This window comes from Castor canadensis, chromosome 7 (genome assembly GCF_047511655.1).
Source record: "Castor canadensis chromosome 7, mCasCan1.hap1v2, whole genome shotgun sequence".
NCBI lineage: Eukaryota > Metazoa > Chordata > Mammalia > Rodentia > Castoridae > Castor > Castor canadensis.
In genome coordinates, this window is record NC_133392.1 from 89,335,882 (window position 1) to 89,451,933 (window position 116,052).

Sequence of the window (116,052 nt, forward strand, 5' to 3'; positions counted from 1 at the left end):
GATATATTCATTATATTGGGGAGATTCATATTAGCGATTCCAATTAGTACATTATTTACATTGTCCCCATCACCTTTCTCCATCAGCCCCCTCCCCATCCCACTTAAAGCAATTGCAAGAGGTTTTTTTTTAGTTCTGTTTCATACAGGTGTATGAAGTCCATCTACTCCATACTGTCACCTTAATCTCCTTAATCTGTTCATTCACCCTCCTCCCTTCCCTCCCCCTGCACACACCCTGCCTATTTTATAGTTCTGTTTTTTATTATTAACGTTTGAGTTGACATTCAACAGGGTGTCACAATGTATGCCCACTGTGGGTGTGCTTTACTTTGGTCTGTTCAAACCCTTTGAATACTCTCCCTTACCTGTTTACTTCCCACCCCCCCATTTTTCAACAGTTTTCAATACAGGTTCTCATATCCTCTACCTTCACATCTTATGGTATGCAATATTACTGATGCTCTGTTATTCTGTTTTCCTTTCTCTCTTTCCCCAAGTTCCACAGAGTAGTTCCACTGTTATAAATATATTCTACAATTTTGTATATGATCATGCTTGTTTTTGGGTATATGTTTATCTTTGGATCCATCTTCCACATAGGAGAGAAAACATGTGTCTTTTGTGTTTCTGATCCTAACTTCACTTAAAATGATGTCCTTCCTTTGCATCCACTTACCTTCAAACCCCATATCATTATTCCTTGTGGCTGAGTAATATCCTTTGTGTATATATGCCATAATTTCATGATCCATTCATCAGTTGTAGGACATCAGGGTTATTTCCAGAGCTTGGCTATTGTGAATAGTGCTGTGATGAACATTAGTGTACAGGCATCTCTGTTTTATCTTGTCTCACATTCCTTTGAGTATATGCCCAGGAGTGGATCATATGGCAGTTCTATCTCTAGTTTTTTGAGGAATCTCCATACTGGCTTTCCGTAGTGGTTGTACTAATTTGCATTCCTACCAGCAGTGTATAGGGTTCCTGTTTCACCACATCCTCACCAGCATATGTTGTTGCTGTTACCCTTGATTATGCCCATTTTAACTGGGGTGAGATGAAATTTAAGTGTTCATTTATAACCAGGGAAGTTGAACACTTCTTTATGTATTTACTGGTCATTTGTACCTCTTCCTTTGAGAATTCCCTGTTTAATTCATGTGCCCATTTCTTTACTGGGGTGTTGATCCTTTGGGGGCTGAATTTTTTTGAGTTCCCTATAGATTCTGGATATCAGTCCCTTGTCCGATAAGCAGCTGGCAAAGATTTTCTCCCATTCTGTGGGCTGTCTCTTGAGTCTAGTGACTGTTTCCTTTGCTGTGCAGAAGCTCTTTAGTTTGATGCAGTCCCATTTGTTCATTGTTTCTCTTAAATGTTGCTCTTTTTGAGTTTTGTTTAGGGAGTTGTTCCCTATACCTGTCAGTTGCAGTGTATTTCCTACTGCTTCATCGAGTTGTTTCAAAGTTTCAGGCCTTATATTAAGGTCTTTGATCCACTTTGAGTTCATTTTAGTAAAGGGAAAATTACAGAGATCTAGTTCCAGTATTCTGCATGTGCATATCCATTTTTTCCAGCAGCATTTGTTGAAGAGGCTGTGTTTTCTCCATCGTCTGTTTTGGGCTCCTTTATTGAAGATCAGTTGACTAGAAATGCATGGGTTTATATCTGAATCTTCTATTCTGACCCACCGGTATTCCTGTCTGTTTTTGTGCCAATACCATGCTGTTTTTATTGTTATGTTTCTATAGTATAGTTTGAAATTGGGTATTGTGATACCTCCAGCATTGGATGTAGGTGTGGACAACAAATACTCAGAAAGAAAATAAGGAAAACCATTGATGATGAGCAAGTCTATTTATATGAGACCATTTGTAGTATGGAAAAACAGAATGGAATCAATTTAGTTATCTGTTGATGAGTTATGAATGAATAGATAAAAGAAACACATATATGTACGCATATATGTGTGTGTGTGCATACACAAGTGTGTATATACACACACTCCATTGTATATTATTCAGCCATAAAAATAATGAAATTCTGTCATATGCAATATGGGTGGAACTGGAGGACATTAGGTTAAATAAAATAAATCAGGTGCAGAAATACAAATATCACATATATTTGCTATGAGGCAACTAAAAATTTGATTTTATAGAAGTAGAAAATATAATAGTGTTCACTAGAGGTTGGGAGAGTAGGAGAGTGGAAGTTTGGAAGAAGACTGGTTAATGGACACCAAAATTAAGTTAGTAGAAGGAATAAATTCTGTACTATAGCACAATAGGGTGAATATAATTCACAACGATTTGTTATATATTTTATAGATAACTAGAAATGCAGAGTCAGAAAGTTCCTAACACAAAGACATGATCAGTGTTTAAGGAGATGGACATTTTTTTAAATTGAAACAATTATTTTATTGCTTGGGTACACAAGACAAATTTATGCCACTAGGGCAGACAGAGGCAGTGGATGATTCATATTTCCAATTGGGGTGGAGTGCCCGCTTGGTCTTGTAATATCGAGCCAACCGGTGAATTTGGCTCTTTATCAGAATCAGATGGAATTTAGCATCACCCTTTCTGTTCCTCTCAAGATGCTTTCGGAAAGCAACTGCTTTCTTAATTAAATGGCAGAGATCCTCAGGAAGATCAGGAGCAAGTCCTTTGGACTTAAGGATTCTCAAGATTTTATTGCCTGTCACAAAATGTACTTGTGCAACTCCATGTGAGTTCTTCTCTATATTTTAAATAGAAAAAAGACCAAGATTTATGAAAGTGTAAATTAATGTTTTCATACAGATAATACTAAATTCAAAGTCTTAGATGTATATTATAAATGCCCTACTGTCACCTCAGATCTCAAATTATATCAAGGAGATTTGAACTACTTCTTTGTAAGGACAAATAATTTATTTTCACTTTTATTACTTTACATTTTTCTTTGTATAGGAAGCATGAGTGGTTTTATCTTGTCCAGTCCATAGAAAAAGGTTCTTCATTGACTGTAATTATAAAGTTTTTCTTCAACTTGAATGTTTTTCTTTCCAGTACATTCAAAAGAACTTGCTTTATACGATGGAGAAATAGCAGCCTCTTCAACAAAAACTGCTGGGAAAACTGGTTAGCAGTCTGCAAAAAACTGAAACTAGATCCATGTATATCCCCATATACCAATATTAACTCCAAATGGATCAAGGATCTTAATATCAGACCACAAACTCTAAAGTTGATACAGGAAAGAGTAGGAAATACTCTGGAGTTAGTAGGGTATAGGTAAGAACTTTCTCAACGGAACTCTGGAAGCACAGCAACTAAGAGATAGCATAGATAAACGGGACCTCATAAAACTAAAAAGCTTCTGTTCGTCAAAAGAAATGGTCTCTAAACTGAAGAGAACACCCACAGAGTGGGAGAAAACATTTGCCAGCTATACATCAGACAAAGGACTGATAACCAGAATATACAGGGAACTTAAAAAACTAAATTCTCCCAAACTAATGAACCAATAATGAAATGGGCAAGTGAACTAAACAGAACTTTCTCAAAAGGAGAAATTCAAATGGCCAAAAAACACATGAAAAAATGCTCACCATCTCTAGCAATAAAGGAAATGCAAATTAAAACCACACTAAGATTCCACCTCACCCCTGTTAGAATAGCCATCATTAGCAACACCACCAACAACAAGTGTTGGCGAGGATGCAGGGAAAAATGAACCCTCTTACACTATTGGTGGGAATGTAAACTAGTACAACCACTCTGGAAAAAAATTTGGAGGCTACTTAAAAAGCTAGACATTGATCTACCATTTGATCCAGCAATACCACTCTTGGGGATATACCCAAAAGACTGTGACACAGGTTACTCCAGAGGCACCTGCACACCCATGTTTATTGTGGCACTATTCGCAATAGACAAGTTATGGAAACAGCCAAAATGCCCCACTACTGACGAATGGATCAAGAAAATGTGGTATCTATACACAATGGAATTTTATGCAGCCATGAAGAAAAATAAAATGTTATCATTCGCTGGTAAATGGATGGAATTGGAGAACATCATTCTGAGTGAGGTTAGCCTGGTCCAAAAGACCAAAAATCGTACGTTCTCCCTCATATGTGGACATTAGATCAAGGGCAAACACAACAAGGGGATTGGACTTTGAGCACATGATAAAAGCGAGAGCACACAAGGGAGGTGTGAGGATAGCTAAGACACCTAAAAAATTAGCTAGCATTTGTTGCCCATAACGCAGAGAAGCTAAAGCAGACACCTTAAAAGCAACTGAGGCCAGGAACTAGAAAAAAGGTTAGATCAAAAAGAATTAGCCTGAAGGTAACACACATGTACAGGAAATTAATGTGAGTCAACTCCATGTATAGCTATCTTTATCTCAACTAGCAAAAACCCCTTGTTCCTTCCTATTATTGCTTGTACTCTCTCTTCAACAAAACTAGAGATAAGGGCAAAATAGTTTCTGCAGGGTATTGAGGGCGTTGGGGAGAGAGGGAGGGGGTGCAGTGGGTGGTAAGGGAGGGGGTGGGGGCAGGGGGGAGAAGTGACCCAAGCGTTGTATGCACATATGAATAATAAAACAATAAAAAAAACAAAAGAAATTGCTTCTTTTACCTCATCTGATTTGACTGAAGTACTTACATTGTAAAAATGCTGACAGACCAGTTCTCCAGAAAGAACAGTGCCACACTTTTTTTTTTCTATTTGAGAAAATGGGGTTTCACTATTGCAAAATTACTGTATGGAAGTAAGTGAACAGACAGAATCAAAAATTAACTTTTAGAACAGTTATAAAGTTTATACATGAATCCAGATTGCTGTATTTGTTTCATGTAAACAGCGACTTTGTCAGCAAATTTTAATGCATCATAAAAATAAAAAGGAAGCAAAACTGTGTTTGCAGAGAAGTAAGAGCACTGTGCCACTAAACGTGCTGTTGGAAGGAGAATTTTCCAGTCTTCAAGGTGCAATAAAATATTAAAATTCCTACAAAATAATAACGAGCTGCTAATTTACAGATGAGGAAACCGAGGACTAGGGAGGCCCAGTGCCTGGTTTTGGTCGTGTGGTGAGATGGGATGGAATCCTCTCTAGAACATTCCTCTCCTTTGACCCACTCCAGCATTGTCCTCACTCTACCCCACTGCTTTTAAAATTTCTGATGCATTCAGAATTTCCATAATAATTGTTTACTATTAGCTTTCTTTCCATAATTCAAGAAATCCCATATATCTTAACTTTCTTTATTCAATTAATTTTTTCATCATGGTGGCACACCAGGATTGATAGTGATAATAATGTCTTCATAACCATTGTCATTCAGCCTAGTGCAGGAGTGTTCAATCCCTGTAGCAGGTATAGGGTAAGGCTAAGAGGAAAGCAAACCCTCTCTAGTTGTTCTTTCCATATATGTATATATACATATATTGAAATATACACACACACATAAAGACTCATAAGTATTACTAACAGCATGGGCTGATTATGGGATATTAGTATATAAAAGTCAATGTTACGTATGTCTGAAAATACTTTATTGTCCATTATATAAAACTGATCAAGATGTATAATGTAAATCAGATATTTTTAAATAAAATTCACTTTGGGGCATAATTTATTTTACATTTTTCTTTTTATAATCAACATCACTTTGCTGGATAAATCTAGTAATATTTAAAGGTTATACTGTTACATCAAAAATGCTGTTTTTGACTGTAATGCCTTTAGAAACCCTATGTTTCACAGCAAATAACAGTATTTTAAAACAAGACTTTAAATATACAACATATGAATACATTACTAAAAAATTTGTACCTGCATTCTTGTACATACTTAACTAGTTGTTATTCAGTGACAGCACACAGTCTTTCCTGTCTTTTTCTCTGTGCACACAATCTCCTCCTTCATGCTATGTTGAAATAAAGCGATAAGCACCCAGGCTTGATATTTTTTCATTTTATAAATTTCTTGAGGGCCAGCATCATCATTTTTCAGGTGTTGGGGATTGAGCCCAGAGCCTTGCACATGCTAGGCAAGTGCTCTATCACAGAAGTATACGCCCAGCCCTTGGTTTTTTGAGATGGCGGTCTCACTATATTGTCCAACTGGTCTCTACTTATGGAATGCTGGGATTACAAGAGTGTACCACCAAAGCTGGCAACATTTTCTTAACGTTCATAACCACACTTTGAAGTAGGTATTATCATTTACCTTCTTCAGATCGTGAAGCAGATACCCAGAGATGCTGAGTATTGTTCATGTTCATAGAGTCAGAAGACTGTAAGAGATGGGATACTTTATAGTCTTTAAGATCTAGGTATAAGAATATTGATCCTATTAGTCATTTTTAGGTTAAGAATAACTATGTAAAAGTTTTGTTACATGTGTATATGGTCATGAATTGTATTTCAATGTGTTAATGCTAAAGTGTTAATTTGAAAGCTCATAACATACTGTAACAAGAACTGACAAAATAAAGCAACACATAACAACGAGGATGAGTCTCATGTGAATTTGAGTAAAAGAACGCAGTCATGAGAGAAGATATGTTATGTCACTCTACCTATATAAAGTATGTAAACACATAAAAATAATCTATGCTGTCAGAGTTGTGATAATGGTTACCTTTGGAGAGATAACTCCTACAAGAAAACAAGAGGTAGGTATTTGAGATGCTGCTATTGTCTTCTTGATAAAGATGCTAGTTATACAGATGAGTATAAGAAAAACTTCAAATGCTTAACTAATTCAGTATGGGACACAGATGCTAGGGTGAGAGTCTGCTGGGCCTTCCCCTTCCTCCAAAGAAACTGCCCTCCTCCCTGTCCTCTTGCCCATCTGTTCCCCTCCCTTCTACCCAGGTCATTGCTCCCTTTCCACTCCTATCTCCTGGCTGCAGGCACAGTGTTCTCTCACTTACTTTGCAATCAGTGCAGGGAACTCCAGGAAGGGGTGGCCCCAGCCTCTGGCTGTGCATTTGACTCTGTGGCTGCAGTACCCCGCCCTCCTCTCCTCACCAGCTTCCACTGTGATCCTAGCTAGGCTGCACCCTCAGGGATTTGGGGATGGAACAAGCTTCACTGCTAAAATGTTAAGACTAGGAGGGTTGGCCAGCAAGATGGAGGAGTAGAAACTTTCTCCATCCAACTCTGTGAATGTAAAGAGTGAATATAACAAGGGAGAGATTATATTAGGAAGAGAAAAAGAAAGGATCAGTGCTGAGAACCATGAAAGGGGGCCAGAAGAGCTGAAAGATGACAGAATAAATCAGGAAACACTTTGAAGCTCCAGCCCTGGCTCCCCAGGTGGAGAAAGCCTAATCTTCTACACAAGGTAAGCTTGGAAGCCTTGGCAACAGTAAGGCAGACCTAGCTGTGAGACAAGCTTCTTGCAAGCCTTTAACCCAGTGGAAGATTTGGTAGGACATGACTCCCCAGTAATGACTGGCTACCACTGAACAAGATAACTTTTTCCTTCCCGTTTCTTATAGAGCTGTAGTGAGGTACCATCTTGAGAGAGAGCCTACTGTTTGAGACTGAGCTACTCAGGAATCTTGAAAATAAGGAACAGTCAGAGCCCAGGGAGTCTTGTGACACCCAGCCACAGTGTCTTGGGAAGAGATAGCTATAAGAGGTGGTTGTGGAGAGGGAAGGTCTGACCAGGGTAAGATGGAAAGTTTAAGCAGCCTGGAGCTCTGGAAACAAAGGTACAGTGGTAAATGACCCTATCTACCTAGCAAAAGCATCTTTCATTGCCCAAAGATCACTTCAGAAACAGAACTCCAAGTCTGCAGTGGGGAGGATGTGCAGGTTCTAGGAGTTTCTGTTTGGCTGTGTGGATCCTGTGCTAGCAGGAGTGGCGCTACCCTGGGGAACTGGAAAACAACAAATAATTGCAGGTCAGGGAGTCCTGACCTGGCTACGGCATCTGGAAGGTAAATGACACAAGAGGTGGTCATGATAGAGAAAGGGTCTGATGTGGAAAGCTGAAGACTAAGCAGCCTGGAGCTTGGGCAATGAAGGTCATGCAGTCAGTGGCCCTGCCCTCCCTGCTTAGAGCAAGCCCCCTTTTCTGAATATTACAGCAGAAGCAGAGTCCCAGACCATGGCAGGTGAAGTACAGAGGCCCCAGGTGATGCCTGCTGGCCACAGGCCTTTGCTGCCAAACAGGGTTTGAAACCATGCTGCTCTGGTGATTTGAAAACCAGTGAACAACCATGGCACATAGAGAGACTTTGGGACACCCTGCCACAGTGTTGAGGTGTGAGAGTGAGTTGAGGAGAGGGAGAGGGTGTGACCTGGACCCACTGAGAAGCTTACCAGCAGGGGCTCAGACAGCAAGGGTGATGTTGATCCTGCCCTTCCTGGAGAGAGCAAATCTCACTGGCTAAGGAGCACTGCAGAAACAGCACCAAGCTCATGGCCGGCAGATTGCTTAGCATCCAGTCGCTGTCTGATAGCAGGTATGGATGAGAGCTCTGAGCACAGGATCCAGGTATCACATGATACCCTGAAGCCTCCACCCTTCCGCAGAGTGAAGTACTACTGCATAGGCTCTGAAAAATTGAGATCTGCAGGCAGAGCACCTGAGTCCTCCAATTCTCCACCACCAGTGCAGAACTCAATGCTTTGTCCTCCCTACTGTCAGGTGAATTTGGGGGAAACCCCTAGGGTTGCACATGGGCTGACCCTGGAGGCACACATTGGGGCCTGTGCAACAAGTGGAAAACTGCCTATTAAAAAAGCTAAAAAGCTCCATGTGGCCAGAAGTAGCTTATAGTTCACAAAGAAGATAAAATTCTGAAGTGAAAGTAACACAGTTTAAGAAAAACTAGTCTGCTAAGAGACTTACCTGCTTCATTTAGCATGAGTGACTCCATTTTGGTTTGATTTGGGCTGGTGGGGCCTCATGCAGAAAACTAGTGAAAACAATGGCCTCCCATAGCTTTGTTTAGCAGAGGCTAATGAGAGATTAATGAAGAGGAGACATGAGATCTAAGTTTGTTGTTGCAATATCAATGAGGATGGTTCAAGTCCTTGTCTTCAATTTAGATAGAGTGACTCAGAATTTCTGTCTAAAGATTTAATATTTCCTCCCTGTAGCTCATGCTGTGACTGTCAGGTTGTTACTGGTTCCTTTTTGTGATCCTTTGGTCAGATCTGGGGCTGATTCATTACAATTGCTATTTGGGAGAAGACAGATTCTATGCTTTAATTGAGCAAATATTTCCTGAGCATGGCGACAGGCTTTGGGGTGATAATGATGAATAGGAGATTTTCTACTGCCTGTAAGAATCTGAGCATCTGGAGGGAATTAAAGATAAGTAAATTGTGATACAGAATTATCATAATTCTTAGGCTAAGAGTTAGAGGAGGTTAGATGAATTTCACTCCAAGGGGGCGGGAGATGGAGGAGTAAGGACATGCTTCACTGGAGAAGTGACACACATTCCAAGACCTTAGAAGGAGCACGACCTACACAGTGATTGTGGAGTATGGAGATGGAGGGATGTGTACCCATGTTGAACTCTGATTTGGTTCATAGTAGAATTCACTCCCTCCATCATTTTCCTTTATTCCCCTCCCCCCAGTCCTGGAATAGATTCAACAGATATTATTTTTCTATTTTCATACACGAGTACAGAGTATTTCTACCATATTCACCCTCCCACACTCTTTCCTTATATCTTTCCGTTTTCCACTGATGCCAACTGCCAGAGAGGACCTGTTTTACCTTCCTGTTCTCTGTTTTTGAAGAAAGATATTTTGTTTGTATAAGATAGCTATACAGAGAGTTTCATTGTGACATTTCCATGTATATATGTATCATAACCCAAATTGGTTCATTCCCTCTATTTTTCTTCTTTCTACCTTACTACCCTTCTTATGGTTATTCCAATTGGTTTAAAAATTCTATATTCATTCTTGTTTAGAAAGCGGATCAACTATATTCACCTCCTTAGCTTCCTTCTTTTACCCTCCCTCTCCTGTTAGTGACCTCCCCTTAGTGTGACCTGTTTTTCATAATATTGATTGTATTTGTATTGGGCTTATATTCCAAATATGAGAGAAAGCATGCAGCCTTTTTTGTGATCTTGGCTAACTTAAGATGATGTTCTCTAGTTCCATCCATTTACCTGCAAACAACAAAAATACATTTTTCTCTCTGACTGAATAAAATTCCATTGATATAAATACCATATTTTCTTAATCCATTCATCAATTTTGGGGCACCTTGGCTCTTTCCATAGCTTAGCTATTGTGAATAATGCTGCAATTAACTTGGGTGTGGAGGTGTGTTTATTGTAACCTGGCTTAACATTCCTTTGGGTATATCCCTAGGAGTGGTATTTCTGGATCACATGGCTGTTTTATTCTTAGTTTTTTGAGGAGTCTCCATACTATTTTCCATAGTGGCTGTACTAATTTACATTTCTACCAACAGTTTATGAGGGCTCCTTTTCCCCCACATCCTCACCAACATTTGTTGCTGTTGTGTTCTTTGATGATAGCCATTCTAACAGGAATGTGGTAGAATCTTAATGTGGCTTTGATTTCTATTTCCTTTATGGCCAGAGAACTTAAGCATTTCTTCATAGCATTGATTTTCTTGTGTGAATTGGACAACACATAACATGTCAGTTTGAACTGACATGTGTCCTCCCTGAGCACACAAGTGATCAAATAGTGTTCCTCAACTCTGATCCTAGGAACTGAGCTGGAGTGGATTTCAATCCTCACTCCTTGTTCTTGGGTACCTCCAGGCAGGGCATAACCCATACATGGTTCGCAATGGCTCTGAAGAAGGGTTTTGTGGAGATTCCAGGTAACAGATGTTGGGTGCATAGGCTAGGGAGACAGTGAGATTGAGGACTTTTTAAGATGGTAGGAATTACCAGGATTTGGTGACTCCTGGGATAGAGAGAGTAAATGAATGAGAGTAGGAATGTCTGTGTATTCTTATGAGCCTGTTACAATATTCAGAACTTGGTCCCTTTCTCTTTTCTCTTTTACTCTCTCCTCATGGTGCTGTCTTTTTATCCCAAGAACTCACTCTGTAAAGGAACTAGGGAGAACTTCTGTGAGATAGTAGACAAATAACTGCATTTGGGTGTTTGAATATTGTATGAGGAGTGAGGCAGAAAAGGTGGAGCGGTCCATCCTGTCTGACTGTGGGGAGGGAACCAGAATGCACAGTTGTAGTGGTGTTTTAAAAGAGCTTGTGGTCAGAGACTAAAGATGGTATAATCCCAGAATAAAGAGAAGAGTTGAGGTTCCTGACAAGAGCCCAGAGATATACAGCAATGTGGACTTTTGGGAGAAAATTGAAAGTCTTTTGACTGATTTCAACTGTTGTACCAGAGAGTGTGGTGCATTAAGAGGTGAGAAAAAGGAGCAAAGTCCCAATAATGATGAGTCTAGTGCTCATTTATTTGACAAATATTTGGGTATTACTATGCTTGGTGTCTCACAAATAGTGATCAATAAAACAGGCAATATCTCTCCCACTGAGTCATGTTGGGTGCAGTTCTATTTTATCTTGAAGTCAACTTGGGGCAATTGTGTAGTTTTTATTGGACTACTGTGGAGCCAATGTGGCACATGGCTTAGGAGGACACCCTGAAGACAGAACAGGTATGGACCATATTTTCCAGCAGGAGATGATGGAGACAGACTGAGGCCGTGTCATTGAAGAGGAAGGGGAAAGTCATCCTGTTAATTTAAGGAGACTTGACAGTCATTACTTGCTCATTGAGTGGATGTAAAGTGTCAGGAAATTGGAGTGTCAAGGGATGGACTCCTGTTTCCTAGTTTGAGTGACTAGGTAGCGAGAGGCTTTTCTTACACTAAGATGGAAATTCAAAGATATGGGACAAGGGAGTCAATTCAGTTTTTTAGAATTACACCATTTTTTCATCAAAATCAAACCTACACAATCTCTAAATCATATTTCTAAACCCATACAAATGGGTTTGATCAGAGGTGTGTGTGTGTGAGTGTGTGTGAGATCAGGGAGAATTTGGGGGTGGAACAGACACTAATATTATGCTTTCTTCAGATAGTGTTATTACCTGAGACTAGAGTCTCTGGAATCTGGTTAACGTTGTTTTACTTCTGGGAAGGATGTTTGATCAAGGGTCTACATTTGAGAGGCTGTGCATGGACACATGTTTGGAGGAACCACATTTTGGTAGTTGCTAGTTATAGTCCAGCCAGAGCTTCAAGTTGTGGAGTAAGTGACGAGCCTACTTTCATGCCACCAAACTCCTATTTCTCATTCTTTCCCATAGGCCTACAAAACCAATTCGTATAAAAGGCACCCCCTCTTTTCTTGAGACTGGATTGTGAATAGCAGTACTCACAGTATGCTGCACATTGCTTGCATATCTAACGGCATCTAAGCTACCAGGAACTCATAATGCATTGATCATTACATGGATTATTGATGAAAATAGGGCATTGGGATCATGGCTGAAATAATTAAGTTGCAACGTATATTACTTGAGTAGGTATGTTTGCTAAAATGCAATATTTAAGTCACCTAAACGTTTTCTACAAACATACAAAGCCAAAGTACATATGTGAGATCTACCAGGATGGGATCGGAGGAAGGTGTTACCACTTAAAGATGGTAGAGAAACTGTGAACTGTAAAACTCTAAAGGTGACATTCATGTAAGGTATGATCTGAACCCTTTAAACTTATATGATGTGGTGGTCTTAGACAAGACTTAGGATCATGCAGAAAGAGAAGACAGAAATAAATGTAAATAGGTCCAATTCAAGGTAAGCACCCAGATATGTTCACTTAAAAACTTCTATTTTTCATATGAGCTGATGTTCTTCACTTTCTTCCCTGAAAATCAGGCAAGATATATCTCAAAGAGACTTGAAATAGAGGAGCAATGAGTGCAAGGCCTCCATTTCAATTAATTGTTTATTCTTTTTCCTTTGGATATCTGTCTTGCATCTTGGAGAGGAGGAAAGAAGAGGCCAGTATCTTATGAGCCTGTCTAGCTGTGATGTGGTTTCAATCATCGCTTATAGTAGTAGCTGCCACCAAATTGGAATTTGGAAGTTTCTTCTTTCCTCAGAATTTCTTGTCATGGGAAACCCCAAGTTGTTTAAGCCCAGCAACCATCTAGGTGACAACTTTATAATAAGAATCTCTACACTCCTTGATGAATCAAACATGTGAAATCCTTAGTATATGAAGGTGATCTCACCTAAATACTATCTTTCCCATCATCTCCCTCCTGCTCATTTCTTCAATCTCAGCAGCATCAAAAACTTTATCTAGTGGCCCAGAGTGTTGGTGTGAGAGGTTTACCATCTGCTGACTTAAGAACCTTCCGAGATTCACACCATATTTGGGTGTTCTTTTCCAAACACTGCAGTGCCTGAAACCATCAACCAATTTCTCTGTCCTAATCTTCTTCTGTATCGAGAGGTGGTTAGGGTAGTGTGAATGGTGGATAGCGGTGGTGAAGGTTTTGTTGACCCAGTGTTTCTCACTTAATAGGAAGAATTGAAATTGAAAATTTTCTTAGCTTGGAATTTGATATGAGTAATACATTTTTTTTCTCAGATTTGGGTCATCATAATTCGTTTTGGCAAAATGGGATTCAGATAATTACTAAATTACATTCTACTTCACTACCAGGGGTCCTTTGAGGGAAAAATCTATGGATACCTGGATAATGAAAAAATGAATGGAATGATAGGGCCATGATTTTGTGATGGACATGGTGAACCTCGTGGAGATGCAGTAACTGAATGAAAATCAAACCACTTTGAAAAGTTCTAATTATTTATATCATGTGACTTTTCTTATGTGACTTGTTTATTATTTATCTTTCCTGCTAGGCTGTGGTCTTCATGAGAACTGAGAATGTTTTTTTCATTCACCATTCTTTTCACAGCACCTCAATTCAGAGTGGTGACAAATAAAGAAAAGATTAAGAAAAAAAATAAAGAAAAGATTAAGAAACTAATTGACTTATAGACAAGTGACCCTCTTTATACTCCTTAATTCAAGGATAAGAGTACAAAGCTTCTTAATATGAATGGTCTCATGAATTGAGCACTGATCATATTCAGGAATGGCCCAAGCACTTGCGCTTGTCTAATGGGATCCATACATTTGGAGACGGGTATTATCCCCATTTTTACTGCTGAGAAAACCAAGGCTAACCATAGTTCATATTTTCTATTTTATTTTATTTTTCACTTTTGCAGTGCTTGGGAGTGAACCCAGGGCCTCATGAACACTAGGCAAGTAACTTATTACACCTCCAGGCACATAGTCCAAATGTATACCAAAGTCTGACTCAAAACATTTTAATTACTATAAATTTTGCAAAAACATAGTAAAAAACATTGCTTCTATATTATGTATAATAAAACATTTCTTTAATACTTCCTTGTTCTACAAATTAAAGTTCTTTTAATCTAATTGCTATGCATACTTCAGTGTTAAGATCCTTGAAACACTTTATATGTACTCATTTTCTCTATTTACCCAACCTCCACTTTTTCTTTACCCAAGTCTCTCTTATTTACATCATTAATATATTTGTGATGCTCTTTGGTGGTCATCTCTGTGCTTTTATGCTTTGTAGTCAAGGCTGCCCACCAGATGACAGGAGCTCATAGCTTCCAGTTTGTTTCCTTTTAGCATTAGGCTAGGGACACCTATGTGATTCTCACTTCCACATTAGCAAATTCCTTGCTATGCCACAGTAAGTCACAGTTACATACTTTCATGATTGTAGAGGCTTTGCTGAGGCAACTCGGGTAAGTTAGAAATAAATCTCCCAAAAACCAAATGAGTTGGAGTTAAAAGTTGGTCAAAAGATTAATTCTCTTGAAATTGGAAGACAGAAATAAAGCAGCAGGAGTAATTGTGTGAAGGTGAGTAACAGGAGGCAGTAAGAAACAGATGCAGATGGGCTGCATCTTTGCTCTTCTCTACTTCCATGTCTGACTCTTCCTGAATGCTGATCTTGCTGACCTACAAGGCCCAGTACAAGACACTTGACTGCAAACCTATAGAGGAGGTAGCTATGCAGAGGCAATGGTCTCCACAGACTTCTTTTTTTTTAAATTGTTTTATTATTCATATTGCATACAAGGCTTGGGTCATTTCTTCCCCCTGCCCCCACCCTCTCCCTTACCCCCAACTCTGCCCCCTCCCGCTCCCCCCACCCCCTCAATACCCAGCAGAAACTATTTTGCCCTTTTTCTAATTTTGTTGTAGAGAGAGTATAAGCAATAATAGGAAGGAACAAGGGTTTGCTGGTTGAGATAAGAATAGCTATGCAGGGAGTTGACTCACATTGATTTCCTGTGTGTTACCTTCTAGGTTAATTCTTCTTGATCTAACCTTTTCTCTAGTTCCTGGTCCCTTATTCCTATTGGCCTCAGTTGCTTTTAAGGTATCTGCTTTACTTCTCTGTGTTAAGGGCAACAAATGCTAGCTAATTTTTTAGGTGTCTTACCTATCCTCACCCCTCCCTTGTGTGCTCTCGCTTTTATCATGTGCTCAGAGTCCAATCCCCTTCTTGTGTTTGCCCTTGATCTAATGTCCACATATGAGGGAGAACATATTTGGTCTTTTGGGCCAGGCTAACCTCACTCAGAATGATGTTCTCCAATTCCATCTATTTACCAGTGAATGATAACATTTCGTTCTTCTTCATGGCTGCATAAAATTCCATTGTGTAAAAATACCAGGCTGTGAAGGACTTGTCCATTTTGGGACACCATCTGATACTAGCCACCGTCGTTTCTGTTTGACCACATCTGGCCTGTATCACTTTGTGTTATTTTGCGTTGTGCTCTTCATAGTCCTACTTTTATGCTGGCATGAATGTTCATTAGGCACCCTGTTTTGGGTGCCACCCTTTTCACAGGTACTGGTGGACACTCTGGACAGTGACTGTCACCAGTAGAAGGATGGGAATGTAGTTTATTCACTCCTGGCTGAGCAACTGACACTGTATATGTATATATCTTCTCAGTACAGCTTGGGCAGACCTCTGGGAGCAATTGTTTAGTCTGTGACACTGAACACTATCACTGCAGGGCCTTGCTTTTCTTTCTTTCTCTCTTTCTTTTTGGCAGTACTAGAGTTTTTGGACTCAGGGCTTTGTGCTTGCTAGACAGGAACGCTACCACTTGAACTACCCTCCCAGCCTTGGTAAAGGCCTTTTTTTAAGTCCAGGACTTCGTAGCCATTTGAGTCTGTGAGGTTGGTATAGGAACTGTGTTGTCCCACACAGGGCTGCCACACTTCCGTACTGAAATGTCTTAGATTTATTTTCTTTTTCTAGATTCACTGCCAGAGGCAATGGGCCTAAGTTTCCCTTCCCAAACCTGGTATGTTTATGATTAACTAGACCAGCTATTAGACCATGAATGGTACCATGTGGCTTTAATGGGGAATTCATGCCAGTAATCTATACTTCAGGTGCTTTGGTCATTTTTGCTACAGTATGGCAGAGCTGGCTTTGTGGGCCCTGGGTCTGTGTAGATGTTAGGGGCTCTGTGCTTAGAAAGGTTCTGAACTAGTTTAACTCTTTGCTGTTGCTGTCTTGAAATTCTGATTAATTTTAAGCAGAGGCCTCTCATTTTCATTTTGTACCAGGCAATATAAGCTGTGTAGATTGTCCTGACTACAACTATAATGATCATTTAGTTTTCTTATTCTTCCTGGTTCATACCTGGCTACTTGATGCAGATTTGGGAATACAATTAATCAGGGCTTGACCTGGTAAGAAATAGTCTACCACTTGTACCCATCTGAGCACTGTAACATCAGGGAAAGAAATGACCAGGTTGGTAGGTTTTGCTTTCAGAGTTATGGGATGGATGGGTAAGAAGGGCACAGGGAAAGTATCTCTGTTGCCAATACAGAATTTCAAGCTTTAATTCTCCTCTTGGTAAAAGGCCAGGTGTCTAACATTTTATCTTTTCCTCATTTTTCTCCATGTGTACTTGCACATCTCTAGCCATTAGAACTGGATGAACAGGTGGTATCCTGCTAGAAGAGCTAGCAGTGTCAATAGACCTTCTCCTCAATGTCACAGTCCTCAGATGCCCTGGTAGACTACTCATTTTACTAAGAATGCTGTGAGAGCAAGTCAAACCTTCCTGGTAATTTGGAGTCTACCATTTACTCCCTCCTTCTTTGATCTTATATTACCTCCACTTTGAAACACAGGCCCTTTTGTGCACCCTGGCAATCAGACCACATTAATTCTGCCAGGTCAAAAGGTCTAGTCCATGGTGAAAGATTGTTATTTGGACTCAGCTTATATGACTTTCATTTTCACTTCTAAATCAGGAAGTAATTTCTGCTAAGGCTACATGAGACACAGATATAAATGTGTGTATGTGGTTCTTTATTTCCTCTCCAGTTTCTTTGCTTGCAGAAATATGATAGTAAACCTCTGTACAAAGTGGGAATACCAACAGTTTGAAGAACAATCCAAATTGGATACTTGGACTCAAGAGAGGCTATAAATATGATCTACTATGTGAACTTGCTCTTTTCAACCTACATTTTGTCCTTAATGGTCTCTTTAAATCAATATAGTTGTGACCCATAAGGCTATGATTCTGAGTGATGAATTAAAACATGTTTTTAACATATTTTGCAATCTTTCTGTAAAAACAAACTCAATAGAACAGGAGCTTCACATATTCTTTTTTGATGAAAGAAACAGCTTAGCTATTATTGTGTAAAATTGCAGAGTTTAGGTAAATATATTACCATTTACTTATCCTAACAGCACCAAGACTCCATTCATTTACTCCAAATACTGTTTATTTGCTTTTGTTTTGACTATTCAAATAGATAACTTTAACTTCTTCATGAGATTTGAAGTATTTCAGAAAACATTTGCATAAGAAAAATATATAGCTAGTGATCAATAAGAAAAAACTATCACTATGATACTAAAAACAGTAAGTAAAATTATTAAACTTTAATATTCACAGCTTTTCACATATCCATGGATATTTATATCTAACCAAAGTATCCTTTTAGACCTTTTAAGATTATTTTTGTGAGTTCATGATCACACTGCTTAAATTAAAAATTCAGAAATAACTTTTACTTCTGTTCTTTCTGTTCTTTTAAAATGCTGTTCTAGGTCTCCTTGAAGAATTTCTTTTATTTAAGAAACAAATAGTGGCACTTACAATAATGGTAACAACTACCACAGCCCCTACCACTGACAACACCAAAGTTGTAATATTAACTCCAGCACTAGGATTGCTTCCAGGACTGGGGTAGTTTGGATCAGGACTCGGATCTTCTTGAGGGACAAACAGAGCCACTTGTGCAATGTTGGATGATTTTGATGTCAAATTGCTTTCGTCTACACTTTGAATGGCAATGAATATGTGGGTTGCATTTTCTTCTGAGATTTTTCCTGGTTTAAACGCAAAGGTTTCCTCAGACTTGGCCTTCTTTGGTGCCAGGTCAGAAGTGTTAACTTGAAGAGCATCATCAAAATTGTCCCTTAGGTCAATGATATTCTCACTTATTCTTATGATATACTCTCGAACTAAGAAAGAAAAGTTACACATGGTTTAGTAAGTAGCATTCATGTTAAATTCCTTTCCATTTATTCTCAAAAATGTTATTTAGTTATGTAAAGTACATGTTTATATCAGAAGTCTGATTTTTCAATAGATGCTGAATATTTCCTTTCCTTTAATTTATCATTTTTGTTATTATTATTATTAATAGGTCTTTTGAGAAGCAGATTCTCACTTTGTATCCTAGATCAGTCTGGAACTCCTGATCCTACTGCCTTAGCCTCCCAAGTGCTGGGATCATAGGGCTGTACCATCAAGCCCAGCTAAATTCTGACTTAAAAACATTTTTTTTCCTTTTCTTTTTTGTGGTACTGGGTTTTGAACTCAGGGCTTCATGCTTGTGAGGCAAGCACTCTGCCTCTTGTGCCGCACCGCCAGCCCAGAATTCTTAAACTCTGCCAAATGCACTGTCTTTTTATGAAATATAGGACCAGGTTAAAATTTATCATGTTTGATTATTCAAGGATCTCACATTAGAAAATTCATACTTTCCGAGCTGTCAATTAAAAACTTTTCTAACCTAACCTACACACACACCCTTTCTTTTACAATGAGCTCCTTTCACTCAAGTCAAACCACATGACTCCGTTCTTACCTGTTCCAACATCAAAATCATCTCCTGGTGCTGTCCATGTGAGATTGATTTTGTCCCCATCGAGTGTTGCATGAAGGTCTGTGATTTGACTTGGTGGGAACAGGTCAGGCAATGGACCACTGGGAACATCTGACATCACAAACGCATCTCCAGTTGCTGTTCTGCTGAAACTCTCCAGCACTGTCTGAGCATCGTCAATTTCAGGTCTTGGTGGGTTCCTCTTGATTTCCCCTGCATTAAAAACTCTCTACTTTAAAAGGGGAAAACTGTACTAGTATTTTTACAATTCAATGAATCACCTTCCCAATCCTTCATACCTTTCATTTTTTTGTTTTTTCATATATGTAGCTATATTTTACTAAGTCCTGTGACATAATCATAAGTGTTCAATTGGTGGGAGAATTTTCCTTTGATATTCTTACCAAGAAGTTGTAGGATAACATTGGATAGCAAATTATTTTGGAATGAAGACTACACTAAATGAGAATAATGTCACACATTCAACATATGCATTGAAAACAAACATTTCTTTATTTTTGAAATTATCTCAAAGCTAAGGGTTTACCTGGGGAAATCATTCCAAGTTCCTTTCCAACCACTGGTCAGTTCCTTCCCTCCCTCCTACAAGTGCACTTCTGATTGTGTTCTAATTGCTAATGAAAAGCCCCAAATGTTGCAAGATAAGGGACCAGACAAAGAAAAGCTAGCATTAAAATGCATTTGTAATGATTATCATCTTAGTTTATACTTCTTTTTTTTTTTGACATAAGAACATTTCAAATAAATGTTCATTCTTACAGCACCTCTCATCTGAAGGATAAATCCTGCTACTGATTCACACTTAGGTTCAACGTATTGGGTTATTATCTTTGTCCTGACCTGAAAATTGGGCATATTACTGCTGATATCATTAAGGAGTCCATAGTTACATGATACCAGCTGAAAGGCTTTGAATTCTCATGAGGTATTTGGAGGCAATTATCTGAGAACTTCATTCTATTGTTTTTTATTTTTTTTTGTGGAGCTGGGGTTTGAACTCAGGGCTTCATGCTTGCTAGGCAGGCACGCTACCACTTTTCCAACAGCACAAGAAATTCATTCTAGAAATGGAAAAAGCTATACTTTGAATTGTAAAATGTTTAAAGGTTTAGTTATATAAAATCACAAAAATTTTTAAGCTCTGACTTGATTTTAGATACCATGAGACACTCACCTTTCAATACCCATCCTGGTATATAGGTGGCTCTATTTGCAGGACTCTGTAAGCTTCTCCTAGCAGAGTTTGTTCCTCCATGAGCCCTCACTTTTAAGCTATATCTGCCATTGTCTGAATAAGCTGTAAAATACCTGGAGTAGACTCCATCATTTTTGAAAGCATCAGCACCTTGTTACAGAAATGAAGAAATAAGCTATGACTGTAAATGAAAAGACAAGTTCATGCATTTTCTAAGACAAGCACTGGCTTTCATAAGCATAACTCAGTATTTTGCACTTGGCCTTTGAAGAATATTTCTATTATGTCCTGCCAAAACAATACACTGTTGAGTTGATGCCTTAAGTAATTTCGATGTCTATATATCCTCATAACACATCTACACAGACTGAATCTTGTGTACGTAGAATGCATACAAAATATCTCATCTTCTGTCCCTATCAATTTATAAACAGATTATAGTACTTTTCTTACAATTTCTCTGCAATTGGCTTGCTTTCAGCTATCTAATCATGTTATGTCATTTTTCAGTCAAAAAAGTCTCCACTAAGGAAAAAGTATCCTTGTGAAGGGTTTCATTCTCACTACAGTTAACTAAAATTAGTTATTTCTCTTCAACAAGTCTTTTTTTTTTTTTTTCAGATTGCACTCTCCTGATCAACTAACTCTGTTCTTTCAGAGCAAACCCCCATCTACTATCGGAATAAACATTTGGAGGAACTCAGAAAAACAGTATCATAAATGTACTTCTTGATTATGACTAGCATTGGAGTGATCTGTTAAATTGCACATTTCCTAGGGAGTTTAATACTCTAAACAGAGGATGTTAAAGCAAGGTCCTTGCACCAGCAGTATCTGTACCACACTAAAAATCTGGAACTTTTAGACTTGTTGAGGGAAAGCCCTCAGCATTCTGTATGTTAACAATCCTCCAGAATATACTTTGCTTTGTAGAGTGGGAGAATGCCTGCTCTCAGCTCTTGGCCATCACTAATACCTTCGTAGGTAAAGGCATCCCAAATTAGCTTGTTCTTCAATTAGCTAAACGCTCTCATGGCAGAATGTTAAGAAGTGAAATGAGATGCAGGTGAGCTTTATGCACTGTAGATGGGTTTGTGGAAAGGAAATGAAGAGAAGGGGATAGTGGTGCAAATATTGTTGTGCTTCAAGAAGACATTGAGTTGCACTAGAGAACATTTTGCCAATTCTAGTTGAAGACAGGGTTATAAAAATGAATTATTTGGAGTCTGGATAAAGGCTTTTATGCACCACTCATCCATCCAGACCAGGGAGAAGAGACTGGCCAGCACTGTTTCCTGCTTTTCTCCAGTCAGACCTGGCATCTGATGTGCCAGTGATGAGTCCTCCTTCTGTGGCAGTCCTACTGCCCTGGGCCTCAGTTCTCAGAATTCTGTTTGTGCTTTGTTCCAGCTGTTGAGAAATACATTTGCTCCTCTCGCTTTCCCTGTAGGGTCCTAGAGTCTACCACCTTATTCTACCTGGCTGATTTGCCTCACCCTCTCTGCCCAGATTTCCTTCCTCCCTTTCCGTTCTTCCTTCCTTCCTCCCTCCCTCCTTCCCTTCTTCCTTCCCTCGTTTCTTCTTTCCTTCCTTCCTCCCTCCCTTCTTCCTCCTTTTTGTCCTTCTTTCCTTTCCTTCCTTCCTTCCTTCCCTCCCTTCTACCCTGTCTCTTTTTGTAGTACTGGGATTTGAACTCAGGGTCTCATGCTTGCTGGCCAAGTGTGCTACCACTTGAACAGCTCCACCAGCTCCAGATGTTCTTGATGATGCCTGCCCTAAAAAGAATTGCCCAGAATTCTTGATTCTGTCCTCAACCTTCTGAATGAGACCTTGTTAACTGGGGATAGGTATTGACTGTCTTCATGGCAGACAAAAATGATGACAATAAATAATATTTATTGGAAACTTACAATGTCCAAGACTCTTACTAAGCACTTTGTAGGTTTTACCTGATGGTCCTGCTATTCCTTCCCCATCCTTCTCAACTCTTTTCGTGCCTGTCTTACTGCCCTACTTTGCCACGGGACCCATACCAATCCCGAGATAAGAAAAAATCAATTTATTCCTAAAGCCTGTGAATTACCTGCTCCATTATCCAAAAGTTCCAAAACTTTTGATTTTCCACTGTTTGATTCAATGATAGCTGTCACACTGGCTCCAATGATAGGTCTGTACCCAATAGAACTTCTGTGTAAACAATCATTGGGTTGGGGAAGCTGTTGGCGTTTTTATTCATTTTAGCATTCACTGTTATCGGAGGCACAGAAGAACTTGCTGCCTGAGAAGTCAGTGTCATAGTTAGTGTTTCTGAGTTTGCTCTGGCCTGAAGATGGTAAGTCCAAATGCCCACCTGAAATTGTCGATGGAAATACATAGTAAGTATCCAGAGTCAAACTATCCTTGTTTCGATTATGCAATTGTAAAATTGCAACAGTGTGGTGAAAAAAACAGGCTTTGAGGGTTTTCAGGTTTTAAAAGTTGTAAACTGAGGTAGTTCAGGCAAATCACCCAAGAGTGCTATGCGTATATCTATACTTTTTGACATCTCCCCTATAAAAATTGCCTCAGTTTTGGCCTTTTTGCTACCTTCAGAGTCACAGATTCTATGACCCTGATAGCATTAGGAAGGAAGGGCTCTGTAGCTGTCTGTACACCAAGTTACACAAATCATTCCTATACTTCATCCTTACGGTTCTTAGACTCCTTTGTCTTCCTTCTTTTATCCTTCTTCTTTGCCATCGTAATTATTAGGATCACACAGGCCAGAAAAAAGTGCACAATATTTTATCTTAATTTTCAAAGTGATATAATCATTGACACATTTGTGACATGAAACAATTGATTTTCAACTAAAAATTTTTTCAGAGGCATTCAAACAGCTGATTGCTTACCTGTGCAGTTCCTGGAATAGTAAGATAGGCCATTTTGGAAGCAGTGTCCATTGTGAAATTTGTGACTGGTGTTCCACTGGGAGTCCAGAGAGAAATTTCGGGAGGTTGTTTGCTCCATGTGAATTGAAAGAATGTGTCCTTTCCCATGGTGCTGTCAATGATTACAGTGTCATTCATCCAGGAATCACTGTTCAGTGTTGATCCCTTACTTTCCAGCTGTTTAATTATATTTAAAAATTAATGACTGCAGAAGAGAATAATTTTATTCTTTTTTCTTTTAAAGATAACTCTTAATTTTTGGTCTAGAACAAGCTTACATATGGCATACCACCTTATACTGTATAATAGTTCTGAATCTTATTGGGTGTGGAGTTGTCAGTAGGAAAGTTAGGAAGTAAAGGTTCTGAAGAAAGGATAGGGTATAATAAAAGTCATAGCAAAGAAACATGGTTGTTACAGTTGAAGCTATGACCCTATTATATATTCCCAATTTTCTGAACAAACACCCTCCCTGGCTATTAGCACTAAAGGATGTTAAAATATCAGAGAAGAATTAGTTGTGTTTGTGTGTGTGTGTTTTATCCTCAGTTTATGTATTTTGTGATTCAAAAGACAATACTTACAGGTGACTAAAATATTTGAGCAGAGACAGAATAAAAGCCTCAGAGCTAAAATAAAGACTAATAAATAACTGAGACAAGCACTCATAGATATTTTCCTAAGTGGAATCTTGAAATAATTTTTTGCACATGATAAAGGGAGAAGCACCAAAAAAGAAATACATTCAGCAAGAGATCATAATGATATGTGAAAAATGAAATCTTGAGGAAAGAGAAAGTCAAAGATGAGACTTTCTGAGAGGAGGTTTAAAGAAGTTATTCAAGTCTTTGCTGATAGTCTGGAAGAGTCAACTTTTTTGTTTATTTTCTAGAGTCACAAAAACTGTATATATTTACATGTACAGCATGATGTTTTGAAATATGCATATATTATGAAGAGCTAAATCAAGCTAATTAGCATAATTTTACATACTTATCCTTTGTTTTTTGTGATAAGGACAATTAAATCTACTACCTTGGCTGTTTTCAGGGTTATAATGCATGTTACTTAACTATAGTCACCATGTTTGTGTAATAGATCTCTTGAGCATATTTCTCTTATCTAACTGAAATTTTGTATCCTTTACCTAATAGCTCTCCAAACTTTACACTCCACTAGCTGCTAGTAATCACCATTGTTTTCTTTGCTTCTATGTGTTCAATCTTTATGGATTGCACATATGACATCATGCACACTTGTGTTTCTGTGCTTTGTTTATTTCACCTAACATGAAGTCCCAGGAGATCCAAATTTACCTCTCACCAGGTGCTTCCTAGCGGGCACCACTTCAGGAACAATAGGAAATTCTATTTCTACTCCAACTCAGTGCTTAATCAAAAACAGCTTCAGTCCTATGCCGATAGAAGCCACTGAATTCTGCTTTGAAATATTGTTATGACAAAAATCTTAGTCGCTTGTCAAGTACATGTCTTTGAGTGACATGAGTTAAATTTGAACATAAATGCCATTTTTCACTGCTTGTCTGGAAAGGTTAAGAAAATAAGATTTCTTTGGCTACATAATAGTATTAGAAGAGAATAAGTGTGGGAAACAGAATTTTCTGTGTTCTGCAGCTGCCACCACCCAAGTCCACATTCTTTTAATTGATATTATTTTAACATGCTTCTAATGGGTCATTATTTCTTCTTCATGAGGTTAAAGTTACAGATTACCCTCATGAAAGTTTGCTTTGGTTTTGTTGTTTCTCTATTTAAGAAACTGCCAACGATATTCCAAGTATGAGAACAAAATTTGATTCCTTATCTCTTCCACACCTGTGAAAAGTCCACTCTTAAAATTTGAGCACCTCTTGCATGCAAATTTCTCATTTCTAGCAGATTTTTCCATATTCTGCTCTTATACTTTCTAATGTCTTTGGAAAATTGCATTTGGAGTTCCACCATCTATTCTAAATTATTAAATCTAAAACAGAGTACAAAATAATATCTTCAAAATCAGTTCTCTGTCCTTACTTGTCAATTTTTGTCTGTAGTAACACTATTCCATTCATCATGCATGTTGAAAATCCAAGAAATTCCTTTAATTTACTCTCCATACACTGACATGTTAGGTTGATTTTAATATACATGTATATGTATATATGTGTGTGTGTGTGTGTGTGTGTGTGTATCCCAATATATATATTTGGCAATAGAGTGGCTTGAATTCAGGGCCTCATGGTTGCTAGGTAGGTGCTCTACCACTTGATTCATACCACCAACCTATTTTGTGATGGGTATTTTTGAGATAGGGTCTTGGGAACTATTTGCTTGGGATCTGTGCTTCCTGTGTAGCCAGGATTACAGCTGTGAGCCACTGGTGCCTGGTAATTTTTTTTTGGCACCACTGTGGTTTGAACTCAGGACCTCATGCTTGCCTGGCAGGACTATTACTGCTTGAGCCACTCCATCAGTCCTAGAATGAATTTTTAACCTGTGTGCTGGATAAATCTACAGACCAGATCTCCAAACAAATCTGCATATAGCCCACATCCTGTAACTTCTATTCTTCTTATTGCTGAGAAGTAGAGAAAATTAGGTTTGTTTAGGTGATCCAGGCAAATTTTAATGTAGCTTACTTGATGAATTGGAAAATTGAAGATAGAAGTCTTAGTAAAAGGAAATGTGAAAGAATCATGGCAGTGGAAAGAAGGGAAACAGATTTTCCTAAAACATATTTTGATAAATACAGGCTGTGTTGACATTGCACATGGGACATGAATTAAAGAACAAAAGTTTATTTAAAGTTTTTGAATCTAAGTAACAAAAAATGGTGCTGCTATCGAGATACTGGCAAGAAAAAGAATTGAGTTCAGCAGAGATGTGAATAAAATTAATAATCTGTGGGGAAAAAGTGGTTGAAGAGGTAGGAGAAGCCCTAGGCTTGCAGATGTACCATTATTATTTGCTCTGTCTTTCTAGTATTTATTTCTAAGGTATATTCCCTCTAGGCACATTCTGAACTACTACTTGAGTTCATTGTCTAAATTTAATTCATAGGAGTGAAGAATGTATGAAAGCTGAAACATAAGATTTTAAAAAATTCACTCATCAAAAAATAAATAGACAAAGTCACAATGAAACCCCCTGTACAACTGTTATAAACTAATAGAAATGTAAAAAATTGGACAAAGTCTATTTTTGGTAGAAAATTTAATATTATTAGGTTTCAGTGTTATCCCTTAACCAAACTTATGGAAATAAGAAAAAATTAGTATTTTATTACTTATTTTATTCTTATCTCATGACATAATTTAGTTATAGCTAAAGAATAAATTATAGGTTAAAATTTTATTTTAATCAAAAATGTACTTTTAGGCAAATAGAGAACTCAAACTTAAAACTATCAATATTTGGAGTTTGAACTGAAGGTCTCCTGCCTGTGCTCTACCACATCAGTTACTCCCTCAGAGGAAACTACCAGGGATTCCAAGATGGTGGCTAGAGGGAGGAAGCAAAAAGCATGCCTCTTATAGTGAAATCTTGGAGAGATGCTGGAGACACACCTTGCAGGCAAAACCACCGAGAAGAGGCAAAACTTTGACCCCTGCACACCTCCAGCCGGCGCAGAGAATCTCCACTTCACATTAACCAGAGAAACCAGGAGGGCCCCCAGGCCGCCAGTTGCCTGCGCCCAGATGGCTTGGGAAGACGCGGACCAGGTGAGCTTAGTGGTACTGTGGTACTCCCTCAGACAACCCTGGGCCAGATCAGCATAGTACTCTGGACAGATCGACCTCCACCTGGGGAAAAAAGAGAGGGGGAAGGGAATCCTTCTAAGAACTGTAAATAACAAACCGGGCCTGGCCAGAGAGGCTTCGGAGGGAGCAGGGGCGTGCGCCCAGCAACCAGGAGCGGGAAAGCTTGTGAGAGTCGTGGAGGAAGGAAAACTCCACAGGAGAGTGGGGAAGACCCACTTCTCACGTGAGCTGGAAATAAACACGCAGGCCAGAGAAAGCGGGTGCAGTGTCACCTCCCCCACTGTGCTTGGAAAGGGGAAAGCTTGTAGCAGAGGCTTGGGCACAGGAGAACTCTGAGTAAACAAAGCCTGAAGGGCCAGGTGAGTGTTAAGCTTACCCCTGAGATCTGCATAAATAACGCCTCCAGCAAGAGCAAGCTGACAGCAGTGGGCAGGCAAGCCACAGCCCCAGATACCATTCACAGAACTGTCTCCAGACTCTTTTTTTTTCTCTCCCTACCTTTGATGAGAAAACAACCAAACTACACCTGCATGCTGAAAAACTTGCTGAAACTGTATTGCATTTGAACTTGGGACACTTTGTGGGGTTTTTTGGTGTGTGTGTGTGCAGTTTTGCTCTACTTTATGCATCCCCTTTGATAAGACAACTACAGAATAACATCTGAGGCACCATCTCCAGGATTGGAGACAGACAGACACCAAAATTAATAAGACTGAAACTTCATTGCATTTGAACTTGGAGGTTTTTTGTTCTATTTTTCATTTTGTTTTATTTTATTTATATATATATTTCTTCCATTTACTTATTTTTTATTTTTATTCTTATCTTTATTCTTTTTATTTTTTATTTTCAGTCCTCTCTCTTTCTCTCTAAATAACAACAGAGGGCCCAACTGAGATGAGAATGGAGATGGAGTGGAATTCTGAGTCACAGGGACTGCTTTTAAGGTGGGTGGGAGCTGGGGCAACCTGAGGAGGGAACAAGTATGATAGTGGACCCGTCTATGAAGACAGCCACAGGTGCTGGCAGTTTTCATTTTTTAAACATTTCACCAAACTCCTGTAGCTGATATTGGGCTGTTCCCTTCCACACTGAAAATTATAATTCTATTCCTAGTCACCTGGTTTCACTTATCCAGCAAACCTTAAGCCAATAATTTTAAAGAATTTGAAAATCCAAATTCTGATCTAGAAGGTTTAGGCTGGGCCTGAAACTGTGCATTTGCAATGAGCTCCAGGTGATGTGGATGTTGCTGGTTCAGGACCATGCTTTGAGAGGCAGGACTTCTGCCTAACACTGCTGTTTCCCCATGTGTCAGATCTCACATGAGGGCATTTGCACACTGAAGCATTCGTTGTAGCACAAAAGATTTTATTTCTAGTCTCCTCTCCATTTGTTTCCTCTGAAGTTTTCCCCAGTTTTATCACTAAAAGTTCTGCTATTTCTTTTACTACATCTTAAGCTGTGGATTCATCTGTACTCTGCAACTTATCTTGAAATACTTGAAATATTTTATTCTAACTCCCTTTCTCAAAACTTCTCCAAAATAAAGACTATATCTTACAAGTCTTTATATTTCTTAATATCTGGTACTATAGTTAATATATTATCAAAATTTATTATTTTAGTTGAGGACATAGTACATACTTGTAATTCTAGCTACTCAGGAGGTAGACATGGGGAGGATTGCAGTTCAAGGCCAGCCCTGGAAAAAAGTTAGGGAGACCCTGTCTCAACCAGCAAAATGGGGCATGGTGGCACATGCCGGTCATCCCAGTTGTGCCTGATGCCTAGATAGAAGGGTGTGGTCTAGGCATAAATGAGAGACCTTATGCTAAAAATATCTAAAGGAAAAAGGGTTGGGGGTGTGGTTCAAGTGCTAAAAGCACCTACCTAGTAAATGCAAGGCCCTGAGTCCAGGCTTCAGCAGTGCCAAAAAGAATTTTTTATCTGCTTCATATAATTAATCCTTCATGTATCAGAAGTGAATCACTTCCTTTTGACATCCACACAATTTTATATGGTCTGTAATAGTGCTTCCCAATCTTTATTTCATTATCACTCCCTCAAGAGCATTTATAGATATGTGTTTTATTATTCCTAACTGCATAAATTACAGGTGTGTGCCATTCAAATTTTTAAGATACTAATTTTGTCAGTTGAATTATGACCATATTTAAAATTGCTTTCCCACAGGTAGACTGCTTGTGCACGAGTGGGCCCATCTCCGCTGGGGAGTGTTTGATGAGTACAATGAAGACCAGCCTTTCTACAGCGCTAAGTCAAAGAAAATTGAAGCAACAAGGCATGACTATCTGTCTCTCCTAGGTTACCTCAAGCTTTTAGCTGGTCTTATTTTCCTTGCTTTGACTTCTTTCAAATGATAATTGTGCGATTTGTCTCAGTAAAAATAATACATGTTATATCACAAACTGTTTTAAGTTTTTAGAAAGCTGATCATAAATAAGCTGGTTGCCTATTTAAAATTCACACAAATTTAATATTTAACTTTTGGTGGGCAATTTGATATATTATACCTCTCTGCCAAGGGTGCCAGAACTCATTTGGTCTAAGTTTACATACTATGTAGATGAACTTACTATAGGTGGAGGTCCATAAAATCATTCATATTCCATAAAATGAACAAACTGGTTATATACTGCTAATGTGAGCTAAGTAGGATATCAAGCAGCTTCAACCAGTCAACTAGGAACTTCTCAGAGATTTTAAAATGTCATTTAAAAAATCAACTTAGCATCACAGCTGTTAATAGAGGATCCTCCTGATTCTGAGGTCAAGAGAGCAAAATTGTTGGGGGGGAATACATTCAAAATTGGGTGCCATTATTAAGGCATTATCACTTGTGGCTCAAGTAATAGAACACTTGCCTAAAATTGGGTGGAGGCAGCCTCATCAATGTTACAAGTCCTGCTGGGGCTACAAACTTTGTCACTTATTGAAAGGTAAACTGAAAAGTACATGATTTCCATGAAGGTCCTTCCTCTGCCCACTGCACCGTTTTCAGGGATGCATATTTAAAATGCTACATGGATTACAATGGTTTAGGTCATAAATGGCGTTTCTTCTGCAGAATATTCATCGAGATTGTTCATAAAGATAGCATCCTTATGTTCGCCAGGTTTGTAGCCAACAGGAACACAAATATATTTAAAAGACTCCCTACATTACTCAGTGAAATCCAGTCATTGCTTCTGAATTTGAACTGGAAGCCTCTGGAAAAGATGAGATATATTCACATTCAGCCTGTGCTCAGTAATCACTGCCACCCATGACCAATGCTAAAATGCCACCATCACTCCTTATTCTACTGTCCTCGACACACCTCATTCTTGGTTCCCAGTGGCATTTTCCTTTTGATAAAAATGGTCCTCAAATTTTCAAAACACATGTAGCTGCCATGACCCACTCTTTGGGGGTATATCTCCCCCTCAAAAACAAATCTGCACAGAACTTCAAGTTACTTAAAGTAAATGATTTCACAAGTTCGCTCATCCAGGTGTGCCTGCAGTGCAGTTTCTACCACAAAACTAGCAGGAGAGATGGGCAAGCAAGAAACCAGCAGCTTCAATCCCAGCAGAGAATTCAGCCATTATGTATATCTTAGGGTCACATTTAAATTTTCCCACTATAATTTCTTGGGGAAAAAAAGGTAATACTTGGATTAGAACTCTCAACTTTTGATGTCACACACAAAGGCATCTTGACACAAAGATCATCATGAAAAGAACCGTTTAAGATGTTTTAAGGTGTTAATAACGAGGTTGTTGACTCAAAGACTGTCACCTGTTTTCAGGTGTTCCACAGGTATCTCTGGTCTAAACAGAGTTTACACATGCCAAGGAGGCAGCTGTGTATTTAGAACATGCAGGACTAATTCTACCACGAAACTGTATGAAAAAGACTGTCAGTTCTTCCCTGATGAAGTTCAAACAGAAAAGGCTTCCATAATGTTTATGCAAAGTATTGATTCGGTAAGTATGCCAATCATTGCTACCAGAATTTACGACCAAGGTTATAGCTTATTTTATTCATTTTAAAATTTTATTATTATTGTTTATTACTATTATTATTATTACATTGGAGGGACTGAATCTAGGGCTTTGCATATGGTAGGCAAGCAATCTATTCACTAGAATACATCCGCAGCCCTGACAAATCTGATCTAAAATACCTGTCCAGGTGACATGCAGATTCAATATTATTAATAGAGTTTTCTTTGAACATTGGCTGACAAATGGTAAACATTCAACTAGTGTTATCTATTATTATTGGCACTATTACTGTTACAGTAATTCTACTTAATTTAAAATATTGATTGTAGTTACATTTTATTCAATAAAAGTACATTTTCAGAGCATTTTAATTTTTTCAGGTTTGTAGTTAGGATTTTTAATGCATAGTACAGTAATAATATTTTTTCATTTTGTTAACCTTTCAGGTAGTTGAATTCTGTAATGAAAAAACCCATAACCAGGAAGCTCTAAGCCTACAAAACATAAAGTGTGGTTACAGAAGTACATGGGAGGTAATCAGCAATTCTGAGGATTTTAAAAATTCCACACCAATGGAAACATCCCCCCCTCCACCTGTCTTCTTATTACTGAGGCCCAGAGAAAGAATTGTGTGCTTGGTTCTTGATAAATCTGGAAGCATGTCTGTAAGTACATGGGACCATTTTTTACTGTACATAGCAACAGGGGTAATCAGATGCTAGAACACATACTAACCTCTACCTGTACCTGGCTTGTTCCTGCTAGCATGGTGGCATAAAGTACCATCACTTCCTGTGATTGTGACCTCAATATTCTGCAAAAAATATTGTGGTGAAAGAACGAAAGAAATATGTCAGTAGAGTTAAGAAGATCTAACTTAAGAATGTCTTTTTACGTTTTCCAAAATATGAATGATTGACCAAGGAGACCTCTGAGGTTGTTTAGTGGCAAGATCAAAACCAGAGATTGAAATATGAAACTGCTTTTAACCCTTTTACTAAAAATGCTTAGGAGACAGGAGGACAGAGTGGATTACTAGATTAGCACAATTCCTAACATTGCTTTCTTTTACTTATATCAACTGTACAGGTGTCCCCTTTACGTTCAATGACACAAACAAAAAAAAAAAGCATCACCATAAAGAATATATGAGTAGATGCAGCCATTCAGTATTTCTCTTGTCATTCTGTGAATGGCAGGCATTGTATTAGACTCAGAGAAGAGATTCATGTCCTTGAGAAGGTCATGGTCAGGCATGGTGCACACCTGTTATCCCAGCAGGAGGACTGCATGCTTCATGCCAGCTTGGGCTACCAAGACCCTGTTTCAAAAAAGAAAGAAACAAACAAAAACTGAAGTTCAGAGTTCAGTAGAGAATGTGTTCTCTCCCTCCCCTCTGCCTGTTTAATGGATTCTTGTTTCCAAAGTTTAGGAGAGACACTTCCTCCAGGAGAAATGGGCTGGTCATTTAGGGTGCTGTAGGCAATTCTGATGATTCCCAGCACTGCCCTGTAGATACACTATTACTATATATTTTGTTGAAACTGCACAACTGTCCCCACTATACTGGGACTGCCACAGGAACTGGAACATTGTCAGATGCATCTTTATATTGCTATGGCTTAGAACAGATCATCACATAGGGATGACCAATAAGTAATTGTTGAAATAAACAAACTACAAACACGTGCAATGTGAGAAAGAACCTGGATGGATGGCACATTTGAGGTGGAACAGAACATATTGAAGACCAGGAATAAAACATTCAGCAGATGAGGGGAAGGTGGTTATTGAAAAGGGCAGAAAATGATGCAGATTAATGAAATGCACCACAAGAACACAGGACTTCACAGAGGACAACAAAGTGCTGGATCACAACCCACACAAAGGTTGAGGAAATGTTCCCGATTGAGAGATGGGCAGCCTGCCCTCCACAGGGTGCTGGTAGATCCAGTATAAAGGCAAAGCAAAATAGTGAAGAGCTCTTGGATATGGGGACATACAAGTGTTTCATTATGAGAGGGTTTAGGAATTCAGAAGGAAATTGGGGTTCTGGGTAGGTACCACTCATGAGTGTGCTGATAGGGACTGGAGAAGACAAATACAAGAAGAGGTACACATATGTCCTGGGCAATCAACTAGGAAGACGGATATGAGTCCTGATGGGTTGCCTAAGAGTCAGTTCCAGTTAACTCACTGGTGGAGAAGGGGCGGGTAAAGGTTAGGAGAAGATGAGGAAATGGGTCAATAGGGAGTGGGACTGGATTTCTCAGAATTTAGCTACAGTTCATGTAAATTTCACTAGTCACCTGACTAGTCCCCAGTAAATTGGGTAATTTCGAACGTGGTTGGAGTTCAAGATACTTTGGTTGATTTGTGAGCTCTGAGGTGTGATTTCATCTTAAGACAACAGGCACAAAGGATCTCAGGAGTAATTAGAGATGCTCTAAGATGTGAATCATCACCCCTAATTCCAACTCAATCTCTACCCTAACTTCCACCTCTAACTGGCGCCAGGAATGAGCTCTAGGTAAAAAGCTTACTAAATTGTATGTATCCCATAATAAACATAACCATATTTTTCAGTTGCATCAATTGAAAAAATGATAATTGCCTTCTTCAAAATTCCATTAACATCCATAGAAAATTCCTACCAATACATTTTATGTGCTCATTTGTGTGATCTGCTATTATCTTCCAGCTGAAAATCACCTCGTTGTTTTCTCATCCTTTTTCATTCAGCTTAGTGACCGCCTCAACTGAATGAATCAAGCAGCAAAATATTTCCTGCTGCAGACTGTTGAAAATGGATCCTGGGTAGGGATGGTTCACTTTGATAGTACTGCCAGTATTAAAAGTAAACTAACCCAAATAAAAGGCAACACTGAATGAAACACGCTGCTGGAAAGATTACCTTCAGTAGCTAGTGGAGGAACTTCCATCTGTAAAGGGATTCAAGCTGCATTTCAGGTGAAAATCATGCTGCAAATTTTTTTTTTGTTTTCAGGACATTTTAATGTGAAGTGCTGTTGTGCATATTTGCTACATAATTTAACATAATTAAAACTAAGGGACACGGGACACAGCACACAGAAAAAATTCACTTGATTTTGAGTGGATCAGTTTAACAGTGAGGAAACTGTGAGGGAATAAATAAGCATAAAAATGCTACAAGATTATAAGGAAGTCAGGGACCTTACTCTTTTGTAACTGTACAATGGCTGGTGCTAAAATAAGCATGGTTGGATTCAAAAACCATCAACTGTTGAGGCAGTGAAGCAAGTTACACAGTGTGATCCCCTTTGGGCCAGTTCTCCTTTCAGCTTAGGTGACATTCAGACAAGGCAAACTGACCTGTAGGTATGAACTTCAATGGAGCACAGGTGGTCATAAGTAGAGCAAGCCTCGTGAGCGAGAATGTGAACTTTGACATCACAGCAGCAGCTCTGCTACTTTCTAGCTCTGCAAACTTACTGAACTTTTCAGTCCCTTAGGATTCTCTACACTTTATAAAGTGCAGGAAATTGGAAAGAATACCACAGGATTATCATAAGGATTAAGTGAAGTGTTACATACTTAGAACAATAATTTCTATCTTAAACAGTGAATTTTATCCAAATGTTCATCTTGATGCATAATAATATCAATTATGTCACTTTCCTGATTAGAAATCCTGTTTTCCATTCACAGTCTATAATATTGTCTGATTTTCCCAATCTAATGTTACTCAAAAGTTTCCTAAGCCTTAAGTTTTCTCTTATCTGTATTTCTAGACTTTTTCCTCAGTTTTTCCTTCCTGATGCTCTATGCTCCAAGCAATTTTCTGCCTACATTGTTCTCCAAGCCCACTGGGTAACCCTGTAATTCTTCTGTTTAACATATTTTACTTCCCATCTTTACATTCTAAAATTCAACCATTTCTTTAAATTCCTCTCCCCTTTGTTTAGCTTTCTCTACCTCCCCCCAACTCTATTGAATCTCTCTCTTTTATGAATTACATGGATTGTAACCGGTTTGTAATGTGTAGGTCTGTATAAAATCACAATTGTCGCTTATTTGTTTTGTGACCCTAAGCATGATTCTTGACCTCTCTTGTCCTTCATTACCTCATGGGTAATGGGATAATAATGAAGACTAGCACATAAGGTTGTTCATGTTTTCATTTATTCAACATTTATTTATTTTCTGCTTGTTATGTGCCAAACAAAACTTCTTCACTCTGTGCTGCATGCTACAATCAGTGAAGAACAGATACTACATACATGATTAAAAAATAGTACCTACATATTACAGACACTGTGTTGTGAAGTAATGCAGCAGGGTGATCTGATAAGGAGAATGAGAAAGACAGAGAACTGCTTTAGGTAGAGAGCCACTGAGGCCTTCTCTAATAGACAACAACTAAGATCTGAAGAATGAGAAAGAACCAATGGTTCCTATAGAATGGGGAACACAAAGTTCTTAGGGACAGAGGTGAAAAAGAACTGAATGACTTTAAGAAATGGTAGGAGCTGGTGGCACTAGAGATTGACAAAGGGACTGTAAAATGTCCTTGGAGAAATAGACAATAACTGAAGCTTTCAAAGCTTCAAAACAAATACAAGAGGCTTTTAACTCTACTTTAAGTACACAGAAAGCTACTGAAGGATTTGAAGAATCAGAGTCTGATAATCAAGTTATGTTTTAGGAAAGTGATACTGGTTGCTCCTATAGTGAGCAAGAGTGGTGATTGGGAGACAGCTGGCAGTTGGACTTGTGTTAAATTACATCATATATCAAATATGTAAACAATATATATAATAGTATATAAACAATACATATTATAAACATTCAGTAAATGGTGGACCTATAATATTTTGTCATTTCTTTTCAACTTTATACTATTCTACCTACATATTGGTTTACATATTATTTATGCCTTTGCTGCTCATCTCTACATCTCAATCCTGCTCAGTAGATATTGTAAATTGAATTCAATTCTTTCAATGAATGCAAGAACCATGTAGCTCCTTTAATTCCACAGCTCAGTCACTGATACATTGTTCATTATTCAGTGAATAAACATAATTCAGAAATTTGAGGGAAAGAGAACTCTGTTTCATCTTAGGATCTTTTTGTTGGACTCAGTTGTGTAGGAAGAGCACGATGGGATGTTGTATGAATGCCATAAAAGTATAGGAGCCTTTCACTATTTTTATTTGCTTTCAATGCATGTCAGAACATATATTACTCCATATTTATGTTTATAAATAATAAGTAGCTATTTGCATCCAACTATTTGTACATCTACCCAAATCTTCACTCCCATGCCCAAAGCCACTGATAGTATGGCTTTTCTTTGCCTTTTGGCCTGGACTCAGTTTCCCAAAATAGAACTCAAAGAACCCAGTACAATAAAAACTGCTACAGAAAATGAAATATAGTTTTTGTACTGGGCTAATTTGTCTTTATCTGCCATTCCAGGTACTTAGATTTGGAACTCTATGTTTCCAATGTGGTGCTTTACAAGAAAACGATTCAAGTTACAAATAGTACTCAATAAATATTATTCATGTAGCCTTTGAGCATCATTAATGTGCTTAGTTCTGTGCTCATTCTATTAAAAGTAAATTAAAAACATTATAATAAGGTCTCTGACATAAACGTTATAATTTAAACACATTTTATTATAAGCATAGTGAGTTATTTTCTAATTTGAAATTTATTACTTTTTATGTTGAGGTGGATTCTTAATGCATCTGACTGTATGTACAACAGACTTTATACACTGCAGGCTCGTCAAAGCATAGTCTAGCAAAAGATATTTACTTTAATTCTGAGAATTTGACTGACCTTATTTTTCCAGACTGAGATGTCATGCCATTTAGTCTAGGTGGGGTTTTCCAAAGCCCTGTCCCCATCTACTTTCATTTGAACAAATAGTATCTGTAATTGAGAGGCAGCAAAATATTACATAAGATTCCCAGGGATTATTAATTGCAGATTCTATGACTTTAAAACAGAGACTATCTCTTCTATCATACCTACTTCTACCTATTTCCCCTATAATAGTTTCTAATTTCCTATTGTTGCATTTGAACTAGTATGGTAATTGGGCTCTGAATTATGTTTGCAGGTAATTGAAAAGAAAAATTCCCAATTAGATGGGTCTGAAATAGTGCTGCTGACTGATGGGGAGGACAACACTGCAAGTAGTTGTGTTGAGACTGTGAAGCAAAGTGGGGTCATTATTCATCTTATTGCTTTGGGACCAGATGCTGATGCAGCAGTAACAGAGATGAGCGATATAACAGGTAAAGCATGACCTATATATTGCACACCTTTAATTACAATATGTAAATGCAGACCTTCACAACTCAACAACTTCTCTTGAGCTCCTGCTCTGTAGGTACTCTGCCAGGATTTGGAGACCAGAGTCAAACCTGCCCCAATCTCTTTTCTCATGGTGTTTAAAGTCCAGTTGTCTGGAGGAAAAATAAAATATAACCAGATGACATTCCTGCATTACTGGAATAATAAAGAATAAAGTTCTATGTGAGCAGAGGGAGCCACCAATTCCCCCATGATTGTATACTGTGAGGGAAAGAAAGCATGAGAGACTAAGTGGCTTCTGAGCTGGGTCTCAAAAAAGGATGCTGAGTTTGTATAGGAAGAGTGGAGGTGAGGAAAGATGACCAAGGCATAACCAAAAAATAATAAATGAAAAGCAACAATGCAAACACATGGAGGGAATGGTGTCCCCCTGAGACCAGAGCATAGGCTGCCTTTATCAGACATGGGCTATGAGGGGGAGAACATGAGCTCAGGCTGGAAAGAAACAGTGAAGTTCTAGATAATCGCTAACTACAGTGGCTGTTATTTGAGGTACACAGAAGTGATGAAAATGGCCCATATTTCTAATGCCTTCTTACACATAGTAGAGGATACACAATTTACATCATGGGTATTGAGTATTGTATTAAATTGGCTTTAGTGATACCACATATATACTTGCTTTTCAATGCTTGGTTGTGTAAATTCTAACAATTCAAAGTATTTTCATGGCCATTATAAAAGTTATTTCTGCACAAGTTGTACCTTTTGGGGATAGTCCCCCTGTTTCCCATTCTTCTATTCCTTCAGTGCCAGCTACCGTGAGGACACCTGGGGATACAGCACCCCTTTTGTCTTTCTCATTTTGTGTTTCTGATCCACTTTGTCTGGAAAAACCTGAAAGCCAACTTTGTTAGAACTATTTCTTAAATAAAACCGGAAAGGGTCTGTAATGTCTGTGAGCCTAAATGCCAAGAATTATAACATCTTCTTTTATGGTCTGTGACTATTTGATATATTTCATCTAGCGGAGATTTCTGTTATAAATGTAGCTGATGTGTTATGATAATTTAAATTAGCATTTCAGAGTTCATCTTTACAGCTTTCTGACACTGGTCTAGCTTAATAATACAAACCAAAACTTTGATTTTGTTTAAACTGTTACCTTTTTCATTATTAACATGTGAAAAATATTTATTTTCTAGAAAGCTACCTAACTAACATATTTATGTTTTAGAAGGAAAACATTTTCTTGTTACGGATGTAGCTGAAAACAATGGCCTCATTGATGCTTTTGGCTCCCTTACATCAGAAAACGCCGATCTCACACAGAAGGCAGTTCAGGTCAGAGTTCCCAGTCCTGGAGGTTTTGTGCTTGCATTGAGCATAAGTGAAAAAAAGAGCTTGGTAGTTTTTGCTGAGGGAGGTGCCCAAGTGGTAGAGCATAGGCAGGAGACCTTGAGTTCAAACCCCAGTCCATTCCCATCCCTACCTCCAAATATTGATAGTTTTAAGTTTGAGTTCTCTATTTGCCTCAAAGTGAATTTTTGATTAAAATTAAATTTTTAACCTATATTATTTAGCTATAACCGAATTATGTGGTGAGATAAGAATAAAATAAGTAGTAAAATACTAATTTTTTCTTATTTCCATAAGTTTGGTTAAGGGATAACACTGAAACCTAATAATATTAAATTTTTGACCAAAAATAGATTTTCTCCAATTTTTTACATTTATATTAGTTTATAACAGTTGTACAAGGGGTTTCATTGTGACTTTGTTTTTTTTTTTTTGATGAATGAATTTTTAAAAATCTTATATTTCAGCTTTTCTACATTCTTCACTCCTACGAATTAAATTTAGACAATGAACTCAAGCACTAGTTCACAATGTACTTTAGAAATAAATACTAGAAACACAGGGCAAATAATAATGGTACGTCTGCAAGCCTAGGGCTTTCCCCACCTCTTCAACCACTTTTTCCCCACAGATTATTAATTTTATTCACATCTCTGCTGAACTCAATTCTTTTTCTTGTCAGTGTCTTGATAGCAGCACCATTTTTTTTTACTTAGATTCAAAAACTTTAAATAAACTTTTGTTCTTTAATTCATGTCCCATGTGCAATGTCAACATAGCCTGTTTTATCAAAATATGTTTTAGGAAAATCTGTTTCCCTTCTTTCTACTGCCATGACTCTGTGTCCCGTTTCTTTTTGCCAAGACTTGTAACTTCAGTTTTCCAATTCATCAACTCACCTACATTAAAATAAGCCTGGATTACCTAAACAGACCTATTTTTTCTACTTCCCAACAATAAGGAGAACAGAAGTTATAGGATGTGGGCTATATGCAGATTTGTTTGGAGATCTGGTCTGTAGATTTATCCAGCACACAGGTTAAAAATTCATTAGGACTAGTGGAGTGGCTCAAGCAGTAATAGTCTTGCCTAGCAAGTGTGAGGCCCTGAGTTCAAACCACAGGGCTGCCAAAAAAAAAAAAAAAGTTTCCAGGCACCAGTGGCTCACAGCTGTAATCCTGGCTACTCAGGAAGCACAGATCCCAAGCAAATAGTTCCCAAGACCCTATCTCAAAAATACCCATCACAAAAAAGGACTGGTGGAGTGAATCAAGTGGTAGAGCACCTGCCTAGCAAGAATGAGGCCCTGAATTCAAGCCCTCTACTGCCAAATATATATATTGGATACACACACACACACACACACATATATTAAAATCATCCTAACATGGCAGTGTATGGAGAGTAAATTAGAGGAATTTCTGGGTTTTCAACATGCATGAGGCACATTGTTACTACAGTCAAAAACGGACAAGTAAGGACAGAGAACTGATTTTGAAGATATAATTTTGTACTCTGTTTTAGCTTCAATAACTTAGAACAGAAGGTGGGAACTCCAAATGCAATTTTCCAAAGACATTTGAAAGTATAAGAGCATAGTATGGAAAAATCAACTAGAAATGAGAAATTTGCATGCAAGAGGTGCTCAAAACTTTAAGAATGGACCTTTTCACAGGTGTGGAAGAAATCAGGAATAGAATTTTGTTCTCATACTTGGAATATCTGTGGCAGTTTCTTAACTAGAGAAACAACAAAACCAAAGCAAACTTTCGTGAGATTAATCTGTACTCATTTACAAGATAGGTAGAAATGATAGAAGAAATAATGACCCATTAGAAGCATGTTACAATAATGTCAATTAATAAAAACGTGGGCTTGGGTGGTGGCAGCTGCAGAATACAGGAAAGTCTGTTTCCCACACTTATTCTCCAATAACACTATTACATAGCCAAAGAAATCTTATTTTCTTAGCCTTTCCTGATAAGGAGTGAAAAATGGCATTTATATTCAAATTTAACTCATGTCCACTCAAAGACATGTACTTGACAGGGGACTAAGATTTTTGTCATAACAATATTTCAAAACAGAATTCAGTGGCTTCTATCAGCATAGGACTGAAGCTGTTTTTGATTGAGGGCTGAGTTGGAGTAGAAATAGAATTTCCTATCGTTCCTGAAGTGGTGCCTGCTAGGAAGCACCTGGTGAGAGGTAAATTTGGATCTCCCTGGGACTTCATATTAGGTGAAATAAACAAAGCACAGAAACACAAGTGTGCATGATGTCACATGGGGAATCCATAAAGATTGAACTCATAGAAGCAAAGAAGAAAATGGTGATTACTAGTAGCTAGTGGAGTGTAAAGTTTGGAGAGCTATTAGGTAAAGGATACAAAATTTCAGTTAGATAAGAGAAATAAGCTCAAGAGATCTATTACACAAACATGGTGACTATAGTTAAGTAACATGCATCGTAACCTGAAAACAACCAAGGTAGTAGATTTAATTGTCCTTTTCACAAAAAACAAAGGATAAGTATGTGAGATTATACTAATTATCTTGATGTAGCCCTTCCATAATATATGCATATTTCAAAACATCATGCTGTACATGTAAATATATATAATTTTTGTGACTTTAGAAAATAAACAAAAAAGTAGACTCTTCCAGACTATCAGCAAAGACTTGAATAACTTCTTTAAATCTCCTCTCATAAAGTCTCATCTTTTACTTTCTCTCTTCTTTCATTCTTCACATATCAGTATGTTCTTTTGCTGAATGCATTTTCTGTCTGGTAGTTCTCTGTCTATCTTGTGTAAAAATTATTTCAAGATTCCACATTAGGAAAATATCCATGAGTGCCTATCTCAGTTATTTATTAGCCTTTATTTTAGCTCTGAGGCCTTTATTCTATCTCTGCTCAAATATTTTAGTCACCTATAAGTATCGTCTTTTGAATATCAAAATAGGTAAACTGAGGAAAACACACACACACCTCACAACTAATTCTTCTCTGCTATTTTAACACCCTTTTGTGCTAATAGCCAGGGAAGGTGTTTGTTCAGAAAATTGGGAATATATAATAGGGTCATAGCCTCAACTCTAACAACCATGTTTCTTCTCTATGACTTTTATTATACCCTATCCTTTCTTCAGAACCTTTACTTCAAAACTTTCAGACTGACAACTCTCACAGCCCAATAAAATTCAGAACTATTATACAGTATAAGGTGGTATGCCATATGTAAGCTTGTTCTAGACCAAAAATTAAGAGTTATCTTTAAGAGAAAAAAGAATAAAATTATTCTCTTCTGCAGTCATTAATTTTTAAATATAATTAAACAGCTGGAAAGTAAGGGATCAACACTGAACAGTGATTCCTGGATGAATGACACTGTAATCATTGACAGCACCGTGGGAAAGGACACATATTTTCAAGTCACATGGAACAAAGAGCCTCCCAAAATTTCTCTCTGGAATCCCAGTGGAAAATCAATCACAAATTTCACAGTGGATAGTGCTTCCAAAATGGCTTATCTTACTATTCCAGGAACTGCATAGGTAAGCAATCACCAGTTTGAATGACTCTAAAAATTTTTTTTAAGGTGAAAATCAATTGTTTCATGTCACAAATGTGTCAATGATTATATCACAAATGTGTCAATGACTATATCACCTTGAAAATTAAGATAAAATACTGTGCACTTTTCTGGGCTGTGTGATCCTAATAATTACAATGGCAGAGAAGAGGAAGGATGAAAGAAGGAAGACAAGGGAGTCGAAGAACTGTAAGGATGAAGAATAGGCACAATTTGTGTAAGTTGGTGTAGAGACAGCTACAGAGCCCTTCCTTCCTAATGCTACCAGGGTCATAGAATCTGTGACTCTGAAGGTAGAAAAAAGGCCAAAACTGAAGCAATTTTTATAGCCAAGATGTCACAAAGTATAGATACCATGCATAGCATTCTCGGTGATATGCCTGAACTGCCTCAGTTTACAATTTTTAAAACCGGAAAACCCTCAAAGCCTGTTTTTTTCACCACACTGTTGCAATTTTACAATTGCATAATGGAAACAAGGATAGTTTGACTCTGGATACTTACTGTATATTTCCATCGACAATTTCAGGTGGGCATTTGGACTTACCATCTTCAGGCCAAAGCAAACTCAGAAACACTAACTATGACAGTGACTTCTCGGGCAGCAAGTTCTTCTGTGCCTCTGATCACAGTGAATGCTAAAATGAACAAAAATGCCAACAGCTTCCCCAACCCAATGATTGTTTACGCAGAAGTTCTACAGGGCTATATACCTATCATTGGAGCCAGTGTGACAGCTATCATTGAATCAAACAGTGGAAAATCAAAAGTTTTGGAACTTTTGGATAATGGAGCAGGTAATTCACAGGATTTTAGGAATAAGTTGATGTTTTCTTAATTCAGGATTGGAATGGGTCCTGAGGTAGGACAATAAGAAAAGCACGAAAAAAGTTGAGAAGGATGGTGAAGGAATAGCAGGACCATCAAGTAAAACCTACAAAGTGCTTAGTAAAAGTCTTGCACATGATAACCTTCCAATAAATATTATTTATTGTCATCATTTTTGCCTGCCATGAAGAAATTCAATACCTATCCTCAGTTAAGAAGGTCTCATTCAGAAGGTCGATACAGAATCAAGAATTCTGGGCAATGCTTCTTAGGGCAGGTATCATCAAGAATATCTGAGCTAGTGTAGTGGCTCAAGTGGTAGAGCAACTTCCTAGTAAGCACAAGACCCTGAGTTCAAACCCCAGTACTACAAAAAGAGACAGGGTAGAAGGGAAGGAAGGAAGGGACTGAGGGAAAGAGAGGGAAAGAAGGAAGCAAGGGAGGGAGGGAAGGAAGGAAAGAAAGAAAGAAGGAAGGAAAGAAGGAAGGAAGGAAATCTGACCAGAGAGGGTGAGGCAAATCAGCCAGGTAGAATTAGGTGGTAGAATCCAGGCCCCTACAGGGAAAGCGAGAGGAACAAGTGTATTTCTCAAAAGCTGGAACAAAGCACAAACAGAATTCTGAGAACTGAGGCCCAGGGCAGCTAGGACTGCCACAGAAGGAGAACTCATCACTGGCTCATTAGATGCCAGGTCTGACTGGACAAAAGCAGGAAACAGTGCTGGCCAGTCTCTTCTCCCTGGTCTGGATGGATGAGTGGTGCATAAAAACCTTTATCCAGAGTCTGGGTTATTCTGGGAGCTGAATCTTCTGTTTGAGATCGTTGTACAATTTGATACGCTTCTGAATTATTGCAAGTTTCTATCAGTATCTTTTGTGATGTAATTTGTTCAGTCATTTTATAACCCTGTCTTCAACTAGAATTGGCAAAGTGTTCTTTGGTGCAACTCAATGTCTTCTTGAAGCACCACAATATTTGCACCACTATTCCCTTCTCTTCATTTCCTTTCCACAAACCCATCTACAGTGCATAAAGCTCACCTGCATCTCATTTCACTTCTTAACATTCTGCCATGAGAGCATTTAGCTAATTGAAGAACAAGCTAATTTGGGATGCCTTTACCTACGAAGGTATTAGTGATGGCCAAGAGCTGAGAGCAGGCATTCTCCCACTCTACAAAGCAAAGTATATTCTGGAGGATTGTTAACATACAGAATGCTGAGGGCTTTCCCTCAACAAGTCTAAAAGTTCCAGATTTTTAGTGTGGTACAGATACAGCTGGTGCAAGGACCTTGCTTTAACGTCCTCTGCTTAGAGTATTAAACCCCCTAGGAAATGTGTTTTGCAATTTAACAACTCACTTCAATGCTGGTCATAATCAAGAAGTGCACTTATAAACTCCAAATGTTTATCCCATGGTAGATGGGGGTTTCCTCTGATAAACCAGAGTTAATTGATCAAGAGTGTGAAATCTGAAAAAAGAAAGACTTGTTGAAGAGAAATAACTAATTTTAGTCAACTGTAGTGAGAATGAAATCCTTCACAAGGACACTTTTTCCCTAATGGAGACCCTTTTGACTGAAAAATGACATGATAGGAATAGATAAAGTTAGCTGAAAGCAAGCTCACTGGCAGAAAAATTTTAAGAAAAGTACTGTAATCTGTTTATAAATTGGCAAGAGACAAGAAGAAGAGATACTTAAGTATGCATTATACATACACACGTTTCAGTCTGTGTAGATGAGTTATGAGGATATATAGACACCGAAATTACTCAAGGTATCAACTCAACAGTGTATTGTTTTCACAGCACATAGTGGAAATATTCTTCAAAGGTCAAGTGCAAAATACTGAGTTATGCTTATAGAAGCCAGTGCTTGTCTTAGAAAATGCATGAACTTGTCTTTTCATTTACAGTCATAGCTTATTTCTTCATTTCTACAAGGTGCTGACACTTTCAAAAATGATGGAGTCTACTCCAGGTATTTTACAGCTTATTCAGGCAAATATAGCTTAAAAGTGAGGGCTCATGGAGGAACAAACTCTGCCAGGCGAAGCTTACAGAGTCCTGCAAATAGAGCTGCTTATATACCAGGCTGGGTAGTGAATGGTGAGTAGCTCCTGGTATCTAAAATCCACTCAGAGCTTGAAAAATATTTGTGATTTGATATAACTAAGTCCTCAAACATTTTACAACTCAAAGTATAGCTTTCTCCATTTCTAGAATGAATTTCTGGTGCTGTTGAAATGGCTCAACTGGTAGAGTGCCTGCTTAGCAAGCATGAAGCCCTGAGTTCAAACCCCAGCTCCACAAAAAAAAAAAAATGAAGTTTCAGATAATTACCTCTAGATACCTCATAAGAATTCAAAACCTTCCAGCTGGTATCATGTAACTATGGAACACCTTAATCATATCAGCAGTAATATGCCCAATTTTCAGATCAGGACAAAGATAATAACCCAATACGTTGTAAGCCTAAGTGTGAATCGGTAGCAGGATTTATCCTTCAGATGACAGGTGCTGTAAGAATAAACATTTATTTGAAATGTTCTTATGTCAAAAAAAAGAAGTATAAATTAAGATGATAATCATTACGAATGCATTTTAATGCTAGCTTTTCTTTGTCTGGTCCCTTATCTTGCAACATTTGGGGCTTTTCATTAGCAATTAGAATACAATCAGAAGTGCACTTGTAGGAGGGAGGGAAGGAACTGACCAGTGGTTGGAAAGGAACTTGGAATGATTTCCCCAGGTAAACCCTTAGCTTTGAGATAATTTCAAAAATAAAGAAATGTTTGTTTTAAATGCATATGTTGAATTGTATGACATTATTCTCATTTAGTGTCGTTTTCTTTCCAAAATAATTTGTTATCCAATGTTATCCTACAACTTCCTGGTAAGAATATCGAAGGAAATTCTCCACCAATTAAATACTTATGATTGTGTCACAGGACTTAGTAAAATATAGCTACATATATGAAAAAACAAAAAAATGAAAGGTATGAAGGATTGGGAAGGTGATTCATTGAATTGTAAAAATACTAGTACAGTTTTCCCCTTTTAAAGTAGAGAGTTTTTAATGCAGGGGAAATCAAGAGGAACCCACCAAGACCTGAAATTGACGATGCTCAGACAGTGCTGGAGAGTTTCAGCAGAACAGCAACTGGAGATGCGTTTGTGATGTCAGATGTTCCCAGTGGTCCATTGCCTGACCTGTTCCCACCAAGTCAAATCACAGACCTTCATGCAACACTCGATGGGGACAAAATCAATCTCACATGGACAGCACCAGGAGATGATTTTGATGTTGGAACAGGTAAGAACGGAGTCATGTGGTTTGACTTGAGTGAAAGGAGCTCATTGTAAAAGAAAGGGTGTGTGTGTAGGTTAGGTTAGAAAAGTTTTTAATTGACAGCTCGGAAAGTATGAATTTTCTAATGTGAGATCCTTGAATAATCAAACATGATAAATTTTAACCTGGTCCTATATTTCATAAAAAGACAGTGCATTTGGCAGAGTTTAAGAATTCTGGGCTGGCGGTGCGGCACAAGAGGCAGAGTGCTTGCCTCACAAGCATGAAGCCCTGAGTTCAAAACCCAGTACCACAAAAAAGAAAAGGAAAAAAAATGTTTTTAAGTCAGAATTTAGCTGGGCTTGATGGTACAGCCCTATGATCCCAGCACTTGGGAGGCTAAGGCAGTAGGATCAGGAGTTCCAGACTGATCTAGGATACAAAGTGAGAATCTGCCTCTCAAAAGACCTATTAATAATAATAATAACAAAAATGATAAATTAAAGGAAAGGAAATATTCAGCATCTATTGAAAAATCAGACTTCTGATATAAACATGTACTTTACATAACTAAATAACATTTTTGAGAATAAATGGAAAGGAATTTAACATGAATGCTACTTACTAAACCATGTGTAACTTTTCTTTCTTAGTTCGAGATTATATCATAAGAATAAGTGAGAATATCATTGACCTAAGGGACAATTTTGATGATGCTCTTCAAGTTAACACTTCTGACCTGGCACCAAAGAAGGCCAAGTCTGAGGAAACCTTTGCGTTTAAACCAGGAAAAATCTCAGAAGAAAATGCAACCCACACATTCATTGCCATTCAAAGTGTAGACGAAAGCAATTTGACATCAAAATCATCCAACATTGCACAAGTGGCTCTGTTTGTCCCTCAAGAAGATCCGAGTCCTGATCCAAACTACCCCAGTCCTGGAAGCAATCCTAGTGCTGGAGTTAATATTACAACTTTGGTGTTGTCAGTGGTAGGGGCTGTGGTAGTTGTTACCATTATTGTAAGTGCCACTATTTGTTTCTTAAATAAAAGAAATTCTTCAAGGAGACCTAGAACAGCATTTTAAAAGAACAGAAAGAACAGAAGTAAAAGTTATTTCTGAATTTTTAATTTAAGCAGTGTGATCATGAACTCACAAAAATAATCTTAAAAGGTCTAAAAGGATACTTTGGTTAGATATAAATATCCATGGATATGTGAAAAGCTGTGAATATTAAAGTTTAATAATTTTACTTACTGTTTTTAGTATCATAGTGATAGTTTTTTCTTATTGATCACTAACTATATATTTTTCTTATGCAAATGTTTTCTGAAATACTTCAACTCTCATGAAGAAGTTAAAGTTATCTATTTGAATAGTCAAAACAGAAGCAAATAAACAGTATTTGGAGTAAATGAATAGAGTCTTGGTGCTGTTAGGATAAATTGATGGTAATATATTTACCTAAAATCTGCAATTTTTCACAATAATAGCTAAGCTGTTTCTTTCATCAAAAAAGAATATGTGAAGCTCCTGTTCTATTGAGTTTGTTTTTACAGAAAGATTGCAAAATATGTTAAAAACATGTTTTAATTCATCACTCAGAATCATAGCCTTATGGGTCACAACTATATTGATTTAAAGAGACCATTAAGGACAAAATGTAGGTTGAAAAGAGCAAGTTCACATAGTAGATCATATTTATAGCCTCTCTTGAGTCCAAGTTTCCAATTTGGATTGTTCTTCAAACTGTTGGTATTCCCACTTTGTACAGAGGTTTACTATCACATTTCTGCAAGCAAAGCAACTGAAGAGGAAATAAAGAACCACATACACACATTTATATCTGTGTCTCATGTAGCCTTAGCAGAAACTTCTTGCTGATTTAGAAGGGAAAATGAAAGTCAATAAGCTGAGTCCAAATAACAATCTTTCACCATGGACTAGATCCTTTGACCTGGCATAATTAATGTGGTCTGATTACCAGGGTTCACTAAAGGGCCTGTGGTTTAACTTGGAGGTGATATAAGATCAAAGAAGCGGGGAGTAAATGGTAGACTCTAAATTACCAGTAAGGTTTGACTTGCTCTCACAGCAATCATAGTAAAATGTGCTGTCCACTAGGGCATGTGGGGATTGTGACATTGAAGAAAAGGTCTAGTGACACTGCTAGCTCTTCTAGCAGGATAGCACCTGTTCATCCAGTTCTAATGGCTAGAGATGTGCAGGTACACATGGAGAAAACTGAGGAAAAGATAAAGTGTTAGACACCTGGCCTTTTACCAAAGGAGAATTAAAGCTTGAAATTCTGTATTGGCAACAGAGATACTTTCCCTGTGCCCTTCTTACCCATCCATCCCATAACTCTGAAAGCAAAACCTACCAACCTGGTCATTTCTTTCCCTGATGTTACAGTGCTCAGATGGGTACAAGTGGTAGACTATTTCTTACCAGGTCAAGCCCTGATTAATTGTATTCCCAAATCTGCATCAAGTAGCCAGGTATGAACCAGGAAGAATAAGAAAACTAAATGATCATTATAGTTGTAGTCAGGACAATCTACACAACTTGTACAAAGTGAAAATGAGAGGCCTATGCTTAAAATTAATCAGAATTTCAAGACAGCAACAGCAAAGAGTTAAACTAGTTCAGAACCTTTCTAAGCACAGAGCCCCTAACATCTACACAGACCCAGTGCCCACAAAGCCAGCTCTGCCATACTGTAGCAAAAATGACCAAAGCACCTGAAGTATAGATTACTGGCATGAATTCCCCATTAAAGCCACATGGTACCATTCATGGTTTAATAGCTGGTCTAGTTAATCATAAAAATACCAGGTTTGGGAAGGGAAGCTTAGGCCCATTGCCTCTGGCAGTGAATCTAGAAAAGAAAATAAATCTAAGACATTTCAGTACGGAAGTGTGGCAGCCCTGTGTGGGACAGCACAGTTCCTATACCAACCTCACAGACTCAAATGGCTACGAAGTCCTGGACTTAAAAAAAGGCCTTTACCAAGGCTGGGAGGGTAGTTCAAGTGGTAGAGTTCCTGTCTAGCAAGCACAAAGCCCTGAGTCCAAAAACTCTAGTACTGCCCAAAAGAAAGAGAGAAAGAAAGAAAAGCAAGGCCCTGTAGTGGTAGTGTTCAGTGTCTCAGACTAAACAATTGCCCCCAGAGGTCTGTCCAAGCTGTACTGAGAAGATATATACATATACAGTGTCAGTTGCTCAGCCAGGAGTGAATAAACTACATTCCCATCCTTCTACTGGTGACAGTCACTGTCCAGAGTGTCCACTAGTACCTGTGAAAAGGGTGGCACCCAAAACATGGTGCCTAGTGAACATTCACGCCAGCATAAAAGTAGGACTATGAAGAGCACAGTGCAAAATAACACAAAGTGATACAGGCCAGATGTGGTCAAACAGAAACGACGGTGGCTAGTATCAGATGGTGTCCCAAAATGGACAAGTCCTTCACAGCCTGTGCATTTCCTTCCTTTATTGGGTCTGGACTGTCTGAATGATTCCTCTTCATTAACAAAATGTAGCAGTCCTGCCTTGTTCAAAAACAGCTATGCAAATTGAGGAGAACACTGGAAATTCAAAGACTCCCTGCAGAAGTATCCCTGCTTTCCAGTCAAGCTTCTAGATTTTTCCATTTGCAGTCACCAAACTCCAAGCATGACCAGCAAATGAAATTCTCATTTAAGCCCAGTAAAACAACTGAATCATGGAGAAAATAAAGTTATTGTTGTCTTATGCCACTAAGGTTGGGGATGGCTCAGTATAAAGTACTAGGTTTGCAAAACAACCAATAACTCTATTAGTCCACATCAGGAAAACAAAACTATGAAAATAACAGAGCAGGAAGTGTATCACAGGAATTAGATTAGGGAAGCAAAGAATTGAAGGAAGGAGCTGAAGGAGGAGGAAAAAAAATTACCAGCAAGATTACCTGAGTTACGAACGTTAGTGTGTGATACTGGAATCTAGGCAGTCAAGGAACAGCAGTGGGACCACGAAGGCAGCTCCTGGAGAAATCTATGGGAGACCGTTGCCTCTACATAGCTACCTCCTCTACAGGTTTGTAGCCAAGTGTCTTGTACCAGGCCTTGTAGGTCAGCAAGATCAGCACTCAGGAAGAGTCAGACATGGGAGTAGAGAAGAGCAAAGATGCAGCCCATCTGCATCTGTTTCTTACTGCCTCCTGTTACACACCTTCTCACAGTTACTCCTGCTGCTTTATTTCTGTCTTCCAATTTCAAGAGAATTAATCTTTTGACCAACTCTTAACTCCAACTCATATGGTTTCTGGGAGATTTATTTCTAACTTACCTGAGTTGCCTCAGCAAAGCTTCTACAATCATGAAAGTATGTAACTGTGACTTACTGTGGCATAGCAAGGAATTTGCTTATGTGGAAGTGAGAATCACATAGGTGTCCCTAGCCATCTGGTGGGAAGCCTTGACTACAAAGCATAAAAGCACAGAGATGACCACCAGAAAGCATCACAAATATATTAATGATATAAATAAGAGAGACTTGGGTAAAGAAAAAATGGAGGTTGGGTAAATAGAGAAAATTTGTACATATAAACTGTTTCAAGGATCTTGACAGTGAAGTATGTATAGCAATTAGAAAAAAGAACTTTAATTTGTAGAACAAGGAAGTATAAAAGAAATGTTTTATTATACATATTATAGAATCAATGTTTTATACTATCTTTTTGCAAAATTTATAGTAATTAAAATGTTTTGAGTTAGACTTTGGTATACATTTGAACTATGTGCCTAGTGTGTATGAGGACCTGGGTTCACTCCCAAGCACTGCAAAAGTGAAAAAATAAAATAAAATAGAAAATATGAACTGTGGTTAGCCTTAGTTTTCTCAGCAGTAAAAATGGGGATAATACCCGTCTCCAAATGTATGGATCCCATTAGACAAGGGCAAGTGCTTGGGCCATTCCTGAATATGATCAGTGCTCAATTCATGAGACCGTTCATGTTAAGAAGCTTTGTACTCTTATCCTTGAATTAAGGATTATAAAGAGGGTCACTTGTCCATAAGTCAATTAGTTTCTTAATCTTTTCTTTATTTGTCACCAGTCTGAATAGAGGTGCTGTGGAAAGAATGGTGAATGAAAAAACCATTCTCAGTTCTCATGAAGACCACAGCCTAGCAGGAAAGATAAATAATAAACAAGTCACATAAGAAAAGTCACATGATATAAATAAATAAATAAATAAATAATTAGAACTTTTCAAAGTGGCTTGATTTTCATTCAGTTACTGCATCTCCACGAGGTTCACCATGTCCATCACAAAATCATGGCCCTATCATTCCATTCATTTTTTGATTATCCAGTTATCCACAGATTTTTCCCTCAAAGGACCCCTGGCTAGTGAAGTAGAATGTAATTTAGTAATCATTTGAATCCCATTTTGCCAAAACGAATTATGATGACCCAAATCTGAGAAAAAAAATGCCAAGAAAATTTTCAATGTCAATTCTTCCTATTAAATGTGGAACACTGGGTCAACAAAACCTTCAGCACTACTATCCACCATTCCACTACCCTAACCACCTCTCAATATAGAAGAAGACTAAGTAACAGAAAAGTCCGTGGCTAGTATGCAAAATGGTTTCCCAACATGCACAAGTCCTTCACCACCCTGTGTACTTCCTTCCCTTGTTGGGTTTGGACTGGCTGAATGATTTCTCTTAACAGAATGTAGCTGACCTGCCTTGTCAAAATCCAGCTATGCAAATGGAGGAGAACACTGGAGGTTCTAAGACTACCTGCAGAAGTAAAGAGAACTAACTATCCTTGCTTTCCAGTAAAGCCTCTAGATTTTTCCATTTGCAGTCACCAGACTCCAAGGATGACCAGGAAATGAAACTCACATTTAAGCCAGTAAACAACAGAATCATGGAGAAAATAAAGTTATTGTCTTAAGCCCCTAAATTAAGGGATGGCTCAGTACACAGTGGTAGATTTGCAAAATAAGCAATAACTTTCTTAATCCCTATCAGGAAAATGAAATTATGAATATAACAGAGCAGGAAATGTATCACAGGAATTAGATTAGGGAACTAAAGAAATGAAGAAGTGAGTTGGAGGAGAAAAAAATTACTAGCAAGATTGCCTGAGTTATGAAAGTTGGTGTTTGATACTGGAATCTAGGCAGTCAAGGAATAGCAGTGGGACATGAAGGCAGGGATGCAGAAGTCTGTGGAGACCATTGCCTCTGCATAGCTACCTCCTCTACAGGTTTGTAGCCAAGAGTCTTGTACTGGGCCTTGTAGGTCAGCAAGGTCAGCACTCAGGAAGAGTCAGACATGGGAGTAGAGATGAGCAAAAATGCAGCCCATCTGCATCAGTTACTTACTGCTTATTTTTATGCTGTTCATTAGGCACCATGTTTTGGGACCCTCCCTTTACACAAGCCTTGGTGGGCACTCTGGACAAAGCACCAGTAGAAGGATGGGACAGTAGTTCCTTCCGTCTTGGCTGAGCAACTGAGACTGTGAATGTCTCACAACTTCACAGAGTTACTACTGCTGCTTTATTTCTGATTTCTCATTTCAAGAGAATTAATCTTTTGACCAACTCTTAACCCCAACTCCTATGGTCTCTGGGCGATGTAGTTCTAAGTTACCCGAGACGTCTTAGCAAAGCCTCTACAATCACAGAAATTTGCAACTGTGACTTACTGTGGCACAGCAAGGAATCTGCTTATGTGGTGGTGAGTACCACATAAGTGCCCCTAGCCTAACGAAAAAAAAGGCAACAAGCTGGAAGCTATGAGCTCTTGTGAAATGATGGGCATCCTTGACTACAAAACATAAAAGCACAAAGATGACCACTAAAGAGCATCACAAATATATTAGTGATGTAAATAAGAGAGAAAAAACTTGGGTAAAGAAAAAATGGAGGTTGGGTAAATAGAGAAATGTGTACATATAAACTTGTTAAAGAATCTTCACAGTGAAGTATGCCTAGGAGTTAGAAGTGACGTGATTAAAAGAACTTTAATTTGTAGAACAAGGAAGTATTACAGAAATGGTATATTAAACCAATTATAGAAACAGTTAATATTTTAAATTATGTTTATGTAAAATTAGTAGAAATTAACATATTTTTGAGTCAGACTTTGGTTATACATTTGAACTGTGTGGCTGCAGGTGTAATAAAGCACTTGCCTAGCATGCATGAGGCCGTGGGTTCACTCCTAAGCACTGCAAAAGTGAAAAAATAAAATAGAATATATGAACAGAGATTAGCTTTAGTTTTCACAGCAGTAAAAACGGGAGTAATACCCCTCTCCAATGGTATGGATCCCATTAGACAATGGCAAGTGCTTGGTCCCATTGCTGAATATGATCAGTGCTCAATTCATGACATCCTTCTTATTAAGAAGTTTTGTACTTCTGTCCTTGAAATTCAAGGATCATCCAGAGGGTCATTGTCTATCAGTTATTTAATTTCTTAACTTTTCTTAATTTGTCATCACTCTGATTTAGGTGCTACGGAAAGATTGATGAATGAAAAAGACACGCACCTTGTCTCGGACCACCACATCATACAAGTTTAAAGGGTTCAGATCATAGGTGAATGGCACCTTTGGAGTTTTATAATTCACAGTCTCTGCTCCATCCTCATGTGGTGACACCCTACTCCCACCCCACCCTGGGAGAACTCACATATGTTCTCTCGCTTTAAATGATTGTAGAAATACGTAGGTGTCCTAAATACTGTACCTATAGTGGCATTTGAGTAAAAACGCCTATTCACGTAATATACATTGCAACTAAATTGTTGGAACCTTGATCCCAATGCCCTATTTTCTTCAATCATCTGTGTAATGATTAACACATTATTAGTTCCTGGTAATTTGATGCTATTAGAAATATGAGCAATGTGCTACACACTACTCACAGTAAACCAGTCTCCAGGAAATGAGGGGCTGCCTCTTATGAGAAGTGGTTTTGTTGGCCTATGGGAAAGACAGAGAAGTAGGAGTTTGGTGGCATCATTTAGTCTGTAACTTGAAATTTCTGCCTGGACTTATAACTAGCAACTACCAAAATGAGGTTTTCTCCAAAAATGTGTCCATGCACAGCATCTCATATGCAGACTCTTGATCAAACATCCTTCCCTGAAGCAACACGAGGTCCACCAGATTCCAGAGAATCTATTGTGAGGGACTAATGCTACCTACTATTTAGTAGTACTATTCAGTACTATACTAAAAGCCCAATATTTACTGTCTGTTCCAACCCAAATTCTCCCTGAATATCACACACACACACACACACACACACACACTTTTGACCAAATTTATATGTATTTGTTTAGAAAAATTGTTTAGAAGTCTTGTAAGCTTGATTTTGGTGAAAAAATGGTGTAATTCTAAAATGCTGAGTCCATTCTCTTGTTCCACACCTTTGAATTTCCATTTAGTGTAAGAAAATCATCTCACTACTCAGTCACTCAAACCAGGAACAAGGAGTCCATCCCTCGACTCCAGTTTCCTCACACTTCACATCCATTCAGTGAACAAGCCTGACTGTCGTGTCTCCATAAGTTAAGAGGATGACTTGCCCTTGCCCTTTCCATGACAAGGCCTCAGTCTGTCTCCATCATCTCCTGCTGGAAAATATGGACCATAGCTGGTCTTTCTGTCTTCAGGGTATCCATGTAAACCATGTCCCATTTTGTTTATTTTTAACTCATATATTCTTGCTATTAATCCTTTGTGTGATTAATATCTTGCAAAGATTTTTCTCCAATTTTGTGGGTCGCGTAATGATTCTGATAATAGTTTCCTTTGATTTGCAGAAGCTTAACTTCACGTAATCCCATTTGGCAATCTTACTAATATTTCCTGAGAAAGTGGAGTCCTATTCAGAAAGTAATTGTCTACACCTATATTTCAAGTGTTTTCCTGTAGTAGTTTCAAAGTTTCAGGTCTCACATTAGGATCTTGATTCACTTTGAATTGATTTTTTACATGGTGGAAGAGACAGTCTCTCATTCCTGTAGTCATGCTTTTTGAGTTCCTCAGATTTTCTTCCTCTTCACTATCATTAGTGTTTTTTACTATGAGGTTGTTGACCTTTGAAGGTATCTTGTTGCCTCATAGTGTTTTTCTCATGTTCCTTGTGTTTCTGCACTGAAATATGCATATTTGAGTCCAAATAATTGGTTGGAAGTTTTAACCACCTGTCGTCGTGCAATTGAAGTGTTCTCAGTGCTAGGCAGGACTGTGTAGTGGCAGGGTTGTGGTGTATTTTCTCACTACTGGACAGCGGGTAGCTCTGTAGTCAAACGTTTATCCTCACACTCAGGGAACAAGGCCAGAGGCCCAGCACCACTCAGAAAAAGGGAAACTTGTACATAGGTTGGTATTACCCGTGGATTGAAGGCAGGACTGATCAAGGTTAGTTCTGTGTTACTTTCACCTTAGACTCGTCCCTTCTTTGTGTACTATAAGCCGCTTCTAGCTACTTGGAGCTTTTTAAGTCTATAGGCCAGGCAGTTTCCCACTTGCTAAACAGGTCCCAGTCTGTGCCTCCAGGGGAAGCCCATGTAAAACCTAATGCACTTGACAGTAGGGAGACCAGAGATCTGCACTGGTGGTGAAAATTGGTTGCTCTGGTGCTCTGCCTGCAGATCTCAATTTTTCAGAGCCTATGCAATAGTTGTTCACTCTGCGGAAGGGTGGAGGCTGCGGGGTATCATGTGATACCTGGATCCTGTGCTCAGAGCTCTCATCCATACCTGACAGCACCCACAGCCATCAGACAGCGACTGGAAGCTAAGCAATCTGCCGGCCATGAGCTTGGTGCTGTTTCTGCAGTGATCCTTAGCCAGTGAGATTTGCTCTCACCAGGAAGGGCAGGATCAAGATCACCCTTGCTGTCTGAGCCCCTGCTGGTAAGCTTCTCAGTGGTTCCAGGTCACACCCTCTCCCTCTCCTCAACTCACTCTCACACCTCAACACTGTGGAAGGGTGTCCCAAGTCTCGATGCTGGTTGTTCACTGGTTCTCAAATCACCAGAGCAGCATAGTTTCAAACCCTGCTTGGCAGCAAAGGCCTGTGGCCAGCAGGCATCACCTGGGGCCTCTGTACTTACCTGCCATGGCCTGGGACTCTGCTTCTGCAGTAATACTCAGAAAAAGGGGCTTGCTCTAAGCAGGGAGGGCAGGGCCACTGACTGCATGACCTTCATTGCCCAAGCTCCTGGCTGCTTAGTCTTCAGCTTTCCACATCAGACCCTTTCTCTATCATGACCACCTCTTGTGTCATTTACCTTCCAGATGCTGTAGCCATTTGTTTTCCAGTCCTCAGGGTAGCACTAACTCTGGTAGCACGGGATCCACACAGCCAGCTGGTTGCTCCTAAAACCTGCACATTCTGCCCACTGCAGATTTGGAGCTCTGTTCCTGAAATGATCTTTGGGGAATGAAAGATGCTTTTGCTAGGTAGGTGGGGTCATTGACCACTGTACCTTTGCCTCCATAGCTCCGGGCTGCTTAAACTTTTCATCTTATCCTGGTCAGAACTTCCCCCTCCACAACCACCTCTTGTAGCCATCCCTTCCCAAGACACTGTGGCTGGGTGTTCCAAGACTCCCTGGGCTCTGACTGTTCCTTATTTTCAAGATTCCTGAGTACAGCTCAAGATTCCTCACTACAGCTATATAAGAAAGGGGATGGAAAAAGTTATCTTGTTCAATGGTAGGCAGTCATGACTGGGGAGTCATGTCCTACTAAATTTACCACTGGGTTAAAGGCTTGAGAGAAGTTTGTCTGACAGCTAGGCTGCCAAGGCTTCCTAGCTTACCTTGGGTAGAGGAAGACTGGAGCTGCAAGTTGTTTCCTAACTTACTCTGTCACCTTTCAGCTGTCCTGTCCCTCTTTCATGGTTCTGGGTGCTGATCCTTTCTCTCTTCCAAATACAGTCTCTCCCTCATTACACTGATGCTTCATATTCACAAAGTTGGATAGAGAAAGCTTCAACTCCTCCATCTTGCCTGCCAACCCCCCTACTCTTACAACATTTTAGCAGTGATGCTTGTTCAGTCCCCAAATCCCTGAGGGTGCTGTCCAGCTAGGATCACAGTGGAAGCTGGCACTGGTGAGGAAAGGATGTTGGGGCACTGTAGCCACAGAGCCTCACAGATGGCCAGAGTGGAGCCACTCCTCCCTGGAGCTCACTCCACTGACTGCAGAGTAGGTGAGAGAACACTGTGCCTGAAGCCGGGAGATGGGAGTGGAAAGGGAGCAATGACCTGGGTAGAAGGGATGGAAAGAGATGGGGCAAGAGGAGAGGGAGCAGGAGGGAGGAGGGCAGTTTCTTTGGAGGATGGGAAGGCCCAGCAGACTCTCACCCAAGCATCTCTGCCCCATACTGAATTAAGCATTTGAGTTTTTCTTGAACACCTCTGTATAACTACCACCGATATCAAGAAGAAAATATCAGCATCTCAAATACCTACCTCTTGTTCTCTTACAGGCATTATCTCTCCACAGGTAACCATTATTATCACTCTGACAGCATAGATTATTTTTATCTGTTTACATATTTCATATAGGTAGAATGGTATAATATGTATATACTTTTGTGACTGCTTTCTTTTGCTCAAATTCATATGTAAGGTTCATCCAAATTATTATGCGTTGCTTTATTTTGTTGGTTCCTGTTACAGTATGCTATGAGCTTTTAATGTAATATTTTATCATTAATATATTGAAATACAATTCATGACCATATATGCATGTAACAAAACTAATACTTAGAAATTGAAGCTATTCTTAACCTAAAAATGTCCAATATGATAAACATTCTTATATCCAGTTCTTAAAGGCTATAGGGGATCCAATCTTCTCCCCTCCTCTCTCTATGAACTTAAACAATATACTTAGCATCTCTGTGTATCTACTTCATGATCTGAAGAAGGTAAATTAGAATACCTAATTCAAAGGGTACTTATGAAGGTTAACAAAATGTAGCCAAGTGTGGTGGTACATTCTTGAAATCCCAGCATTCCATAGGTAGAATCCAGTCTGAATTACATAGTGAGAACTTGTCTCAAAAAAACCAAGGGCTGGGCATATAGTTCAGTGATGGAAAGTTTGCCTAGCATGTGCAAGGCTCTGGGCTCAATAATACTCATAAATAATTTACAAATTCTGGAGGGATTGAGTAGGAAGAAAACTCAAATGTTTCCATTTTATTTACAAAAATATACTTTACCAAACAACTGTGAGCTATAAAGAGCTTAAACATTTTTGTTAGTATGGGAAACAAATTTTTAATGCCCTAATTCGTCATTGATTACTTCAGTCTGATGTAGGAGACCGAAGGAATAAGTCTGCTACAGAGTCTCCTGCTCCCTCTCCTCTTGCCCATCTCTTCCCATCCCTTCTACCCAGGTCATCGCTCCTTTTCTACTCCCATCTCCTGAGATCAAATTCTCATACTGTTTGATCTCAGATAGCAGTTTCACAAGCCCATCAGTTTCTTCATTAGAGTTCTGGAAGTTCTTACTCAGCCCAATATTATGACCTTAGACTTATCAGAAACCTATATTGGTCATAGACCTTTTCAGGAATTTCCATGATGACTTTAGGATTATAGTTCCTTATGAAAATCTTTCAGAAAAGGTTACCAAAAAAAGGAGGGGGGACTATTTTGGGAGGAACTAGCAGGATGGGAGGAGGATGAAAGGAGAGAGGGAAGCGGGTTTGAATGCAATCAAAGTACTTCATATGTATGTATGAAAACAGAATAAGGAAACCATTAAAATTGTTTTAAGGGGATGAGGCAATAAGAGTAATACAGGGAATGAATTTGAACAAAGTGCAGTATATGCATGTGGGAAATATCACAAGGAAACCTTTTTGAACAATTAATATAATAAAAAAGAGAAAAAAGTAGTTTGAGGAGTTCAGATGTTCCTTGGTTCTTGGACACAATGTCTAAGATTAAGATCCTGCCCAGGTGCTGCAGAAGAAGATACACAGCAAAGAGTGATTTATTAGGAAGGCAAAAGTGCACCTCAAAGGTGAGGTAGGAAACTGAAAGAGAGTCACTGCCCAACGGGGACAGTGCACCTGAAGGGGTGAGGCAGGCAACTGGATAAGGGCCAAATGCAGGGAAGTTGTATGGGCTTGGGATTTTAATTAATAGGGTGCTTTACTGAGTGGCATGACTGACGGCCCTCCCGAAATGCTTTGGCTACTGAGCAAAGGCTGCCTATTGGCCCTTACCACTTGATCCTCTTTGCCCTTCACACTTGATCCTCTTTTTTTGCCTTTCCATTTGATTCTATCTGCCCTTTCCTGTTTAACCTTGATACAGAGAGAAGCCTCCTTAAGCTTTAAGGTTGGACCAGGAGGTGAACTGAGAATTTTAGAGCGCAGTCCTGTAGCTCAGGGCATTTGTTCCTTCCTGCTCATGACTACCTATTTGCCTGAGCTAACAAAACCATCACAATAATGCAATTAACTGGATTTAAAGGCTTAAAAATGGTCATGGCTAAAGATCTTGATACGGGATTGGATTGTTGTGTCCTGGCACAGTCAATGATTGAAAGAACCAGACAAGTAGTGAAGAGTTAAAGCAAGTTTATGCCACAGACCAGGAGTTAAGACTAAAGTTAGAATAAAGTTTATTGGAAGGATAGTAAATCACCCTGACGGGGTGGGACTTAGTGAAAGAGCTAAGCCAAAGGATGGCTGAAGTTTATGAGATTAAATATAGCTGACTTTAGGCACCCTTGTCCACTCTACTTTGAAGCTGGAGCTATCATTGGTTGTTTGATTAACTTCTTGGTGAACCCAAACATCTGACTGCCCCCCATCCTTATCAGGCTGGACATTCGAAGAGGATCTCATTAGTCCATCTTGTCCTTGAAATCTGTCATGTACATTTTATGACTACACTCATTATTCTGGTGAAACCCCATTCTTTGTTTATCTTGGGAAAGTTTGCTATGTTACTCTCCTTTTAGGGGTCTATATCTCATCCCTTTAGATGTCTGCCCTTAGGAATGTTTTATCTTGTTCTCCTTGTCTAGGGAGAGAAAATACTGTGCCTCAGCACCTGTGTGTTAAGCTGCTTTAACTATGCCTTCCTATTTCCTTTACCTAAAGCAAAGTTACTTCTGCCTTCTGTCTCTTTACATCCCCAGGGTTGCCATTTGTTCCTAGGGACATTTCTGCTATTTCATTTCCCCTCACACTTGTCCCTTACAATTTGATGAGAGTTTGTTATAACAACAATAAAGTTGATAAGAAATCTTGTAATTTCTGATGCATAAAACATTTTAACATAATCAAAATCAACACTGATAGAATCAGATTTCCAGGAATTTCATACAACTTTCAGAATACATATTGGTAAAACATATAAATATAATTCAAAGGTTAATTTTTTTTTGAGACAGGGTCTTATCCACTTGATCCTCCTCACTCACCCTCCCAAGTGCTGAGGAAACAGGCTTAAGCAACCACTGAGGTCTAAACATCATTTATTTGACAATATTTCCCACACAATTAACATATCAAATAAGTCTAATGATCTTAACATCACTGTTTTATAGATTCTGAGATGTTCTAAGCCTTTATGGAATGTTCCGAAGTTAACTCAATATCAAAAGAATTTACTGTATGATTTTGGTAAGTTTGTTGAATATATCAAAGGTTAATACACTTAATTGAAATAAGATCATGGACTGGTGGAGTGGCTCAAGTGGTAGAGCAGTCCCTGAGTTCAAACCCCAGAATAGCCAAGGGGCTGTATATATAAATGATACACAAAATAAGATCACAAACCACAGTGAAAAACTATGTAGTTAACCAGAGTGATAATTAAAATACTTCAAAGCTGAAATACAGAATGTAACATAGTTAAAATTATCTTGATACTGGACTGGATTATAGTGTCTGAGTTTGTGTCCTGCAACAGTTGATGATGGATGTACCAACCTTGGACTGTTGCCATGCTTACATAACCATTCTACTATTTTCCTAATATGTTTATTTAAATCAACTCACTTTAAAAGTGAAAAAACCAAAACAACAACAAGTTAAAAGCAGTGTGGCCCTCAGTTCAATCCCTAGGACAGGAAAGAAAGGGAAAACAGGGAAAGAAAGAAGGAAGTGAAGAAGGGAGGGAGGAAAAGGGAGGAAGAAAAAACAAACTTGATGTGATTCTAACATTTGTGAAAACTCAAGTTTTATATGTTGGATATACTTTTATTGTGCACACTCTGTTGAATAAATAAATAACAACTTATTTTTTCAAAGCTATCCGTTGACCTAGTCAAAGATAAAGAAACTCGACCTTCTAGGTGACACACATGAGTCTGTCTGCTTGTCTGAGTTAGATCTGGTGTGGACCCACTTAGCATGGTCCTTTCTCATTCATGTCAAGCCAACCTCTGCCAGGATATCTTCCTGAGATCTCAAATCTGATGGAGACAATGACTTACAGCTGGAACAACTAACCTAGCACATGTCAGAAGTAGACTAGTTACAGACGGTGATGGTTTTGAGGGCAGCAGAGCAGCTCCACTTCCATCTTTACAAAGAAAGTAAAAACTCAGCCAGAAAAATGGATGGTAAACAAGTCATCATACATATGTCCCCAATTCCAGGGTTCCTATGATTCCAGGAACAAGTGCCTGGAGAGAGCTTTACCTCACTACTTTTGTAAAGAGGAAGTCTCTCCTTCCAATATTACAACCAAGAAATTTCTGAATTTATTGAGGAAGTAATTGCATCTCCTCAAAAAACTAGATAATCCCCTCAAATGATAGAGAGGATACAAATTCTCCAGATGTCTCCAGGTTTTGAAGACATGGGAGAAGTTTCTATCTTGTTGTTTTTAGTTAAAATAATTATCATTCACTAATTTGGTCAGTCCACCTGTCAAAACCAATTTCCTGAGTACCAAGTATTTAGGATGCGAGCATGGTTGGTTTGCCTGAAGCCACAATGCTAGATTTAAGTGAGAGATTGGCAGCAGCAATAGGAAGGGAACTCAGTGAGGAAATCAGGACTGCATAGGATATATTTGTTAATACTCTTACTCTATGAACTCCAAAATATCACAGACATCCTGGGATTGTCAGTGTAACAGTTCCATCATTGTACACGGTAGTAATTCATTTAATGTACAATTAATTATCCCATGGTATTCCTGGGGAATGAAAGAAGTGTGTTGGATGGTACCTCCGAAGACAGAGTCCAGGCACACATGATGAAGCCTCTGTCTTGGAATGTGGCCAAGAATCCAGCATTGTTTCTATCCTCTTATCTGAACTCTTGAAGGCAATTTCTACTACTCTATTTTCGGTTCCTTTTGTGTCCTGTGAAGTGACCTGGCTGCTTTTACTTTAGGATAAAACATTCTTGATTTATCATCACAATTCGTAAATGACCCCTTTCTCTCCTTAAAAAGAAAATTGCATTATTATGGAGTGATTAAATCCCTGGACTCTGAAATAAGAATGCAGGTTTAGATCCTGATTCTGAAATTCATGAGCTGTGAGGTTGTGGCAAGTTTTAAATCAATTTCTTATCACATAAAATAATATACATACTTACCTTAGAGAGCAGGACTGGGGGTTAAGTAAGACTATCTGTACCCTGGTAAGCACTGAGTAAGTACTGACTATTAACATTACTCACTCTGCCTCAATAGCAACCACAAAAGTACCAGGTGTTTCTTATATGCTTACTGGCCAGAATTTCTTTTTTAGTTTACTCTAGTAATTTAACTTCACCAAATATTCTTAAATGTATCAGTCTAAAGACCTTTAAATTTGGATTCAAACTGAACTGGCCTCATTTGATAGTCTTATATTGTCTCCCATTATTTATATAATTAGTCTTTTTTTTTCCCCAGTAATGGGACTTGCACAGGACCTTCACCTGCCCTGTTTTTGTTAAGGGTTTTTCAAGACAGGGTCTCACGAAATATTTGCCTGGGCTGGCTTCAAACCGAGATCCTCCTGATCTCTGCCTCCTGACTAGGTAGGATTACAGCCACATGCCGGCCCATACAATTATTCTTTAAGGGACAAATAATCTAGTGAGTAATTATATTGCTCTGAAAATGAGGAACAACGTTAGCATTATTGGGTCTGCTCATTTATTAATTTTCACATCCCACTTTATTGAAAATATCTAAACTAGGTGAATATATTTAAGAAACTGCCCAAATATAGGAAGTATCAAAAAGTATCTTAAGAGAGGGGTAGGGACATGTCCAGGTGGTAGGGTACTTGCCTAGCAAGCACAAGGCCGCAAGTTCAAACCCCAATACCACCAGAAAAAATGTTGCATAAGAGGAAAATGTTCTGTGCATTTCATAATTCTACTGGACAATAACATACAATAAAACTATTATATAACCTGAAGTCATGTACATTCCCTACGTGTAACATTGACCTTTATACAGGCAACATCCCATAATCAGTCAACGATGACAATTTGGGGGAGTATATATACCTGGAAAGACACAAGGTGAAAGGAAAGCCTTCTGAGGAACTAGAGAAGAACAATGGTGTTATTCAGAGGTTTAGTTTTCCTCTTACTCCTCTACCTGCTACAGGGGTCAAACAGTTCCTTTGTTAAGCTGAACGATAATGGTTATGAAGACATTATTGTTGCTATTGATCCTGGTGTACCAGAAGATGAAAACATAATTGAACAACTAAAGGTAAGCAAAATGGATTTCTTCTAGTTGAATTATGGAAAAGAAAAAACGTTAATTGTGAATAATTCTTATGCAAATTTCTAAGTGCTCCAGGAAGTTTAAAAGCAGGGGGTTTGTAGTGAGGACACTGCTGGAGAGGGTCAAGGGAGATGGAAGCTCTAGATGGAGTTCCATCCAATCTCACCACAAGACCAAAGACAAGGCACTGGGCCTCTCTGGTCTTCAATTTCTTGGTTTGTAAATTAGTGTTCAGGCTCAAATATTCTTTAAAAAATTATTCACTGAATGCTTAAGGTATACTGGAGCAGAGAGTAATAAATTAAAAAAATAAGTCTCTGCCCTCACGGAGTGTACATTCGTTTCTGAGACACAATTAATAAAAGTAAACCTGCAGGACAGGTGGTAGGTTGCTGGAGCACACAGAACCAGGAAAGAGGTACAGAGTGTGGAGAGTGGCTGGGAAAAAGGGAGACATGAGTTACTGTTTGGTGTAGGACAGTCAGGGAAGACCTTGCTGATGGTGTGACATCTGAACAGGAACAATATGAATTAGGGAAGAGTTTATTAAAATCCTTAGATACAGGAACAGCATGGAAGGGAGAACAACTTGATATGACCAAGGAAACACCAGAGGATGAGCCAATGGATGCGGGTTAGTGGAAGAGGTAGCAGTGCACTCTGAAAAGACATTGGCTCTTACTCTGAGTGAGAAGAGAATCCTTCAAGGGTTCTGAGCAATGGAGGAACTGCTCCTGTGTATGTTCTGGACTCTCTGACTGCAGTGTGGAGGAAATGGTGGAGGGCTTGCACTTGCCACACATCCTGTATAAACACTGTTGCAGAACAGAGGTGCAGAAAGACTCAGGTGGGAAGTATTAGGCAGTAAGAAGTGATGGTGACAAGGACAGGGAAGACATGGTAGAGATCATTACAGTGTATGATCCTGAACATATTTTGAGAGTATCAGAGACAATACTTCCTGATGGTCTGGATGGGAGTGTAGGGGAAGAAGGAAGGAAATACTGAGTCATGGAAGACTTCAAGTCTTTAACCTGAACACTTGAAAGGATGGAAAAAACTAAGAAAAAATGGCACTTTGAGGATCTGGAATTATTTGGGATATTTTGCAATTGATACACTTTTTAGGCATGCAATTAGAGGAAAAAGCAATCTGAATTTGGGATGATAATATTTATGTAGATAAATATTTGAGTCATCACTGTGCAGATGATATGAATCCTCTGGCTGAGGGCAAATAGAGGAAGAGAAAGGTTACAGGACAAAGCCTATGACTCTGATTTTCTGAAGTTTCTTCAGGCTACAATATTCCATGCAGTGTAATGATTGACAGTACAGCTGTATGGATTATTTTCCATGTCCCTCATTTCCACATCTACTAAAGCCTCATTTTCAACTCCTTCTCTCCTGGGTCCTGAAACTCATTGTTCAAGCCTTTGGTGGGCATGAACTGAGTTGTGCTCAAGTGATTCAGTATGTCATTTGTAAGTTATAGTCTATAAATTCTGATGGAGCTCAGTGGTGCTCATTTAGAGAACCTAATTAATTACTTTTGCAAACACTCATATCTTCATCTTCTTTGATCCAACTAGCATGTTATAAGAATTCTGAGAAGACATTTAATAGGAGTTAATAAGAATTCTTCCCATAAAATGTTTGAAAACCATTATATTTCAGGGGATTTCAGAAATCTCTCCATAACCAATGAACACATCACTATCTCAAGAGAGCCATCTAGGGCCTCTGTGACTCCAAAATAAATACAATCCCTTGAGTTAAACAATGTACAACTCACACAATCATGCATAGCAACCCTATTTGTTCAATCTATAACTCAATTTGATCACCAAATACACTTTTATCTCATATACATAAAGTCATCTCTTCAAACAGAACATAACAACTCCTTGATACTTAAATATCACTTAATTTAAAAGAGGAAGGCATTCTTCAGGAAAGGGAGAGAGTTCTTTCACCTGTCTTAGTTCAATACTGAAGTAATTTACAACATACCTTAGAGTTCTCCAAAGCCCTCTTTCTCCCTCCAAGCCAGTCCTCTGGGCTTTCAGTTATCTGAACTCTGACCTTCTGACTAATCCCACGGTTCTGAATTCAATGAATTTGGTTCATACAGTGCACGTGAGTCAGCACATTAGACTGTCTTAAGAGTACCAGGAAGAGAACCTGGATTTCTGAAGAACAGTTCTAGTGTGGGCTTCTGTTAAACCAGGAAGCATCAAACAGGAGCCTATCGTGATCACAACACGGTAGACTGGGATGCTTGCACCATGATGAAGAAATTAACATCATCATCCACCATCCAGGATTCCTCATGTAGTGGACTTGATCGTGTACAGTAGATGTTCTTAAGGGCCTTTCACCCATCAGTTCCCCCACAGATGATAAAATTTATGGAGGGACAATTTCTCTTACTAACTAATCTTTGTAAATTTCAGTTCATGATACTAAAAGGTGATATTATTTTCAGTGTGGTGACAAAGTGTTCTGTGATCAACATTTTAATTCTATTATGGGTTGTTCCTTAACTCCATTCATCAGGCACCCAGTCCTGCTGCCTCTCCTTGGGGTGGTGTGAGGAAAGGAAACTCCCATCTAATACCAATTTCTACAACTGTCCTCCTCAGCTTGTATCAGCCCATGCTGTTTGTGTCTCACATTTCTTCCAATCATTAATGGCATCAAACAGTTTTAGGATTGCTTATGTGCAGCATCCTTTCTAGTTCTCTGAATGTAAACAACTTAGGAAAAGCAGCTGAGGTGCGGTGCATTTTCCTTCACCCCCTTCTGTGGCTGGGGCCCTGCCAAACTTAGCCTGTATATCATTGAGCACAACTGTGCTTATGCTAAGCTCTCATGGGCTTCTCATAATCCTAACCCACAACAATACACTGGCAATTTCATCTAGATTAATCTAAATGTTAAGATCAGTTTTCCAAATGAATGTGCTTTACCCACATTACTAGATAGAAGGGTGTGGTCTAGGCAGAAATGAGAGACCTTATGCTAAAAATATCTAAAGGAAAAAGGGTTGGGGGTGTGGTTCAAGTGGTAAAAGCACCTACCTAGTAAATGCAAGGCCCTGAGTCCAGGCTTCAGCAGTGCCAAAAAGAATTTTTTATCTGCTTCATATAATTAATCCTTCATGTATCAGAAGTGAATCACTTCCTTTTGACATCCGCAAAATTTTATCTGATCTGTAATAGTGCTTCCCAATCCTTATTTCATTATCACCCCCTCAAGAGCATTTATAGATATGTGTTTTATTATTCCTAACTGCATAAATTACAGGTGTGTGCCATTCAAATTTTTAAGATACTAAGTTTGTCAGTTGAATTATGACCATCTTTGAAAATGCTTTCCCACAGGTAGACTGCTTGTGCACGAGTGGGCCCATCTCCGCTGGGGAGTGTTTGATGAGTACAATGAAGACCAGCCTTTCTACAGCGCTAAGTCAAAGAAAATTGAAGCAACAAGGCATGACTATCTGTCTCTCCTAGGTTACCTCGGGCTTTTAGCTGGTCTTATTTTCCTTGCTTTGACTTCTTTCAAATGATAATTGTGCGATTTGTCTCAGTGAAAATAATACATGTTATACCACAAACTGTTTTAAGTTTTTAGAAAACTGATCATAAATAAGCTGGTTGCCTATTTAAAATACACATAAATTTAATATTTAACTTTTGGTGGGCAATTTGATATATTATACCTCTCTGCCAAGGGTGCCAGAACTCATTTGGACTAAGGTTATACACTATGTAGAGGAACTTACTATAGGTGGAGGTCCATAAAATCATCCATATTCCATAAAATGAACAAAACTGGTTATATACTGCTAACGTGAGCTGAGTAGGATATCAAGCAGCTTCAACCAGTCAACTAGGAACTTCTCAGAGATTTTAAAATGTCACTTAAAAAATCAGTCTAGCATCACAGCTGTTAATAGAGGATCCTCTTGATTCTGAGGTCAAGAGGGCAAAATTGTTGGGGGGGAATACATTCAAAATTGGGTGCCATTATTAAGATATTATCACTTGTGTCTCAGGTGATAGAACACTTGCCTAAAATTGGATGGAGGCAGCCTCATCAATGTTACAGGTCCTTCTGGGCTACAGACGTTGTCACTTATTGAAAGGTAAATTGAAAAGTACATGATTTCCATGAAGGCCCTTCCTCTGCCCACTGCACAGTTTTCAGGGATGCATGTTTAAAATGTTACATAGATTACAATGAGGTATGTCATAAATACTGTTTCTTCTGCAGTATATTCATTGAGATTGTTCATAAAGATCAATCCTTATGTTCAACAGGTTTGCAGCCAATAGGAGCACAAATATATTTAAAGACTCCCTACATTACTCAGTGAAATCCAGTCATTGCTTCCTGAATTTGAACTGGAAGCCTCTGGAAAAGATGAGATATATTCACATTCAGCCTGTGCTCTATAATCACCGCCACCCATGGCCAATGCTAAAATGCCACCATCTCTCCTTATTCTACTGTCCTTCTCAACAGCACCTCATTCTTGGTTCCCAGTGGCATTTTCCTTTTGATAAAACTGGTCCTCAAATTTTCAAAACACATGTAGCTGCCATGACCCACTCTTTGGGGGTATATCTCTCCCTCGAAAACAAATCTGCCCAGAACTTCAAGCTACTTAAAGTAAATGATTTCACAAGTTCGCTCATCCAGGTGTGCCTGCAGTGCTGTTTCTGCCACAAAACCAGCAGGAGACATGGCCAAGCAAGAAACCAGCAGCTTCAATCCCAGCAGAGAACACAGACATTATGTATATCTTAGGGTCACATTGAAATTTTCTCACTATAATTTCTTGGGGAAAAAAAGGTAATACTTGGATTAGAACTCTCAACATTTGCTGTCAGCATAGAAAGTACATGGTATACACACAAAGGCATCTTGACACAAAGATCATCATGAAGAGAACCGTTTAAAAAAGTGTTAAGAACGAGGTTGTTGACTCAAAGACTGTCACCTATTTTCAGGTGTTCCACAGGTATCTCTGGTCTAAACAGAGTTTACACATGCCAAGGAGGCAGCTGTGTATTTAGAGCATGCAGAACTAATTCTACCACGAAACTGTATGAAAAAGACTGTCAGTTCTTCCCTGATGAAGTTCAAACAGAAAAGGCTTCCGTAATGTTTATGAAAAGTATTGATTCGGTAAATATGCCAATCATTACTACCAGAATTTATGATCAAGGTTATAGCTGATTTTATTCATTTTTAAATTTTATTCTTATTAATTATTATTATTAATATTAGCATTATTACAGTGCTAGGGATTGAACCCAAGTCTTTTCATATGGTAGAGAAGCAATCCATCCACTAGACTACATCCCCAGCCCTGACATATCTGATCTTAAAATAGCTGTCTAGGTGAAATAAGGATTCAATATATTAAGAGAGAGTTCTTTGAACATTGGCTGAAAAATGGTAAACACTCAACTAGTGATATCTATTATTATTGGTACTATTACAGCAAATCTGCTTAAACTATAATATTGATTGTTGGTATATTTTATTCAAAAAAGTACTTTTTCAGGTTTGTAGTTAGGATTTTTAATGCATAGTAGAGTAATACTATTTTTTAATTTTGTTAACCTTTCAGGTAGTTGAATTCTGTAATGGAAAAACCCATAACCATGAAGCTCCAAGTCTACAAAACATAAAATGTGGTTACAGAAGTACATGGGAGGTAATCAGCAATTCTGAGGACTTTAAAAATTCCACACCAATGGAAACATCGCCCCCTCCACCTGTCTTCTCATTGCTGAGGCCCAGAGAAAGAATTGTGTGCTTGGTTCTTGATAAATCTGGAAGCATGTCTGTAAGTACATGGGACCATTTTTTCCTGGACATAGCAACGGGGGTAACAGGATACTAAGAACACACTAACCTCTACCTGTACCTGGCTTGTTCCAGCTTGCATGGTGGCATAAAGTACCATCACTTCCTCTGATTGTGACATCAATATTCTGCAAAAAAAATATTGTGGTGAAAGAACGAAAGACATATGTTAGCGGAGTTAAGAAGATCTAACTTAAGAATGTCTTTTTACTTTTTCCAAAACATGGATGATTGAGCAAGGAGACCTCTGAGGTTGTTTAGTGGCAAGATCAAAGCTAGAGATTGAAATATGAAACTGCTTTTAACCATTTTACTGAAAATGCTTAGGAGACAGGAGGATAGACTGGATTACTAGATTAGCACAATTCCTAACATTGCTTTCTTTTACTTATATCAACTGTACAGGTGTCCCCTTTTATGCTCAATGACACAAACAAAAAAAAAGCATCACCATAAAGAATATCTGAGTAGATGCAGCCATTCAGTCCTTCTCTTGTCATTCTGTGAATGGCAGGCATCGTATTAGACTCAGAAAACAGATTCATGTCCTTGAGAAGGTCATGGTCAGGCATGGTGCACACCTGTTATCCCAGCAGGAGGACTGCATGCTTCATGCCAGCTTGGGCTACCAAGACCCTGTCTCAAAAAAGAAAGAAACAAACAAAAGCAAAAGTTCAGAGTTCAGTAGAGAATGTGTTCTCTCTCTTCCCACTGCCTGGTTAATGAATACTTGTTCTTCATAATTTAGGAGGGACACTTCCTCCAGGAGAAATGGGCTGGTCATTTAGGGTGCTGTAGGCAATTCTGATGATTCCCAGCACTGCCCTGTGGATACACTATTACTATATATTTTGTTGAAACTGCACAACTGTCCCCACTATACTGGGACTGCCCATAGGAACTGGAACATTGTCAGATGCATCTTTATATTGCTATGGCTTAGAACAGATTCATCACATACCGGTGACTAATAAATACCTGTTGAAATAAACAAACTACAAACAAACACATGCAATGTGAGAAAAAACCTGGAAGGATGGCATATTTGAGGTGGAACAGAACATATTGAAGACCAGGATTAAAACATTCAGCAGATGAGGGGAAGGTGGTTATTTAGAAGGGCAGAGAATGATGCAGATCAATGAAATGCACCACAAGAACACAGGACTTCACAAGGACAACAAAGTGCTGAACCAAAACCCACACAATGGTTGAGGAAATGTTCCCGATTGAGAGATGGGCAGCCTGCCCTCCACAGGGTGCTGGTAGTTCAAGTATAAAGGCAAAGCAAAATAGTGAAGAGTTCTCGGATATGGGGACATACAAGTGTTTCACTATGAGAGGGTTTAGGAATTCAGAAGGAAATTGGGGTTCTGGGTAGGTTCCACTCATGAGTGTGCTGATAGGGACTGGAGAAGACAAATACAAGAAGAGGTACACATATGTCCTGGGCAATCATCTAGGAAGACGGATATGAGTCCTGATGGGTTGCCTAAGAGTCAGTTCCAGTTAACTCACTGGTGGAGAAGAGGTGGGTAAAGGTTAGGAGAAGATGAGGAAATGGGTCAATAGGGAGTGGGACTGGATTTCTCAGAATTTAGCTACAGTTCATGTAAATTTCACTAGTCACCTGACTAGTCCCCAGTAAATTGGGTAATTTCGAACGTGGTTGGAGTTGAAGATAGTTTGGTTGATTTGTGAGCTCTGAGTTGCGATTTCATCTTAAGACAACAGACACAAAGGATCTCAGGAGTAATTAGAGATGCTCTAAGATGTGAATCATCACCCCTAATTCCAACTCAATCTCTACCCTAACTTCCACCTCTAACTGGCACCAGGAATCAGCTCTAGGTAAAAAGCATGAGTTGCTTACTAAATTGTATGTATCCCATAATAAACATAACCGTATTTGTTCAGGTTTATCAATTGAAAAGATGATAATCACTTTTTTCAAAAACACAGTTAACATCCATAGAAAATTCCTATCAATACATTTTATGTGCTCATTTGTGTGCTCTGCTGTTATCTTCCAGCTGAATATCACTTGTTTGTTTTCTCATCCTTTTTTATTCAGCTTAGTGACCGCCTCAACCGAATGAATCAAGCAGCAAAATTTTTCCTGCTGCAGACTGTTGAAAATGGATCCTGGGTAGGGATGGTTCACTTTGATAATACTGCCAGTATTAAAAGTGAACTAATCCAAATAAAAGGCAACACTGAACGAAATACGCTGCTGGAAAGCTTACCTTCAGTAGCTAGTGGAGGAACTTCCATCTGTAAAGGAATTGAAACTGTGTTTCAGGTGAAAATCATGCTGCAAATATTTTTTTGTTTTCAGGACATTTTAATGTGAAGTGCTGCTGTGCATTCTTGCTACATAATTTTACATAATTAAAACTAAGGGACACGGACAAAGCACATTGAAAAAGTTCACTTGATTTTGAGTGGATCAGTGTAATAATGAGGATACTGTGAGAGAATAAATAAGCGTAAAATGCACTAGATTATAAGGACAATGAAGTCAGGGACCTTACTCTTTTGTAACTGTACAATGGCTGGTGCTAAAATAAGCACCAAGAGTTGATACAAAAACCATCAACTGTTGCGGCAGTGAAGCAAGTTACACAGTGTGATCCCCTTGGGCCAGTTCTCCTTTCAGTTTAGGTGACATTCAGACAAGGCTGACTGACCTGTAGGTATGAACGTCAATGGAGCACAGGTGGTCATAAGTAGAGCAAGCCTCGTGAGAGAGAATGTGAACTTTGACATCACAGTAGCAGCTCTGCTACTTCCTTGCTCTGCAAACTTACTGAACTTTTCAGTCCCTTAGGATTCTCTACACTTTATAAAGTGCAGGAAATTGGAAAGACTACCACAGGATTATCATAAGGATTAGTGCAGTATTAGAGTCACATACTTAATTTCTTAAACAGTGAATTTTATCCAAATGTTCATCTTGATGCATAATAATATCAGTTATGTCACTTTCTTGCATAGAAATCCTCTTTTCCACTCACGGTCTATAAAATTGTCTGATTTTCCCAGTCTAATGTTACTCAAAATTTTCCTAAGCCGTAAGTTGTGTCTTTTCCATATTTCTAGACTTTTCCTCAGTTTTTCCTTCCTGACACTCTATGGTCCAAGCAATTTATTGCCCGCATTGTTCTCCAAGCCCCCTGGCTGACTCTGTACATTTACACCTGTAATTCTTCTGCTTAAAATATTTTACTTCCAATCTTTACATGCTAAAATTTAACCAATTCTTCAAATTCCTTTCCTCTTTGTGTAACTTTCTCTATCTCCCCCCCAACTCTATTGAATCTCTCTCTTTTATGAACTACATGGCATTGTAGTGTAGGTTTGTAACATGTAGGTCTGTGTTAAAGTCACAATTATTGCTTATTTGTTTTGTTACCCTAAGCATGATTCTTGACCTCTCTCGTCCTTCATTACCTCATGGGTAGTGGGATAATAATGAAGACTAGCACATAAGGTTGTTCCTGTTTTCATTTATTCAACATTTATTTGCTTTCTGCTTGCTATGTGCCAAACAAATCTTCTTCCCTCTGTGGTGCATGCTGACACCAGTGAAGAATAGATACTACATACAGGAATAAAAAATAGTACCTACATATTACAGACACTGTGTTGTGAAAGAATGCAACAGGGTGATCTGATAAGGAGAATGAGAAGATGGAGAACTGCTTTAGGTAGAAAGCCACTGAGGCCTTGTCTAAAAGACAACTAAGATCTGAAGGATGTGAAAGAAACAACAGTTCCTGTATAAAGGGGAATGCAAAGTTCTTTGACACAGATGTAGAAAAGAACTGAATGACTCTAAGAAATGGTAGGAGCTGGTGGCACTGGAGATTGACAATCGGATTGTAAAATGTCCTTGGAGAAATAGACAATGACTGAATCTTTCAAAGCTTCAAAACAAATACAAGAGGGTTGTAATTTTGCTTTAATTACACAGAAAGTCACTGAAGGGCTTGAAGAATCAGAGTCTGATAATCAAGTTATGTTTTGGGAAAGTGATGCTGGTTGCTGCTGTAGTGAGCAAGAGTGGTGATTGGGAGACAATTGGCGGGGTTGGACTTGTGTTAAATTACATCATATATAAAATACTTAATATATAACAGTACATAAACAGTACATATTACAAACATTCAGTAAATGGTAGACCTCTAATATTTTGTCATTTCCTTTCAACTTTATATTATTCTACCTACATATTGGTTTACATATTATTTATGTCTTTGTTGCTCATCTCTACATCTCAGTCCTGCTCAGTAGATGTTGTTGAATTGAATTCAATTCTTTTTATGAATGCAGGAACCATGTAGCTCCTATAAATCCACAGCTCAGTACTGATACTTTGTTAATTGTTCACTGAATAAACTTAACCAGAAAGTTGAGAGAAAGAGAACTCTGTTTCATCTTAGGATCTTTGTTTTGGACTTAGTTGTGTAGGAGGAGCATGTGGGATGTTGTATGAATGCCATAAATGTATAGGAGCCTTTCACTATTTTTATTTGCTTTCAATGCATGTCAGAACATATATTACTCTATATTCATGCTTTTAAATAATAGGCAACTACTTGCATCCAACTATTTGTACATCAACACAAATCTTCACTCTCATGCCCAAAGCCACTGATAGTATGGCCTTTCTTTTCCTCTTGGCTTGGACTCAGTTTCCCAAAATAGAACACAAAAAACCCAGTACAATTAAAACTGCTACCGAAAATGAAATATAGTTCTTGTCCTAGGCTAATTTGTCTTTATCTGCCATTCCAGGTGCTTAGATTTGGAACTCTAAGTTTCAAATATGGTGCTTTACAGGAAAATGATTCAAGTTACAAACAGTACTCAATAAATATTATTCATGTAGTCTTTGAGCATCATTAATGTGCTTAGTTCTGTGCTCATTCTATTAAAATAAATTTAAAATATTATAATAAGGTCTCTGATATAAACATGTGTATAATTTAAACTATATTTTATTTGTAAGCATATTGAGTTATTTTCTAATTTGAAATCAATTATTTTTTAGGTTGAGGTGGATTCTTTTTTTTTTTTTTTTTCATTTTTCTTTTATTATTCATATGTGCATACAAGGCTTGGTTTATTTCTCCCCCCTGCCCCCACCCCCTCCCTTACCACCCACTCCACCCCCTCCCGCTCCCCCCCTCAATACCCAGCAGAAACTATTTTGCCCTTATCTCTAATTTTGTTGTAGAGAGAGTATAAGCAATAATAGGAAGGAACAAGGGGTTTTGCTGGTTGAGATAAGGATAGCTATACAGGGCATTGACTCACATTGATTTCCTGTGCGTGGGTGTTACCTTCTAGGTTAATTCTTTTTAATCTAACCTTTTCTCTAGTTCCTGGTCCCCTTTTCCTATTGGCCTCAGTTGCTTTAAGGTATCTGCTTTAGTTTCTCTGCATTAAGGGCAACAAATGCTAGCTAGTTTTTTAGGTGTCTTACCTATCCTCACCCCTCCCTTGTGTGCTCTCGCTTTTATCATGTGCTCATAGTCCAATCCCCTTGTTGTGTTTGCCCTTGATCTAATGTCCACATATGAGGGAGAACATACGATTTTTGGTCTTTTGGGCCAGGCTAACCTCACTCAGAATGATGTTCTCCAATTCCATCCATTTACCAGCGAATGATAGCATTTCATTCTTCTTCGTGGCTGCATAAAATTCCATTCTGTATAGATACCACATTTTCTTAATCCATTCATCAGTGGTGGGGCATTTTGGCTGTTTCCATAACTTGGCTATTGTGAATAGTGCCGCAATAAACATGGGTGTGCAGGTGCCTCTGGAGTAACTTGTGTCACAGTCTTTTGGGTATATCCCCAAGAGTGGTGTTGCTGGATCAAATGGTAGATTAATGTTTAGCTTTTTAAGTAGCCTCCAGATTTTTTTCCAGAGTGGTTGTACTAGTTTACATTCCCACCAACAGTGTAAGAGGGTTCCTTTTTCCCCGCATCCTCATCAACACCTGTTGTTCGTGGTGTTGCTAATGATGGCTGTTTTAACAGGGGTGAGGTGGAATCTTAGTGTGGTTTTAATTTGCATTTCCTTTATTGCTAGAGATGATGAGCATTTTTTCATGTGTTTTTTGGCCATTTGAATTTCTTTTTTTGAGTAAGTTCTGTTTAGTTCACTTGCCCATTTCTTTATTGGTTCATTAGTTTTGGGAGAATTTAGTTTTTTAAGTTCCCTATATATTCTGGTTATCAGTCCTTTGTCTGATGTGTAGCTGGCAAATATTTTCTCCCAATCTGTGGGTGTTCTCTTTAGTTTAGAAACCATTTCTTTTGATGAACAAAAGCTTTTTAGTTTTATGAGGTCCCATTTATCTATGCTATCTCTTAGTTGCTGTGCTGCTGGGGTTTCATTGAGAAAGTTCTTACCTATACCTTCTAACTCCAGAGTATTTCCTACTCTTTCCTGTGTCAACTTTAGAGTTTGTGGTCTGATATTAAGATCCTTGATCCATTTTGAGTTAATATTGGTATAGGGTGATATACAGGGATGTAGTTTCAGTTTTTTGCAGACTGCTAACCAGTTTTCCCAGCAGTTTTTGTTGAAGAGGCTGCTATTTCTCCATCGTATATTTTTAGCTCCTTTGTCAAAGACAAGTTGGTTATAGTTGTGTGGCTTCATATCTGGGTCCTCTATTCTGTTCCACTGGTCTTCATATCTGTTTTTGTGCCAGTACCATGCTGTTTTAATTGTTAATGCTTTGTAATATAGTTTGAAGTCAGGTATCGTGATACCTCCAGCATTGTTCTTTTTATTGAGTATTGCCTTGGCTATTCGTGGCCTCTGTGTTTCTATATAAATTTCACAATAGATTTTTCAATCTCTTTAATGAATGTCATTGGAATTTTGTTGGGAACTGCATTAAACATGTGGATTACTTTTGGGAGTATAGACATTTTTACTATGTTGATTCTACCAATCCATGAGCATGGGACATCTCTGCACTTTCTATAGTCTTCCTCAATCTCTTTCTTCAGAAGTTTATAGTTTTCCTTGTAGAGGTCATTCACATCTTTTGTTAGGTTTACACCTAGGTATTTGATTTTTTTTGAGGCTATTGTAAATGGAATTGTTTTCATGTATTCTTTTTCAGTTTGCTCATTATTGGTGTATAGAAATGCTAATGATTTTTCTATGTTGATTTTATATCCTGCTACCTTGCTGTAGCTTATTGATGATGTCTAGAAGCTTCTAAGTAGACCTTTTTGGATTTTTAAGGTATAGTATCATTTTGTCTGCAAATAGGGATATTTTGACAGTTTCTTTACCTATTTGTATTTCTTTTATTCCTTCTTCTTGCCTAATTGCTCTGGCTAGGAATTCCAGTACTATGTTGAATAGGAGTGGAGATAGTGGGCATCCTTGTCTGGTTCCTGATTTTAGAGGGAATGGTTTCAGTTTTTCTCCATTAAGTATAATGCTGGCTGTAGGTTTGTCATATATAGCTTTTATAATGTTGAGGTACTTTCCTTCTATTCCTAGTTTTCTTAGAGCTTTTATCATGAAATGGTGTTGGATATTATCAAAGGCTTTTTCTGCATCTATTGAGATGATCAAGTGGTTTTTGTCTTTGCTTCTGTTAATGTGGTTTATTACATTTGAGTTTGTATGTTGAACCACCCCTGCACTTCTGGGATGAAGCCTACTTGGTCGTGGTGAATAATCTTTTTGATCTGCTGTTGAATTTGGTTTGCCATTATTTTGTGGAGGATTTTTGCATCAATGTTCATTAAAGAGATTGGCCTATAGTTCTCCTTTTTGGAGGTGTCTTTGCCTGGTTTTTGGATAAGTGTCATACTGGCTTCATAAAATGTGTTAGGCAGTTTTCCTTCCCTTTCAATTTCATGGAACAGTTTAAGGAGGGTTGATATTAGTTCTTCTTTAAAGGTCTTATAGAATTCATCAGAGAATCCATCAGGTCCTTGACTTTTCTTTTTGGGGAGTCTCTTGATTGCTGCTTCAATTTCATTTTGTGTTATAGGTCTACAGGTGATTAATTTCCTCTTGGTTCAGTTTTGGATGATCATATGTATCTAGAAATCTGTCCATTTCTTTAACATTTTCAAATTTATTTGAATATAGGTTCTCGAAGTAGTCTCTGATGATTTCCTGGATTTCCATGGTGTTTTGGTTGTCTCCCCTTTTGCATTCCTGATTCTACTAATTTGGGTTTTTTTCTCTCCTCATTTTAGTCAGGTTTGCCAAGGGTCTTTCGATCCTGTTTATTTTTTCAAAGAACCAAGTTTTTGTTTCATTAAGTCTTTGTATGTTTTTTTTTTGGTTTCTATTTTGTTGATTTCAGCTCTTATTTTTATTATTTTTCTCTTTCTATTTGTTTTGGGATTTGCTTGTTCTTGTTTTTCTGGGAGTTTGAGATGTATCATTAAGTCATTGATTTGGGATCTTTCAGTCTTTTTAATATATGGCCTCATGGCTATAAACTTTCCTCTCAGGACTGCCTTTGCTGTGTCCCATAGGTTCCAGTAGGTTGTGTTTTCATTTTCATTGATTTCCAGGAACTTTTTAATTTCCTCTAATATTTCATCAATGATCCATTGTTCATTAAGTAATGAGTTATTTAGTTTCCAGCTGTTTGCATGTTTTTTGTCTTTACTTTTGTTGTTGAGTTCTACTTTTACTGCATTGTGATCAGATAGTATGCACAGTATAATTTCTATTTTCTTATATTTGCTGAGGCTTGCTTTGTGCCCTAGGATATGATCTATTTTGGAGAAGGTTCCATGGTCTGCTGAGAAGAATGTATATTGTGTAGAAGTTGGATGAAATATTCTGTAGACATCAAATAGGTCCATTTGATCTACTGTATATTTTAGATCTTGGATTTCTTTATTGATTTTTTGTTTGGATGACCTATCTATTGACCTATCTATTGATGATAATGGGGTGTTAAAGTCTCCCACAACCACTTGTTGGCGTTAATATATGCTTTTTGGTCTTTCAGTGTATGTTTGATGAAATTGGATGTGTTGACATTGGGTGCATACAGGTTGATGATTATTATTTCCTTTTGGTCTATTTCCCCTTTTGTTAGTATGGAATGTCCTTCTTTATCTCGTTTGATCCATGTAGGTTTGAAGTCTACTTTGCCAGAGATAAGTATTGCTACTCCTGCCTGTTTTCGGGAGCCATTGGCTTGGTAAATTTTCTTCCAGCCAGAGGTAGGGAGAGAGAGAAAAAAAAAAAAGAGTCTGGAGACAGTTCTGAGAATGATATCTGCGACTGTGGCTTGCCTGTCTGCTGCTGTCAGCCTGCTGTTGCTGGAGGTGTTATTTATGCAGATCTCAGGGGTGAGCTTAGCACTCACTTGGCCCCACAGGCTTTGTTTACTCAGAGTTCTCCTGTGCTGGGGGAGGTGACACTGCACCTGCTTTCTTAGGCCTGCATGTTTGTTTACAGCTCCCATGGGAAGTGGGTCTTCCCCCCTCTCCTGTGGAGTTTTCCTCCCCTGCCACTCTCACAAGCTTTCCTGCTCCTGATTACTGGGCGGTGCTGCTGCTCCTGCCAGCCAGTGTTTGTTTACAGTTCACGTGGGAAGTGGGTCTTCCCTCTTCTCCTGTGGAGTTTTCCTCCCCTGCCACTCTCACAAGCTTTCCTGCTCCTGGTTGCTGGGCACGCGCCTGGCTCCCACCAGAGGCTCTCTGGCCCGCCCGGCTTGTTTATTTACAGTTCCTGGAAGGATTCCCTTCCCCCAATCTTTGGCGCTCAATGCACCCCACCCTCTTTCCTACGTGCCTTTATTGTTCTTATTGCTTATGACTCAGTTTCTCTTTTTTCCCCAGGTGAAGGTCGGTCTGTCCAGGGGGCTATGCTGATCTGGCCCAGGCTTGTCTGTGGAAGTACCACATACCGCTTAGCTCACCTTGTCTGCATCTTCCCAAGCCGGGCATCTGGTGGCCCAGGGGCCCTCCTGGTGTCTTTGTTAACATGAAGTGGAGATGTTTTGCATCGGCTGGAGGTGTGGAGGGGTCAAAGTTTTGCGTCTTCATGGTGGTTTTGCCTGCAAAGTGTGTCTACAGTGTCTCTCCAAGATTTCATATAGGAGGCACGCTTTCTGCTTCCTCCTTCTAGCTGCCATCTTGGAAAATCCCCCAGAAGTCTGACTTTTCAATAGAAGCTGAATATTTCCTTTCCTTTAATTTATCATTTTTGTTGTTATTATTAGTAGGTCTTTTGAGAGGCAGATTCTCACTTTGTATCTCAAATCAGTCTGGAACTCCTGATCCTATTGCCTTAGCCTCCCAAGTGCTGGGATCATAGAGCTGTACCATCAAGCCCAGCTAAATTCTGACTTAAAAACATTTTTTTTCCTTTTCTTTTTTGTGGTACTGGGTTTTGAACTCAGGGCTTCATGCTTGTGAGGCAAGCACTCTGCCTCTTGTGCTGCACCTCCAGCCCAGAATTCTGAATTTTAAACTCTGCCAAATGCACTGTCTTTTTATGAAATATAGGACCAGGTTAAAATTTATCATGTTTGATTATTCAAGGATATCACTTTAGGAAATTCATACTTTCCAAGCTGTCAATTAAAAACTTTCTAACCTAACCTACACACACACCCTTTCTTTTATAATGAGCACCATTCACTTAATTCAAACTGCATGACACCGTTCTTACCTGTTCCAACATCAAAATCATCTCCTGGTGCTGTCCATGTGGGATTGATTTTGTCCCCATCGAGGGTGGCATGAAGGTCTGTGATTTGACTTGGTGGGAACAGGTCAGGCAATGGACCACTGGGAACATCTGACATCACAAACGCATCTCCAGTTGCTGTTCTGCTGAAACTGTCCAGCACTGTCTGAGCATCGTCGTCAATTTCAAGTCTTGGTGGGTTCCTCTTGATTTCCCCTGCATTAAAAACTCTCTACTTTAAAAGGGGAAAACTGTACTAGTATTTTTACAATTCAATGAATCACCTTCCCATTCCTTCATGCCTTTCATTTTTTTTGTTTTTTCATATGTATGGCTATGTTTTACTAAGTCCTGTGACACAATCATAAGTATTCAATTGGTGGGAGAATTTTCCTTTGATATTCTCACCAGGAAGTTGTAGGACCACATTGGATAACAAATTATTTTGGAAAGAAAACTACACTAAATGAGAATAATTCATACAATTCAACATATGCATTTAAAACAAACATTTCTTTATTTTTGAAATTATCTCAAAGCTAAGGGTTTACCTGGGGAAATCATTCCAAGTTCCTTTCCAACCACTGGGCAGTTCCTTCCCTCCCTCCTACAAGCGCACTTCTGATTGTATTCTAATTGCTAATGAAAAGCCCCAAATGTTGCAAGATAAGGGACCAGACAAAGAAAAGCTAGCATTAAAATGCATTCTTAATGATTATCATCTTAATTTATACTTCTTTTTTTTTTTGACATAAGAACATTTCAAATGAAAGTTTACTCTTACAGCACCTGTCATCTGAAGGATAAATCCTGCTACCGATTCACACTTAGGCTTACAATGTATTGGGTTATTATCTTTGTCCTGACCTGAAAATTGGGCATATTACTGCTGATATGATTAAGGTGTTCCATAGTTACATGATACCAGCTGAAAGGCTTTGAATTCTCCTGAGGTATCTGGAAGCAATTAATAGAACTTTTTTTTTTTTTTTGTGGAGCTGGGGTTTGAACTCAGGGCTTCATGCTTGCTAGGCGGGCACTCTACCAGTTGAGCCACTCCATCAGCACCAGAAATTCATTCCAGAAATGGAAAAAGCTATACTTTGAGTTGTTAAATATTTGAAGACTTAGTTATATAAAATCACAAATATTTTTAAGCTCTGAGTGGATTTTAGATACCATGAGGTACTCACCATTCACTACCCAGCCTGATATGAAAGCGGCTCTATTTGCAGGACTCTGTAAGCTTTGCCTGGCAGAGTTTGTTCCTCCATGAGCCCTCACTTTTGTTGCACCAAAGAACACTTTGCCAACAAGTTGAAGATAGAATTATAAAATGACTGAACAAATTACATCACAAAAGATACTGACAGAAACTTGCAATAATTCAGAAGTGTATCAAATTGCACACTGATCTCAAACAGAGGATTCAGTTCCCAGAATAACCCAGACTCTGGATAAAGGTTTTTATGCGCCACTCATCCATCCAGACCAGGGAGAAGAGACTGGCCAGCACTGTTTCCTGCTTTTGTACAGTCAGACCTGGCATCTGATGCTCAGTGATCTTCCTTCCTTCCTTCCCTTCTACCCTATCTCTTTTTGTAGTACTGGGGTTTGAACTCAGGGCCTCGTGCTTACTAGGAAGTTGCTCTACCACTTGAGCCACTCCACTAGCTCAGATGTTCTTGAAGATGCCTGCCCTAAAAAGAATTGCCCAGAATTCTTGATTCTGTACCAACCTTCTGAACGAGATCTTGTTAACTGGGGATAGGTATTGACTCTCTAGATGGCAGACAAAAATGATGACAATAAATAATATTTATTGGAAAGTTACAATGTGCGAGCCTCTTACTAAGCACTTTGTAGGTTTACCTGATGGTCCTGCTATTCCATCACTATCCTTCTCAACTCTTTTTGTGCCTGTCTTACCGCCCTACTTTGCCACAGAGACCCATACCAATCCCGAGTTAAGAAAACATCCATTTATTCCTAAAATCCTGTGAATTACCTGCTCCATTATCCAAAAGTTCCAAAACTTCTGTGTTTCCTTCATTTGATTCAATGATAGCTGTCACACTGGCTCCAATGATAGGTATGTAGCCCTGTAGAACTTCTGCATAAACAATCATTGGGTTGGGGAAGCTGTTGGAGTTTTTATTCATTTTAGCATTCACTGTGATCGGAGGCACAGAAGAACTTGCTGCCCGAGAAGTCACTGTCATAGTTAGTGTTTCTGAGTTTGCTTTGGCCTGAAGATGGTAAGTCCAAATGCCCACCTGAAATTGTCGATGGAAATATACAGTAAGTATCCAGAGTCAAACTATCCTTGTTTCCATTATGCAATTGTAAAATTGCAACAGTGTGGTGAAAAAAACAGGCTTTGAGGGTTTTCCGGTTTTAAAAATTGTAAACTGAGGCAGTTCAGGCATATCACCGAGAATGCTATGCATGGTATCTATACTTTGTGACATCTTGGCTATAAAAATTGCTTCAGTTTTGGCCTTTTTTCTACCTTCAGAGTCACAGATTCTATGACCCTGGTAGCATTAGGAAGGAAGGGCTCTGTAGCTGTCTCTACACCAACTTACACAAATTGTGCCTATTCTTCATCCTTACAGTTCTTCGACTCCCTTGTCTTCCTTCTTTCATCCTTCCTCTTCTCTGCCATTGTAATTATTAGGATCACACAGCCCAGAAAAGTGCACAGTATTTTATCTTAATTTTCAAGGTGATATAGTCATTAACACATTTGTGATATAATCATTGACACATTTGTGACATGAAACAATAGATTTTCACCTTAAAAAATTTTTTTAGAGTCATTCAAACTGGTGATTGCTTACCTATGCAGTTCCTGGAATAGTAAGATAAGCCATTTTGGAAGCACTATCCACTGTGAAATTTGTGATTGATTTTCCACTGGGATTCCAGAGAGAAATTTTGGGAGGCTCTTTGTTCCATGTGACTTGAAAATATGTGTCCTTTCCCACGGTGCTGTCAATGATTACAGTGTCATTCATCCAGGAATCACTGTTCAGTGTTGATCCCTTACTTTCCAGCTGTTTAATTATATTTAAAAATTAATGACTGCAGAAGAGAATAATTTTATTCTTTTTTCTCTTAAAGATAACTCTTAATTTTTGGTCTAGAACAAGCTTACATATGGCATACCACCTTATACTGTATAATAGTTCTGAATTTTATTGGGCTGTGAGAGTTGTCAGTCTGAAAGTTTTGAAGTAAAGGTTCTGAAGAAAGGATAGGGTATAATAAAAGTCATAGAGAAGAAACATGGTTGTTAGAGTTGAGGCTATGACCCTATTATATATTCCCAATTTTCTGAACAAACACCCTCCCTGGCTATTAGCACAAAAGGGTGTTAAAATAGCAGAGAAGAATTAGTTGTGAGGTGTGTGTGTGTTTTCCTCAGTTTACCTATTTTGATATTCAAAAGACGATACTTATAGGTGACTAAAATATTTGAGCAGAGATAGAATAAAGGCCTCAGAGCTAAAATAAAGGCTAATAAATAACTGAGATAGGCACTCATGGATATTTTCCTAATGTGGAATCTTGAAATAATTTTTACACAAGATAGACAGAGAACTACCAGACAGAAAATGCATTCAGCAAAAGAACATACTGATATGTGAAGAATGAAAGAAGAGAGAAAGTAAAAGATGAGACTTTATGAGAGGAGATTTAAAGAAGTTATTCAAGTCTTTGCTGATAGTCTGGAAGTCTACTTTTTTGTTTATTTTCTAAAGTCACAAAAATTGTATATATTTACATGTATAGCATGATGTTTTGAAATATGCATATATTATGGAAGGGCTAAATCAAGCTAATTAGCATAATCTTACATACTTATCCTTTGTTTTTTGTGATAAGGACAATTAAATCTACTACCTTGGCTGTTTTCAAGGTTACGATGCATGTTACTTAACTATAGTTACCACGTTTGTGTAATAGATCTCTTGAGCTTATTTCTCTTATCTAACTGAAATTTTGTATCCTTTACCTAATAGCTCTCCAAACTTTACAATCCACTAGCTGCTAGTAATCACCACTTTCTTCTTTGCTTCAATGAGTTCAGTCTTTATGGATTGCACATGTGTTTTTGAATGCACACTGGTGTTTCTGTGCTTTGTTTATATCACCTAACATGAAGTCCCAGGAGATCCAAATTTACTTCTCACCAGGTGCTTCCTAGCGGGCACCACTTCAGGAACAATAGGAAATTCTATTTCTACTCCAACTCAGTCCTCAATCAAAAACAGCTTCAATCCTATGCCGATAAAAGCCACTGAATTCTGCTTTGAAATATTGTTATGACAAAAATCTTAGTCCCCTGTCAAGTACATGTCTTTGAGTGGACATGAGTTAAATTTGAATGTAAATGCCATTTTTTCACCCCATATCAGGAAAGGCTAAGAAAATAAGATTTCTATGGCTAGGTAATAGTATTAGGGGAGAATAAGTGTAGGAAACAGACTTTCTTGTGTTCTGCAGCTGCCACCACCCAAGCCCATGTTCTTATTAATTGATATTATTGTAATATGCTTCTAATCGGTCATTATTTCTTCTATTATTTCTACCTATCTTGTAAATGAGTACAGATTAATCTCACGAAAGTTTGCTTTGGTTTTGTTGTTACTCTAGTTAAGAAACTGCCACAGATATTCCAAGTATGACAACAAAATTTTATTCCTTATCTCTTCCACACCTGTGAAAGTTTTGAGCACCTCTTGCATGCAAATTTCTCATTTCTAGTTGATTTTTCCATACTCTGCTCTTATACTTTCAAATGTCTTTGGAAAATTGTATTCGGAGTTCCCACCTTCTGTTCTAAATTATTAAAGCTAAAACAGAGTACAAAATAGTATCTTCAAAATCAGTTCTCTGTCCTTACTTGTCAGTTTTGACTATAGTAACAATGTGCCTCATGCATGTTGAAAACCCAAGAAATTCCTTTAATTTACTCTCCATACGCTGCCATGTTAGGATGATTTTAATATATATGTGTGTGTGTGTGTGTGTATCCAATATATATATTTGGCAGTAGAGGGGCTTGAATTCAGGGCCTCATGCTTGCTAGGTAGATGCTCTACCACTTGATTCACACCACCAGTCCTTTTTTGTGATGGGTATTTTTGAGATAGGGTCTTGGGAACTATTTGCTTGGGATCTGTGCTTCCTGAGTAGCCAGGATTACAGTTGTGAGCTACTGGTGCCTGGCAATTTTTTTTTGGCAGCCCTGTGGTTTGAACTCAGGGCCTCACGCTTGCTAGGCAGGACTATTACTGCTTGAGCCACTCCACCAGTCCAAGGATGAATTTTTAACCTGTGTGCTGGATAAATCTACAGACCAGATCTCCAAACAAATCTGCCTATAGCCCACATCCTATAACTTCTGTTCTCCTTATTGTTGGAAAGTAGAAAAAATAGGTCTGTTTAGGAAATCCAGGCTTATTTTAATGTAGGTGAGTTGATGAATTGGAAAACTGAAGTTACAAGTCTTGGCAAAAAGAAACGGGACACAGAGTCATGGCAGTGGAAAGAAGGGAAACAGATTCTCCTAAAACATATTTTGATGAAAACAGACTGTGCTGACATTGTACATGGAACATAAATTAAAGAAAAAAGTTTATTTAAAGTTTTTGAATCTAAGTAAAAAAAAAAGTGCTGCTATCAAGACACTGACAAGAAAAAGACTTGAGTTCAGCAGAGATGTGAATAAAATTAATAATCTGTGGGGAAAAAGTGGTTGAAGAGGTGGGGAAAGCACTAGGTTTGCAGACGTACCATTATTGTTTGCCCTGTGTTTCTAGTGTTTATTTCTAAAGTACATTGAACTAGTGCTTGAGTTCATTGTCTAAATTTAATTCATAGGAGTGAAGAATGTAGAAAAGCTGAAACATAGATTTTTAAAAATTCATTCATCAAAAAAAATAGACAAAGTCACAATGAAACCCCTTGTACAACTGTTATAATCTAATAGAAATGTAAAAAATTGGACAAAATCTATTTTTGGTGGGAAATTTAATATTATTAGGTTTCAGTGTTATCCCTTAACTAAACTTAGGGAAATAAGAAAAAAAATTATTATTTTACTACTTATTTTACTCTTATCTCACTACATAATTCAGTTATAGCTAAATAATATGGTTTAAAATTTAATTTTAATCAAAAATTCATTTGAGGCAAATAGGGAACTCAAACTTAAAACTATCAATATTTGGAGGTGGGAGTGGGAGTGGTACTGGGGTTTGAACTCAAGGTCTCCTGCCTGTGCTCTACCACTTGAGCACCTCCCTCAGCAAAAGCTACCAAATTCTTTTTCTCACTTATGATCAATGCAAGCACAAAACCTTCAGGAGTGGGAACTCTGACCTGTACTGCCTTCTGGGTAGGATTGGCATTTTCTGATGTAAGGGACCCAAAAGCACCAGTGAGGCCGTTGTTTTCCGCTACATCTGTAGCAAAAAAATGTTTTCCTCCTAAAACATAAATATATTAGATAGGTTGCTTTCTAGAAAATAAGTACTTTTTACATGTTGATAATAAAAAGGTAACAGTTTAAACAAAATCAAAGTTTTGGTTTGTATTATTAAGCTAGGGTTTGTATTATTAAGCTAGACCAGTGTCAGTGAGCTGTAAAGATGAACTCTGAAATGCTAATTTAAATTATCATAAGTATAACACATAAGCTACATTTATAACAGAAACCTCAGCAAGATGAAATATATCAAATAGTCACAGACCATAAAAGAAGATGTTATAATTCCTGGTATTTAGGCTCACAGACATTACAGACCCTTCCAGTTTTATTTAAGAAATAGTTCTAACAAAGTTGGCTTTTAGGTGTTTCCAGACAAAGTGGATAAGAAACACAAAATGAGAAGACAAAAGGGGTGCTGTATCCCCAGGTGTCCTGACAGTACCTGGCACTGAGGGGGTAGAAGAATGGGAAATATAGGGACAAGCCCCAAAAGGTACAACTGTACAACTTGTGCAGACATAAGTTTTATAATGGCCATGAAAATACTTTGAAATGATAGAGTTTATACAACCAAGCATTGAAAAGCAAGTATATATGTGGTACCATTAAAGCCAATTTGATAAAATACTCAATATCCATGATGTAAATTGTGTATCCTCTACTATGTGTAAGAAGGCGTTAGAAATATGGAACCCATTTTCATCACTTCTGTGTGCCTCAAATAACAGCTACTACAGTTAGTGATTATCTAAACTTCACTGTTTCTTTTCAGCCTGAGCTTATGTTCTCCCACTCACAGCCCATGTCTGATAAAGGCAGCCTATGCTCTGGTCTCAGGGGGACACCATTCCCTCCATGTGTTTGCATTGTTGCTTTTCATTTATTATTTTTTGGTTATGCCTTGGTCATCTTTCCTCACCTCCACTCTTCCTATACAATCTCAGAATCCTTATATTTATTGTTTTATTATTCATATGTGCATACAAGGCTTGGGTCATTTCTCCCCCCTGCCCCTACCCCCCTCCCTTACCACCCACTCTGCCCCCTCCATCTCCCCCCACCCCCTCAATACCCAGCAGAAACTATTTTGCCCTTATCTCTAATTTTGTTGTAGAGAGAGTATAAGCAATAATAGGAAGGAACAAGGGTTTTTGCTGGTTGAGATAAGGATAGCTATACAGGGAGTTGAGTCACATTAATTTCCTGTGTGCGTGTGTTACCTTCTTGGTTAATTCTTTTTTATCTAACCTTTTCAGAATCCTTTTTTGAGACCCAGCTCAGAAGCCACTTAGTCTCTCATGCTTTCTTTCCCTCACACTATACAATCCTGGGGAATTGGTGGCTCCCTCTGCTCATATAGAACTTTATTGTTTATTATTCCAGTAATGCAGGAATGTCATCTGGTTATATTTTATTTTTCCTCCAGACAACTGGACTTTGAACACCATGAGAAAAGAGATTGGGGCAGGTTTGACTCTGGTTTCCAAATCCTGGCAGAGTACCTGCAGAGCAGAGGCTCAAGAGAAGTTGTTGAGCTGTGAAGGTCTACATTTAAATATTGTAATTAAAGGTGTGCAATATATAGGTCATGCTTTACCTGTTATATCGCTCATCTCTGTTACTGCTGCATCAGCATCTGGTCCCAAAGCAATAAAATGAATGATGACCCCACTTTGCTTCACAGTCTCAACACAACTACCTGCAGTGTTTTCCTCCCCATCAGTCAGCAGCACTATTTCAGACCCATCTGATTGGGAATTTTGCCTTTCAATTACCTGCAAACATAATTCAGAGCACAATTACCATACTAGTTCAAGTATAGTCTATTATAGGGGAAATAGGTAGAAGTATGTATGATAGAAGAGATAGTCTCTGTTTTAAAATCATAGAATCCGCAATTAACAATCCCTGGGAATTTTGTGTAATATTTTTCTGCCTCTCAATTGTAGATACTATTTGTTCAAATGAAAGTACATGGGGACAAGGCTTTGGAAAACCCCACCTAGACTAAATGGCATGACATCTCATTCTGGGAAAATAAGGTCAGTCAAATACTCAAAGTTAAATTAAGTATCTTTTTCTAGATTATGCTCTGATAAGCCTGCAATGTATAAAGTCTGTTGTACATACAGTCAGATGCCTTAAGAATCCACCTCAACATAAAAAACAATTGATTGCAAATTAGAAAATAACTCACTATGCTTATAAATAAAATGTAGTTTAAATTATATGTATGTCTATGTCAGAGATCTTATTATAATACTTTAATTTTACTTTTAATAGAATAAGCACAGAACTAAGCACATTAATGATGCTCAAAGACTACATGAATAATATTTATTGAGTACTATTTGTGACTTGAATCGTTTTTCTGTAAAGCACCACATTGGAAACATAGAGTTCCAAATCTAAGTACCTGGAACAGCAGAAAAAGACAAATTAGCCCAGGACAAGAACTATATTTCATTTTCTGTAGCAGTTTTTATTATACTGGGTTCTTTGAGTTCTATTTTGGGAAACTGAGTCCAGGCCGAAAGGAAAAGAAAAGCCATACTATCAGTGGCTTTGGGCATGGGAGTGAAGATGTGTAGATATACAAATAGTTGGATGCAAATAGCTACCTATTATTTATAAACATAAATATGGAGTTATATATGTTCTGACATACATTGAAAGCAAATAAAAATAGTGAAAGGCTCCTATACATGGAATTTTCTATGGATGTTAACTGTGTTGTTGAAGAAAGTGATTATCATTTTCTCAATTGATAATACTGAATAAATATGGTTATGTTACAATTTAGTAAGCTACTTATGCTTTTTACCCTGAGCTGATATTCCTGGCGCCAGTTAGAGGTGGAAGTTAGGGTAGAGATTGAGTTGGAATTAGGGGTGATGATTCACATCTTAGAGCATCTCTAATTGCTCCTGAGATCCTTTGTGCCTGTTGTCCTAAGATGAAATCACACCTCAGAGCTCACAAATCAACCAAACTATCTTCAACTCCAACCACGTTCGAAATTACTCAATTTACTGGGGACTAGTCAGGTGACTAGTGAAACTTACATGAACTGTAGCTAAATTCTGAGAAATCCAGTCCCAGTCCCTATTGACCCATTTTCTCTTCTTCTCCTAACCTTTCTCCACCCCTTCTCCACCAGTGAGTTAACTGGAACTGACTCTTAGGCAACCCATCAGGACTCACATCCATCTTCCTAGATGATTGCCCAGGATGTATGTGTACCTCTTCTTGTATTTGTCTTCTCCAGTCCCTATCAGCACACTCATGAGTGGTACCTACCCAGAACCCCAAATTTCCTTTTGAATTCCAAAACCCTCTCATAATGAAACACTTGTATGTCCCCATATCCGAGAACTCTTCACTATTTTGCTTTGCCTTTATATTGGATCACCAGCACCCTGTGGAGGGCAGGCTGCCCATCTCTCAATCGGAAACATTTCCTCAACCATTGTGTGGGTTGTGGTCCATCACTTTGTTGTCCTCTGTGAAGTCCTGTGTTCTTGTGGTGCATTTCATTAATCTGCATCATTCTCTGCCTTTCTCAATAACCACCTTCCCCTCATTTGCTAAATGTTTTATTCCTGGTGTTCAGCATGGTCTGTTCCACCTCAAATGTGCCATCCTTCCAGGTTCTTTCTCACATTGCATGTGTTTGTTTGTAGTTTGTTTATTTCAACAGGTATTTATTGGTCATCCCTATGTGATGATCTGTTCAAAGCCATAGCAATATAAAGCTGCATCAGACAATGTTCCAGTTCCTATGGCAGTCCCAGTATAGTGGGGACAGTTGTGCAGTTTCAACAAAATATATAGTAATAGTGTATCCACAGGGCAGTGCTGGGAATCATCAGAATTGCCTACAGCACCCTAAATGACCAGTCCATTTCTTCTGGAGGAAGTGTCTCTCCTAAATTTTGGAGAATGAGTATCCATCAACCAGGCAGTGGGGAGGGAGAGAACACATTCTTTACTGAACTCTGAACTTCTGTTTTTGTTTCTTTCTTTCTTTTTTGAGACAGGGTCTTGGTAGCCCAAGCTGGCATGAAGCATGCAGTCCTCCTGCTGGGATAACAGGTGTACATGCCTGACTATGACCTTCTCAAGGACATGAATCTGTTCTCTGAGTCTAATACAACAATGCCTGCCATTCAGAATGACAAGAGAAAGACTGAATTGCTGCATCTACTCATATATTCTTTATGGTGAAGCTTTTTTTTTTGTTTGCGTCATTGAGCATAAAAGGGGACACCTGTATAGTTGATATAAGTAAAAGAAAGTAATGTTAGGAATTGTGCTAATCTAGTAATCCACTCTGTCCTCCTGTCTCCTAAGCATTTTCAGTAAAAGGGTTAAAAGCAGTTTCATATTTCAATCTTTAGTTTTGATCTTCCCAGTAAACAATCTCAGAGGTCTCCTTGCTCAATCATCCATGTTTTGGAAAAAGTAAAACGACATTCTTAAGTTAGATCTTCTTAACTCTACTGACATATTTCTTTCTTTCTTTCTCCACTTTATTTTATTGGAGATTATTGAGGTCACAAGTGATGGTACTTTATGCCACCATGCAAGCTGGAACAAGCCAGGTACAGGTAGAGGTTAGTGTGTTCTTAGTATCCTGTTACCCCCGTTGCTATGTCCAGGAAAAAATGGTCCCATGTACTTACAGACATGCTTCCAGATTTATCAAGAACCAAGCACACAGTTCTTTCTCTGGGCCTCAGCAATGAGAAGACAGGTGGAGGGCGCGATGTTTCCATTGGTGTGGAATTTTTAAAGTCCTCAGAATTGCTGATTACCTCCCATGTACTTCTGTAACCACATTTTATGTTTTGTAGACTTGGAACTTCATGGTTATGGTTTTTTCCATTACAGAATTCAACTACCTGAAAGGTTAACAAAATTAAAAAATAATATTACTGTACTATGCATTAAAAATCCTAACTACAAACCTGAAAAAATTAAAATGTTCTGAAAATGTACTTTTATTGAATAAAATGTAACGGCAATCAATATTATCGTTTAAGTAGATTTGCAGTAATAGTGCCAATAATAATAGATAACACTAGTTGAATGTTTACCATTTGTCAGGCAATGTTCAAAGAAAACTCTATTAATATATTGAATCTGTATGTCACAAGGACAGGTATTTTAGATCAGCTATTAGGGCTGGGGATGTATTTTAGTGAATAGATTGCTTGCCTACCATATGCAAAGCCCTGGATTCAGTCCCTCCAATGTAATAATAATAATAATAATAATAATAATAATAAATAATAAAATTTAAAAATGAATAAAATCAGCTATAACCTTGGTCATAAATTCTTGTAGCAATGGTTGGCATACTTACCGAATCAATACTTTGCATAAACATTATGGAAGCCTTTTCTGTTTGAACTTCATCAGGGAAGAACTGACAGTCTTTTTCTTTTTTTTTTTTTTTTTTAATTTTATTATCCATATGTGCATACAAGGCTTGGTTCATTTCTCCCCCCTGCCCCCACCCCCTCCCTTACCACCCACTCCGCCCCCTCACTCTCCCCCCCACATCCTCAACACCCGGCAGAAACTATTTTGCCCTTATTTCTAATTTTGTTGTAAAGAGAGTATAAGCAATAATAGGAAGGAACAAGGGTTTTTGCTGGTTGAGATAAGGATGGCTATACAGGGCATTGACTCACATTGATCTCCTGTGCATGTGTGTTACCTTCTAGGTTAATTCTTTTTGATCTAACCTTTTCTCTAGTTCCTGGTCCCCTTTTCCTATTGGCCTCAGTTGCTTTTAAGGTATCTGCTTTAGTTTCTCTGTGTTAAGGGCAACAAATGCTAGCTAATTTTTTAGGTGTCTTACCTATCCTCACCCCTCCCTTATGTGCTCTTGCTTTTATCATGTGCTCAAAGTCCAATCTCCTTGTCGTGTTTGCCCTTGATCTAATGTCCGCATATGAGGGAGAACATACGATTTTTGGTCTTTTTGGCCAGGCTAACCTCACTCAGAATGATGTTCTCCAATTCCATTCATTTACCATCCAGTGTGGAAGGTAACAGCCCAATATCAGCTACAGGAACAGGAGTTTGGTGAAATGTTTAAAAAATGAAAACTGCCTGCACCTGGGACTGTCTTCATAGACAGGTCCACTATCATACTTGCCCCCTCCTCAGGTTGCCCCAGCTCCAACCCACCTTAAAAGCAGTCCCTGTGACTCAGAATTCCACTCCATCACCATTCTCATCTCAGTTGGGCTCTCTGTTGTTATTTGTAATAGAATTTCTATTCTGTGTGTGCATTTGTGTACACGTGTGTGCACACACTTTAATGTCTACTAATGGCAGCCTCCAGGCTGAACCTACAGTTTCTGCCTGGGTGGCCCAAATGAACTTTCCAAGTATCGATTTTCTTTTGTTATTGTAACCATTGTTACCACAAATTTGCATAGATCTTGAGGGCTCTCTTGTTCATCTTATTTTTCTAAAACCTGTGTTAGGGCATGGTTTGCAGAATGTGAGTTTTTCACACACACACACACACACACACACACACAAACACACACACACCATACCATTATGGAATAAAGACCTGTCTGGAGTAAGGGTGGGACCTTGTCTCACTGTCTCAGTATCAAATAAGGCTGAGGCTGATGTTGAGGTATGGGATATGAAAAGGTCAAGAGCTCAGATGGAGACACTGGCCTGAAGAGAAATCTTCTGGTTCAATGGCAGTTGGTGAAAAGTTTCCTGGGTTAAAAAAGATAGAGATAAATGTAAGTTTAGATGAGGGTGGAGACTTCTATTTGCTCATTGAAGACTCTTGTCATCTGATGGGAGTGGGAGTAAAAAGAGTGGCTAGAGATCTGAGAAATATTGTAGAAATTTTAGAAAGCTTCTATGGGAAATGAGAAAGGGTGCTGAGATAAGCCTAGTAAAAATACTGTTAAAAGCATTGAAGGCTCCACTGAGCTTGGAAACTGTATTTGTAGTGATGTGAATTAATATTATAATTTATAATAATATATAACAGGAGCCAAAGAGACTGACTGGGTCAATCAGCCCTAAAGATTTAGTAAGTTACATGAAAAAAATGGTTAAGTGTGGCAGGGAATCGAGTTATTTCTACCTGTGGTTGAAGTGACTGACTTCACTGGTTATGCCTGCTAGAAATGAAGTACAGTGAGGAGGGTGGAATGGATCAAGCAGACAAGGAGAACATCTGAGGGACTTCTGGTTAGGATAACATATGAGGAACAGATAACACTGGGATGTGGGGGGTGATGGAGCTTTTAAGATTGGAGTAGGGAAAGCAGTCCAGATAATGACTAGGACTGGCTGAGTGCTGGCAGACAGGAGAGTTAGTGAATGCTCAATGGACAGGCAATGGAGAGGATTGTGTGAGGATTCATGAGACTTTTCTTTGAATAGTGACATGAATTGGGCCACCCTTTAACAATGACTTTCATTTTTTAGAGTAATGTGGGTAAAGCACATTCATTTGGAAAACTGATCTTAACATTTAGATTAATCTAGATGAAATTGCCAGTGTATGTGTTGTGGGTTGAGATTATGAAAAGCCCATGAGAGCTTGACATAAGCACAGTTTTGCTCAATGATCTACAGGCTGAGTTTGGCAAGGCCCCAGCCACAGAAGGGGGTGAAGGAAAATGCAGCTCAGCTGCTTTTCCTAAGTTGTTTACATTCAGAGAAAGAAATAGGAAAGCAGGTTTCTCTTGTTACAGTGTCACTCCCTTCTCTGACAACTGTTGCTCCATCTCCTTCTTTACCACTGCATATAAAAGACTCACTGAAGGAGGTATTGATGGATGGATTTGCAGAATTTTGATTGGCTGGCTACGGGCTGCTTGTGAAGCTGCTGCTGCTGCTATTGTCTGTTGTGTTCTCCCCCAGAGCAGCTTTCTGCACCAAGAACTTTATACATAGGCATTACAAAAGCTAAGCTAAAGAAGAGCTAAAGAGAACATGGGACAGTGCAAGTCTAATGACTGAGATTTTGAATTATGGGAATGCAGTTTTTAGATGTGGCTGCTGTTGTTTATCTGTAAGTCTGAGCACCGAGACTTTAAAAGGGAACATGGGACAGTCTAAGAAAAGAGACTTCAAAGAATAGAAAAGAAGCAAGGTTTTAAAGAATAGTAAAGAAGTAAGGCCATAAAGAATAGAGAAGAAAAGAAGCAAAGTAAAAGAAGAGAATAATAGAGAAAAGCAATGAGGCTGCTGTGCGTCTACATCCAAGAGCCCAGCACACCCGACCCCAACTTTCTGCATGTTTTTCTTCTATCTTTTGTCCTTTCTGCATCTCCAGTTGCCCCCAGTTAGGTCGGTAGAACAAGAGCTCATGAGGACATGCTGGTGCATGTCTGAGAGAGAGAAAGAGAAAGAAAGAGAAAGAGAGAGAGAGAGAGAGAGGCAGTACTGGAGTTTGAACTGAGGGCTTTGCATTTGCTAGGCATTTGTTCTATATTTTAGTCACAGTGTACATACTGAATTAACTAGCTTAATGTTCACAAAAATTTTATGAAGTGTAAACTTATTTATTCACCATTTTTCCTGGAAAAAGACAGGGAGAATAGGTCGCTTGTTTCAACTCACACTTCTAATAAACAGAAGATCTGAGATTAAACCTAGAGACTTCTCCAAACCCTGCTTTCTTACCCTAGGCACAGACCTGCTTGCTGCAAAATTAGATGTTTTAACCAAATCTCTTACCTGCTGGTCCATACTCATTTAGCTTTTTTCCCAATACAAAGTCAGGGGTGAAATAAATGTATTCTGCTTTTTCTTCATATCCTGTGAACTGCCTGGTATATGGTTCATCACTGCCTGGAACGGTGGGTGGTGCAACTCTAATATCAGCCTGCGGATATTTAAAATGATTGTTAATACTTCAATAATGGAAATGAAAACTTTTAGTGACTCAGAAACAATCTGTGGCAAGACCAGAGAGCATCAGAAAATATTCTTTTTGTCAGAGAAGATATTGACACTTACATATGTGTAGCTCTCATATGTGGGCCTCCTGTATTGAAGACTGTCCTCTCAACTCTCAGGAATTAATATAGACACATTTTTGAAAAAAGAACTTTTTTGTGTGTCTTCAAACAGATAAGTAGATGCAGTAGTCACTATTTCCTGTATCAAAAGAAAAAAATCTGTGAGAATGGCCAAGTAGGGGCTCATGCCAGTCATTTCCCACTTTTCATTGTTAATACAAAAGAAACTAACTAATAAGCAGGATCTCTGCCTGTAATTCTATCTCTGTCACCTACTATCCCAAACTCTTGCTTCATCCTGCACACGGAAAGGCTTCTCAGTCTTCTATCCTCTTACCTCAAAGGGCAACTGCGTTATCTTGGTGACTAAAGGAATTGAGTTATGTGAATATCTACCTGGACTTTGGAGTCATTTGCTTGATTCCAACACTGATGTTAGCACTTTCTGGGTGACAGATCTTGGTTGATTTATTTAATGCTCTGAAGCTCAGTTTCCTATCCTCTTTTAATGGACATTGCTACCCTAGCTATCTTTATGGCTGGCATGAGGATGGAATGAACTAGAACGGATGCTGCACATAAGCAATCCTAAAACTGTTTGATGCCATTACTGATTGGAAGAAATGTGAGTCACAAACAGCATGGGCTGATACAAGCTGAGGAAGACAGTTGTAGAAATTGGTATAGATGGGGGTTTCCTTTCCTTACACCACCTCAAGGTGAGGCAGCGGGGCTGGGTACCTGATGCGTGGGGTTAAGGAACAATCCATAGTAAGGTAAAATGTTAATCACAGAACAGTTACTTTGTCACCAAGCTAAAATAATATCACCTTTTATGATCATGAACTGAAATTTACAAAGATTAGTTAGTAAGAGAAATTGTCCCTCCATAAATTTTATTATCTAGTGGGGGAACTGATGGGTGAAAGGCCCTTAAGAACATCTACTGTACACGATCAAGTCCACTACATGAGGAATCCTGGATGGTGGATGATGATGTTAATTTCTTCATCATGGTGCAAGCATCCCAGTCTACCGTGTTGTGATCAAGATAGGCTCCTGTTTGATGCTTCCTGGTTTAATAGAAGCCCACACTAGAACTGTTCTTCAGAAATCCAGGTTCTCTTCTTGGTACTCTTTAAGACAGTCTAATGTGCTGACTCACGTGCACTGTATGAACCAAATTTATTGCATTGAGAACCTTGGGATTAGTCAGAAGGTCAGAGTTCAGATAACTGAAAGCCCAGAGGACTGGCTTGGAGGGAGGAAGAGGACTTTGGAGAACTCTAAGGTAGGTTGTAAGTTACTTCAGCATTGACCTAAGACAGGTGAAAGAACTCTCTCCCTTTCCTGAAGAATGCCTTCCTCTTTTAAATTAAGTGATATTTAAGTATCAAGGGGTTATTATTATCTGTTTGAAGAGATGACTTTATGTATGAGATAAAAGTGTATTTGGTGATCAAATTGGGTTATAGATTGAACAAATAGGGTTGCTATGCATGATTGTGTGAGTTGTACATTGTTTCACTCAAGGGACTGTATTTATTTTGGAGTCTCAGTGGCTCTAGATGGCTGTCTTGGGATAGTGGTGTGTTCATTGGTTATGGAGAGATTTTAGAGACCTATTAGATGTCTGAAATCCCCTGAAATATAATGGTTTTCAAACATTTTCTAGGCAGAATTCCTATTAACTCCTTCTAAATGTCTTCTCAGAAATTTTATAGCATCCTAGTTGGATCAAAGAAGATGAAGATATGAGTGTTTGCAAAAGTAATTAATTAATCTCTGTAAATGAGCACTTCTGGCTCCATCAGAATTTATAGACTATAACTTACAAATGACATACTGAATCACCTGAGCACAACTCAGTACATGCCCACCAAAGGCTTGAACAATAAGTGTCAGGACCCAGGAGAGAAGAAGTTGAAAATGAGGACCTAGTAGATGTGGATGTAAGGGACATGGAAAATAATCCATATAGCTGTACTGTCAATCATTACACTGCATGGAATATTGTAGCCTGAAGAAACTTCAGAAAATCAGAGGCATAGGCTTTGTCCTGTAGCCTTTCTCTTCCTCTGTTTGCCCTCAGCCAGAGGATTCATATCATCTGCACAGTGATGACTCAAATATATATCTACATAAATATTATCATCTCAAATTCAGATTGCTTTTTCCTCTAATTGCATGCCTAAAAAGTGTATCAATTTCAAAATACCTCAAATAATTCCAGATCCCCAAAGTGCCATTTTTTCCCATTCTTTCAAGTGTTCAGGTAAAAGACTTGAAGTCTTCCATGACTCAGTATTTCCTTCCTTCTTCCCCTACACTTCCATCCAGACCATCAGGAAGTATTGTCTCTGATACTCTCCAAATATGTTCAGGATCACACGCTGTAATGATCTCTACTATGTCTTCCCTGTCCTTGTCACCATCACTTCTTACTGCCTAATACTTCCCACCTGAGTCTTTCTGCACCTCTGTTCTGCAACAGTGCTTATACAGGATGTGTGGCAAGTGCAAGCCCTCCACCATTTCCTCCACATGCAGTCTGAGAGCCCAGAACATACACAGGAGCAGTTCCTCCATTGCTCAGAAGCCTTGAAGGATTCTCTTCTCACTCAGAGTAAGAGCCAATGTCTTTTCAGAGTGCACTGCTACCTCTTCCACTAACCCGCATCCATTAGCTCATTCTCTGGTGTTTCCTTGGTCATATCAAGTTGTTCTCCCTTCCATGCTGTTCCTGTATCTAAGGGTTTTAATAAACTCTTCCCTCATTCACATTGTTCCTGTTCAGATGTCACATCATCAGCAAGGTCTTCCCTGACTGTCCTACACCAAACAGTAACTCATGTCTCCCTTTTTCCCAGCCACTCTCCACACTCTGTACCTCTTTCCTGGTTCTGTGTGCTCCGGTAACCTACCACCTGTCCTGCAGGTTTACTTTTATTAATTGTGTCTCAGGAACGAATGTACACTCCACGAAGCCAGAGGTTTATTTTTTTAGTTTATTACTCTCTGCTCCAGCATACCATAAGCATTCAATGAATAATTTTTTAAAGAATATTTGAGCCTGAACACTAATTTACAAACCAAGAAATTGAAGACCAGAGAGGCCCAGTGCCTTGTCTTTGGTCTTGTGGTGAGATTGGATGGAACTCCATCTAGAGCTTCCATCTCCCTTGACCCTCTCCAGCAGTGTCCTCACTACAAACCCCCTGCTTTTAAACTTCCTGGAGCACTTAGAAATTTGCATAAGAATTATTCACAATTAACGTTTTTTCTTTTCCATAATTCAACTAGAAGAAATCCATTTTGCTTACCTTTAGTTGTTCAATTATGTTTTCATCTTCTGGTACACCAGGATCAATAGCAACAATAATGTCTTCATAACCATTATCGTTCAGCTTAACAAAGGAACTGTTTGACCCCTGTAGCAGGTAGAGGAGTAAGAGGAAAACTAAACCTCTGAATAACACCATTGTTCTTCTCTAGTTTCCTCAGAAGGCTTTCCTTTCACCTTGTGTCTTTCCAGGTATATATACTCCCCCAAATTGTCATCGTTGACTGATTATGGGATGTTGACTGTATAAAGGTCAATGTTACACATAGGGAAAATACATGACTTCAGGTTATATAATAGTTTTATTGTATGTTATTGTAAAAGTTGTCCAGTAGAATTATGAAATTGACAGAATTTTTTGATACTTCTTATATTTGGGTAGTTTCTTAAATATATTCACCTAGTTTAGATATTTTCAATAAAGTGGGATGTGAAAATTAATAAAATGAGCAGACCCAATAATGCTAACATTGTTCCTCATTTTTCAGAGCAATATAATTACTCACTAGATTATTTGTCCCTTAAAGAATAATTGTATGGGCCGGCATGTGGCTGTAATCCTACTTGTCAGGAGGCAGAGATCAGGAGGATCTCAGTTTGAAGCCAGCCCAGGCAAATAGTTGGTGAGACCCTGTCTCGAAAAACCCTTAACAGAAATAGGGCAGGTAAAGGTCCTGTCCAAGCCCCATTACTGGGGAAAAAAAAAAAGACTAATTATATAAATAATGGGAGACAATATAAGACTATCAAATGAGGCCAGTTCAGTTTTAATCCCAAATTTAAATTTCTTATGAAAGATTTGGTGAAGTTAAATTACTAGAGTAAACTAAAAAAGAAATTCTGGCCAGTAAGCATATAAGAAACACCTGGTACTTTTTGTGGTTACTATTGAGGCAGAGTGAGTAATGTTAATAGTCAATACTTACTCAGTGCTTACCAGGGTACCTATTCTCTTAACCCCAGTCCTGCTCTCTAAGGTAAGTATGTATATTATTTTATGTGATAAGAAATTGATTTAAAACTTGCTGCAACCTCACAGCTCATGAATTTCAGAATCAGGATCTAAACCTGCATTCTTATTTCAGAGTCCAGGGATTTAATCACTCCATAATAATGCAATTTCCTTTTTAAGGAGAAAAGAGGTCATTTACAAATTGTGATGATAAATCAAGAATGTTTTATCCTAAAGTAAAAGCAGTCAGGACACTTCAGAGGACACAAAAGGAACTGAAAATAGAGTAGTAGAAATTGCCTTCAAGAGTTCAGATAAGAGGATAGAAACAATGCTGGATTCTTGGCCACATTCCAAGACAGAGGCTTCATCATGTGTGCCTGGACTCTGTCTTCTGAGGTTGCATCCAACACACTTCTTTCATTCCCTCAGGAATACCATGGGATAATTAATTGTACATTAAATGAATTACTGCTTTGTACAATGAAAGAACTGTTACAGTGACAATCCCAGGATATCTGTGATATTTTGGAGTTCATAGAGTAAGAGTATTGACAAATATATCCTATGCAGTCCTGGTTTCTTCATTGACTTCCCTTCCTATTGCTGCCCACCTCTCACTTAACTCCAGCATTGTGGCTTCAGGCAAACCAACCATGCTCGCATCCTAAATACTTGGTACTCAGGAAATTGGTTTTGACAGGTGGACTGACCAAATTAGTGAATGATAATCATTTTAACCAAAAAGAACAAGACAGAAACTTCTCCCATGTCTTCAAAACCTGGAGATACCTGGAGAATTTGTATCCTCTCTATCGCTTGAGGGGATTATCTAGTTTTTGAGGAGATGCAATTACTTCCTCAATAAATTCAGAAATTTCTTGGTTGTAATATTGGAAGGAGAGACTTCCTCTTTACAAAAGTAGTGAGGAAAAGCTCTCTCCAGGTACTTGTTCCTAGAATCATAGGAACCCTGGAATTGAGGACAGATGTGTGTTGACTTGTTTACTATCCATTTTCCTGGCTGAGTTTTTACTTTCTTCATAAAGATGGAAGTGGAGCTGCTCTGTTGCCCTCAAAACCATCCCCGTCTGTAACTAGTCTACTTCTGACATGTGCTAGGTTAGTTGTTCCAGCTGTTAAGTCATTGTCTCCATCAGATTTGAGATCTTAGGAAGATATTCTGGCAGAGGTTGGCTTGACATCGGTCAGAAAGGACCATGCTCAGTGGGTCCACACCAGATCTAACTCAGACAAGCAGACAGACTCACGTGTGTCACCTAGAAGGTTGAGTTTCTTTATCCTTGACTAGGTCAAGGGATAGCTTTGAAAAAATAAGTTGTTATTTATTTATTCAATAGAGTGTGCACAATAAAGGTGTATCCAACATATAAAACTTGAGTTTTCACAAATGTTAGAATCATATCAAGTTTGTTTTTTCTTCCTCCCTTTTCCTCCCTCCCTTCTTCACTTCCTTCTTTCTTTCCCTGCTTTCTCTTTCTTTCCTGTCCTAGGGATTGAACTGAGGGCCACACTGCTTTTAACTTGTTGTTGTTTTGGTTTTTTCACTTTTAAAGTGAGTTGATTTAAATAAACATATTAGGAAAATAGTAGAATGGTTATGTAAGCATGGCAACAGTCCCAAGTTTGGCCCGTGTATCATCAACTGTTGCAGGACACAAACTCAGACACTGTAATCCAGTCTGGTATCAAGATAATTTTAACTATGTTACATTCTGTATTTCAGTTTTGAAGTATTTTAATTATCACTCTGGTTAACTACATAGTTTTTCACTGTGGTTTGTGATCTTATTTTGTGTATCATTTATATATACAGCCCCTTGGCTATCCTTGGGTTTGAACTCAGGGACTGCTCTACCACTTAAGCCACTCCACCAGTCCATGATCTTATTTCAATTAAGTGTTTTAACTTTTGATATATTCAACAAACTTACCAAAACCATACAGTAAATTCTTTTGATATTGAGTTAACTTTGGAACATTCCATAAAGGCTTAGAATATCTCAGAATCTATAAAACAGTGATGTTAAGATAATTAGGCTTATTAGATATATTAATTATGTGGGAAATATTGTGAAATAAATGATGTTTAGAGCAAATTGGTTGCTTAAGCCTGTTTCCTCAGCACTTGGGAGGGTTAGTGACGAGGATCAAGTGGACTGCATAATGAGAGCCTGTCTCAAAAAAAAATGAACCTTCTTTGAGCTATATTTATACATTTTACCAATATGTATTCTGAAATTTCTATGAAATTCCTGGGATCTGATTCTATCAGTGTTGATTTTGATTATGTTAAAATGTTTTATGCATCAGAAATATCCAGATTTCTTATCAACTTTATTGTTATAATGAACTCTCATCAAATTGTAAGGGACAAGTGTGAGGGGAAATAAAATGGCAGAAATGTCCTTAGGAACAATTGGCAACACTGGGGCTGTAAAGAGACAGATGGCAGAAGTAATTTTGCTTAAGTTAAAGGAGATAGGAAGGCAGACTTAAAGCAGCTTAGCACACAGGTGCTGAGGCACAGTGTTTTCTCTCCCTAGACAAGGAGAACAAGGTAAAACATTCCTAAGGGCAGACATCTAAAGGGATGAGATATAGACCCCTAAAAGGAGAGTAACATAGCAAACTTTCCCAAGATAAACAAAGAAAGGGGTCTCACCAGAATAATGAGTGTAGTCATAAAATGTACATGACAGATTTCAAGGACAAGATGGACTAATGAGATCCTCTTGGAATGTACGGCCTGATAAGGATGGGGGGGAGTCAGATGGTTGGGTTCACTAAGAAGTTAATCAATCAGCCATTTATAGCTCCAGCTTCAAAGCAGAGTGGACAAGGGTGCCTAAAGTCAGCTATATTTAATCTCATAAACTTCAGCCATCCTTTGGCTTAGCTCTTTCACTAAGTCCCACCCCGTCAGGGTGCTTTGCTATCCTTCCAATAAACTTTGTTTACTCTTAACTCTTGGTCTGTGGCCTAAATTTGCTTTAACTCTTCAGTGCATGTTTGGTGCTTTCAATCATTGACTGTGCCAGGACACAAATCCGGAGAACAATCCAGTCCCGTATCAAGATCTTTAGCCATGACCATTTTTAAGCCTTTAAATCCAGTGAATTGCGTTATTGTGATGCTTTTGTTAGCACAGGCAAATAGGTAGGCATGAGCAGGAAGGAACAAATGCCCTGAGCTACAGGACTGTGCTCTAAAATTCTCAGTTCACCTCCTGGTCCAACTTTAGAGTCTAAGGAGGCTTCTCTCTGTATCAAGGTTAAACAGGAAAGGGCAGAGAGAATAAAATGGGAAAGGCAAAAAAAGAGGATTGAGTGTGAAGGGCAAAGAGGATCAAGTGGTAAGGGCCAATAGGCAGCCTTTGCTCAGTAGCCAAAGCATTTGGGGAGGGCTGTCAGTCATGCCACTCAGTAACCCAACCTATTAGTTAAAATCCCAAACCCATACAACTTCCCTGCATTTGGCCCTTATCCAATTGTCTGCCTCACCCCTTCAGGTGCACTGTCCCTTTTGGGCAGTTGACTCTCATTCAGTTTCCTACCTCACCCTTTGAGGTGCACTTTTGCCTTCCTAATAAATCACTCTTTGCTGTGTTTCTTCTTCTGCAGCACCTGGGCAGCATCTTAATCTTAGACATTGTGCCCAAGAACCAAGGAACATCTGAACTCCTCAAACTACTTTTTTCTCTTTTTTATTATATTAATTGTTCAAAGAGGTTTCCTTGTGATATTTCCCACATGCATATACTGCACTTTGTTAAAATTCATTCCCTGTATTACTCTTATTGCCTCTTTCCCTTAAAACAATTTTAATGGTTTCCTTATTCTGTTTTCATACATGCATATGAAGTACTGTGATTGCATTCAAACCCCCTTCCCTCTCTCCTTTCATCCTACTCCCATCCAGCTAGTTCATCCCAAAATAGTTTCCCCTCCTTTTTTGTAACCCTTTCTGAAAGCTTTTCATAAGGAACCATAATCCTAAAGTCACCATGGAAATTCCTGAAAAGGTCTATGACCAATATAGGTTTCTGATAAGTCAAAGGTCATAATATTGGGCTGAGTAAGAATTTCCAGAACCCTAATGAAGAAACTGATGGGCTTGTGAAACTGCTAACTGAGATCAAATACTATGAGAACTTGATCTCAGGAGATGGGAGTAGAAAGGGAGCAATGACCTGGGTAGAAGGGAGGGGAAGAGATGGGCAAGAGGAGATGGAACAGGAGACTCTGTAGCAGACTGATTCCTTCGGTCTCCTACATGAGACTGAAGTAATCAATGATGAATTAGGGCATTAAAAATTTGTTTCCCAGACTTACAGGAATGTTTAAGCTCTTTATAGCTCACAGTTGTTTGGTAAAGTATATTTTTGTAAATAAAATAGAAACATTTTCTTTTTCTTCCTACTCAGTCCCTCCAGAATTTGTAAATTATTTATGAGTATTATTGAGCCCAGAGCCTTGCACATGCTAGGCAAACTTTCCATCACTGAACTATATGCCCAGCCCTTGGTTTTTTGAGACAAGTTCTCACTACATACATAGTTCAGTCTGGATTCTACCTACGGAATGCTGGGATTTCAAGAATGTACCACCACACCTGGCTACATTTTGTTAACCTTCATAAGTACCCTTTGAATTAGGTATTCTAATTTACCTTCTTCAGATCATGTAGTAGATACCCAGAGATGCTAAGTATATTGTTTAAGTTCATAGAGTCAGAAGAGGGGAGAAGATGGGATCCACTATAGTCTTTAAGATCTGGATATAAGAATGTTAATCATATTAGACATTTTTAGGTTAAGAATAGCTTCAATTTCTAAGTATTAGTTTTGTTACATGCATATATGGTCATGAATTGTATTTCAATATATTAATGATATAATGTTACATTAAAAGCTCATAACATACTGTAACAGGAACCAACAAAATAAAGCAATGCATAATAATGTGGATGAAACTTACTTATGAATTTGAGCAAAAAGAAAGCAGTCACAAGAGTATATATATATTATACCATTCTACCTATATGAAATATGGAAACACATAAAAATGATCTATGCTGTCAGAGTTATGATAATGGTTACCTGTGGAGAGATAATGCCTGTAAGAGAACAAGAGGTATGTATTTGAGATGCTGATATTTTCTTCTTGATATCGGTGGTAGTTATACAGATGTGTACAAGAAAAATTCAAATGCTTAATTCAGTATGGGACAGATATGCTTGGGTGAGAGTCTGCTGGGCCTTCCCCTTCCTCCAAAGAAACTGCCCTCCTCCCTCCTGCTCCCTCTCCTCTTGCCCATCTCTTCCCATCCCTTCTACCAAGGTCATTGTTCCCTTTCCACTCCCATCTCCTGGCTGCAGGCACAGTGTTCTCTCACCTACTCTGCAGTCAGTGGAGTGAGCTTCAGGGAGGGGTGGCTCCACTCTGGCCATCGTGAGGCTGTGTGGCTATAGTGCCCCAACATCCTTTCCTCACCAGTGCCAGCTTCCACTGTGATCCTAGCTGGACAGCAACCTCAGGGATTTGGGGACTAAACAAGCTTCACTGCTAAAATGATGTAAGAGTAGGGGGGTTGGCTAGCAAGATGGAGGAGTTGAAGCTTTCTCTATCCAACTTTGTGAATATGAAGTGTCAGTGTAATGAGGGAGAGACTGTATTTGGAAGAGAAAAGGATCAGCACCCAGAACCCTGAAAGAGGGACAGGACAGCTGAAAGGTGACAGAGTAAATTAGGAAACAGCTTGCAGCTCTAGTCTTCCTCTACCCAAGGTAAGCTAGGAAGACTTGGCAGCCTAGCTGTCAGACAAATTTCTCTCAAGCCTTTAACCCAGTGGAAAATTTGGTAGGACAAAACTCTCCAGTCATGGCTGGTTACCATTGAACAAGATAACTTCTTCCTTCCCATTTCTTATAGAGCTGTAGTGAGTTACCATCTTGAGAGAGGGCCTACTGTTTGAGACTGAGCTACTCAGGAATCTTGAAAATAAGGAACACTCAGAGCCCAGGGAGTCTTGTGACACCCAGCCACAGTGACTTGGGAAGAGATGGCTACAAGAGGTGGTTGTGGAGGGGGAAGTTTGACCAGGATAAGATGGAAAGTTTAAGCAGCCTGGAGCTCTGGAGGCAAAGGTACAGTGGTCAATGACCCCACCTACCTAGCAAAAGCATCTTTCATTCCCCAAAGATCATTTCAGGAACAGAGCTCCAAATCTGCAGTGGGCAGAATGTGCAGGTTTTAGGAGCAACCAGCTGGCTGAGTGGATCCTGTGCTAGCAAGGTTGGCACTACCCTGGGGACTGGAAAACAGATGGCTATGGCATCTGGAAGGTAAATGACACAAGAGGTGGTCATGATTGAGAAAGGGTCTGATGTGGAAAGCTGAAGACTAAGCAGCCAGGAGCTTGGGCAATGAAGGTCATGCAGTCAGTGGCCCTGCCCTCTCTGGTTAGAGCAAGCCCCCTTTTCTGAGTATTACTGCAGAAGCAGAGTCCCAGGCCATGGCAGGTGAAGTACAGAGGCTGCAAGAGTTGGCTTCTGGCCACAGGCCTTTGCTGCCAAGCAGGGTTTGAAACTATGCTGCTCTGGTGATTTGAGAACCAGTGAACAATCATGGCATCGAGAGACTTTGGGACACCCTTCCACAGTGTTGAGGTGTGAGAGTGAGTTGAGGAGAGGGAGAGGGTGTGACCTGGACCAACTGAGAAGCATAAGCAGCAGGGGGCTCAGACAGCAAGGGTGATCTTGATCCTGCCCTTCCTGGTGAGAGCAAATCTCACTGGCTAAGGATCACTGCAGAAACAGCACCAAGCTCATGGCCGGCAGATTGCTTAGCTTCCAGTCGCTGTCTGATGGCTGTGGGTGCTGTCAGGTATGGATGAGAGCTCTGAGCACAGGATCCAGGTATCACATGATACCCCGCAGCCTCCACCCTTCCGCAGAGTGAACAACTATTGCATAGAGTCTGAAAAATTGAGGTCTGCAGGCAGAGCACCCGAGTAACCAATTTTCACCACCAGTGCAGATCTCAGTGCTCTGGTCTCCCTACTGTCAAGCGCATTAAGTTTTACATGGGCTTCCCCTGGAGGCACAGTCTGGGACCTGTTTAGCAAGTGGGAAACTGCCTGGCCTGAGACTAAAAAACTCCATATATCTAGAAGCAGTTTGCAGTACACAAAGAAGGGACAATTCTAAGGTGAAAGTAACACAGAACTGACCTTGATCTGTCCTGCCTTCAACCCACAGGTAATACCAACCTATGTACAAGTTTCCCTTTTTCTGAGTGGTGCTGGGCATCAGGCCTTGTTCCCTGAGTGTGAGGATAAACGTTTGACTACAGAGCTACCCGCTGTCCAGTAGTGAGAAAATACACCACAACCCTGCCACTACACAGTCCTGCCTAGCACTGAGAACACTTCAATTGCACGATGACAGGTGGTTAAAACTTCCAACCAATGATTTGGATTCAAATGTGCATATTTCAGTGCAGAAACACAAGAAACATAAGAAAAACCCTATGAGACAACAAGATACCTTCAAAGGTCAACAACCTCATAGTAAAAAACACTAATGATAGTGAAGAGGAAGAAAATCTGAGGAACTCAAAAAGCATGACTACAGGAATGAGAGACTGTCTCTTCCACCATGTAAAAAGTCAATTCAAGGTGGATCGAGATCCTAATGTGAGACCTGAAACTTTGAAACTACTACAGGAAAACATTTGAAATACAGGTGTAGGCAATTACTTTCTCAGGAAATAAGAGTAAGATTGCCAAATGGGTTTGCATAAAGTTAAAAAGCTTCTGCAAATCAAAGGAAACTGTTATCAGAATCATTATGCAACACACAGAATGGGAGAAAAATCTTTGCAAGATATTAATCACACAAAGGATTAATAGCAAGAATATATGAGTTAAAAATAAACAAAATGGGACATGGTTTACATGGATACCCTGAAGACAGAAAGACCAGCTATGGTCCATATTTTCCAGCAGGAGATGATGGAGACAGACTGAGGCCTTGTCATGGAAAGGGCAAGGGCAAGTCATCCTCTTAACTTACGGAGACACGACAGTCAGGCTTGTTCACTGAATGGATGTGAAGTGTGAGGAAACTGGAGTCGAGGGATGGACTCCTTGTTCCTGGTTTGAGTGACTGAGTAGTGAGATGATTTTCTTACACTAAATGGAAATTCAAAGGTGTGGAACAAGAGAATGGACTCAGCATTTTAGAATTACACCATTTTCTCACCAAAATCAAGCTTACAAGACTTCTAAACCATATTTCTAAATAAATACACATAGATTTGGTCAAAAGTGTGTGTGTGTGTGTGTGTGTGTGTGTGTGTGTGATATTCAGGGAGAATTTGGGTTGGAATGGACACTAAATACTGGGCTTTTAGTATAGTACTGAATAGTACTACTAAATAGTAGGTAGCATTAGTCCCTCACAATAGATTCTCTGGAATCTGGTGGACCTCATGTTGCTTCAGGGAAGGATGTTTGATCAAGAGTCTGCATATGAGATGCTGTGCATGGACACATTTTTGGAGAAAACCTCATTTTGGTAGTTGCTAGTTGTAAGTCCAGGCAGGAATTTCAAGTTACAGACTAAATGATGCCACCAAACTCCTACTTCTCAGTCTTTCCCATAGGCCAACAAAACCACTTCTCATAAGAGGCAGCCCCTCATTTCCTGGAGACTGGTTTACTGTGAGTAGTGTGTAGCACATTGCTCATATTTCTAATAGCATCAAAGTTACCAGGAACTAATAATGTGTTAATCACTACACAGATGATTGAAGAAAATAGGGCATTGGGATCAAGGTTCCAACAATTTAGTTGCAATGTATATTACGTGAATAGGCGTTTTTACTCAAATGCCACTATAGGTACAGTATTTAGGACACCTACGTATTTCTACAATCATTTAAAGCGAGAGAACATATGTGAGTTCTCCCAGGGTGGGGTGGGAGGAGGGTGTAACCACATGAGGATGGAGCAGAGACTGTGAATTGTAAAACTCCAAAGATGCCATTCATCTATGATCTGAACCCTTTAAACTTGTATGACATGGTGGTCCTAGACAAGATGAGGATCATGTAGAAAGAGAAGACAGAAATAAAATAAATAGGCCCGATCTAAGGGATGCATCCAGATCTGTTCACTTAAAAACTTCCATCTTTTATCTGAGCTGATGTTCTCCACTCTTTCCTGTAAATCAGGGCAGAATAAAATCTCTCAGAGGCTTGAAATAGAGGACCAAGGAGAGTAGGGCCTCCATCTAAATTAATTGTTTCTTTTTTTTTATCTTTGGATATCTGTCTTGGATCTTGTAGAGGAGGATAGGAGAGTCCTATCTTATGCACCTGTCTAACTGTGATGTGATTTCAAACATTGATCATTGTTTAGCTGCCCCCAAACAAATATGGAAGGCCTTCTTTCTGCACAGCTTCTTGTCATGGGAGACCTCATGTTGAGTAAGCTCAGCCACCATCTCCAGTGTCAACCTTTAATAAGAATTTCTACACTCCTTGGTGTATCAAACATGTGAAATCCTTAGTATAGGAAGGTGATCCCACCTACAAACATGTCTTCCCCATCATCTTCCTCCTGCTCATTTCTTCAATTTCAACAGCATCAAAAACTCTGCCTATCTAGTGGCCCAGCAGTGTTGGTGTGTGAGGTTTACCATCTCCTGATTTATGGGCCTCCTGAGATTCACACTGTACTTGGGAGTTCTTTTCAAACACTGCACTGCCTGAATCCATCAACCAATTTCTCTGTCCTAATCTTCTTCTGTATCGAGAGGTGGTTAGTGTAGTGGAAATGGTGGGTAGTGGTTGTGAAGGTTTTGTTGACTCAGTGTTTCTCACTTAATAGGAAGAATTGACATTGAAAATTTTCTAAGCTTGGAATCTGAGGTGTGGAATACCTTTTTGTCTTCAGACTTGGGCCATCCTAATTGGTTTTGGCAAAATGGGATTCAGATGATTACCAAATTACATTCTGCTTCAATAGGAAGTGTCCTTTGTTGAGGGAAAAATCTGTGGGCACCTTGATAATCTAAAAATGAATGGTGTAAGAAGGATGTGATTTTATTTGTGATGGACTTCGTGAATTTTGTGTAGATACAGTAACTGAATGAAAATCAAATCACTTCAAAAACTTCTAATTAGTTATTTCATGTGTTTGTTTAATATTTATCTTTCCTGCTAGACTGTGGCCTCCATGAGAGCTAGTGTGTCTTTTTCATTCATCAATCTTTCCGTAGCACCTATATCAGAGTGATGACAAATTAAGAAAAGATTAAGAAATTAAATAACTGATAGACAATGACCCTCTGGATGATCCTTGAATTTCAAGGACAGAAGTACAATACTTCTTAATAGGAACGATGTCATGAATTGAGCACTGATCATATTCAGCAATGGGACCAAGCACTTGCTATTGTCTAATGGGATCCATACAGTTGGAGAGGGGTATTATCCCCATTTTTACTAATGAGAAAACTAAAGCTAATCTCTGTTCATATATTCTATTTTATTTTTCACTTTTGCAGTGCTTGGGAGTGAACCCAGGGCCTCATGCACGCTAGGCAAGTGCTTTATTACACCTCCAGCCACACAGTTCAAATGTATACCAAATTCTGACTCAAAAATATGTTAATTTCCATTAATTTTACATAAACATAGTTAAAAATAGTTACTATTTTTATAATAGGTTTAATAAACCATTTCTGTAATACTTCCTTGTTCTACAAATTAAAGTTCTTTTAATCACATCACTTCTAACTCCTAGGCATACTTCACTGTCAAGATTCTTAAGTTTATATGTATACCTTTCTCTATTTACCCAACCTCCATTTTTTCTTTACCCAAAAATCTCTTATTTCCATCCTTAATATATTTGTGATGCTCTTTGGTGGTCATCTCTGTGTTTTTATGTTTTGTAGTCAAGGCTGCCCCTCATTTCAGAGGAGCTCATAGCTTCCAGCTTGTTGCCTTTTTTTTCGTTAGGCTAGGGGCACTTATGTGGTACTCACCACCACATAAGCAAATTCCTTGCTGTGCCACAGTAAGTCACAGTTGCAAATTTTGTGATTGTAGAGACTTTGCTAAGATGTCTCGGGTAACTTAGAACTACATTTCCCAGAAACCACAGGAGTTAGTGTTGGGTTGGTCAAAAGATTAATTCTTGAAATGAGAAATCAGAAATAAAGCAGCAGTAGTAACTGTGTGAAGTTGTGAGACATTCACAGTCTCAGTTGCTCAGTGAAGATGGAAGGAACTACTGTCCATCCTTCTACTGGTGCTTTGTCCAGAGTACCCACCAGGGCTTGTGTAAAGGGAGGGTCCCAAAACATGGTGCCTAACGAACAGCATAAAAATAGGCAGTAAGAAACTGATGCAGATGCTGCATCTTTGCTCATCTCTACTTCCATGTCTGACTCTTCCTGAATGCTGACCTTGCTGACCCACGAGGCCCAGTACAAGACTCTTGGCTACAAACCTGTTGAGGAGGTAGCTATGCAGAGGCAACGGTCTCCATAGACTTCTGCATCCCTGCCTTCATGTCCCACTGCAATTCCTTGACTGCCTAGATTCCAGTATCTAACACTAACTTTCGTAACTCATGTAATCTTGCTAGTAATTTTTTCTCCTCCTTCAACTCCTTTCTTCAGTTCTTTAGTTCCCTAATCTAATTCCTGTGATACATTTCCTGCTCTGTTATATTCATCATTTCATTTTCCTGATAGGGACTAATAAAGTTGTTACTTATTTTGCAAATCTACCACTGTGTACTGAGCCATCCCTAAATTTAGTGGCTTAAGACAATAACTTTATTTTTTCCATGATTCTGTTGTTTACTGGCTTAAATGGCAGTTTCATTTCCTGGTCAAGCTTGGAGTCTGGTGATTGCAAATGGAAAATCTAGAGGCTTTACTGGAAAGCATGGACTCTTCTGCAGGTAGTCTTAGAACCTTCAGTGTTTTCCTGCATTTGCATAGCTGGATTTTGACAAGGCAGGTCAGCTACATTCTGTTAATTAAGACAAATCATTCAGCCTGTCCAAACCCAACGAGGGAAGGAAATACACAGTGTGGTGAAGGACTTGTGCATCTTGGGAAACCATTTTGCATGCTAGCCACTGACTTTTCTGTTTCACCACATATCAGCAGGTATTCAGCTCTTCATAGTCCTATTTTTATGCTGGTGTAAATGTTCGTTAGGTACCATGTTTTGGGCCCCACCTTTTTCACAGGGTCTGGTGGACACTCTGGAAAAGCACCAGTAGAAGGATGGACAGTAGTTCCTTCGGTCTTGGCTGAGCACCTGAGACTGTGAATGTGTGACTTTTCTAAGTACTACAGCTTGCACAGTCCACTGGGAACAGTTGTTTGGTCTGTGACACTGTATATTACCACCTCGAGGGGCTTCCTCCACTTGGATGACTCTTGGTAGAGGCTTTTTTTCTCTTTATTTGGTGGTACTGGTGTTTTTAAACTCAGGCTTTGTGTTTGCAGACATTTGAATCTGTGAGGTTGATGTAGGAGCTGTCCTTTCTCAAATGGGGCTGCCACACTTCCTCACTGGAATGTCTTAGATTTATTTTCTTTTCCTAAATTCACTGCCAGAGGCAATGGGCCTAAGCTTCTCTTCCCAAACCTGGTATTTTCATGATCACTAGACCAGCTATTAGACCATAAAATGTACGATGTGGCTTTAATGGACAATTCATGCCAATAATCTATATTTCAGTTGCAATTGGTAATTTTTGCTACAGTACTGCAGAGCTGGCTTTGTGTGCACTGGGTCTGTGCAGATATTAGGGGCTCTGTGCTTAGATGGGCTCTGAACTGGTTTAGCTCTTTGCTCTTGTTGTCTTGAAATTCTGATTAATTTTTAAGCAGAGGGCTCTCATTTTCATTTTGTATGGCAATATAAGTTGTATAGCTTGTCGTAACTATAACTATGATTGCCATTTAGTTTTCTTATTCTTCTTAGTTCATATCTGGCTACTTGATGCAGACTTGGCAATAAACTAAATCAGGACCTGACCTGGTAGGAGATAGCCTACCACTGGAACCCATCTGAGCACTGTAATATGAGGGAGGGAAATAACCAGGTTTGTAGGCTTTGCTTTCAGAAATTTGGAGTAGATGGGTGGGAAGGGCACAGTGAAAGTATCTCTGTTGCTGGTACAGAATTTCAGGCTTTCATTCTCCTCTTGTTAAAAGGCCAGGTGTCTAACACTTCCTCTTTACCTCCATTTTCTCCATATCCACCTGCACGTCTCTACCCATTAGACCTGGATGAACAGGTGCTAGCCTGCTAGAAGAGCTAGCAGTGTCAATAGACCTTCTCCTCAATGTCACAGTCCCCAAATGCCCTAGTGGACAGCTCATTTTGCTAGGAATGCTGTGAGACTACCATTTACTCCCTCCTTCCTTGTTCTTTTTATCGCCTCCAGTTTAAACCACAGGCCCTTTTGTGAACCTTGGCAGTCAGATTAAATTAATTATGCATGTCAAAAAGTCTAGTCTATGTTGAAAGATCGTGTTTGGACTATATTTATGTGACTTTCCTTTTTACTTCCAAATCAGCAAGTAACATCTGCTAAGGATACATGACACACAGCTGTAAATGCGTGCATGCTGTTCCTGTTCCTTGAGAATTATCATAGTAAAATTCTCTGTGCAAAGTGAGAAAACCACAAGTTTGAAGAACAAGAAAACCATATTCTTGGAAATCTGGACTCAGAAATGGCTATAAATATGATCTACCACCTGAACTTGCTCTTCTCAACCTACATTTTCTCCTTAATTGGTTTTTTAAATCAATATGGTTGTGATCCATAGGCTATGATACTGAATGATGAGTTAAAACATGTTTCTAGCATATTTTGCTTTCTTTCTATAAGAACAAAGTCAGTAGAGCAGAAGCTTCAACAATTGCATCTATGATGAAAGAAAGAGTACTTGGACAAGTACAGCTGTAGAGGGAAAAGAAAGATAGATGCACATTTATGTTAAACTGAAGTCAGGAAATACTATGAGGGCTGGCAGAGTGGATCCAGCAATAAGAGCACCTGCTTAGCAAGCATGAGGCCCTGAGTTCAAACCTCAGTGCAGCAAAAAAGAGGAAACACTATGATTTGACAGGTGGTATCAGAATTTTTTTTACTTTTGTCTATGTCCATGAATTACAGCAAACGTGACCTTAGCTATTATTGTGTACAATTGTGGATTTTAGGTGAATATAATACCATCAATTTATCCTAATAGCACCAAGTCTCCATTCATTTACTCCAAATATTGTTTATTTGCTTTTCTTTTGGCTACTCAAATAGATAACTTTCACTTCTTCATGAGCGTTAGAATATTTCAGAAAACATTTGCATCATTAAAAAAATAATATTCAACTGGAATCAATAAGAAAAAAATTTACTTATCACTAATTATGATATATAAAAAAGAAGAAGTAAAATGATTAAACTTTAATATTCACAGTTTTTCACATATCCATTGATAGTTATATTTAACCAAATTTTCATTTTAGACCTTTTAAGATTGTATTTATGAGTCATGATCACACAACTTCAATTAAAAATTCAGGAATATCCTTTACTTCTGCTTTTTCTGTTTTTTTTTTTAAATGCTGTTCTAGGTCTCCTTGAAGAATTTCTTTTATTTAAGATACAAATAGTGGCACTTACAATAATGGTAACAACTAGCACAGCTCCTATCACTGACAACACCACAGTCATAGTATTAACTCCAGAACTAGAACCACTTCCAGCACTCGGATCTCCTTGAGAGACAGAGAAAGCCACTTGTGCAAAGTTGGATGATTTTGATGTCAAATTGCTTTTGTCTACACTTTGAATGGGAATGAATATATGGGTTGCATTTTCTTCTGAGATTTTTCCTGTTTTAAAAACAAAGGTTTCCTCAGAGTTGGCCTCCCTTGGTACCAGGTCAGAAGTGTTAACTTGAAGAGCATCATCAAAATTGTTTCTTAGGTCAGTGATATTCCCACTTATTCATATGACATACTCTTGAACTAAGAAAGAAAAGTTACACATGGTTTAGTAAGTAGCATTCATGTTAAATTTCTTTCCATTTATTCTCAAAATGTTATTTAGCTATGCAAAGTACATGTTTATATCAAAAGTCTGACTTTTCAATAAAAGCTGAGTATCTCCTTTTCTTTAATTTATCATTATTGTATTATTATTATTAACAGATGTTTTGAGAGACAGATTCTCATTACATATCCCAGACTAACCTGGAACTC

General features: G+C 38.7%; 1 protein-coding gene and 3 pseudogenes across 1 annotated transcript; 2 read left to right on the forward strand and 2 right to left on the reverse strand.

The window, feature by feature from the left end:
* Nucleotides 1–18,103: 18,103 nt before the first annotated feature.
* LOC109674365 (calcium-activated chloride channel regulator 4-like) lies at nucleotides 18,104–92,794 on the reverse strand (annotated as a pseudogene).
* LOC109674362 (calcium-activated chloride channel regulator 4-like) lies at nucleotides 21,499–47,636 on the forward strand (annotated as a pseudogene).
* On the forward strand, nucleotides 64,128–73,406 carry LOC141424673 (calcium-activated chloride channel regulator 4-like). The gene is made up of 7 exons (XM_074077945.1): nucleotides 64,128–64,286; nucleotides 64,821–64,935; nucleotides 67,688–67,796; nucleotides 69,323–69,500; nucleotides 69,949–70,167; nucleotides 72,262–72,489; nucleotides 73,290–73,406. Exons 1-7 carry the CDS (start codon nucleotides 64,128–64,130, stop codon nucleotides 73,404–73,406), a joined length of 1,125 nt encoding a protein of 374 aa, XP_073934046.1.
* A 3,327-nt stretch (nucleotides 92,795–96,121) lies between the features above and the next one.
* Nucleotides 96,122–99,904, reverse strand: LOC141410437 (calcium-activated chloride channel regulator 4-like; annotated as a pseudogene).
* Between the last annotated feature and the right edge of the window lie 16,148 nt (nucleotides 99,905–116,052).

Bases quoted from the DNA above. Each gene is read 5' to 3' on its own strand.
- LOC141424673 (XM_074077945.1), top strand. From the start codon at position 64,128: ATGGTGTTATTCAGAGGTTTAGTTTTCCTCTTACTCCTCTACCTGCTA. The intron at 64,287-64,820 runs GTAAGCAAAATG...ACATCTGAACAG, and splicing joins ACATAATTGAACAACTAAAG to GAACAATATGAATTAGGGAA. The intron at 70,168-72,261 runs GTAAGTACATGG...TTTTTTATTCAG, and splicing joins ATAAATCTGGAAGCATGTCT to CTTAGTGACCGCCTCAACCG.